Raw genomic sequence first — 126985 nt, forward strand, 5'->3', positions numbered from 1 at the left:
TTTTGAGATCCTGACTATGTAAAAGTAAAACAAAAAGTTTTCTTTAGTTAGTAACTGAAACAGAGTCTGTTATTCTGTTAAAAGTAGTTATTTCGGTTAGTCCAGCTCACATTAACATTATCTATATAACATTTCAACAAACTCTATTAGTAACCATTTGTACATACAAATATATTATACCAAGGGAGATTCTTCAACTAAATCTCACAGATAATAGAAGTAATGGTCGAGGAAACACATACGTAGCAACGTTCTTCTCGAGCCGAATATTGAACAGGAAAAAGAACCTTGCAAGACTCCATTTGATACCACTTAAAGAAGGTTTATTTAGAGAGTTTGATGCACAAGCAAAAGGCAAGCCAACCCCTACTGAGTTCTGAATGTGGCGTGGAAGCTCATGAATGACCTTTTGCACAATTCTCGAAATCACATACAGTGGGATGCATCCTAGTACAAGTTTATATTGGAGACTCTGCAGTATATGTATATTAAAAAAGATTATACCATAAATCATATATATATATATATGTAAATGGAGATTTTCTTCTTGATAATTTAACAAGAAAGCTAAAGCATTGAACACAAAAAAAACAAAGACATGACATGAAGCATTGAGCACTAGACATGGTTTAGTTTTTTCACCTTATGGATTTTGGATTTGAAATCATTAGGTAGATTCAAGTTGAAACTAGACGACTCTCTGTCTCCTGTCTTTTGACATTTGACTCTGAAGGTTCCTGTAATAATGAAAGTATGAGTCTTTGTTGAGAGGAAGGACATTGAGACGTGGAATATGTTTCAGTTTCAGAGCCTCCTCACCTCGGGATCTAAAAGAATCAATCCCACTTGAAGGAAAAGAGTGCAAACTCAATCTTCTGAAACAAAGACAATTTTGAGAGATATATCTTGTAAAACACATGCACCACCATGGAAGCAATTGTTTTTCAGAAAGTTGAAACTATAAGACGAAGAAGAAGAAGAAAACAAATTAAAAACCTGTTAAAAGAAGTGAAACCATCATGTCTTGAAGCTTGTGAAGGTAGAAGAATGAATGTCTTCCAGCTAAACAACTGAACAGCCACCATTTGATTTATCTTCTCTCTTCCTTTGATTTTGCTCCCATGGTTTTAAAAGATTTAAACTCTACATTTTTTATCCGAGGGAAAATGGGCCATTTTTTATTTTTATTTTCTGTTATTTGGATAAAAAATTAACCAAAGACATGAGCGTATTTAGATAAGCATTTGAACCCATTCATTGGTTCTGAACGTTTCTTTCCTCTGGAGAAAGATCAACTACCAGTAGGATATTTACACTTGGTAAAATGCGCTTTCTGATGCTTACTTACAAATTAATTCATATTATCATCTAAATTGATACTAAAAACTCTAGTGTGTTGTTATTTTTATTGAAATTTGGTCTTTCATCAATAAGAATTTAAGGATTGATTTCAATAGTTGTGGTTTATCGTAATATGTATTTTTATAATTGAATGCATAACATCAATTTATGTTTTGTATGGAAGTCATTGTTATTGATTAATGGTTTTAGGGTGAAAGGCTTAACTGATAATTTCTGAATAAATCGTTAGTGGTTTGTTTATGTACATATGTTCGGGGTTAAATTTATTAAATAAAGCATTGTCATCATCTGACTCACTATAGAAACCACAATTTCGGTTATCATACCAAATCTATCACGCTTTCAATATTTGCTTCATCACTGTCCTACTTACTTTTTTGTATTTTTATTCGACATCCCTTTCTAGATTTTATGTACATATACTGATATATACTTATATGAATTATAATACGTATAAAAATATCTTTTATGTGCATATTTTCCCCAAAATATCTTTTATGTACCATATTATCTTGTTTTGTTGTTGTAAGTTGTCATATTTGTTATTGACATGTGACGATCAAAATCTTGAAATGGACTTCCATGTGGGCACAAACGCTTTAGAGCAAAAGGATAATGTTTAACTATCTTATGGCTGAACTTTTTTGTGTGTTTTTTTTGCTAACTAACTTTGTTGGTGTATGAAAAAATATTATATTCCCGAACTTGATTTAGTATCTTATACATATCCTCAGAACCAAATCACAAAAGTTTATTGTTGTCCAATAAGTCGATAACTACAATAAATTAGAAAGAGAGAAACCGACGATATATATATCAGGATATATCAGCCTGAAAATATTATATTTCTAAACTTCGTTTGTTATTTAATATTTTTATAACTCCAAAGAATTCATTCATTTTTAAGAAACAAGCCACATCAGCTTAAACCAAATGGTCTTGGTCTAGTGGTAAATGACTCACAGCTGTGAGTACTGCTCTGAGTTCGATTCTCTTTGGCCAACAAGAGCGTCTTAAGTGATAAAAAAACGTGGATCTTACGGATCTCGTAGTGATTAATCCTTATGTCTAGAAAGCCTTTAGAATCACATTACAGTTATAAAAAAAAAAGCAACATCAGCTCGTACAATTTCGGAGATGGGTGTAACAGACATTAATGAATGGTTAAGACCACAGTGTTTTAGTGGATCAAATCAACCTCAGCCGATGCTATATGGGGAATTCCAGATAACATAGGAGTCTTGATTCCGGAAATTTTAAGTACAATTATGATGGCTTTCGCATCAACCGCAAAGATACGTTCGGATAAGGAAACTCTTATCTAATTTTATGTGAAATTGTTACATCCTTAGGGCATCTCCATCCCCACTCCATTTTTTTCTCTAAAATGGAACAAAAGTGAATATGGAGTAAGGAATGCTCCAACCCAACTCCATATCTCACTTCATAATGAAATTTACTCCATAAATGGAATAATCTATTTTTTGTTTGTTCATCACTCCATTATAAAGTGAGAAATAGAGTAGGGTTGGAGCAATTTTACTCCATTTTCACTTTTACTCCATTTTAGAGGAAAAAATGGAGTTTTACATTGGAGATGCTCTTAGATCACTTTATCACATAGTGCATCTATTTTATTTTATTACTTGCTTATGGGAGGGTCCAGACTATGTAAGTGACTTATTACACAGTTTTTAATGACACAAACACACCTTAATATGTAATGAAACATTATTACAATACCACACGAAATAAAGTTTTTCTTTGGTTTTAAAAATGCAACTGTTAGGGCCAAAAAGTATCAATATAGGTTTTTTTACTAAAATATAAGACACACAAAAATATATTTAACAGTTTAGAATTTAAATTTTGGATTTGCATTTATAAGGTCTACTTTTAGGATTAATTTTTTACTACTGATTATTCTTGAAAGAGTAAATAAATATTATTTTAGAAAATCATGATATTTTTGAAACAAAAATTTTAAACTAGTGGTTTTTGCTCATATATAATGTCTCTGAACCAATAAACATAGATCATAGATGTTGTTTGTATGTATTAGTGAAACTTGAAATTGTTAAATTGTAAACGTACGCTCTACATAGTTCATGTTGATTGTTTGACATGGTTTCATATGTTGTAAATTCGATAGCATCATCAAATTAGTTGAGACAGTCATAGATCAGATTTAGATTAACAGTTGGCATGTACCTTGCTTTAAAAGAAATCACGGTAAGGGGTTTGATATCTTGATTTTCCTTATTTCTCAATGTTTTGTTACCCATCAACACTTTTCCTCCTTTGAATCCTTTCAAATCAACCAACACAATTTTGTTGGGAGAGTTTATGGAAACTACAACATGAGTCCAAAAATGATTCATCCTTAGGATCATGGATACTTACGATAAGAATTATCAGCTCCTTGATTTATGTGACTATATTCATAGAATACTTTGGTTTGCTTTTGTTTTTATGCGGACAATTCATTTTCTGATGTCCCTCCTTACCACATCAGAGTCAACATTTTCCCTTGAACATGTTGGAAGACTTTCCCCAGCATCATCAAATTAGTTGAGACAGTCATAGAATACATACATGAACAAAAACGAACTGAAACTGCTTGGACTTTTTACATTTTTTTTATCTTTTCACATTATTTTGTATGCGAAAACATATTCAAAGACGTGATTACACCGTTACTAATAAAATAACAATATGTTAGCGGCCTTTTAAACTCGTTGCAACAGATTAGAGAATTTCTATAAAATTATCTATTAAATGATAAATCTATGATTGTCATGGAAGCTTCTTTCCGTACTATTATGATATGTATGTGTCTACATGTAACATGTCTATTCTTCTCGTTTGAAATGAAATATAATCACATCACTGGTATGTACCTATTGAAATGAAGCCATAATTGAGTACGTTTTCAAAGTTTAATTGTTATATAAATGGAGATTCTGTAAGCAAGTTTCTGGATGATATATTTATATATGCACGAAATATGTATGATAATATATATTATTTAAAATATGATAGAAAGTGCGACAAATGTGTATGCATGGTTACGGACCTTACGTACGGTTGGTGGTGCGGTGTGGACAGGATATGCCGCCGAAACTATCATAAATAATTTTGATAATCAACCAATCTCTATACTTACTTACACATATAAAATAACTTGATTTCATATATAAATTTTCATGAAATTCGCTTCTCTTCTGCTCCTAGAAAAACATAAATCTTGTAAATTTTGGTTAAGTGGGAAAACAAACCAAGACCTAAAATTTGTAAATTGAAAAATCTCTTAGCACAGTTTAAATACAAACAGTAAAATTTGGAAGTAAATTCGAAATCGTAGAAAAAAATTAGTTAATAATTTTTAATTAAATAATACGTTAATTTGGTGGATACTAGTTGCCAAGTTAAAACTTTATGTACCAAAGGTAGACATTTAATAAAAATAATTTATAAATTACCAAAATATATAAATAATTTCTGCAATTATTAATAATTTGAATTTTAAGATATTTTCATTTGTTATATTTTAAAATATTTTTTGCACATCGGCCATTCTTCTGATGTTAATGTGGTGGACGTAGATTTGATCAGCGCAAAATCAGTTCCAACAGAATTATATTTTAGTTGTATCTACATATAACTATAGTTTTTAATTATGATTTATTAGGCTATATATAATTTCTAAAATAATATTTTATTGTATATCAAATTTGTTAGTTTTACATTGATTAAATTTTAAACTAATTTAATATAATCAATAAAATATTTCATTATTCAACCAAAATAATTAGTTCACTATTTCATGGTTGGGGGTTTGGCTTGGACCAATCATTTTCTTTATCGGATTAAGTAAATCATCGTCGTCTTATTTAAACTCACTATCACTGGGACCATCCAGTTTTGTCCTTTTCCTCGTCATAATTCTAATGTGTACAACTAACAATTCAGAAGTGGGTAAAAACCGAATACATGGTATTTTCGGTATATTTGGTATTCGGTTTAACTTGGACGAATAATAAAATTTTGGATTTATAATTGATTTGTCAGAAGTAAGTATTTATAGTTTCAAATACTTGATAAAAATGACGGAATTGCAAGTTACTTGTCTCATTTTGTTATTTGTTATTCGTGAATACTTAAAATTACTCGATAATTATTAATAAGTTATTTAATAATTTGTTGAAATTCAAATCTAAATAAAATTTCTTTATAAACAATATTTTATTGTTTTCTTATGTTTAAGTCAATAGAGAAATAAAATATATAAGAAAGAGAACATGCTTATATAAATGTATATCTTATGTTTAATTCATCCGTGAAAATAGAAATATAAATGAGTTTATTATACTTTGATGGAGAGAGAAAAAAATATATCTGTTCATTAATAAAAGCGAGTAACAAACCAAACAAAACCAAATAGTTGTTAGTATTTTAATACTTTGATACTTGCTTAATATTTATAAGTAATTTAAATAGATTATTTGATACTCTATTTTGTCAAACCAAATACCTGGACTTTACGGATTAAGTATTAGACCAAATAACGAATACAACCAATTTTTGCCCATTCCTAACTAACATTGATTATATATATATACTGATTTCATGTCTAAACATTATTAGAACATCTTCAGCTCTATTAATTTTATTTTGTATTCTAAAATAAATTTTAAAATAAAATGTTTTGCAATTTTGTTCTACCTTTTACTCCACACCTGAATAAAAATAAAATTATTTTATTTTTATAATAATAACAAAATTGTTATTATCATATTTTGCACTTCAAAATAGAATAGAATTACACTAAAATTTAACTTTAAAATGAGATTACACTTTTGAAAAGGAATAAAATAATACATTACAAATGCTTTTTGTTAATGGATCAAGCAACTTTCATAAAAATACGACCACTTTTGAAAAGATAAAACCATCTTTGCGTTGTTGCAGGGGAAAACGTCACATGTATCTTCTCTGTTGACAAAAGAAATGTAACCTCCTCTTCCCAATATTCAGGACATTATGTAATTAAGATTGTTGTTAGGTTTTTTTTTCTTTAACACTAAGACCATCTCCAATGTATTTTGCCATTTTCACCTCTAAAATAGGGGAACTCTATAACAGAGGTGATATATGCTCCAATGTATTCCTTTAAAATAGCACTCTCTAAAATACAGAGTTAAAAATAGAGGAATGCTATTTATTCCTCTATAAATAGAGGAAAAAATAGAGATCTCTATTATAAAGGAAGAAATAGAGGTGGGTTGGAGCAATTTCACCTCTAAATGCTATTATAGAGGTGAAAATAGCAATGGGTTGGAGATGCTCTAAGACCATCTCCAATTGTTTCCACATTTTTTTCCTCAAAATGAGGTTGTGATTTGCTCCAATGGTTGCCCTCATTTTTTCCCTCAATTCTTATTATATTCATTTTTTAACTTTTTATTTATTGCAAATAACATTTTTTATTTTATAAAATTTTAGACTATACTCATTTATTTTTAAATTCTACAATTTAACCAAACTTTAACTTATAAAAAACAAATATTTATTACATTAATAAAGTTACATAACAAAATACAAAGTAATAGTAGAATTTTACTTAAACAGTACTATTATTATATTTTTTCCACTTTGTATTAGTTATGTATCTCAATGGTATTGTTTTCTATTTTATTTTCTTTTAATTATATATTATAATTTATAAAATTATAAGTTATATTTTAATAACTAATTATTAGTAATTATATTTTAAAAAGTTTAATCAGTATATACATATTGGATATAAAGTTATAAAAATTATGTTTAATGTTAATGTTTTGTTTATGCATAAAATAAAGATTGTCAAAAGTAAAGGATTATTATATAAATAAAAAAAGCTTGATATCAAAATGAGGTTGTGAATAGTGTTCCCTTAATACTGTTTATATCCTTATTTTTTCCCTCAAAATGAAGTACCATTGGAAATGGATTTTCTTTATTTTTTGATGTTTTTCCTCATTTTGATGCACCATTGGAGATGCTCTAAGATTGTTGTTAGGTTTATATAACTTTTTGAACACTATTGGTATTCATTATTCACATTTATTTGACATATTTTGAAGGAACCTTCTCCTAAAACGGTTTCCAAGAACAAAGAAAAAATCCCACGTTGTCAATTCAATTTAATAACCAATATACATTGTCGTCTTTGGTAGCCTGTTATCAAGGAATTTCGCACTTATGACCTGTTACTTTTGCTTTTTATCTTTTATGTTTATTTTCTTTAGGATGAGAATAAAGCCATATCTTTTTTTATCAAAGAGAATAAAGCCATATCATGAGTTGAAATTACTAACAAAATTAATTGAAATCAGGTCTTGAATATTTATATGAGTATTGTATGGTTTTACTTTTTCCTTCATTTTAATTGCTATACTTTCTAGTATATATATGTGTATGTACATTCTCAGAATAATGTTATCATATTTAAAACTAAAAACTAAAAATTTAAGAGTAAATTAGCTAAATATACTAACAAAGGTGGGATATCATTGAATGGGGGGAAAATGGTAATGTTGGGGGGAAGAAAATTGGAGGGATATAGGGTATGGAGTGCAAATAGGGAAAAAGTGGTGTGTAGGGAGTACAAATTCTCAAAATTTAATATATTAGGTTTTTGGTGTTTTCAATAAATTAATAGGAAATGATACGGATTTGATAAGATAGACTTTAGTAACATTTTCTGATGAGTTTAGTGTACTTTTAGAAAGATCACTAGTGCCTTATAATAAATCAAATCATCTTGCAAAAGATAACAACAAAGGATCCACAAACACTCCTTCAATGATTTGGTTAAAGTTGTCTACCTTTTGACTTTAAAATTTAATCTACCTAACTTGAAGGTTTTAATTTTGTACCTCGCGTTGTAAAACGTATAATTATTTATTTTACTGTTTTTCACTTATAGATTTTTTTTATATCAAAAAGTTAATCTATTACTCAATTTGAAGTGGTCTAAGCAACCAGACCAGAATAAAACAACCAACAATACATAAATCTCTATAGAAAATACAGTTCTAGCTAAATAATCAGAAAATCTATATAAGTTTTCCACTTACAGATTAGAATATCATGACTAGAGAAACCCATATTCTTGATATATATCATGACTAGAGTTTGTAAAATACAATTAGTATTACGTAAATTACTGAACCATTTTTAACAGTATTTAATGATCATATAAAATTTTGTAACTAAAGAGGTTTAGTTAACAGTGAAACGCTCAACTTATATATCTAAGAAAATGTCATTTATTAACTAACGGAATGCTTTACAACGCAAGAAACAATCAAGTAGCTGCGAACAAAAATCCGTCTACTAAACATTGATGATAAGTGTCTTTGGGGAAACTTAAACAACAAGGACAAGGTTTTCTATAAATGACTTAGGATCCATACAACAAATTAATCAGCTAAAAACCATTTTGATGGAAGAAAATCAACTTTAGATTCTTGGATAAGAGAAATCGCTGAAGAATGTGAAACCATTCACATGAACTATGATAAACCACAACTCAAGCTCTTCACAACGTCCTCAACTTTCATATCAAAATCGCATGTTTTCTGCAAAATATTACGTACAATATTATTTAGAAATTTTGAGTAATGAGATTTTCAAGTCCAAAATTGTACTAATTTTGAAACGTGTTTGTACCATAACAATAATGATCATCAAAAATAAACTCAAACTATGAATGCTCTATAGAATCAGATTCCTGAAATTCGACCAATACGTTATATATTCACAAAATAAACTAGTTCAGCCTATTTCCTCTAAAACATATATGCTAGAGTTTATTATATATATACAGTTTTGTATGAAAAGATAGACTTTTTTTGACTAATATGCGAATATAGTTACCTGAGCGATAATAGAGATGTCGGAAGTTGGTCCAAATGGCAAGAGACTGCTGTTGGTGATCGATAAACCAAGCTTCTCAATCTCACCCATAATCTTTATCAGATTACCCTTTTGCTTCTCACATATGATTTTAATAAGAACATCTTTTCCCGAAACCCTAACTTCGATCTCTGGAAGATTCGAGCTTGAGTAGTCACGATTTCCATCTGAGAAAGATGGTGATAATTTATGATGCTCATCCAAAACCAACTGAGATTTATTCACAAGAACAACTGATTCCAATGTTCTTCCTTTCTTTTGTTTTTCATACTCGCTCACACTCTCTTGGAGGTACTTTATATGCTTTATTGCATCTCCCAGCACAGAAGCCTTGTCCATCTAAAAACACGTACATAATAATATATGTCAATAGCACGTAAACATATTTAGACTCGGTCAAAGTTTATGAAACTCCAAATGAGATTTATAAAATTTAATTAAGATATGTTTTAGTTACAAAAAACAGGATTTACCTTCTTTAGACCAGGAATTAGGGCGGAAAGAGCTACAAATCTTTGAGTAAGTTTTTCTCTCCGTTTTCTTTCGGCCAGTATATGTTCTTGAGCATTTGATGGACTTCGAGCTAAAGGTTGAGCCTTCTTTGTCCCTCTTCTTATCAAATCTTCTGATCCAACTTTTTCCTTGGGGCTAAATATTAAGTTTGGAGACTTGTGGTTCATAACTTTTAATCCCGTCTTTTCGAAAGAAAGAAATCTAGAAGATGGCTGAGGGTGTGGAGAAGTAGAATTGGCAAAAGGATAAAGATGTAAATTTGGTGATTCGTGAGTGGTCTTGAGGATCTTTGAAGGTTCCTCTTCAACCAAATAATCATTACAAGAAGCACCAAAGTTATAACAAGTGGAAGTATCATGAAGAGATGAAAGAGATTGTGGAAAATCTCCTAAGAGTGAGTTCATGTGGTGTTGGTGGATGATGTTGTACTCTTCAATATCCTATAGAAAAACCAAATAATTAAGATTCATAAAATTTGCCAATCAGAGAGGAGAAAATAACATGAATATAAATTATATACATCATGAGATGATGTATGTATGTATGTATGTATGATGTATGTATATGTATAAACATACCAATCCGGAGGTCCATTTGGTAGACCATACGTTCATCGTTGTGGCCATTTTTGCTAGCTGCTTAAGTAATAAAGAATCTGAAAATAGGTAAGCATGAGAAGAACATATCAACTAACAAAGAAAATGTTCTTCAAAAAAAAAAACTAACAAAGAAAATGAAAATATGTGAACAGCAACTTTCTTGAATTCTAAACGTTTTGTCTAAAAACTTCAAAGAATTTGAAGAAATTAGTGCGGTCTAAAAAAAAAATGAAATTGAAGCGTACCTTCTTATGAGAGAGAGGAGAGAGAGATATTGGGGTTTGCTAATGGCTGACCAAGATATAGATACATATATAGAACTCTGAAGTCATGTGTACGTACGTGTGAAAGGCGATCAAATACAATCAGACATTATTAGCTGGTAATGTTAGTTAAATAAAAACAATTAATATTTAACACTCTAAGAGATCTTAATACCAAATGTGTATCTATTACAAAATATGAAGATTTAAGATCGAAAATACGATTATAAGAGATATAGTGAATAAATTGTGCGAAATTTATAAGATTGGAAACTGCTATATTTTAAATTTTTGTTGACTTATATTGACAATAATATGCATAAAATCTTTTCTTTTCATAAAGAATGAAATATAATTTTTTGTACTTTAAGTCCACAAAGTTGGATTGTATAGTATTTGTTTCTATATACAGCACTTGCACGTAAATTCAGAAAAAAGGTTGTTGCTTTAAATACTCCAGTATTTAGATAAGCAACGTAAAAGAAAAAAAAACAGGTAAGTGTTAAAGTGTTGGACCAAAACTAAAAGAAGAAACTTTAAATGACGAATGGAATTTTTAGGGACTTGAAGAGAGGCAGCTAGATTGTGAACTATATTTCGTGTTTGTAACTTTGTTATCGAATCTTTATCTTCCAGTCATATGGTTCATGAAAATATTATTGTTGCCACTAAACATAATAAATAAATATAAATACAACTTCCCAAACAAACAACTTTGATATACATACGTATTTCAAAAGATAACCAGTTTATGTTTTAAGCAAAAAAAAGTTTTTTTTGATATATTCTCATCGGCTATCCAGACAATTTAAAGAAAACACATTTAGTGGTATAGAGCAAACTGGTTCTTACATGGTTGATTCGAGATAATGTTTGAAGAATTTTTCATCTGTTATAATTCACCATGTTAACCACTACCCGAATTAGTCAAATAGTAATAATCAATTTCATTAAAAAAATCAAATTCATGACTGATATATGTACATACCAAATTCCAAGAGATTTGATCCACTACTTAATTATTGTAAGAGCATCTCTATCTTCACTCCATAATTTACTGTAAAACGGAGTGGAAAATAGAGTACTGAAAAAACAAAAAAATGATTACTCTATAAATGGAGAGATTTTTTATTTTTTGTTGATACTCTATTTTCCACTCTATTTTTGGAGTAAAATATGGAGCGGGAATGGAGATGCCCTAAGAAAATTCATACTGATATTTTTTTCAAAAAAAAAAATTCATACCAAATACAAGCCAAAAGAATATCAAATAATTTGTTATTATTTTGTTATATATATCAACTGGGATTAACCATCCTTTTTTAATAGTTAATTTAACACCCACTTATGATTAGATAATATTCCCATTTTTTTGGTCGAATACTAAAATTTAAAGGAAACAGAGTCTGAATATTACGTTGTATTAGATAAAGAAAAGTACACAAGCTTTTATAGAAGCTTGAACAACAAGATAACTGAACCGAGGAAATAGGAAACAAGATAAGAGTAGGCCACTACGCAACTACTCAACTACAAACGGAAACAACTTCCCAAAAGCTAGCTAGGCTTATTCAATCATCAGACTTAGTCAACCCAACAAATTCCTCCCCTTAAACTGAATGCTCTTGAGCATCAGTTTAAACTTCCACTCGCTGCACTCTGCATCCCAAGCATACTTCTGAGCTTCTCAAACTGGTCCAACTTGATTGGCTTAGTCATGATGTCTGCAACCTGATCATTTGTTCCACAGAACACCAACCTGATCTTCTCTTCATTTGACAGATTGCGCAAGTAATGATACCTTACATCGATGTGTTTGTCCTTCGGTGCATGACTGGATTCTTTGAAAGCTTGATGGCTGAGCTGTTATCACACATAATGTCGATGGTCTCTTCACCTACAGCTCCCAACTCCTTCATAATTCCCTTTAGCCAGACACTGTGGCACGCAGAGGAAGTGGCTGCAACATATTCTGCCTCAGTGGATGACAGAGTAACAATGTCCTGCTTCCTTGAGCTCCAACATATTGCCGCTCCATTGAGTAGAAAAGCATACCCAGAAGTGCTTTTCCGATCATCCATGTCTCGCGCATAGTCACTATCCGTGTAGCCCAAGAGTTCCAACTTAGACGATCTCCCATAGAAAACTCCAAGATCCAGCGTCCCTTTCAAATACCTTAGCACTCTCTTCCCAATCAACATGTGTTCCTCCTTTGGATCAGCCATGAAACGTGATAGTAAACATACTACAAATATCAAGTCAGGTCTAGTTACCGTGAGATACATTAGACACCCAACGAGTTGTTTGTAGAGTGTTGGATCAGCTCCTTGGTTTCCCTCTCTTGATATGACCGTGCCTGGTACTATAGGATTCTTGACTGGATTGCAGTTCCACATATTGAACCTCTCTAGGACCTCCTTTGCGTACTTCTTCTGGCAGATGTGGATGCCATCACTCTTTTGATTGACTTCTACTCCAAGAAAGAACTTCATCTTCCCCATGTCGGTCATTTCAAATTCTTTCTCCATTGAAGGCTTGAACTCTGAACACAAAGCTTCATCATTCCCAGTGAAAATTAAGTCATCAACATAGAGGCTTACCACCAAGATCTTGTCGCCCTGTCTTTTGAGAAACAGAGTATGATCATAGCAACTCTTCTGGAACCCTTCCCTCTTAAAGTAAGCGTCGATGGTACTGAACCAGGCTCTCGGCGTCTGTTTCAGGCCGTACAGAGCCTTTCTCAATCGATAAACCTTGTCTTCCTCCCCTACTTTAAGAAACCCTTCAGGCTGATCAACATAAACCTCCTCCTTCAGCTCACCGTAGAGGAAAGCGCTTTTGACGTCAAGCTGATAGACACACCATCCCTGCTGAGCTGCAACTGCTAGGAGACTCCTGATCGTGTCCCATCGAGCCACTGGTGCAAAGACTTCTGTATAATCGATTCCCATTGTCTGTGAGTATCCCTTTGCAACCAACCTAGCCTTGCATTTTTCAACCTTTCCTTCTTCATTTAGCTTTGTTTTGAATACCCATTTCACACCAATCTTCTTTGCGTGAGATGGCAAGTCCACGACCTCCCATGTGTGATTTCTTTCGATAGAGTTGATCTCTTTATCCATGGCGTCTTTCCATTTTTCTTCTTTCACTGCCTCATTGAAGCTCGTCGGATCATCATTGCATATGTATAGTGCAAAGTTGACCTCACCGTCTTCTTCTCCCACATCTTCCCCACTTACAAAGTCTTGCATCCAAACTGGTTGCCTTCTCTGTCTCCTTGAGGTTTCTCCAACTTCTGAAATAACATCTGCAGTCTCTCCCGCACCAATGTTATTGGTAACTTCAGCGTTTGTGACTTGTGTCTCAGCACCTCCCCCGACTTCTTCATTGCCATTCTCTTCTTCATCGCTTTCTTCTTCATCAATCATGCCATCATCTCCCCATTCTAGCACATCTCTCTCGACATTACTCGAGTCCCAAATCCACTTAGCTTCTTCTTCAAAGATCACATCTCTGCTTATGGTTATCTTCTTCGTGTTGGGATCATACAACCGGTAGGCTTTGGATTCTTCACTGACCCCAAGTAGAATGCACTTGTGGCTGCGTGCATCCAACTTGATTCGCTTCTGTTCAGGGATGTGAACGTGAGCAATTGAACCAAACACTCGGAAGTAATCCACCTTTGGCTTGAATCCTGTCCATCTTTCTTCAGGCACCTTGTCTTTTATGGATCTTGAGTAGCTTCGATTCAGGACATGAACTGTCCATCTGACTGCATCTGGCCAGAAAGTCTTTGGCATCTCCTTTTCTGACAGCAAACATCTGACCATGTTCATTATAGTTTGGTTCCTCCTCTCGGCTACGCCGTTTTGTTGTGGTGTGTAAGCAGCAGTCAGCTGGCGCTTGATCCCATGATCTCTACAGAACTTGTTGAACTTGTCAGAAGTGAATTCACCTCCCCTGTCTGTTCGCAGTCCTCGTATCACAGTGTTTGCTTCCTTTTCAACCGCATTTTTGAAGAGTTTGAATATCTCAAACGCTTCTGATTTCTCCACCAGAAACTGCACCCAAGTTTTACGTGAGAAATCATCAACAAGCACAAACACATAGCGCTTACCACTGTTAGAAGTAGGTGTGATAGGTTCGCATAAGTCTGCATGAATCAGCTGCAGCTTCTCCTCTGCTCTCCACTTGCTCTGTTTTGGGAACTTCACACGTTGCTGCTTTCCCACATTGCAAATGGTACACACTTTGACCTCGCCCTTCAGGTTTGGTAGGCCTTTCACCATCTCCTTCTTGTGCATGACATGGATCGCCTTGGTGTTTAAGTGACCAAACCTTTTGTGCCATAGAACTCCCAAATCCTCTTCTTCTGCTTTGAAACAATTGCCAGGTGCTGGTTTCTTCTTAGCATACACCAGGAACATGCGATTCATGGTCATGTGTGTTTCTACAATCAGACCTTTCTGTTGATGAAAGATCTTGCACACGTTGTTCTTGATGAGGACTGTCAAATTCTTCTCTTGTAACTGTCCAATGCTCAGCAAGTTGTTGGTCAGGTTCGGCACATAGTAGACATCGGTTACCACTTGAGTTATCCCTTCCACTTCGAACCTCACGTTTCCTTTTCCTTGCACCAACATTCTTGCACTATTTCCCAACCGAACTGAGTGTTTGAACTCCTCATCCAGTTCGCAGAACCATGACTTTTCTCCTGTCATGTGGTTAGAGCATCCGGAGTCTAGAAACCAAACCCCTTTTCTCTCAGCATTACTCAAGTCAGCGTGTGCCATTAAGAGTAATTCTTCTTCCTCGTCAAACTCCACATAGTTTGCTTTCTTCTCCAGGCTAGTGCACTCAAACTGGTAATGACCCAGTTTTCCACATCTGAAGCAGTTGATGGCTGATCGATTCACAAATGATCTGCCCCTTCCTCGTCCACGGTAACTGCTTCCTCTTCTCTGAGGATCCCCTCTTCCTCTTCCTCTAGCATTCCTTGGCTCATTCTCCACTTGAAGAACTTGTTCTTCACTTCGCTGCTCAGTCACTTTGCTCTCATGAATCTGTAGAGACGCTTGAAGTTCATCCACCGAGAGACGATCAATATCTTTGGATTCCTCAATTGAGCATACCACAAAGTTGAAGTTTTCAGTAAGGCTCCGGAGTATCTTCTCAACAATCTTGACATCTTCCAAGATTTCTCCACAGTTTCTCATGTCAGTGGTTACCTCCATGACTCTGGCAAAGTAATCAGATACCTTCTCACCAATTTTCATCTCCAGTGTCTCAAAGGTTTTCCTCAGCCTCTGTAGTTGAGCTCGCTTCACCCTAGCATTCCCTTGGTGTTTAACTTTCATCGAGTCCTACAGCTGTTTGGCCGTCTCCTTCTGGATTATTGTCTTCAGCGTGGTCTTGTCGATTGACTGAAAGAGGTAGTTCTTTGCTTTGAGATCCTTAAGTTTTGCTTCGTTGAGGGATTGTTGTTGTGCAGGGGTCGGAACCTCCATTCTTCTCAGATCTTCAAATCCTGGATCGATAACACTCCAGTACTCCTTGGATCGGAGAAGATTCTCCATGATCAAGCTCCAGTGATCGTAGTCTCCATCAAACTTAGGAACAGCAGGTGTCGAAAAGCTTCCAGCTTCCGTCATCTTCCTTGTGATGTTTTTCCTCTCAAACACTCACCTTTTTCTTTTTGTTTTGCTCTGATACCAGATAAAGGAAACAGAGTCTGAATATTACGTTGTATTAGATAAAGAAAAGTACACAAGCTTTTATAGAAGCTTGAACAACAAGATAACTGAACCGAGGAAATAGGAAACAAGATAAGAGTAGGCCACTACGCAACTACTCAACTACAAACGGAAACAACTTCCTAAAAGCTAGCTAGGCTTATTCAATCATCAGACTTAGTCAACCCAACAAAATTAATGTAGGGTATAAGAAAAATATAACGAAAATCTTCGAGAAGACTTAATAATATCATATTTATTTTCGAAATGTATTGTCATTGGCCAACAAGAATATATTCAAATATCATATTTACTTTTCTTTGCTTTAAGAAAATGTTCCTTTATAAATCATATTCAGAGGTTTAATTAAGTGAACAAAAATATGCATGGCCTTATCTAAAGATTTAGGTATAAACAAGGAAAATAAAGTGATCCAAGTTCGAAGTAAACCCACAATATTAATATGTATGATCACATGAATATTTAACAATGCTTTGGATCTTATTTGAATATCTATAAAAAAAATTAATCTGTGAATGCACCTCTATTTGAGAATTAATCTGATTTTTTTTCATAAATTCAGGATACCTTAGATTAATAAAGAAAAACAAGGAAAATAAAGTGGTCGTAAATAGTTGTCGAGGAGACACATCTCACTCTTCTAATGGTTTTTTATAGTGTCTCGTACAATCGTGGTATTCTATATGCAGCATATATATTGTTTTAAGGTTTCTTTTATTTTGTAAGAGGTAGATTTCTTGTGAAAAGAGCATCAGCGTTAAGAGTAAAACACAGTACACACGATGGTAGAGGGGTCTCAGATGGTCTAAATTTTAAAACAAAGATAAAATATTACAAGAAGTATTGATAACTGAAAATAAAAATCCAAAATTGTTGTCTAAACTTTAGATTATTATACAAAATATTATGATTTTTATAATCTATTTTAGATTATTATATAAAATATTATGTTTTTTTATAATCTAGCAGATACGTAGAGTTCAAATTCTAATTTTGATCTGAAAAATCATTTTTACATAAAATTATAAACTAAACTTGAACCGATATAGAAAATAAAATATATTTATCTCCAGTCATATATAGGCATTAGGTTAAGAAAACTAATTATATGTAAAATATAGGCATAAAGTTTTATTGTAATTGCTCAATTACTCAGCCTTTCAAAAAAAAAACACTTGTGTTAATGCGATAATCTAATATTTGAGAAATGACAGGTAAGAGACAACTAATTTTTTATTTGTCAATTAATTTATCGATCCCTTTATTACCTCGCTCCACGATGGAAGCATCTCGAAAACAAGACACAAATATAAATGATTACTCCCTCTGTTTTGGAAAGTAAGTTTTTTTAGAATATGTATATTTATTAAAAATTTAATAAATATTTATAGTTTAGTTTATTTTTTACTTTATTATACACTTTTCAATAATTTTCAAAAAATTAATCAATTTAAATACTTTTAATTAATATTTTTCAAAACTATAAAAAAGATTTTGATAATATAAAAAGATATCAATATAGAACAAGAAAAAAATCTAAGAAAAACGGAGAAAGTATGTTATTACAGTATTTAATTCATTGTAGGAAGCCTTAAGGGGATATATGTATATGTGCACATAACTAAGGTATAAACATATTTTTGTGTGTAATTGAATGGTATTTATAGAGTAAATTTTTAATCTAAAATTTCATTTACTCCATATTCAGCTACAAAGTTACCAATCAGGTAAACAGTCATCATGTCATGTTTACTCTGTGTACTATAGAAAAGAAAAAACATTACAATTTACTCTTATATTTGTCAGAGAAATGTTTTACTCCTAATTCCTTTTTTTTTTTGAAACACTCCTACCTTACTATTCTCTTTCGTCTTTCCACCTATTTTGTTTTACTCTATTTTTTACATTTTTATGTATTCTGTCTTGAGCTGGAATTTACCAGTCACAACTTTATCTTCAAGAGTCAAATCTCCATGGTGGAATAGTATGATGGATCCATCTGTACGGTGTAACGTGAGTAAAAAGATATTGCAATTTGTATCTCATCTTATATTTATAGAAAGTAACATGTGGTACCTACTGGTCATAATCAATTTCTGTTAACCTATCATCCAAGCGTAGTTAGTTTAGTGATTAACGTCTATTATCAAGAGCTAGGCAGCGTTGGATCCAAAGAAAATGAATAGAGTCAAACCAAAAAATCTAATTTAATTATGGGGAAAAAACTATAAAGTTAAAACTCAAAAAATTATAGGTTACAATTGATAGTTAGGTTCGGTCAAAGCATAATAACTTTTTATGCATGTAAGCATCAATTTTAACGTATGTTTTTAAGTTTTAAACTTCAATATAACGTTTATATATATGTAGTTAATCGTGAACTTCAATCTAAACTGACTATGTTGGCAATAATAGATTTTTGGATGAGGGCCGGTTTAATTTGGAATCAATAAGACAGACTTTTGGATAAAATAAGCAACATATCTGATTTGGAAATCCTTTTTTTCTTTTCCTAATTAATATTATCTTCTTTTTGGAGACCGTTTTGAAAAATTGGCAACGAACAAACAAACAGTAAGAAAAAAAAAAGGGTCTCTAGAATATCCAAGAATCTCTTATGATAAGCTTCTGCCACTTGGTATACGTAGGGGATATAATTAGTTTGTTGTTATTATTATTTTATATCTTTCTTGTCACTATGTGGTTGGTTGATGGATTCAGGATCAAGTTGGCCTATTATTCCTGGATATGCTTTGGATTTTAGAGTACTGTTTCATCTGAAATTCTTAGCTCTTCACCTAACGATGATTTAATCATTAACCAAAACAAAGTCGTCATGAATTCTTCAAGACTCAGCTTCAAGCCACATGAACGAGAAAAGAAGACACACTTGGACCATCACTCCATCAGTGATCTCGATCAGTAAACCATACATCTAAAGAGAAGCAAGAGACTTAGTTACTTGTAAGTGAATTGAGTCTTAAAATACTAAATTGTTGATTTTGTATATGGCTTATTTTCTTAGCAATTGCAAAATTCTTCATTCTTTTTTATTTGAGTGGGTTGGTGAGCTAATGCATGTGGCACAGTCTTCTTTCGCGAACAACGATAAATATTTTTGAAATGATTTCCAATCCAATAAAAAAATGATCAAAAAAATTAAAAAAGAAAAACAAATGTTTTATTGAAATTTTTTATTAAAAAATCCCTAAATGAGCTAACACATCTTGGTATCCTTACTAGGATAACCTTTAATAATTGAATCAGTATGTTCTGGCTTTAGATTTTCTCAACAGTTACGATTGTGTTTTTCAAACTGCAAAGTACCAGAAGAAACATAATAAGGACTGGCTTGTTACCTTCCCCACTAACAGTGTCCTCCCTTGTAGCATAAAAGTTCAAGTAATGATCGAAATGCTGATCAGTAAATTCTTATCTTGGAACGAAAGCATAATCGTAGCTGTTGTGAAACAAACTAATATTTATTCGTCTTCTTGTTTGAGTTTGTTAAAAACACAAGAGAATTTTGTTTACACAGATTTCTTTGTCGGTACAGTATTGGCATCAAAGAGGAAGGCTAGGGAGGAAAGTAGTATTTCATCAAAAAGCGCAAGGCATTCTACTTCAAGGGTGAGTTTCGAATGAGGAATCGACGAACTTTAGATGAGCATTATCAGTTGGAACTGTTAAGAATTAGGGCGGCCTCAAGACTTAACAATTGTTCTGCAATTGTTCTGCATGTTATATGCATTTCTCAATTAGTGTTTTTTCTGATTCTCTTATTACTCTACAATCTAAATCTCTTTGGTCACAAGTGTGAATCATTTGTATCAAACTCTTGAATTTTAATAGAAAGCCCTTTCTCAAAAAAAAAAAAAAAAAAAAAAGACTTAACAATTCCCCACCTAAAAAATGTGTCAAAAGTATTTTTCAAAGGTATTTTTTCTGATGAAAACTATGAATTGAAGAACTGTTTTGGTAGACCTTCAGGTTTGGTTAGGTTATGATCGTTGCTATATTTTGGAAGCACTCTGTAAAGTTAGATTTTAAATTTGTGAATAAAAACTTGTTGGATTGCATTGTACAGTTTGGTGCGGTTTCTTTCTTTGCCTCTTGTATATATGGTCCGTCTGATCTTTAAAGAAGGTTAGCTTTATGGGAACGTCTTGACTGTATTGGTGCGAGTAGAAAAGACATTTAGTGTGTCTTTGGAGATTTCTATGATATTTTTCATAATGAGGAAAAGATTGGTGGACTGTGGTGTGCTGATGATTCCTTTATACCCTTTAATTAGATGGTTGAAGTTGGTCATTTCAAAGAACTGGTTAGCCATGGTAGTGGTTTTACTTGGGGAGGTATGAGACATAACTTTGGATCCAATCAAGGCTGGATAAAAAATTTGGAAATCAAGTTTGTTTCAAACAATTTCCATGCTCCAATCAAATGTTTTTGGATACAAGAGGATCAAATCATAGACCGGTGCTAATTAAACTCATTGAAGCACATGAGACTTACAGAGGTCGTTTTAGATTTGATAAAAGATTCCAAGAGCTTGATGGCATAAGAAGAATGTTGCTAATGCACGGGATTTTGCTAGTGCAATGGAGGGGAGCCTCAGTATCTACTTGGAAAAGGTTTGCAAAAAGCCTTTGAGTAATTTGAAGAAGATTGTGAATCTCAATTCTAGGGACATAATTCATTAAGCGGAGTTTGCGCTGGAACATGAATAATCTTCAAATTGCCCTTCGGTTGATCATATTAACTTTCTGAAAAGATATATGATTAGAGTTTATAAAGATCGAAAACAGTTGAGTGGCAAATGAGTAAGGATAAATGGCGTCATGGAGGTAATAGAAACACAAAGTTATTTCAAAACTCTGTTAAAGTTGCTCTTGCTAGGAATGCCATGGATAAGCTGGTTAATGCAGATCGTGTAAAGGTTTTCTCTGATTCTGCTAAAGGTAAAGTGGCAGTTGAATTCTTTTCAAGTTTGTTTAACTCTTCCAACCCTCCTCTCTATGGTAGATGTTTCAAGAAGTGCATGCAAGAGTTTCTTCTCAGGTGAACTTTCATTTAAATAAAGCAGTTTCAGCATTTTAAGTCAAGGAAGATCTTTCAAAAATTCTGGTCAGTGTTGGAGAGAAGAAAGTGGTGATGGACGTCCAGCCTTTGTTTTGTGATTTATAAAGTCATTTCAAATATTTTGGTAGAGGTTGAAGCCGTGGATGGAAGATTTGATTTCTATTACTCGATCAGCTTTTGTCTCAAAAAAGCTGATATAACATAACATAACCATTGCTCACGAGCTTATTCATTCTCTAGGGTCTTCTGATTAGATTGCTTATGTGTTCATGGCGGTGAAGACTGGATATGTCTTAAGACATTCGACCGAGTATAATGGAATTATCTAAGAGCATTGTTATATGGAATGGGTTTTGATATTAGATGGCCAACTGGATCTTGGTGTGTGTATCTTCAGTTATTTATTTACTCTTTCCTGATTAATGATCAACCCCATGGATTGATTTTGCCGCAGATATTTGGCCAGCCCCTATCCTTGTGGTTCACCATTGAAAGTGAACTACTTCTTTAATGATTAAAGAACTAAAATCTCAATTCAAACAAAAAGAACCACTAAAATCAAATTTTAGATCATCTCAAACTAAAGATATTACTTCTCTGTTTCTAATTTTTCTACATCGTTCTCTTGTTCTACCAAAGAAAAAGAATAAGCTTTTTCACCAACAAAAGATATTATTACTAATTGTACAATTAAAAAACAAAAATAAAAGTTAAAACCCTTTTCGCCCCAAGCAGCCAAAGCCAAAGAGATGCAAATGCGAGAGCCACTAAAAAATCTGAAGTCATATTAAATAAAGACAGTTCAAAGATCTCTTTCTAACTTCTAACGGTTCTTCCGAATCTTTCTCAGCCTCTCTCGCTCTTCTTCTTGTGCTATCAGCTGCGCTTCCTTTTCATCTTCCTCCCTTGCAATTCTCGCACTGCATAGACCAAGCCAACACGAATGGTTAAGGATATATATAAATGAGGAAACAAGTGAATGACACTCGAGATCAAAACACTGATGTACCTTCGTCTCTCTTCCTTCATGATATCGTCGAAGTTGGCTTCCATGTTTCTGTCATCATCGTCACGTCCAGCGTAACGATTGGTACTGATATTGAAACACAAAAACCCTCAAGTGTCAGGACCAAAAAAAAATTCAAAAAAAACCGTAATGAAGGAAAGTTTGAAGCAGTACTTGAACATTTGTCTAATCATGCTCAATGCCTTAGCATCCTCTGACATTATTGCAGGCTTCTTCTTCTTCAAAGGCATCCGATCATCATGTATGTCACGCTGTGGAGGTCTCTTGGCTGCCGGTTTACTCATCATCTGTGGCAAGTTATTTCACAAATTAGTAGTGCCTACGCTAATATTTGTTTTTGCCTAAACGGAGAGAAAGAGAAAAATCATCACACCTGGTGTCTTGAGGTAGGCACTGGTTGTTTTGGGATCATTCGGGATGTGGTTGGGTTGACCTTTCTCTGTTCTCCCAGCCGTTGCCTAGGATCAGATGACACTGGTCTGGACAAGGACGGTGGTCTTTGCGCACTTTGAAGAGAACTCTTTCCCGCGGAGATGGAGGGCTTTCTCTCCAGTGAAGGCTTAGAAGGCAAAGGTCTTGCTGTGGACCCTGACCGACCAGGACCAACTCCATTGCTGCTGCTGTTGCTCATCTGCCTCCTATGATCCACGGGCACCTTCCCAGGAGCTGGTCTTTGGTGTTCTGATCTGGAACTTGGCTGGCCATTCCGATTAGCTGATTGGCCATTCATTGTTGAACCTGGTGGTCTCATGGTTGGTTGACGGTTTGTCGAGGAACCAGGTCTCTGGCTTCCAGAGGATACAGCTCTTTGCTGCATTTGGTTACCAGAGGAAACTGGTCTTGAATTTTGCATTTGGCTACCAGAGGAAGCCGGTCTTGATTTCTGCATTTGGCTGCTGCCTGAAGAAGTGGGTCTCCCCGAGACAGATCTCGCCTGCATTTGGCCTCCAGACGTCGGTCTTGAGTGATTCATTTGGCCGCCAGAGGAAGCCGGTCGTGAATGGCCATTAGCAGAAACAACATGTCTCTTATCCTCACGAGGTGGTGGACCTTGAGCAGCTCTACCATTGACAGCTGGTGATTGTTTGGGTCTCGCAGATCGAGCTTCTTGAATATCAGCAAAAAGCCTGTATTAAGTTATCTCCATGAAAATGGTATGCTTTAAAAATATCAAAAAAATCTGCAAACAAAAGTTTTTCAGCAAGACATTACCTACCGGAATTAGGAAAGGAGCCACTTCGAGACAGAGGTTCCCTCTTCGGAGCAGGAAGCTCTGCATCATCGGAAAACAAGAAGGAATAGTCTCGTGTGTCCTTAAGAGTCTCAACTTTCCTTCTTGTAGCACTCACAACTTTAGGCCGCTTCTTCTCATGTGACACATTCTTATCTCCCGAATTGCTAGCTGGAACAGGTCTTTTCTTCTGCACACCAAAAACAATTCCATCAGAACACACACACACACAAAAAAAAATTCAAGTGTGAAGACAAAAGTAAGACTAACGAACAAGGCACACACCGGTTGGTTTGAGTTCTTTATCTCGTTTTCTAGCAAGGATTTGCTTTCTTGAATAACCCTCGAGGATATCACAGGCCGTGAAGGACCAAAGAAGGAACCAAAGCTGCAGAAGAAAAAACATAAAAGTTGTAATAAAGCTGTAAACACACACACATTCCATGAGATGTTTTGTAAAAAAGGGTGATTAATAGCTAGCACACATACTCGTTGTAAGGGAGTTGTTTTTTTCTTCTGTCTTGTGAAGATTGAGCATTAACACCTCCACTGCCCGATTTTTTCCTGATAGACTCCTTGATCCTTTGACGCAATTCAAGATATTCAACTTCTTCCTTCGGGGGCACTTCTTCTTCTTCTTCCTCGTCGTACTCATCTAATCCATTATCATCACTGTAATAGTCATCATAGCCAGCTTCCTCATCAAGGTCCTGCAATTGAAATAACAAATCATGTTGTTAAACAGATGTAAGATCTATAGATTAGTACCAATTCATAAAAAAAAAAAAAAAATCTTACTTGTTCATAGGCCTGCTGCATCTTCGCTGGAAGATATGTTAGCAGCACTTAGCAAACCCCTGCAAATATATAAACTTAAGATTAATACAAGCCAAAGTATGAAACTTTATGATAAAGAAAACGATATCACAGATCTACAACCACAAAGTAAGAACCTTTATGGGAGAAAAATAACAATTTTAAGGATGAATCAAAAGTTAGATCACAAATCGATAGAAATCGAGCTAAATAATCGGACTTTGACCCAGAAAATCCAAATCTTTGATGAATCATCACAAATCGATTTCAAAAATATTGTTTAACAGGAATCAAAATCAAAAACATATAAAGCAATCACCAGATCTGATTCCTTACACACAAACCTATAGAAAAAAAGGAAAAAAACGACGGATCTGATCGAAAATTACCTGGAACCGATGAAAAACGATGAGATCTGACGGTTATCGAATTGAGAGAAAGAAAAAAAACGGTTTCTGAAACGGCGAGAGAGCGAAGATCTGTGTGGATCTGGGAGAAGAGAGGGAAGCGGCGAAGGGATAAAAGGAGAGGATACGCTCTCTCGTGGGCTTTTTAGGTTTTGTGAGGCATAAAAAGGAAAAGAAAAGAAAGGCAAGGACCCAGAAACAAACACTTCTGCTGCTGCCTGCTGCTATTATGCGCCATCTTGCATATCCCCCTCCCAATCTTTCTCTCTCGCATCATCGTATCTCTCTCGTTTAAATGGGAATTATATAAAATTAGGTTTTCTTTTTTCTTTCTGTTTTGGAATTTGCTTCCTTTTTTTTCTTTTTATTTTTGGTCAAATCTAACGAGTGGAAATTGAGACTTCTCCTCTCCAGCTGCCTCTCTCTCTCGTGCCTTTTAACCGTCGCCGAGAGTCCACCGGCAATTTTAGATTTTAGATTTTAGAAAAGGATAAATAAATATTTGGAACTGACACCGACTTTTATAAATTATTTTTGGTTGATTTATTTTACTATTTAAATTTAATAGTATAGTATATAACTAGAATTCGTTTAGAAAATATACTCTCTCAGAGCTCTCTCCTCCTCAATCCTCTCTCTTCTCTCTAGAGCTTCTGAGTTTGATTTACCGGATTACCGACTCCGGCTGCTCTCTTAGGGCCGGAGTCGGATCTTTGCCTTTTGTTTTTTGTTTTTTGGTTCGATTTTCTAGTGAGATCCTTTGACTTTTCTTGTTCTTTTCTTCGGGTGGAGTAATCAAGATTATGTTCTTGTCCTTTCCGGAGTGATCAAGGGGTTTTTAGCTGATCTTGCTATGTGTTAATCGATCTATGCTTCTCGATCTACCTAGTCGAAGCGGGTGGGGTTTTCTCAACCCTCAGATCTGTTTTTGTTTTGAAACCTGGTGTTGAATCGTTTGAATGATTTGCATGTTGACCTTGAGTTCTCTTTGGCTCACATATGGTCTCGATCTTTGACCTTCTCTGTCTCTCGAGCAAGGTTGAACCTGTCTGTGAGTTGTCTCGCTCCTTGTCATTTCCTTTAAGATCTGATCGAGATCTTCTCTTCCGTCAAGCTTCAACTCGCGTTTCGTATCGCTCCGTCTCTGTCTCCGCCATTCCGGTTGATCGACTTATGAACTTAAATTGTTCTGTCTCCTGGAGTATGAAGCTTTGTTCTCTAACTGCTGAGCTATTCACTATAGGAGGAGTCGCAAGCCGGAGGTTTTATCCATGATGGTTACCTTGCCTTGCCTCGTTCAAAGGAGCTCTGAAGAAGTCTACATGCTTTGTAATTCTCAATATAGTTGGGTTTCTTTTGATCTAGTTCTCGTTCTTCTAGTTTAGATTGGTTAATTTAAGCGTTTGTTTGTTCTTCTTTGTTTCCCATGTGTAGGCTGTTGTTTCCGAGAACCTTTGGTTGGTTCGTCGGCTCTCTCTTCCGGGTTTGGTAGTAAACGCCGGACTCTCTCTTCCAGGTTTTGTTGTAAACGCTGGACTTTGTAATTGATCTTTGTTCGAATATAAATCCTTCAGTGTTAAAAAAAAAAAGTATATAACTAGAATTAGAGTATATATATATATATATATATATATAGAGAGAGAGATATTGAGTTTTTTTTTCTTTTTCAGGAAGATAGATTGAGTTGTTTTTGAGACATTCATTCTGGTTTATTTATAAAGAAAAGGATATTTACATCCCCAGACGCCAAGTATCAGCTTTTAAGTGTTGCTCCATCGCTTAGACCATCTCCAATGGTACTCTATAATTTTCTTTATACTTCACTCTAAAATAGAGTAACTCTATTATAGAGTTGGATTTGCTCCAATGGTTCACTCTATAATAGAGTTACTCTATAATAGAGTGAAATATAGAGTATTCTTGTTTTTTCACTCTATATTTGGAGTAAAAAAATAGGATTACTCTATATTTCACTCTATTATAGAGTAACTCTATTATAGAGTGAATCATTGGAGCAAATTTAACTCTATAATAGAGTTACTCTATTTTAGTGTAAATTATAGAGGAAAAAATAGAGTGCCTTTGGAGATGCTCTTATATAAAAATGGTATGTGTTGCCTATAGTCAGGGCCTGTCCTCCTGGGCTAAAGCTGGGCTTTCCAAAATAAGTCAGCGCTTGTCTCTATCTTCTGGGCTTCAACCCACTCCACTTCATGATCCTTCATCTTTACTTTGTCCCAGGAAAAATTTAGAAAAATGTAGCGTACAATGATGAGAAGGAAGAAAAACTTAAAGAAATGATTTTGGGATACAAAAGATCATATACATCAACACAGAGGAAATGATACAACACTTCTTCATGAGTGGATTGTATTTATATGTAGAAGAAGAGATGAAAGAATCATTAAAAAGGCTATTATTCATTTCACTTAGCGAAGAGAGAAGGGTTAGCTGCGGCGGTACTAACTTGAACCTCAAGCATTTCCAAGCGACGTTCCAGAACATCCAGCTTCTCATTCAAAGTTGCCAACTTGCTCTTTGTCGTCGACTCTGACAAACATTGAGAGAGATGTGGGAGATGAACTCTCGATTCTCCCAATCTGCTTGGACAGCGATTCCTACGTTTACTGCATTCGTTATTCCTCCTCCTCCTCCTGCTTTCGCCATTTCATAAAAAAGAAGAGATTCTTCCTTTTTTTTTTTTCTTCTCAAGTTTTGTTGTTCTGTGATTGAACAAGAAGAAGAAGAAACGGGTACTTTAAGAAAGAAAGAGAAAGTAAAGGGGCTTAAATTATAATTGCTATTTCGTGGGCCGGTTCGGTTTGATTATTTCTTTAATGTTATCGCGTAGTTAGTTGTCCAATCTTTTTCGTTCGATTCAAATGTCACTATCAATTGAAAGATTGAGCAATTTATTGGTTCTTCTTCGTACAAATATACTGTTTCAACCATAAGAAAAAGAAATACTATTGCAACCAATCTCTAGTCTTTGAACTTAAGATAAGTCAAGTGATTTAACATTTTACCCCCCCCCCCCCCCCAAAAAAAAGTCAAGTGGATTAGTTGAGTATATATACTAGCCCTGCGACTTTGCCCCGAACCGAACTGATATTTTCGATTTTCGGTTCGGTTATATTTTCGAGATCGGTTTGGTTCGCTACGATTTTAAAAAATAATTCGGTTTTCGGTTTGGTTCGGTTTTTGATTTTGATTTTTTTTTTTGGAAAAACCAAAAATAACCTAAAATAACCGAAAATTCGAACCGAAATAACCGAAAATAACCGAATTTAACCGAAAAATCCAATTTTTTTTAAAAAATCTATACCGAAATTAACCGAAAATCATAAAAATCGGGTATATTCGGAAATTTAGGTGAAAACCAAAAATAACCGAAAACCGAACCGAACCGAAATTTAATTCGGTTACCTTCAGAAATGTTTTTTAAAATTTTGGTTAACCGAAAATCGACGGTTCGGTTCGGTTTCGGAAAACCGAAGTCGCAGGGCTAATATATACCATGTTTTAAAATTAGCGATTGATCAGATCAATAATTACTAGGTGGATGATAAACATGGTTAAAAAAATCTCTGATTTGGTTTAATTTTTATATAAAACCCGTGGAATGTGGTTGAAAATCCGACTGCATAATAAGCAAAACTGCATAGTCGATTAATCTGTTTAAACTTATTTTGTTTCAAATTCACAATTATAAATTTTAATATTTATACTTAAATATACATAAAATAATAATTGTAAATCTAAATCCAAAAGAAAATACTTTCAAACTTATAACATCAAATCTTAAATATAAAATAAAATAAAAAATCTTATATCTTAACATGAATCTGCTTTGTTTGCTGACAAAAAAATAATAATAATCTCTATCATTTTTTTTCTCAAAATGATTTATATTAGAATTGATGAATGTAATCATTACATAGTACATTGTTTAACCAATATGGAATGAAACTAGAAGAAGAAGAAAATGACTGATTCGGACGGACGGACTCGTGTTGCAAGTTCATTCGCCACAGCATTCGCTTTCCTGTGGACATGCCGATATTGAAAGCTTTCGAGCTGATTACACCATTGTCTGATATCTGAGCAGATAGTTGATATTCTGTAGTCTCGATCCTGAGTTTGCAGACTTTTAACCAACACTTCACAATCGCTTTCAGAAATTATTGTCTTGTAACCCAAACATGTAGAGCATTGAATAGCAGCCAATAACGCTTTACTCTCTGCTTCAAGTGCTGATGACGAGTATCCTAGAAAACTCATTGCCCAATATTTGACTACTCCATGTGAATCTCTAATAATCCAACCGCAGAGGTTTCATGGCTATGTGCATTGTATGCAGCATCCACGATTCCACATTACATTTGTAATACATTTCCATAGGAGGAGTCCAAGTTCTTCGTGGAGTAGAAGTAGAAACAACGGTTCGTAGCTGTTTTCTTTAACCAATCACAAACCTCTGCAGCCACATAGTCCGCATCACGTTCAAGATTAATCGTTACACTATTGAATATTAAATTATTCCTTGATTTCCAAATTTTCCAGAGCATCCAAAATGGAGTTAACTTCTGTTCCGGGTTTAACTGTGGTAGAGATTGGAGGTTAAATATGAATCTCATATTGGTTTCTAAATTATCTGTAAAGGAAGAGGAGAAACCCAGTGTTACTTGATTGGACCGCCATGTCTGCACCGATAGTGGACAAGTGAAGAATAAGTGATTCACCGACTCCGGATGATTTGAGTAAAGTAGTAGCTAGTTAGCCACGAATAACCATAATAATTTTTAGCTAATGTAGCCGCAAATGTTCTCGTTCGAGAGCAACGTGGCGTTTTTCAATAGCCTTTTAGCTTTGCCGTGATTATAGGCTTTATAGCAAATATTTCTAGTAGTGATGTTTCCTTAGTAGAGAGGGCAATTAAACTACTTGGCTTTTGAAAGTGGATTATTTCTCTTACACTATCCAGGTGAATAGTGATGTGTATCCATGGATACACCTCTTATATATTACTTGATAGATTTATCACAATTTCTTATGTGGTTTCCTAACCAAATCCTTCAATCTCTTCTTCTATGCCAGATTGCTCTATTCCATTTATGTATGCACATCTAAGCAGTTCCTAACAATCAGTGTTGTAGTTTGGACTTAAGAAACTAGATTCACGCCTTCATGGTTTCATCTTCAAACCTGATTGTTGGGAACTGTTTTGCGTATTCTATCATCTGGAGTAGGCTCAACTAAATTAGGGATTTTAAAGCTAAAAGTAAAAAGAAACTGAACCCTGATTAAAGTATTTTAAACCAAATCAATATTAAACTGAAAAAATAATATCAAAGCAAAACAAGTTGAACTGCAATAAGGACATTAAGTAATAGTTTATTCACTGAACAAGTTTAAACTGCAATCAAACCAAAACTCAAATCGAAAGCCCTATCTAACTATATTTTTAAGTGTTTACATATATATATAAATGTCTTATTATATACCTTAAACCAATTGAGAAAGCTTAAAAGAATACAATGGACATGCTCTATTGCTTTCCCTTGAGACTATTTATATATGTATCATACAAAATCAAACCTTTCGTTTTTTCTTCCACATGAGTATTCTCAAACTTTTTCCTGCATGAAAACATACTTAAGTATACATAAACGAGGTATATATATAATAATATAAATAAACGGATATATATATATATATATATATATAAGTGTGAAGGGTGTAGAGAATCAAGAACGAACAAGTCGTTAGACGTTTTATGATCTTAGCTATTTGTTGAGGTCTCATAATGGGATTGCTCAGGCAGACTTAGCTGCAGCCGAACCTGAGCATGGGATTCATCGGCTGTATCTTCAATATCACGAGTTCCCAGTTCATTTCTGATTGACACTGCATAAGCCTGCAAGACAATCAGTTACCACAATACCACTTTTTTAACTTCGAAACATATGTCTGGGAGATTTTAAATTATATATTTATATTTTCAACGCAGAGTAACTAATGAAGCTTGTATCTTTATTCAACCTTCTTGTGTAGCTCGACGTTTTCTTGATGAATCCTTTGTACTTTTCTCGACAGTTCAAGATTCTCATGGTGAACAAGATTCCTCTGCAAAGATGAACCATTAATATATAAGAACCTGGAAAATAAAAAATGAGAACATAGATCATATGTATTTAATTACTTTTTTTTTCAAAAACAAAAGATCATATGTATTACACTGTATCTGTATTTACATGTGTAAATATTTTATATCTACGCTCATAGTTAAACACAACATATTTAGTTTCTTTTTCGTATCGAACAAATATTTTTACCGTAAATTGTAAACGCAAAAGCGAATCAACAAAAAATAAAGAAGAAATATTATTTGCGTTGCAAAATTTGTTGAGTATTAATATCATTCAAAAATTTTCAGCAACAAAAAAAAACTAGAAACCAAAATCAGAAAAAGGAAGAAATATTGTTTGCAAGATCACATTTGCGTTTAGTTACAGTTTGCAAAAGGATCTATTATTGAAGAAAAGTTCATCTCGTACTTATAAAATGTAAACACAAACATAAACATTTACCGTTTGATCTTTCAAAATTGTAACTGATATAAATCATTTAGTACTGACCTTTCTGGTGAGTTCTTTGATTTCATTGGTCAGAATTTGTTCCTGCAAAATTCGAGAATATATGATTAGTTTCAATGTCATTGCTCTATGATCAGATTGTTCGGTTTAAGTTACATTGTTCTATGATTGATTGTTCGTTTGTTGGAAGTCTATTGTTAGAATAAATAAGCAATCTAAGTTTTATATAGATATATTAGATCAAAAAGTCTAAATACATTTATTTTAATTCAGTTTCACTTAGTACAAGATTTTTTGGGTAATGGTCGCCTTAAGAAAAATATTTGTGATAGTTCAAGTCTAAGGTGAACAATATCATACTAGACGAGAAGTTGGATATTTGGTGATGAACATCTAGCTTTAGTAAAACGTATGACCCTAACAAAATGCATCTGGTCTAGGTCTATCATAGTGTATGACCAGAATCCGTTACTACAAATTGGTATCAGAACCAAAGTTCTATGATCTTTGGTTTAAGGAAAGGGTTGTTAGATAAATATGCAATCTAAGATCCACATCAGATATTAAACCTATATATATATACATATAAACATCCGTTTAGTATGATGTTTTTTGGAGAAAAACCGACCCAAAAATAAATCTATAAGAACTTTGTCTGGACAATATCATACTAATTGAGAAATTTGACATCTAATTACAGACATCTGGTTTTTGTAGAACATCTGCCCCCAACGAAAGGCATCTAATCTGGTTCTTGTAGAGCATCTGATCCAAGAGGGTATTTTGTATGTTACAGCCAATTGGTATCAAAGCTATAGTTTCTTGTCTTTGGTTTGAGCGAAAGATTTTAGAATAAATAAGCAATCCATGTCTCTCACTGGATATTAGACCTAAAAAAATGTAATATATATCTGGTCCAACTCCTCTAAATATAACTCTTTTTAGAAAACAATTAACCCGAAAACAAATCCGTGAACAGTATCATACTAAACAAGAGTTTAGACATACCGACATCTGGCTCTATTGAAGACCCACGAGGGTATCTGGATCGTCACAGCATCTATATATCATCTAACTTTAATATATGTGTATATAGAGAGATAAACCTTACCTTTTTCATACGAATTCCACGTAAACTCATTTCAAGTTGGCTTTCTATATTGTGCAACTCCTTAACGCTCAGACCATTTAATTGCTGTCCCATTAGTTGTCTGCTACATACAAAATGTTTATTGTGATTTATGCATGTACAGTTTTTTTGTTGCCCTTAATTACATGTTTACACAGTCGTCATAAATACACATATAAACATTAGGGACGTACGATCTATGTTGTTATATGTATTTCGGCCTTTTCAAAATGTAAAAAATATTATCAATTTATCACCAGAAAAGATGGTGATGGTGGCTAGAAGAACAAGACAGTAGACATGCTAGATACGCAAAATTTCAGCTGAATAGATATAAACAAAAACTAGATAAAGAGATGGGATGAGCTTCTGTTGAGAATCAATACTAGTGTATAAAAGAAACATGAGCTAAACCACTTGTTAAAATACTAGTTATTTTTAGCCTAAAATTCATAATTAAATTACTCACAAAATTAAAACAAGTACGTATACATACCGATGAGTTTCCTGCAATGAGTGCAGTTCTTGTCTTAGAGTTGTGGCCTCTCTCTGCCAAAACTACAACAACACAATCTACCTCATCAACTCTCAAATTCAAGTTCAATAATATAGAAACATGATTAAGATCTTTATTAGTGTAACTGCAGCTCCTCTTGTGTATTGTGCCATTTTTGAATAGTCTACGTACCTTAACTTCTGACGCAGGGTTCAATAGTTGTTGCTGCTCCATCTTGGTCTTGTTGAATCGTTCAATAGTCGATTTCAAACTGTTCATTTCAGTATATTGAAACTGTAGTTAGTTTATAGTGTTTACTTCCTTCTAGGCAAATAATAGTTCTATTTTGTAATGTTAGGAAAAACAAATCCTTCACTTCTTTTTAAATTTTCAGAATCTTCATAGTTCTTATAAAGAATTTATAAAGAATTTATCACATAAGAAAAAACTAATATACGTCAGGCTCATACCATACATAAATGTTTTTCTCCATGATTTATAAATGTATCATATGCTATAACAATATGTATTTTAAACATATTGGAAAAATGTATCTTCAAAATAAATACGAAGTATTCACATTTTGAAGTCATATATATATTTTATAACTTTGTACTAGCTTCTAGGTCAAGTTCACATATTGATGACTCCTATTATAATTATTTTAACAGTGGTACTTATATTAAACTCAATATCCAATGGTAATTATTTTAACAGTGGATAGCTTATACTTTAAACTTAAGATATAAATAGTTCAAGTATAAAATAAAATATTTTGATGAAATATATTGATACAGTGGTATATATGTAGTTAGAATACTGATCAGTGAAAACTCATCACTTTATGGTGATCATCTCGCACATTCCCTTTAATCACTCTTTTATTTTTCAACGTTGTACTTGTTTTTTTAGCTTTGAATACATATATGTCGTCCTCTACTTCCCAGATGTTTCTAAATTTGGCTGTCATAATGCCACTCCAGATACGTAATTTATAACAGATGTATAAATAAACACACAAATTATATACATATTTGTACATGATATATTTAAACACAATGATACACATGTCCACATACACTGTGACAACCCGCCCCGTGGGACTACCCGCCCATGGGCCCCAGGCTCACAGCGCTGCAGCGCACCGACCCCAACCCCTCTATTATGAGTTCTCTCTAACTCCATAATTAGGTTGTTGGTGAGCCTCGAACCCAGGACCTCACCCTTTAACAGCATTCCCACAGGACAAGCTGTCACCAATTGATCTGCAGGTCAATTGGTGACAGCTTGTCCTGTGGGAATGCTGTTAAAGGGTGAGGTCCTGGGTTCGAGGCTCACCAACAACCTAATTATGGAGTTAGAGAGAACTCATAATAGAGGGGTTGGGGTCGGTGCGCTGCAGCGCTGTGAGCCTGGGGCCCATGGGCGGGTAGTCCCACGGGGCGGGTTGTCACAAAAAAAGTCGACTTTTTTTTTTTAAACACATGATAACCGCAAAAGACAACATGCACAAACGTAAACTACCAAAGTGAAAAGATACATACCATCAGCCGGCTCAACTCTCTCGTTGCCTCTTGCAGCAAATACTCGTGGTGCGATAGCCTGGCGCTTAGCTGGTGATGGATTCTCTACACGTCCCCCCCCTCGGGCAATCCCTGAAAATGTGACCAGGCTGGCCACAGCCATAACACTTCTTTGAAGCCGCTGCTAGTGTCGTTGGTGCTGTAACCTGTCCGGTACCAGTACCATCCACTTTTGTAAATCGACAATACTTGGCCACATGGCCTAACCGCCCACATGCAAAACACATAACGCAATCTCCAAAATGGTAGCGATGGCAGCGCTCACAACTGGGTGTTCCTGACTGATCCCCTGCCATGTTCGGTGACCCTGAAGTTCTTTCAGTCTTAGGTGACAGCTTGTCCTGTGGGAATGCTGTTAAAGGGTGAGGTCCTGGGTTCGAGGCTCACCAACAACCTAATTATGGAGTTAGAGAAAACTCATAATAGAGGGGTTGGGGTCGGTGCGCTGCAGCGCTGTGAGCCTGGGGCCCATGGGCGGGTAGTCCCACGGGGCGGGTTGTCACAAAAAAAGTCGACTTTTTTTGTGACAACCCATCCTCTCACTAGGAACCTAGGTTCACAGCGCTGCAGCGCACCGACCCCAACCCCTCCATTATGAGTCCTCTCTGACTCCATAATTAGGTTGTTGGTGAGACTCGAACCCAGGTCCTCACCCTTTAACAACACTCCTCCAGGATGAGTTGTCACCAATTGATCTGCAGGTCAATTGGTGACAACTCATCCTGGAGGAGTGTTGTTAAAGGGTGAGGACCTGGGTTCGAGTCTCACCAACAACCTAATTATGGAGTCAGAGAGGACTCATAATGGAGGGGTTGGGGTCGGTGCGCTGCAGCGCTGTGAACCTAGGTTCCTAGTGAGAGGATGGGTTGTCACATACACACTATGCCACGAGCATAATGAGCTTAAGCTTCTCTAGATAGTTTTCTTTTTTGTTTTCCTTTACAAATAATAGTTGTAATCAATATATATATACACCACCTTGTATACTGAAATGAGCAAGATGCACAAACTTGTACACAACAAATGCGCAGAGCACACAGCTAAACACATCTCACTGAAATATAATCTCACCATTCTTTGCTCAATTTTTTTTAATCCAACCCTTCCAAGCAAACAGTACATTACCCGTACATGACAATATTACATAAGTACATGTACATATATACTTTCGTTAATAAATATAGACATACATATAAATTTGTTTATATCTATGTATATATTTGTGAAATGATCTAGGGATTCAATAAGGAAAATAGAAACCTGGAGCTGGCAAAGTCATAGAGCTTGTCGGTATTGGAGAAAATGATGAGACCCACCTCTGCATCGCAGAGAATAGCGAGTTCTTTAGCTTTCTTTATGAGACCCTTTCTTCTTTTGGAGAAAGTGACTTGCCTACTCGTCGAATCATCGATCCTCTGGATAACAATCTTCCCTCTCCCCATCAATATTAACTCTATCTTGATCTTCCCCTCGATCTTGGCGATCTTCCCCGTTCTAGGGTTTTCTAGATCTCAGCAAGACGAAAGGAGGAAGAAAAAGAAAACGAATCAGGCGAAATAGATGAGAGAGAGAGAGAGAGAGGAAAATAGGAAAAAGCAAGAAGTAAGAGTCAACAATCTTTTCGAGGAATAGACAAATATGTATAGTCTATTGAGTAAATTAGCTAAATATACTAACAAAGGTGGGATATCATTGAATGGGGGGAAAATGGTAATGTTGGGGGGAAGAAAATTGGAGGGATATAGAGTATGGAGTGCAAATAGGAGAAAAGTGGTGTGTAGAGAGTACAAATTCTCTAGTCTATTTGAGTCGTTTGTATTGGTAGATACAATTTGAGGGTCATTTTGTAAAGTACCAAGTTTATAACCTAAACATATGTGTTTACTCAGGAAAAAAAAAACTAAACATATGTTTAGTTATTTCTCACGAAACACATGAGACAGGAGAACGACTGACTGAAGTATTTAAACCATTTCAAACCCAATTTTATATCCATTTCTGTATTTTTCTTTATAAACTTTAGTATAAAAATGGATTTGTTTTATGGATATCTTTAGTAGAGTTTTTTATTTTAAGAAAAAAATAAAAAAAATATTATTATTGTCAAATAACATTTTTTATTTTCTGTTAAAAATAGAAAAACTTAGGTATATACTAGAAGAAAAATAACTTTACAATATAGTAATATATTTAAAGAAAATATAAAGATATACATTGAACTAGGACTGAGACATATTATCTACGATTCATATCTGATTTGGGATTCGAATCCAAGAAGCTCTGAAAATAAGATATCTAGAATACTCAAATCTGGATAGCAAAATTTTAGATTCGTCAAAGCGAGTATATCTTTATTTTTAAATCTAGATGTCTGAATTTTAAAAATATATTAAATTTTATTAATAATTATAGTTGATATATTAATATTTATATGTAACATTAATTTATAATATTATATTTTAATTTAAATAATTTATATTTTAAAAAAAATGTATTAAAATGATCGAATATTTGAGGATAATAGAATATTTAGATCCGAAACCCGTATATTCGAATGGCTCGTATCTGAAAATATAAACTTGTGTCATGGTGAATAACTAGTAACCACGTGGGTATCACTGCTTTGTTTTCTTCCAATTAGATCTCGAGTCTCCAACCCATAAATAAGATGTTTTCAGTTTTCCTCTTTAATAAAGAGTCTCTGTTTATCCTTATAATAAAAATGCCCGCTTGCCAGATGTCAGGCAAGGACGTCAGTGTACCATTTTGATCCTCCTAATTCCTAAAGAAAAAAAGTTTTTGGTTTCCAAAAAAATATGTTGCTTTATTTGTTTCAAACATATTATAAGCAGAGCCGTGTAAAGGTTTTTTGATGCCATAAGCCTTAAATTTGTTTTACTAAATTGTTCTACAGATTCATAGCACAATAATTAGTTATTTTCGTGAAACAAAATTTAATATGATACCAATTTTTTTATATTTTATATCTAACTTTTACAATATATCTAATTTTATAAATAATGAATTTCTATCACAAACCTTACTTAGCCTATTTAAAAAATAATAATAGGTTAAAAGAAATCAGTTCCTATAATTTTAATAGTGATTTAGGCTGAAGAACAATATGCTTTCTATCAAAATATACAAAATTAAAATTAGGATAGAAAAAAAGAATTTAAAGATTTTTAAATGTATATAGCAGTGAAATTAATCACTTTAAGTTTTACCTATAAGTCATATTAGCTAACAATTCTGTAATATGCAATGTAAAAAATTCAATCAAAAATATGTCCTAATTAAGCCAATATTTCAAATATTTGTTAGTTGTCACGGCTCTGAATATAAGCCCCCATATATATAGTCCATAGATATTAGCGTTCGTTTTTTAAGATTGTAAAACCTAGGGTCTAATTGGTGATTAATGAATGAAATGGAACAATACATTCCTTATTATTCCTTTTTTATTATTTTACCATTTACAAAGAAGAATTTTTTATTTACATTCCTTCTCATTCATTTTATTATCGAGGAGTATAAAACAAATTTGTTTCTCTCCAAAATAAACAAGGAATAATTTTTTTTTATTCTTATAATTTTATTCCTCTGTATTTTTTTCCTACTCATTTCTAATGTTCCTATAAAAATCACCAGTTAGACCCTTATAGTTTCTCATAATACCTGAAATTATACTATTCTAATAATATTTTAAATTAAACTAAGAAAAGTTTAATCTTTTTTTTGAACAACAACAACTTTCATTACATTTTTGCCCAATGTTCAAGATTAGGCTGTGTCACGCGTGCGGACTGTCTGGGCCTAAATTTGAATCAGTTAATCAGTAATTAGTCGAAGATTAATCAGAAATATATTTTTAGTATTTTTACATATATTCATGAGTTAAACAATATCGCGGATATACAAAACAAAAAACTTAAGTGTGGTTTGATAGTTAGAATGCATTTAAGCGTAAAAGAGTGGAGGGTTTGACAAACAAACCATATTATATTAACTAGGGGCATTGCCCCCGCGCAAGCGCGGAGTTATGGACAAAGTTCATGTTTCATTTCAATATTTGCTAGGGTTATTGTAGTTGTAAATTTTGCATTTTGACAAATTACATTTTTGTCCCAGTCTTCAACGTAAGGAAAAAACCAGAATCTATGGCGGCTAAACACTTTTACATGGTTTCCACAATTTAGGATCTCAATTTATGATTAGATTTAACAAATAAGTGGTAGATTCAACTTAGTAATCACACTACAACAAAACAGAGGGTTAACAACTGTACAATTTATTGTTAAATCGTCGTTAATCTCCTATTACGACGATTCTCCAATCGTCATTAGTAGCTCGTCTTAATGCGTCATAGTCTTTAAATCATCGTAAAATGATTTGGTAGACGTAATATTAGGTCCACATATCTCATCATAAATAATTCGTAAAATGTGGTCATTACACTGTCGTAAAATTGGTCGTTAAAATCAGGTTAGATGGCCGTAAATTTACGACGAATTCACATCGACATTCGACGTGAATTAGTCGTAAGTTTTACAACTAGTTTACGGCCAATTAATATCGTTACTAATTATTCATTTAAAAAATATTTTGTTTTAATTATAAATTCATAAGATAATAAATTCTGCAAAATTATTTAAATTTGAGAAATTAAAATAAAAATCTAATATATTAAAATTTTGTAATATCCAAAATATATTACAGACCGAAAAAATAAACCTAAAGGTTCAGGTCGTCCCGGAGATTGGAACTACGGCGCTCGGTATGCCGCTCTAGCTCCGCCTGCTCTTCAAGTGTGCGGTTGGGGTTTAAGTTTTCACATACCACATCTCCGCAAGCGCCAGGTTTCCATCCGCCATGAGATCAAACATCAATGCCATGACCATCATTTGGGTCATGTTCTCAGCCATGACGGTGTTGGCAGCCGACAAAGCTTCCCGGAGCTGAGCATTTTTCTCCCTTGCAGCACCGTAACCTGCTCTTGCCCTCGGAACATCAAGATTATTTAAAATTTTCTTATTTGAAGTTTCGAGTACAAAATCAAAATTACTTGAAGTTTTCTTACCCTTTACAATTTTTATTCTGATTTTACCAAACAACGGCAAAGTTCTGCCAGCGTATTATCGGTGATTTAATGGTCTCCACATACGCATCTTAGAACACAGGTTTAGCCTATGGCATTCGAGACCTGGAAGACCAAGGATACATGAGAGTGTTTTTGCAATAGTGTTTGCTTCGGTGTTTTCGCGAGAAATAAAATAAAAGCCAATAAACGTAAAATGACGTTTTGAAAAAATTAATTGCAGAAATGCTCCATTTTTTTTATAATATATAATGTTTTATAAAGTTTTTAATATTTTAAAATGTAAGATATTCTGACATTGTTACGTTAATGTTTTTGAAAACTGTTTAACCAATTGTATTTTACATTTTTTTTCTTATTAGATAAGTTATCTTATTTATTATTTCAATAATGATATTTTTTTAAAGTGAAATTTAAAATTTTGTGTGTTTTATGTATATCACTTTACATGATGAAAATGGAGTAACATTTTATGGTTTTTGAACATAATACATAAAAATTACTATCTTACACTACCATTAACTCCAACACTTAGTACAGTGGAACCTCTATAAATTAATATTCGATAAATTAATAATTTTTATAAATTAATAAATTTGTCGGTCTCAACTAAGTCCGGTTCAAAATTTCACACAAATCGATAAAATTATAAGATAATATTTTTTAGAAAACTCTATATAAATATATGGTCTCATTAAAATTATAAATTAATAATCTATATGTATAGATATTTTATATAAGTAAGAACCTGTTATTATATTATTTTTATATATTCACAATGAAATTATCTTTATATTTTCTTAACACTTAATATATTTTTGATGAGATTTAGTAATATTATATCTAAAATCACATTTAAGTTCTATGAAATATATATTATATACACCAAATAATATAATATAATTAATATAAATGTCAAATTTCAAAAAATAACAATTAATGTCTATACACTAAAATCAAATATTTTCCTTATCTTAGAATAAATATATCTTAAAATAAGAAATCTAAATAAATAATTTTTTTTGGTAAATTAATATCTCTGTAATCAAAGTCTCAACATTATTAATTTATAGAGATTCTACTGTATATTATAGCTTTTTAAGAGATAATAACTATCACTCACTAATACACAAAAGATGATTGCCGTAATCCATATTCGGTTTATAATTTAAAAGCTTAATAGAGGTAATTTGATCGCAATATTATCATGCAAAATGTTGCATTAATCAACATCAAAGAAGCCTACATATGTTTATCATACCGGGTCACCTGTTTCGTGTATTTATAGTTCTATTTCTATAAATAAAAATATCAGTTCTATGATTAGCATTTTTAATGCTTGTTAGGATATTCATCTTCTAAATCTTGCTTAGTTTTTCATTTTCCTCATCTACTCCACAAGCAAATGTAGGTAAATAGTTCAAATATTGCATTAAAATTTTCTTACTCTCTGATCCATTTAGAACTGTAGATTTTTTTTTTTTTGTCACTGCCATTTAGAACTGTAGATACATTCAAGATTTATGAAGTTCACATGAAAGACAGAAAAAGTGTTACTAGTAGTTAGTGCCGACGGGAATACCAGTAATTAATTACGCCCTCATTTACATCATTATTCCCATTTAGATGCTTTTGAATTCATATTTGATATTTAATCGAAACTTGAATTGTAAGTCCTCGGAACTTGAACACTGGTTGTAATTGTACTATATGTTCCAAGCTTGTTGGCCATGAGTTCATTACTTGAAATCATTAACAGTCAACTAAAATACTAATTTTTACGAAAATAAACACTTGAACCTGAAACTAATTTATACTCCATCCGTTTCATAATTTTCACATAGATTAAAAAAATAGTTAAAATATATTTAAACTTATGTTAATTACACATATTCAACTAATAATATTTAAGATAAATGAAATTACTTATAAACCAATACATTTGTAGTTAATATTAAGCCGGAAGTTCTAATGGAATTCTAAAATGATATTTTTTAAAAACAGAGAGAGTATATATCTAAAAGAGTTATAAAGTCTAGTATATGTGTTACACTAGACAACCAATCTATATTCTTTCAAAAATTTCAATTGTATAAATTTTAATTTATCTACTTCATATTTATTTTTAATATTGATAACTTATAATAAATTTTAAACAATTTAGTTTTACATATTTAAAACATAATTACTATATCAAATTACAAAGTAGACTTCTTGAGAAGTCTACCTACTAGACTACATAAAAAATCTGTTTGTAGTAGACTTCTCTCGTAATAGTAGAATTATGAAAGATAAAATCATAAAAGGATTTTCTAGTTTTTTTTGTTTGGTAAAGAGTACTAGGGGATTTGTCCGGGCTACGCCCGGGTTTATTCGAATAACGTTGTATTTAATATCTATATTACAATATATTATATATATGTTATAAAAATATATATAGTAATTTGAATTAGAAATGAGTAACAATTTATTTTTTACTATCTAAAATATGTATGGGATGGTGAACAACGTAAAATGTAATCTTAGTTATTATCCAAAATAATTTTCTTACATATTTAGCATATTAAGAAAATATATTATTAATCTCCACATCCCATATTTTTTGTTATATGTATAATTTATATCATATTTATGTTTTATTTATATGTATAATATTTTATAATATATTTATTTATAATTATAATCTATTTACAATTATAATAAGTAACGCTAATTTAAATAATCATTTCTTTAAATAGAACTATTTTTAAAAATGTTGTATGTGTTAAATACACTGAAAATGTTATGAAAATATTATCATTACTATATTTTTTTATCAGCAATTATTATTACTATATCATTAGATTAGTTATAGACAAAAAAATATCTCAAAATCTAGCTATAGTAAAGTATTATTCTCAATAGATAGTCACAATTCATTTAAATTTTATTATTATATATTAGTTGGTTTTAAAATTACTATTTTAAAAAAATACAATGAGGTTATTACGCTGTTATTTATTTTTTTGACATCATTACGCTGTTATTAAAAATGAATTTTTATATACCATTTGGGGAAATTTTGAATATATTTTCAGTCTAAAACTATGATCCAAAAACATTATTTTCTTATTAATGATTCTATTTAGTTTTTTTTTAACGTCGAACGGCCATGTAGTTTTTTTTACTATATCGGTTTAGTTTATTTATATTAATGATTCTATTTAGTTTCATTTACAGTATCAGTTATATATAATGGAAACCATGATGATATTTACAGTATCAGTTATATATAGTGAAACCCTGATGATACGTGCACTACACTCTTTCTAAATAAGAATGTAAATGAGCACTTAGTGATAGTCTTGCAATTAGAAAATGAGAATATTATGTGAGGTAAATAGAGTTTGTAAGATCCAACTTGTAACAGCATGGAAATCAATAGAAGATGGTCTTAATCGGGATGAAAGATATGTCATCAAATGGTTGATATTAATGAAAGCATTATCTAACGACTGCACAAAAAAAATTACAATTGAATGATGAATAACAGATCTTATTCCTTAGTTTCTCCGCCGTCTGCAGCCTCTTTCTTCAAATCTTTGGTTTGATATCCTTCTTTGCTTTGCTAACTCTTGAGATTGTGGCCAGACCTTTTTGCTGCGGGTGTGGAGCGGTTTCTACCCTTGCGTACTCATCATATTCTAATGACTCGCAAACCCTTGTGAGAAAACTCGATCCCGCAATGTGACATGAATGAACATCTTGGACTCTTGTCGGATCCGATTCGTTTCAAGTTTGGGGGCGAATAAGAGTATCGAGTTCTGATACTTTTTTTCATTGTCTTTAGATTTTTATTCTCTTTAAGCCTGGAACACTTCTTAATCCTGTGTGGCAGCGACGATAATCTTTGTGCTGTTCATCTAACAGCAGAAGAAAATAATAAGATTATGCAAAGAGTTTGAAAACCTCTCAAGGGTATAAAAACCAAAGACACCAGAAAGAGGTTCTTCATAAAGGCATGATTCAGATTATTTATCACCGCAGTTAGGGGACAATGTTCTTATTCGATCCTAAAATGCTGTAAATAAATAACAAAAGGATATGGGTTTCTAACTTTCTATTGTAAAATGTGTTGAGAAAGAAAGCTCTATATTTGTTTCCAAACCTGGACGCTCAACAAAGTCATCTATGAGGATAGGGCAAGCACTTGAGGTGAAACACAAACAATAAGATGAATGAAAACACAAACACATATATAAACACATTTGTTTTGGTGTGAAATCTAAGGAATACCTTTAGAGTCATATCCTTCTAGATTCCCATGCAGACAACGTATAAAAGCCAAAACTTGTTGCTTTACCTACAGCTGGACAAAAATAAATGGAGCTTTGGCATTATTTCTATTGTTGTAATGGAACATATTCTTGGGGAGAATAACCAAAATAATTATTAAAAAGAACAAAAGATCTTACTGATACTCTTATGTCCATTCTCACCGCACACAACGAAAACAAAATTGTAAAAACGGGTAAACTCGGAGAATTTCATTGATCATCTAGCTGGTGCCTCTCAGTCTAATATAAGAGGAAATATCAAAGGTTAGATCGCAGTGCAGCTGGTGAAGAAAAAAAATTAAGGAACTAATTGTGTAGGAGAAAAACTTGCCATTAAGTCCAGCCATGACATCAGCTTGAACTATTCATCAAAATTGAGCTTCTGCCATAGAATGAAAGGGGAAATAAGCGAAAGGATTAGAAATCTGTTCATTTTACCCAAACAGTCTCCCCTGAAAAAGTTGCAACAGAAGACATGCGGAAACCCGTTAAAATAACATCATAGAGAGAGAGAGAGAGAGAGAGAGAGAGAGAGAGAGAGAGAGAGAGAGAGAGAGAGAGAGAGAGAGAGAGAGAGAGAGAGAGAGAGAGAGAGTGGAGAAGTATCCGTCATGAGATTGAGAGGCTCGTTCATGATGCAAAATATTGAATGGGGTGGTTGCTTTGATTTTCTTCTTTACCGGCTCAAATCAATCTTGGAGTTGAGTTCCAAAAATCAAGTTTTCCTCAAGTCTCTTGTTGCTTTTCTTTAAGCACTTGACCGGGTCAGGTTGCAAATTGATAGTTGGGTATAATAAACTTCACAATTAAATTTACCCACAGATCACAAACTTCACTAACTCAGGCAACAAACTTGATACCCACATAACACAGTTTGGTTTCAGATAGTTGGCAAAGGCTGTAGATCCACTTCTGATTACATCGAAAAAAGCTGCTTTGGTTTTCGACCGGTTCTCGTTTATGTTCTACGTCACATTTTAAATCCATCAGCAAAGACAAAAACATATATACGGAGACTGAGAAAACGTTACGTGCAACCAAAGAACAAACACAATAACATGGTTTCATATTAAAACGTAGTACCTGAGTTAGTGAAGTTTGTGATGATTCAACCGTCAATAATTATTGGAATTTCCATCGAGAAGATATATCATGTTTCGTGGACAGCTTCAAAACACTCCCTCGAAAAAATAGTATGAGAAGATATATATATATGTATCATGATTCCAATATGTTTAAATATATCATCATCAAAGTGTCATCAATTTAATGCAGAGAGACGATGACAATATCATACCTATTTCGTGGGTAGGCTCTTGCCAAATGTAGGATCCAAAACTCGATGGCTTTGTTATCTGCCAAATCTCTGCAATACAGATAAATGAATGATACGTCAGATCCAAGAATCAAATACAAATACAGACAAAACCCTTTAGTTGACAACATTCAACATGTTTTCGTCCTCTTTCATATTCTCAGATTCATAGTTTGATCTTCTTTCTCTGATTTCGTTCAGGGCTTCGTTTGCTCTCTGGAAAGTTTAGGGTGATAAAATAAATTAACTATGATAAATAAGAGGGTGTAAGAAAATCTCCGAGACTTGCCAGAGTTTTGAACCGATTTCATCGCCATGGATTGATATCGTTGAACAGAGGTTGTTGATTATGGTTGAATGTGAACTTCAATGAATGAGTTTATATAAAAGGAGAACAAAGGGAGATGAAAGGATCATTTACTCATCAAGATTGGAGAAAATATCGTAATTGAATGAGTGTGAGTGGACAGTGATAAATACAAAAGAAACTGTGAATTGCAGAAATCAGAAACGATGATCATGAAGGGGAAGAGCAAGAGACGACTTAGATGCAGTGTTTGTAAGGAGGCTAGGTCTGGTTAAAATGGGCCATAGCTTTTAATATAAGACGCTCACCTGAATTGGCCCGTTAAAACCAGTTTCGACGTAACAAAGAAATGACGTGGCGATTTGGAAGCTCCTGATAGGTTGTTTTTTTTATCCGACGTGGAGGGCTTCATAGGGCTTTATATTGTGCTTTTAGTATAGTTTAGATTGGTAATTTTATTACTTTTGCATTTAATTGAGTATGTAATCTTTTTCTGTATTTCAAATGAATTAATGAGTCATATTTGGGAAATTCCCCTAAACTATATATATGTAGCATATTATTCAATAAGATTGGCCAATATTATTTTGGTCAATGTTGAATTCAACTTAAATTGAATAGTTAAATTTATTTATTTGAAATCAATTTTGTATAAAAGTTGAAGTATGAGAAAGAAAAACTGACGCAATTGTTAATGTCATTGTCTTGTACATACACTACAAAAAAAGAGTTGAATTGTATCACTTAAATTGTGATACAAAATTAACTGATTCTATTTTTCTATTTTACATTACTTATTTATAAATGAAGCAAATATACATAGTTTAACATCAATTATGATAAGTGATGTTTTTATTAATTTATTTGACATCAGTTTAATTAAGTGATATATTTTTTTTTATAATTTGAATCACTTTTAACAAAAATGATACTATTACAAAAAGTTGTATCATATAAACAAATGCTGTATAAATTTTCTTGCTGACATCAATTATTAGAATGATACAAAGTTTACCATCAATAAAAATTGATGCAAATAAATAATACTTAATCGGTTAAATTGATGATAAATGAAACAACGTATTTAAAATAGTCAGTTACACAGAATATTCCAAGCTTCAAAAAAAATAGAGTTACAAGAAATTGCGATTTTTATGGCTTTGATTTCTTTTCTTTTTAATGTGACTTTAATTTAACTGGATCTTCTTCCTATAGCTATAACTGTTTCACCTCAATAAATCCAGCTTCTTTTCTACAGTGATCCTCATTCTTGGCTCTCCCTCTACTTAATTTCTTACAATGTCTTTTTATCAGTTTAAAAGCTATTTGATTCAAAGTAATTTTTCATTAACGATTAAATATGTTTTTTCTTATGTGAAACCTAATGATGGATTATGTCTCTTCTTATGCATGATTGACAGGAAACTATGATTTACTAAACCGACAAATCTGATAGAATTTTTCTGAAAAGGTATTATTTGCTTCTCTTCTTCTTGTTCTCATTTTTGTAACTTACGATATTTAGAATGACTAAATAATCTTTCATTGTTAGGATCAGGAACATCCAGAAGTAAAAGAGACAACATCTACTAATATTTCGAAAGTAAAGTCTTAAGGAAAAGCAGCCGAAGGAGAGAATTTATCAATTGATCTCGTTATGCCACCAAAAGAGATTAATGATTGAAATAAACATGAAGAGAAGGAGAAGAAAAGGAAGAAGAATCACAACTCAAGAAACTTTATAGCCAAGTCTATTTATTTGTTCTACTATTTTTATATGAATTCATCATTTTCTTCTTGCTGTTGTTAGAAGCTTAGATCTTTATCTTTTTAATCGTCATATTGTATCTTAACGGAAAATAGTTAATAAAAAGATTCTGTTTGATTTATTTATTGACATAAATTCATCTACTGATTTTATTTAACATCAGTTACATACAAATAACAATATTATTTTAGAAAATATTATAAATTATAAAAATTATTTATTTAAAAAACGTGATATTAATTTAATATCAGTTATTAATAAATGATATAAATAATTAAAATCAATTACTTTAATTGATGTCAGTGTTTATATCATTTCAAAAGAATGATTTAAATGTTAATATCATTTGTTCACAATTGATACACATTGACATCACTTACAATAACTAATGTAAATATTTAGTTTTTTAAATCAGTTATTAATAAAATGATGTAAATTATTTGCATCATCACTTTCAGAGTCATTTAATTAAGTGATGCAAAGTTTTTTTACATCATTTATAAGCAATGCAAACATATGTAATAAATGATGTTAGACAATCATTGAGATGCTCTTATTGAAACTATGAGCCGTACAAAAGCTCACTGTTAAATAAGCTAACTTACGATATTTAGAAAAGGAACTGAAAGCCCACTACTAAAGAAAACAAGTTACCATATTTAGAGAAGAAATCGCCCAACATGTTTTATTGTTTTTTGGTTTTTGTTTTTCTAATCAAGCCCAGGCATCAAACTGGAAGCCCGCGCCTCTGCAACTCCATTACTAAAAAGTTCTAATTGTTAGCTAAATGATAAAAATTACGAAATAATTATGATGGGGAAAAATTCTACACATGTGAGTCTGTGACTGATGTCAAAAAAATTTCTACCACATGCCATCGTTCTTGTGGAGAATCTATAATCGTCGACAGAAACAACATGGTAAAGGGCAAAAGGGACAAAAGGGAGTCCTGTGAATCCCCAGTAGTGAAGGCCATGTGACTAATCTTTGTCCTTTTTCTTCTTCACCTTTATGATCTTAAAATTGATAATTATATTTCTAGAAGCACAATTAATCTATCTTTTGTATCCTTAACCGAAGTAGTCTCAAGCGATTATAGAGGAAGCTAAATACGAACAAATTACAAACAAAAAATCTCTGGTTAAGTTATTATTGTAAAACATTTCAAACCCTCGTAACTTAAATAATATTCAAATGATTTTTTAAAAACAATAGACGACGAAAAGACATAAGTTATAACGTTTGTTCACCAGAATCATGATGTCTTATTCTATTCTTTTGTCAGATCTTTGTATATATATAAGTTATAACGTTTGTTCACTCGGAATCTACCCTTGTGTTATTGCGTGATGTAATGGACTGAAACTCAACGTCCAATTGCCCTGAAAAGTTTTGTATTTAGATGTAACTGACGCTTCTTTATTGATCCTTAATTCTTAAAGACAGTTTCTGCATCAGTTTATCTTGATATTATATGTTTCTAATTAATCAGGTTTGCTTGAATAATCAGAATTATGAATTTATCGTGCAATTTTACGACATTGACAGTTCAAAATTGTCCAGAAGCAATAAAAATAACCGTTTTTGAACTTCATACTTTATTGCACACACAATAAATATATCAATAAGAAGAATCTTGTAAGATAAACCTACATGGGACGGCGATATTAAATATAAGATCAAAATATTTATGGCTAAAGTTTACAGTGTGAAAATACTACGCGTGTGCCATTTCATTTGGAATTCAGTTAGGATGCTTTACAAGTGGTGGTGCACTTGCGAAACGCTTATTATCAAGGGACATATGTCGAAGTTTAAAAGTTGGATTGCTTGATGATAAACAACAACAAAAATCGTTATAGCTTATAAGACCATAATCTCATCGTTCTTGAAACTAAAGGAGGAATCAATAAGACGTTTTTGGAAAATGGAAATAATATTTTACATCTTTAAAAAGTTATTTTTTTAAATAGGCCAAACTAATACATTTTCAAAGATGGTAGATTATCCTAAAATATGATTTGCAAAAGTTAAGAAAGTAAAAAAAAAAAGTTACCAATTTTAGTAAGATGAATCCACTCAAAAAGATAAACACTGAAAGAGCAAATTAGTTCAACAATATCAAACCAACTCTATGGTCTATATTAATACTAAAATCATTTGAAAAAGAAAACATATATAGTAATACTCTTTTAGAAACAGAGTATAGAGTAGTAATATACTCAGACGGCTAAATGTACATTTCCAATAAACCTTCACGCCCACACGATGGTTGAAAACAACAACTTACGGTTACTTTGACTCTTACATAAGAATATCAAATGTAAATTTGCTCTTTTTCAAAAGAGGAAAATTAAAAATATAATATAGTCTCCACCATTCTAACCAACCAACTTTGAAATTTTGTCTTGCACTAACGGAACCACAGAGCTGTACCGCATTTTCGCCGTCATTAAAATGTTAATACATATAACGTATGTAGTTATATACTAAATATATATATATATATATATATATATCTTTCTCGCTTTGTTATTTTATAATCAGGTTCAGTTTGTGATGAACTAAACCTCTAATTTTGCTTACAGCCACATAAGTCTAGATTTTTCTTTATATGGTATTTTTGTTTTAATTATGCTGTGTCGTTTGTGTAATTAGTGGGACGGCCTGATGTGCCATCATTTGTTTCAGTGGTGTATGTCTTTAATCTACTAGGGTCGGCCCGCCCTACGGGCGGGATATTAGTTAATTTGATATTCACTAAATGCTCGAGTTGAAATTTGTTTTAAGATTCAAGAATTTGGTTATCTCTTATGTCTTACTTATTAGTATGCGGTGGTATAGTTGTTTTTCGATTATTCTTGTTTTGGTATTGTATCAAATTAACTAATTGTCCAACTCATAATTATAGATATACAAATGTGGATTTGTGATAAAGTTTGATGACAATACTGTTTTTTTTTTTAATTTTTATTCATAGTGGAGTGTGCATGTATCAGAAAGAGGCCTATAGCAACTTTTATGTTTTTGTGTATGGTTTTTAAATATATATTATTTTGTATAATGCATACTTGCTCTACAACATTTGCTTGTAGACTAAAAAAATTGTTTTCAATATTTTTAAAAGAGAAAATATTTAGTTTAGAATATAACATGGACATATGTATTGACTATATATAGAAGTTGAGTGTTATTTTAAAATGACATATGTATAGAGATTTTTCAACCATTACTTCACTGGCACAAAACATTTATAACTGTAAATACCTTCATTTAAAAGGAAAACTAATAAAAGCGTGTACAACAAATGTATTTTGATATATATTATATGCATCAAGTTATAAAGGTTGAAAACATTGCAAAACTGTTTGGAGCAAAGTTTTTAACTTCACGATCTTCATCTTGACGTCAGTTCAGTGTCGGCCCTGGCCACAAGCAGAAGAAGCATGAGCTTCCAGCTGACAGGATAATAAGTATTTACGCGGCCACATACTTATAAAAAGTGACTTTAGCCTAGTGGTTCTAAGAGAAATTACCAGTGCTAGAGGTGTTGGGTTCAATTACCCTTAACTGCATTTATTTATTTTGGCCCTAAATATAAAATGGGACACATGTCACTCCCAGAACGCACGAATTGATGACGTGGCTTCACGGGAGAGAGGCGAACATTTCTTTATATATATAGATTTACAATATTTTTATTTGATGAATATTTACTTTAATTTTTAGTTTTAGCTTATTTTGGTTTTCATTTATCTACATATGATATATTAATACTATAATAAATAATATTCCAATCGGTCGAGAGTTATATATTAGTGTATAAATAGTAAATATATTTATATTATTACTGTGTAAATTGGTACATAAATGTATATATTATATATATAAAGGTAGATGTATTGAATTGTATTTTTGTAAGGAAAGTACTTGGCAAAGACATTTTGAAAATTAATCTAAACCGTGTACGAAGAAGTTATTGAAAAGTAATTCAAAGATAGTAGCGTTAGATCATCACATTATTACCTAATTATCATAAAAATTGTCACCATATTCATTCGAAAAAATGTCAACATAATAATAATATACGATTTGTATAAATCGTGTATCAAAATGTATAATTTATTAATTTTGGGGAGGGCGATAAATTTAATGTGGAGGTCAAGTTGAAACCGTTATTTCGGAATAATGTCATTATATTTCCACTTAAGCATATTCTATGTTTGTTTGGCCAATTTTATTACATGCATATGAACTAACCCAATATATATAGATATAAAATATAAAATACTCGAAATATTTTGTCAGTTCTTTTCCTAATAAAATCGTGTATCTAATCTATTAATTTAAGATTATATTTTTTATCTACTTACAAATAGTCTAGGTTGGACCAATATATTTAACTATTTTCCTATTATTTCTACTTATACTTAACTTAATTATTATTAAATATATACTCTAACCTAAAATTAAAGAACTAAATAACTAATCTACTATTTTTTAGTAATGAATTCAATTTATATTTATACTACTTTTAAGTAAATAATCAATTATATTTTAATTTATTAATATAAAAAGAATTATATATGCCTACTAATACATATATACAATTGTACTCTAATTCAAATGCAAAAAAAATATTCTTTAGCATCCTCGCAAAATACATAATAATATAATTCTTATGGATAAAGTATTAAAATTATATATATATAGTCATATGATAAAATAAATAGTAATAGTCGTTAATATTTCATGATATGCTCGAACATGTTATTATTGATATTTTTATCAGTATAGTTTCACGGATTATTCCAATACATATAAATATTTGTCAAATAAAAAACTAATTGAACAAAACATAAAACAAATTTTAAGTTAGGCTTGAGCGTTCAGGTACCCGTTGTGATACGAGTTGGGTATTTAGAATTTTGGTTCTAATTTATATCACATCTTAGGTCTTATTCTGATAAATTTGTAAGTACAAATCAAGTTCAGATATAACACATCGGTTTTACTTCTAAATTGTATCACATCTAAATTCATAAAGGAACCATATATTATTTCGATTCAGGTTATATGAGTTCGGTTCGGATATATCCGAAGTTAAATCCAAAATTGAAAAGAAAAACATAAGAAATAAACTTATTTACATATGATTGGATATTTAAGGTACTTATTGAAGATTTAAATACTTATTTTTATAAATAATTTCAAAATAAATATAGAATTGAATATATTTAAGTACATATTTATGTTTCATATATTTATATTTGCAATTAATTTGGACTTTGGGTCGCTTTTTGGATTTTTTGGATTTTTTAGTTTTTCAGGTTGTCCATTCGGATTCGGCTAATAACACTTCGGATTCAGATATGTGGTGTACCACACTACAAGACCTATTATGGGATTTCTTATATTTCGGACTGGGTACGGATCAGTTTTTGTTGGATTGAGTTTTGTACGGATTTTGGGTTACAGATTTTATACTCATACCTATTTTAATTGAAGAGAAAATGCGATTATATAAAATTGTTACCAAAGAATTATTCCACGCTTTAGCGCGGGTGAAAATCTAGTTTCTATTATCTTATAAATTTATTATATCTGTGTCTTCTAAATATAAACCAGTCCTAAAAGTGATTACTATTTGTTGCTAAAAAACACAAATGTCGCTGCAAAATAAAAGAAGCGATGGTCTGTCTTAAGTATATATCTCTAATGAAAGTATGTACGTAGCTGATTACTTTTTGTAATGACATATTCAACTGGTGGTCTGGTGTCAAATGATGGTAAGTTTGGTGACAATCCGGTATATATGGTCGTTCAAGGGACAAATATTTGTAATTGTTTTTTTCTTTCTTTCGCTCATAAAATAAACATTTCTAATGGTTAGTTTTTCGCCATCATAATGTTATGGTAGTAGTCTGGCATTTGATCTCGGTAAATGTCTAAATGGCAAATTAGACGAAAATCTGACAATGTTAGTTGTTTGGTCGAAAGGATCAGTTGACAAAAAGGACAGTAGTTTTTAGTCGTTTTCTTCTAGTTTTATTTAGTCTTTCGACTGCTTTACAGTTCTCAAGTCGTATACGTGAAATTAATCAATGAAGAAGGCATGTATATACTTGAAGAATAACAAAACTACAAGAGATTAACTTCCATATTCTCAATGAGTTAGGCAATAAACGACCAGATATAATTTTATATTAATAAGGAAATTTGTTGAGTTTTGACCGTCGTTTTTTAAATGGGGTGTTTCCACCGTGCATAAGGCGTCCTTTTAATTACACTGACTTGAATATTCTAACAATTTGTGTATGTGTGTGTGTATTAATATTTATAATTCGTGTGAATGTCCTCGTTATATAAAGTGAATAGTAGTACAAAATTTTTGACATATGTTTGGCAGTTATTTTCATGATTATTTGTATATACATGTAAAATGCAAAAACAACATGTTGTATGCAATGTTTTCTCCTTTGCGGAGAGAGGTAAAATGTTTGTCATTTCACATCCATATAGAGTCTCCCAGCAAATTTTAAAATCTAGATGTTATAAATATAATGAATTGATAGAATGAAATACCAAAAACATTTATGTGAAACTTGATTCAACAACTTCATTACATCATAAAATGACAATAGCATTTTAAAATTTTTAACAAAAGTAGAAGAAACTTTTTGCGCATGAGACAATGAGGTAAGGCTAAAGTTTATTTTTCTTTGTACTTGTATGCATGTACATATTTTGAATGGTAAATGTTAATCAGGGATGGACAAATGTTCTGCTGTCTCATATAGGAATGTGCTTCCAATTATGACAATATTTCAAATTCTCTTCGGAAGGAATGTTGCTAATTTTCCATTTGAGAATATATTGAAACTAAAATATGAATTAATAGATAATATATATTAAAAATACTAATAATTGTATTACCAACAATATCTACTCAACTACGAAACATACACCGATTGATCAAGCAATTAGGTGAAATTAAATCAGCATAAACTATAGCAGCATGCATATTCGGAACACCTTGTATAAACACGCTATTGTTTTATTTGCTTTAGAAGTATGTTTGATTGTGAATTAGGGAAGAACTTTTTATTATATCTTTAAAATTCATCCATGTGGGAAGTAAAAGCAGACCATTTTATCGGTGTACATACTATTTTCACCAGTTAAAAATAATTTGTTGAGACACCACTTCTAAAAACCGTAAGGTTTTTATGTAGTTCATAGCCCAAACTAAAGCTTCACATTCAACACATCTGATGGCTTCTATTACATTGTCAAATGTGCCTCCTTTGCTGGAAAACCACCATTGACCTGTAAAATTATTTTCTTCTTTGAAACTCCATCCACATAACACCATCTCATAGCTTCCAAATAATAATGGATTAAAACCTTATAAAATGCCTTCAAAATCTTGCAGTTAAAGATGCATTCATTATTTCATTTTAGATCTAGTTGTATTACATATATATATACTAATAAATTTATTGTTATTATATTTACATCACATTTTTAATTATTTATATCATCAATGTATTAGTTGGGGTAAATTATATATCTTAGTCAAAGAATATAACATTTCTCTTATTTTGGTAAATCAGTTTTCTTCTTAATTAATTTTATAAAGAAAGATGAAAAGGTTAGGCAACAAAAAGTCACACCTGCAACATTAAGATGGTCTAGATCAATTACGTACGCGCACACATTTAGATATGCAGCATATACATATACGTATGTATATATATATGTACTCCTCCCCACCTCTTATTGTAGATTCTGGAGTTTTATAAAGCTACTTAAGATTCTAATCCTATGATTATTGTGAGAACTAAAAAGAATAATCAGTGAATTTGAGAGAGAAAAGAGAGAGATTACATTACCTTCTTCATAGGAAAGCCTTTCTTTCTTCTTCTGCATTCCTCAAACTGTATCTTCCCAAGAAACCCAACACAGAAGAAAATCAAGAAGGTACTTACTTTGCATCTTTCATAGTTATCTTTTATTTACCCATTTTGAAGGGTTTGTTAATTCTTGTCTATATATAGACAAACGCGTATTTGTCCGTTTACATATACGTATCTGCCTTTTTAATTGTTTTTTATGTCGGAGAAGTTTAGTGAATTGTGGCGGAGATGAAACTCGGAGCTCCGAGAAAGAAGTCGGGTTGGGTTATGCTCCAAGTTCTTCTTCTGCATCTCCTTGTTCAAAGTGTTCATTCTCAGAACTCACGGTATGTTTGCTCTTAACTCAAAGCTCTGTTTTTACCCGGGCCGGGTCATGTTTTCATCCGTCTCCCTTTTTCTTACTTTTATTTTAAAATGCAAAATTGGTTTGAGAAGCTTTTAATTTCTTAAGTTCACATGTTGAACTTACTGAAACAGAGGGTCTTAACTTTTTTCATCAGAAACTGGTGTTTACTATTTTTGTCCCCACTATTTTGTAATTTTTCACCGGCCTATAGTTTTTTTTTTTTACATTTTTAGTTCATTAAGAAACTATCTAACTATTGAGGGAGTAAATGGAAGTTTAACAAATTTCATGTAGTAAAATGTTTAGCCTTGATGTTTGTAAATTTCCAATAAACAAAACACGGAGGAGAAAGCAAAGGTTTCCTTGTTTCCATGTTTCATATTAACTTTTCAAGGTTTTTTTTTGGTTCAACTTCAAGGTTATTATACATTTTTCAGTTTCTTACTCATATTATAAATAAATAAAAAATTATTACGAAAAGATTAATTTCTGTAATTTATAAATTTTAATGATTTTAAATCAGTAATAATTTAATAAATACATTTTTAATTAAAGTTTATTATTATTATATAATAAATTACTACAAAAATAAAAAATCAAATAATATTTTGAAACATTTTTATTTGAGGAATCGAAATAAGTGAAGTTTACTTGGTAACTAATGACAATCCTTAAATACTTTCTTTAATTTTCGTTTATATCTACACTACACTTTTTTTTTGGATCAAATACACTACACATATTTATTTATTTATATCTATTATCAGAAAAAGAAAAACATTATACTTGCAACATATACAAAATATATAACGTAAAACCGTATAAAGACGAGAATCTCGAAACCGAGATCGTCACGGGACGTGTGTCTAAAATTACTCTATTAACGTTACACGACAAAAAGAAACAACGAATATTTGTTTTAAGGAATTGGTCTCATTAATCTTTCAAAGCTGGAATAAAATTCTTTCAACCTTTGTTTCTTTCTTTTTAAATTTAAATACAAAAAAAACTTTAAAATATACTGGATTGCTTTTCCCTTTCGGCTCTAAACCTTCATGTCTTTTTTAACTACGGGTCTTCTTCTCAGTTCCCACTTCCCTCACATAACCTAAGTAGGGGTTATTGGATGTTGTATTTTAATGAATTTGAAAATCCGAATTAAATCTAGTGTTATTGGTTCTGTGATTTTCAAACCTGTATTAAAATCAAGTGTTATTCAATCGTACGGATTTACTAATATATTTGATTTTATAATGGATTTGAATGAATTTGTTTGGATTTGTTAGTTAAAAATACAAAGACTCAAATCCGAGGAAAAACCTTCAGATTTGCATATTTTACTTGGATTTATAAATACTATATGGATTTCTAAATCAATCAAAATATATAAACCAATAACACCTCCTAAATATATTTGGTATATTTATTTATATAATAACATTCCCACTGTTCCAAATTACCTGATGTTTTGAATGTATGTACAAGAATTAAAATATATATTTTCTCCTAAAAAAGTAATATCAAAAATATAAACCAAAACTAATTCAACCAATTTTTAAAAATAAGTATAAAACATCATTAGTTTTCAATAAAATTAAAACTAATATAAAAATATCAAAACATCATTTGTTATGAAACATCAAAAATTCTCCAAAACATCATATATTTTAGAACGGAGAGAGTATTATATAGTAATCTATGTTCTTTATTCCTTTTCATAACATGATGGATGTTTGTGTTCCCTCATTAGAATTATTCCTTTCGTCTTCAACACTCTTTCCACTAATGTTGACCTTTGATCCTAAAGTGGAGTTCGTACCATACTATAACTACTATAGTTGAAACTAAAATGAAACAAGAATGAGTTGAATTCTTGTCAGATCACCTACTCTAATTAGCAGACCCAAGAGCTTTGGAGCCCATAAATTTGTAAATTTTAATATAAAAGATATACTAATTTAGTTTTCTGAACTACTTTAAATACGTTTAAGAATAAGATTGCCTTTTCATAACTAAAACAGTCACATACTATACTAAACAAAAGAAATTTTAAGTACAATTTTTCTATTGCAGAAACAAACTAAACATCACAAATCCTGGACAAAGTATACCAGGCTTAGCAGTTCAGCTAAGGAGAGTTAGTAATGAGAAGGTAAGCAATATTCAAATATTTTTAATCCTTTTATTTTTATAATATAATAAGAATATGTTGGTTTTCAGGTGGTAGTTGATAATGGTATTATTCAAGTTACTTTCTCGAGCCCACAAGGTTTGATAACTGGAATCAAATATAATGGCATCGATAACGTGTTGGACGACGAAATTGACGATCGTGGGTAAGATTTTTTTTTTAACATATTTTTATGTTTGGTGCACATTATATATTGAAAAATCAATGTTTACATACCCAATTTTCTTCGACTAATTAATGCAAATAACTGTATATTTAATAAAGTCTTACTGCATTCTTGGATAAATTCTTATGGAATTAGGTATTGGGACATAGTATGGTATGAACCGGAAAAGGCATTGGAAATTGACAAGTGAGTATAATTTGTTGCAGCCATTTTTGATATAAGTATATACAAAGAATATTCTTATTCAATATATGTAACAATATATGATAGTTTAATTGTAGTGATAATTGCAATAATCGTTCGATAAGTAACATTATTTTTGGTATTTTGTAGACTAGAAGGAACTAAATTCGAAATCATAACTCAGAACGAAGAACAAGTTGAAATTTCATTTACAAGGACGTGGACAATCTCGAAACGTGGCTCCTTGGTCCCCCTTAACGTAGATAAAAGGTAATTATATTATATAGTTTAGTGTACCTTTTAGCTCCAAAGTAATTAGTTACCATCGAATATAAATTTCCCTTTAGGTACATTTTTTTTTTTTTGTCAACCCCTTTAGGTACATTATTCGAACTGGTGTCTCCGGAATATACATGTACGGTATATTAGAGAGGTTAGAAGGTTGGCCCGACGTGGACATGGACCAGATTAGGATCGTCTTCAAGCTCAACCCCAAAAAGTAACCACACATTTTATTATTTAAATTCTAACTGAAATTTGTATTAAGTTTGCATTTTTGGGGACAATATCAGATTTGATTTCATGGCGATATCTGATGACCGGCAGAGAAGCATGCCATCCATGGCTGATCGAGACAATGCTAAGATATTAGCTTACAAAGAAGCTGTTCTCTTGACAAACCCGAAGAACCCTATGTTTAAAGGAGAGGTACTATGATAATTTAGTAAAATAAACCGGATAAACTACTAAACCGAAGAACCGGTTTTGGTTATTGATTATACAATGTGGATGAGTTTAGTCAAAACTCAAGATTATGATAATAATAATTGTTACATTGTGGGAAGTGATTTGGTGTGATGCAGGTGGACGATAAGTATATGTACTCAATGGAAGACAAAGACAACAACGTTCATGGTTGGATCTCGTCGGACCCACCGGTTGGGTTTTGGATGATAACTCCAAGCGATGAGTTCCGACTTGGTGGGCCCATCAAGCAAGACCTCACCTCTCACGCCGGACCCATCACCCTGTCCGTGAGTCCATTTACTCTATTTTAACCTCAAATCATGCATGATCAAATTATTTAATCATTATGTATTGATTGCTAAACTTTTGTTAAGTATTTAATCATGCGACACTTACGTACATCATGATCAATAATCATGTTTTATAGATGTTTACGAGCACTCATTACGCGGGGAAAGAGATGAGAATGGATTATAGAAATGGAGAGCCATGGAAGAAGGTTTTTGGACCTGTCTTGGCTTATCTCAACTCTGTCTCTCCCAAAGATTCCACTCTTCGTCTCTGGAAAGATGCTAAACGACAGGTTCTTTTGCCATGTCTCTATGTTATATTTTTTAAAAATAAATGAATTTATTATATAGTTCTTCTTAACTATATTAACTTTCTTTTCGAAAATTTGAGATTTACATTCATCATTGTCGCAGATGGCTGTAGAAGTTAGAAGCTGGCCTTATGATTTTGTAAATTCAGAAGACTATCCCCTTTCTCATCAGAGAGGAACGATAGAAGGTCAATTCTATATCAAAGACCGGTAAATAAACATCCCTGTTTAAAACATAATTTCACTTTCTTTTGTCAATTAAAATTTATTTCTTACAATTTTTTTAATCTTATTCTACTTTTTATTATATAATGTTGTAGATACGTGTCAAGACTAAATATATATGGGAAATTTGCTTTTGTTGGTTTGGCACCATGTGGTGAAGCCGGTTCATGGCAAACCGAATCAAAGGTATAATAATAATAGTAGATATACTCCATACAAATGTAGAAATGCTATAATCTATAATAATTTTTATTTATTTGTGACAAAAGGGGTATCAGTTTTGGACGAAAGCTGACAGAAAAGGAAGATTCATAATAGATAATGTGAGGGCAGGCAATTATAGTCTCTACGCATGGGGTTATGGTTTTATCGGTGACTATAAATATGAACAAAACATTACCATCACGCCAGGTACCATACTACCATAGTGACAAAAAAAAATCGTGGTTTTATAGTTTTAAGTCTACTAAAAGGTCCATTCTATTCATCTTGGTGTGCAGGTAGCCAGATGAATGTAGGGCCTCTAGTGTATGAGCCACCTAGAAACGGTCCAACGTTGTGGGAAATAGGTGTACCGGACCGAACAGCCGGAGAGTTCTATATACCGGATCCTTACCCTACACTTATGAATAAGCTTTATGTTAACCCACTTCAAGATAGGTTAGTACCACAATCTTTAATATTCTCATCTATAAATATTTTTACTAGATTTTTTACGTATGAGTAGATATCATTATTTCCAAATTTTAGACATATTTTGTTGTTAATGAATATAAAGAACAAAATTGAACTGAATATTAAAAATGCAGATTCAGACAATATGGATTGTGGGATCGTTACGCAGATTTATACCCTCAAAACGATCTTGTCTACACAGTCGGTGTTAGTGATTATAAAAGAGATTGGTTCTTTGCACATGTCACCAGGTACCTAGTACTTACATATAATTAAGTTCTATTCCAATTCCTAAATGACACATCATCTATCTAATCAAATTCTTTCTTATATTAAACCAAATGCTTTTTTTTTGCTTCTTATAATAATAATATAGAAATGTTGGAAATAATACATACGATTCAACGACATGGCAAATCATATTTAACCTGGAAAACGTGAACCGGGTCGGTCTCTACACGCTCAGAATAGCTCTAGCCTCAGCCGCTGATTCCGAGTTACAAGTTCGGGTCAACAATCCGAAGTCCGATCATATTTTCACGACCGGTTTAATCGGAAAAGACAATGCCATTGCAAGACATGGGATTCATGGGTTATATAGATTGTATAGTATCAACGTTGCTGGAGATTTACTAAGTGTTGGTGATAATACCATATATTTAACTCAATCGAGAAGTGTAGGACCGTTTCAAGGTGTTATGTATGATTATATTCGTCTTGAAAGTCCTTTTACAACTTGAAAAAGGAAATAGGATAGAATGGAAATAATTGACTGTGGAGGGGATTTATATTTTTTTTTCTAGAGTTGTTTTTTATTCATTTGTATGTAATGTAATATATAAAGGGTGTGAATATTAATAAAACCAAATGTATTAATGTATATATGATTAATGCATTTCTAACATATAGAAGAAGACATGATGTTGCCAAAAATAAAAAGAAGAAGAAATGATAGGACTGCTAGTAGTACTCATTGTACTATTTCTAACCCATGCTCTTTTGTTCCCATTGCCTTTTTAGCCATGTAAGAACCAAGAGAAGCAACTACTAGTAGCAATAATGAAACAATGGCAATGATGAGGATAGTAATGAGCAAAAGCTTAAGGTATGTTACATAAACCATCGATGTAATCAAGCAAATCACACAGAGATTAGAGAGATATTTAAAAGCTATTTCTCTTATCTTGTCCACATCCTCTTCTTGGGGTCTCTCTCTTTCCCAACCACAGCTTGTTGTTGTTCTCTGCTAACAACTCTCTTCTGAGCCACAGGGACTTGGTTCGACGAACTCACTGGTCTCGTTGGTCTGGTTAATCTGGCAACAACTTTTGGTGGGTCTGATTTCCTGATCCGTTTCTCCTTCATCTGAGGTTCATCACCACCGTTGTTCTCTGTTTCACCGCTTCTCGAGACCCTCTTCTTTCTAGTCGCTTCATTGAGGTTCAAAGAATCGTTTCTTCGAGCAGCACTAGCCTTGAGCCGGTTTGATGTTCTCAAGATGTTGTTGTTATTGTTGTTGGATTCCGCATTCTCATTGCCGAAGTTATCTTCTTTGAAACAAGTCTTCACTTCGTTAGGAGTAGCACTCGCAACATCAGGGAACTCTCTCGTTGCTGCCATTTGCTGTACGTGCAGCTCTTGCTCCTTTAGCCTCACTTCAAGCTCTTTAATCTGCAAAAATCAAAAACCAAAGTCTTTTCACATATCCGGGTGACTTGATAAACTCGAAGATCCTTGAGACAATCCATGAAACCAACCTTCTGTCGTAGTAAAACTGCTTCTTGAGTTTGCTCGTCTTTTTGTTTTCTCTCCAACTCTTTAATCTGAAACACCATATCGAATCGAAGGCCGAGATGTTGAGACATTTATTTAAAATAAAAAGATTGTAAAGTTTTGAGAATGAATCAGTGCGCCTTCCTAACCTTATGTTGCCATACAAGAGCGTTGCTTTCAGAATCTTTCAACTTATTCTCATAATCCTTAGCCTTCTGTTGCAACACAAGGGAGTTTCCTTCAGAGTCTTTCAACTTAGTCTCAAGATCCTTAACCTGCAAGCATCATTTAAGATGTTTGGACTGTCTATAACAATCATAATGAGCTTTATGTAACAATCAACATTGATATAAGTAAACCTTCTGTTGGTAAGCTGCAGAGTCTGATTGGTGTCTCTCCCGAAGCTTACACTCTAGCTCCTTGACCTTTAAATGAGAAGACGGTTTGTTAGTCATAAAATGGTAAGAAAATCAATAATATCATCAAGTGGAAGAAAATAAACCTTCTGCTGGAGATTGGTACAAGTCTCATCTCTGCTTTTTAGTTTTTCTTGAAGCTGTGCGTTTTGCTTTTCCGATTGGTTATGCAGTGACTCAAGCTGGCTTTCAAGCTCTTTGTTCTTTTCCTGGAGACTTCGGTATGAATGGTCTCTTCCTTTATTCTTACCTTCCAGGTTCTGTATGTTCTCTTCCAGCTTCTTTATCAATTCCTCTTTAGATCGGCTTTCATGTCTTGCTTTCTCCACCTTTAAAAGATTTACATTGAGCAATAAGAGAAAGCTGTGTGACGCAACCCAGGAAGATCAAAACAAAAGCCTTTCAGAAGTCATACCATTGCTTTCATCTTCTGAATCTCACCGGTATCAACTTGCTTCCTCGCAGGACCCAACTCAACTCCTCTCACACGCGTTGCAAAGTTTAGTGAACTTAAAGTCTCACTCACATCGTGCTCAGAAGGACTGATTTGCACAAACATCAGCGTCTTGGAGTCACCTCCTGCATCATTTGCACATTCACACAAGTTTTTAAGCTCAGTGTAACCACAGATTGATCCTTATGAAAAGGTAAATAACGATTCTTACCCAATGAATCTTGTAGTAAGTGAGTTAATTTCGAGTTTCTGAAAGTGAACAAATGGAAAAGTGTTAACGCAGACAGTATTATTAAGCTCATAACAGAGACGGAGAGAGATATAGACTAACCGGTATGGAATGTGACTGCTCTTTGTAGCCAATGCATAAATCACATCCCCAAGAGCTGATAGCGATCTATTGATGTTCTGTGCTTCCTTCAGACGCTCACCTTGCACGTCAGTCTTTGCCAACCTCTCACTTCCTGCTAAATCAACAAGCCAAAGCGTGCTTTTTGTGCAGTCACCATTCATCAGGTTCTTCGCTTTCACCATTATAGAGAGCATGCTGCGAAGAAAACTTAATATATCAAACAACCCTCATAGTGAAATATAAGATGAGGGAAAGCCAAACATTCAAAAAACATAGTGAGAGGGGGATAAATCCAAATATACCAGTGCGAGCGGCTACTATGTTCATTCACATTGTTGGATCCAACAGCTCTTGCATTGCTCCCAGCTTGAAGCACATTCCACACTTCATTTATATTTTCCACTTTTGCTTCAACTAACCCAGGAACATGATGGGATCCATCAAATGATTGTTTGATCTCCAACCTGAGTAACCATATCAATAAATATTGCGATCAAGCTCTGTAAAAAGTCTATGTTTTAGTTGTGTGTTTAAAGTAGAGATTTTTACTTCTTTGAAGCTGGTGATGTTGCCAATAAGTCTCTTATCTGTTCGTTGTAGACCTCAAGGACACTAACAGAAATATTATATGAAATTGTCTCTCGCCTTTCGTTAGCAATTTCAAACAACTGCTCAACGGTTCTATAGTTGACACCCCTGTTCTGTGGGGTACCTTCCATTGTAAACGTCTTCCCTGTTCCTGTTTGCCCGTATGCAAAGATACACACATTGTAGCCGTCTAGCACCGAAACAACCATTGGAGAAGCATCTGCAAAGACATCAACTGCAAGATCGAGAAAGAAACTTTGTTAGAAATCTGTGTTATATATAATTAAAAATGATATAACGTGACCATGCCACAACACTACCTTGACCATCTTTTGGTGTATAAACTCTGTCAAACTTGAAACTCTTCTTGGAATGATTTCCTGTAACAACACCAAGCTCTCCATCTTTTGCTCCATCAAAGTCAACAGCTGTGGCACACCTCGTTGATGTTTCCTCTTTATTCAAAGGGCGGCAACGACAAAAGACCCTAATATTGCCTGATAAAAAGAATGCTGTTAGTAGATTCAAAAGTTGTGATGTCAAGAAGCTAAGGCAAACCATCAGGTAAAGATAAGATTTATTTGCCTTTAGTCTCTTGTATATGGTTATATAGCTCCTTTCGCTTTGCTTGCTCTTCGCTGTACTTCAGCTTGAGATCCTCACACTGTGAAACTGTTTTTAACGAGTTTATGTGTTAGGCCTTCATGAAAATGCCTCTTTAAATCCCATTTTAAGACCTAAAAGAGTGGAGATAGAAACTCACCAAGTGCCTGAACTCCATCAACCATTTTGTACAATTCAGGAATTGATCCCACACATTCGTGTGCTTCCTGGGATAGCTGAGATTGTTCCCTTTTCATTATCTGCACATAAACAGTTTAATAGATTCCAAGTACGTTGCGGAGAGGCTTTGATACAACAATACATGAGGAAACACCAAGCTACCTCTATTTTCTCCTGTAGACTAGCAATTGCAGCGGTCCAATGTCTCTTGTCATTCTCATACTTGCTAGTGATGCTGTTCAAACAATCTGCTTGCGTCTCCACAGTTTGGTCTGTTTTAAGTAAGCATCAAGTTAAAAACAAGAAACCCACCGTAAAAAAAAAGATATAGAAAGTACAAATTTGGATTGACAAAAAAAAAGGGAATTTCTGCATTACCTAGAGAGCGTGCCTCATACATCTTATTGTCAAGTTCCATCATCACTTTCTCTAGTTGCTCATTGGCAGAGGTCAGTGACATCCATGCTTCGTGGCACTCATTTGACTTATGTTGGTATCGTTCAGAAAGCTCTTCAATCTTCTTCTCATACTTCTCATGAGCCTTTGCTCGCATAAGCCTCTTCTGCTCGGAAATCAACATAAAAGAAGAAACTTAAGGTATATAGTCCATTAACGCAGGAAATAAGAGCCAGCAGGCTAGTCAAACAGTACCCGAGCGGGAGAAATCTCTATTTCGGTAGCACAGTTCTGACACTTAATACAATCTTGTGATGTCCTTACAACTGTACATGAATGCAAACAATGAGTTAGAAAACTGAAAACTTTGAGGTCCCCTATTAAAAACCTTAAACAAAACCACGCACAAGAGAAGAGAGCATCGTTACCTGAAACCTGTGGTGCTTTCCTGAGACAAATCCCACAAACAACTGGACTTCCATTGATTCCTTCGAACCTAACCTTTATCAAACCATCATCCACTACCACAACCCTTAAGTCAACCAACAGAAGAGGCCTGTTTGCGCCAACCACCGAGAAGATATCGAATTCAGATAAGACCTAAAACAAAAGAATCAATCAAAACTCTCATTCATAACTACACGAACAAAACAAAACCAAAAAAAAACAAATCTTTAGTTGGTCCAACTTGCCTTGTCATCTTGAACATAGACATTAAACACTCTAATCCCTTTAGGTCCATTAGTGTTAACAATCTCCGCGAAATGAAAATCCACAAAGTACTCCCCAGGAAGAAGATTGTTTAGTTGGTAGCTAAAGTTCCCCACACGAGCTGACTGGTAGATGAACGGGAAGTCCCCCGCTTCGACTATAGACTCATCTGTTCTCAACACACCTCCTCCTTCGAAACAGGTATCTCCGAGGATACTCATCTCGGAATCCAGCACCTTCGAATCAGCTCCTCCAGCGTTTATGAACATAATGGTATCATCTGCTGCTTTCACAAACAACAACAACAAAGTAAATTACTCAACACACAAGCTTATACGGCTAGATCCAGTGGTAATTAGGCGAAACCCTAAACCCTAGAGACCCAGATCGAATTCGGACCTGAGTGATTAGCTTCTGTGAAACCGGTGAGAACGAGTCTTGAATTGGGATCGCAGACCATGGAATCGTCGCGCTCGTCCATGGGTGTGTCGCCGAGCTTTGATTTCTCAGTTGTGTCGCTAACGAATTGGGGATCGGGAATCTCCGGTGGTGAATCGGATGAGGAGGTCGCTGCGTTGATCTGAACATCCTCCATTAAGCTTTGTTTGTTTCTCTCTCGTTATCTCTCTCTCTTCAGAAGAATGAAGAAAATGAAAAAAGCTTGGGTGAAAATAAAGATAGAGAGGGGTGAGGATATTTCTTTTCCTTTTCTGCGATTGGCGTTTTAAATTTTGAATATCTATCTAAGGCGACCGTTAAGGGTTAACGATGGGTCTACGCTTTTTATTATGGGCTTTGTTGTGAATTATTTGGGCGGTGTAACGTCCCGTATTAAATTTAAACAAAAGCGTTCGGGTCTCGGATTACGAGTCGGTTTGATTTTCAAATAGGCATTGTACTAAGATTCGTCATATAAGAACAGATTCTCAAGAAAAAATTATTAAACAACAAAAGATGGTGGTGTTTCAAAAAAAAAAAAAAAGTGTTTCAAAAAAAAAAAACAACAAAAGATGGTATATTTACAGGGCTGGACAAATTTTGGGTCCAAAGTGAACTCGATTGATAAAAGTTGTACCGAGACTTATAAAATATTTAAACGGGTTTAATATTTTGGTATATGAAAAATTGGATATGAACTAAAATTTCTCGAGTACCCAAAAATACCTAATTCATAACTATATATTTAAATATTTTAATTATTTTTAGATTTAATATCCAAAATATCTAAAATACTCAGATTTATTCAAAATATTTAAAATATCCAAAATAGAAAAAAAAAAAACTGAAATATCCTAAATGCTATTGGTTTTTTACCCTATATCTAAACCGAATCACTTTTCATGTTAATTTTAGATAATTAAAATATATTATTTAAATTTATATGTTATATTTTAGATTTTAAAGTATATTGAAATTTTTAATTTGTTTCTGTAATTTATATAGATATCCAAACCAAACCAAAATCGTAAAATTCCGAAACTAAAATTTATAAATATCCGAATGAAATTTAAATCTCTAGTCCTAAAAACCCCGAGATTGCATGTGTATTTCATGGTTTTGACAGCTCTACATAAATCATACCGAAAATCAAATCAGTTATATAGAGAAATCGGTTAGGATCCTTTACCAACGGTTATTAATCCCAGGTACTACTCTGGCCGGTTGATGATAGGCCTAGTTGATGATATTCACGTAAGAGTAAGAAAAACAAAACATATTATGTTTGCACAGTGCAAAAGTTTTCTTTTAGATACAATCTTGAAGCAGATGAGATCAAACAAACAAAAAAAAGCTTGATGGATTCCGAAATTAGTGTAAAAATAAGGGAGAATCATTGCCATTTGACCCGGACATTTTTGGGATAAAACAACTCATCTCCATTTACAAAAAAAAAAAAAAAAGGTAGCAGCTGCAAAACGCGACAATAGAATGTGTAATATCTCTGATCGGTTGGTGTTATCAATGATCAGCAAGGATTGAAACGATCAAAGACATGGCTGTACGGGTTTGCTCAGGATTCCCAGAGAGTAAGACCATTGTTTCACCTTCTTCTGTAGGAGCATCCTTCACATCCACTCTAGCTCCTGAAATCTATTATAAGTTCCCAAAACTGATTAGAATCTCTATCAACTTCCAAAAATGATTCAAGCACAGAAGAAACACCTGTTGTAGATTATCAAGACCGGCTCCATCTCTTCCGTAGAGTGCAGCAAGAGCATCCTTCTCAACAGCTAGCTCCAAGGTAACGTTTCTCAAAGATACACCTTTACTTCTGCTTCCACAAAAATAATTATGTCAGGAGACTGTTGACAAGAACAGATACATTATGGTTGGCAAGAAGTAACAGACCGTGGTGGTAGAAAAGAGATGTCTCCGTTGCCAGAAAGTTGAAGCTGTTTCATCCCCTGTGTCAAGTCATTCTCCAGCAAGCTTGGTGGTGTAGAGCCGTTGACTTCTTCATTAACTGCCTCTGTGTGCCTCAAGTCACCGATCGATTTCATTACTTCTGTACCGTTTCTCACCATCTTCACGTCTTGTTCACCGTCTGATACCGAGAGAGAATCGCCTCTTACTTGCTGTGGTGGTTGCAGATTGTAATTTGCTCCTCCATTTTCATACGGATTAACAACTCTAGCTCTCATTACTTCCAAGTCCTTCCTTGGCAATAGATTCTCCCTTAATTTAGAAGAAACATGTGACAACGCCTTCTCTACATTCCTATACTCTCCCATAATCTTTTTAAAAAAACAATCAAAGAGTCAAAAAGAGCAAATCTCCATTAACTCTTCTCGTCTCTGTAGGTAAAAAAAAAAAAGCTTTTACCTCTATCACCATTTCATTTTCTGAGATACAGTCCAGAATCTGGCCGCCTACAGAGATGTGCACATCAACATTTGCTTCTTTGTTTCCAATCAAGTCATTAGCAAACTGTGACGGCACCACTAGCTTGGCTTTCACTAAAGCACCAGGAAACAGACCTTTCCCAACATCAATCTCAACCGATCTTGTAAAGACACGAACCAGAGCTTTTTGTGCCTGAGAGAACCGTGACTCGAGGCTCTTTACAAAACCAACAAAGACAAAGAGAGTTAGTGTGATCAGATTAAAAAAAAAATGTAGCAGGGAAGCGAGAGGATCAAAAGCTTACCTCACGTGCAGAGATGGTAACAACTCGTTCACCGGATGCTTTCAGCGGAGCTCCAATCGAGATAGAAGCACCCGTTTCGTTCTGCAGAGCTCTGATGATAGTTCCTTGTTTCCCAATTATGCCCCCAGCTGCAAGACTCGTGCAGATCATTTTGAACACAACCTTCTTATCCGTATCTTTAGAACCCTGAAAACTGCTTCCTTCTTCATATCGTGACGATGGTGAATGACTAGTAGATGCAGCTGCTGCTGCTGAAGCGTTGTTAGGCAACGAAGAAGAAGAACGGAGGTTCGGGAAAAACTCAGAATGCGGATCCTCTGAGTTTCCGTTGGTATCATAAGGTTTGCTGCAAAGTGGCGGTGGATAGCCGTTGAGAGGTGGAGAGTTTTGAAGAAAGGTTGATACCATCACCAGTGCCTTCTTTACAGCTAAGACATCGCCTGTAATCTAACGTACAGAAACGAAGATAATTAACTAATCTATCTTCACAGCTAAGACATTCACAAATCAAAACCAAAAGACTTAAACTTTCATTATCATAAACTGAAGAACTGACTGAAATGTAGAAACTCTAAAGACTTAAACTTTATGTTTTGACTTCGAAGTTGAGCACAAGAGAGACAGAACACAAACCTGAATCAGTTCATCACTGTTAGCACCACAGCTCGGAGGAGGCAAAACCCTAATCATGGCGCCGGAGTTTCTCCTCATCCACTCCACATTCTTCCCACCCAACCCCAACACAGCTCCAATCTGACTCCGATCAGCCAGCATCCCACAATAAGCTTCTTTACCCTCCTCCTCCGCCACCACTCCGCCGCTATCCTTCTCCGCCAGAACCACCCACGACCTCTCCAAAACCCTAACCAGCGCCGCCTGCGCGGCGGAGACCTCGCAGGTAACCCAGCCCTCGCGCTCGCCGCCGGAGGAGTAGTCTCCGACTCTGTCCGTCAGCAGGAAGCTTTTGTCGACGGCGGTCGAGCCCACGATGAACACGACCCAGTGGTCGGAGCCGTGGGACGGAGACTCGCAGTGGATTTTGGCGCCGGTTTCGCGGCGGAGGTTGGAGACGACGCGGCCGTTTGATCCGATTATGCCGCCGATGACCGACGCGTGGCAGACGACTCGAAAGGCCGTCTCGTCGGGTAGCACGTGGATCACCTGCCGTCGCTGTAATCGTCGATTTGGATTTGATGCGGTGGTTGTTGTTGCTGTTGTTGTTGTTCCGCGGCGGTTATTCATGGCGGCGAAAGGAGGACTCTTTGCTCTCTTAAAGAGTGTTTTTCTCTTTCCTACACAAGTGGTGACGGTGAAGCGGGAACAGCGAACGATATTGATCAGTTTCGTTTATGTGAAAGTTTATAAAACAATCATTATTGCAATATTTTCTCATTTCATCTATTTAATTATCAATATAATTTTGTTATTTAACTAAAATTTGAATTTTGAAAATTAGAAAATATTTACAAAATGATATATCGTTTTGTGTTTTTCATATTTTTGTAAAACTTTAAGTAACAATCTTTATTTATTTTTGTCTTTTATTCAGTTCTTATTATTTTGATGTTGAACATTTTGGAAAAATAAAAAATTCACAACACTCTGAAAGGTTCAATAAAAATCACTGTTTGGTAGAAACGCGTAAATCTATTAAAAATCTCCACGAGTTTCGCTTAGGTTACTATTTCAGTGCGTTTATTGGGGTTAAACGTATCCAACAATCATAGAGGCTCTAACGGGTCTTGGGGTTAACATCTGGGAATCCAAAGTTCACTCCATACCATTATGTTCATACGGTCGATATTTTAACTAGAACATCAAAGATTCGAACCTACTTTCCGGACCGTATTTATTATTTAATGTCTGTATCCCAAAGTTGCTCGGATCAAACCTTCAAAATTACCCTTATATATACTTTGTATTAAACAACGTAAACCCCCCCAAAAAAACGACTCTTTTTCAGAATGTTTAATATCGTAACGGGCTTTTATTTGTGGTAGTAGGTCCACCATAGTCTGGTTTTCAGACGGCTAGCAAAAATATTTAACATAAAAATGGAGATGCGGGGAATCGAACCCCGTGCCTCTCGCATGCGAAGCGAGCGCTCTACCATATGAGCTACACCCCCAATTGTTTAAAGCTCATAACGTCTGTTATATATTTAACATCAAAAACCGCATTTTCAAACCGTATCAAAGAAGACAAAGAATTATTTGGTCAAAAAAAACAGACAGAAGACCAAATCAAAACTCTCTATTCCTTTTTGTGTTCTGTTTTTCTGTAGGGGTTTTCGAATTTTCTTCTAAAGACTCGCATCGATCATGGCGACTGATGAAACGATATTTGATCACCTGAAGAAGGAGATTCCGGTGGACGAGGAGTCTCTTCTTCTGAACCCAGACTCGAGCGTCGGTCTCGTCATCGTCGACGTGGTCAATGGTTTCTGCACCGTTGGCTCCGGCAACATGGTTCTAATTTCTAATTTCTAATCAAATCATGCCCACCAAGTGTTTGTGATATTGCTTGACTCATATCATATACGTTTACAAAACTAAAGCTTTGCCCCTTTTTGATTCTGCAGGCTCCAACGAAGCCCAACGAGCAGATATCGAAGATGGTGGAGGAATCTGCAATGCTCGCAAGAGAGTTCTGCGATCGTGATTGGCCCGTCTTTGCGTTTCTAGACTCTCATCTTCCTGGTGTTCCGGAGATCCCTTATCCTTCTCATTGTATAATAGGAACTCAAGAAGCAGAACTTGTTCCTGGTACTTTCCCCCTCTGTCTTGTTAGTTTCTGAAACGAGTGACTCACTATTGTATGATATGATGAATCAGCTCTACAGTGGCTTGAAAGTGAGAGTTGTGCCACTCTTATGCGGAAGGACTGCATTAATGGGTTTGTGGGTTCGATGGAGAAAGACGGTTCTAATAAGTTTGTGGATTGGGTTAAAGAGAAACAGATCAAAGTTGTAAGCTTTCTTTCTTCACTTCTGTTTGATGCTTATAGTTACATCTTGAACTAACTTGATCATCCCTGTGACTAAAGATTGTGGTTGTAGGTATCTGCACAGACATATGTGTGTTTGATTTTGTGGCTACTGTACTCTCTGCTCGAAACCATAGTGTTATTCCTCCTCTGGAAGATGTGATAGTGTACTCACGTGGATGCGCCACCTATGACCTTCCTCTTCATGTCGCAAAAGACATTAAAGGCGCTCAGGCTCATCCTCAGGTATACAACTTCTCTTTTGAAAACTTTGATTCTTCTGAAGTTTTAGCATCATTAGTTTCTTTTTTCTCTGGTGACTTTTGAATCGGCTCATCTTCTTGTTTCTTTGTATCAGGAGATGATGCACCATGTAGGTCTATACATGGCTAAAGGAAGAGGAGCTAAGGTAGTCTCTCAAATTTCTTTTGATCCTTGAAAGAGTATCTCTCAAGCAAAATTATATCATTCTTGATTTCGATTGATTCAGTTGATTGTTGAGTTTGCCATTTTTTATGTTGTAATATTTGATAGACAATGGTGAGTCTTAGCATGGTCACGTAAACACAAATGAACAAATAAAACACACACAAACTCTGTTTCTCTTTTAATGGTTCTGAGACATACAAAGAAACTGGAGAGACATTCCTCTTGTTTCCTCCAGTTAGAAGCTGTGAACAATCTAACAATACTCAAAAACGACAAGCCAATACACAAAACTACTGTTTCAATCTCGCAAAACCAAATCCTCCATGAATCTGAATAAAAGTTACAGTTTATGAATCTGTATGTTTACTTACCTAAGTAGAAGCCTTCATCTTTCTATACAGTGAAGGATGCATGCACGAGAATATAGACGGCTTAGCTCTCTTCTGCTTAGAGCCAAATATAAACGACCTCAACGGTACCCTCGAGCGACTATCCGAATGCTGGAAACCACCAGGATCCGATCCCTTCTTCGAACCCGAAAGATCAAACTCGTCGTTCACCTTCCCTAGAGTCCTGTCAACCTCCATCTGAAGCACCGTGATGCGATCCAGCCCCGCCTGCAGCTCGTCAGCCACCTTGTTGTTCTCCTGCTTCATGTTCAACACCTCCCCTTGAAACTTTGCAGCCTGGTAGCTCGTGAACCTGAAGTCGTCGTCTTCGGCGCTCGACTTCAGCGCTTTAGTGATCTCTTCCTGAATGTTACATAGAGACTCGAACCTCGCTTTCAGCTCCTCTTTCAGCGCAGCGCCTTTCTCAAGCCAGAGGCCGAGGTCTGTGTTTATCTCCCGTAAGTGGAGGTAAAGCGGTCTAACGTCTGATCTCACAGCCGTGCTGCTGCATCCCTCCAGCTTCGATATCTCGCCTTGGAGATCTTCTATCGACGTGTCGTAGCTTTGTACCTGTCCGAACGCCGTGCTGAAACGTAACCAGAAGTTAAGATTCTCCTCTAGTAGCTCGTCGATGTTCAGCCTGAACTGTTCCTCGACCAGGGACATGTTCTCGTTTTCCACCGCCGTGATGGAATAGTCGTCGTTTGACAAGCGGGTGGTTTCAGACAAGTCATTGGTATTAGAATGATCCTTCTGCAGCAGGAGGAGGCTCATTTTCTCTCTTAGTAGCTTGATCTCGTCGTCTTTTGTTGCGTTCTCTGTCTTCAGCGTTGTTTCTGTTTCGTCCGATGTTTTCTTCATGTCCTTGTAGCTCCTTAGAATGGTTGTGTACTCCGTCAGCAAATGCTTCTCTCTGTTCTCCATTCCCTTGGTGAACATCTCTTTCCAGTCCGGTTCGCTATTGGAAGTGTTATCAGATCCTTTAAAAGACATTTGCTTCTCCAAAACATTATCAAGAAGCATAGACTCTTTCTTCTCAGAATATACTTTTTCAGTAGATTCCACAACATGTTGAGTTTGTTCAGACTCGCTCTCCGCCTTCACCTCGTGCAACTTCCCAGTAGAGAGGTCATCGAGGTTACTACACACTTCATCAAACTCTCTATGAAGATTGCTGCTCTTGTCCATAACATTCCTCTCCAAGTCCTGCACTGCTTCGAGTCTCTCCTCCATTTCCTTCAGCTTCATCCTCAGACCACTCTTGTCATCTGCTAACACCGCCTTATCGGTTTCAAGAGTACTGATCTGCGTCTGGAGACCGTCCGTCTCGTTTCTCATCCTCTCTATCAAAGCACTCTGCGAAGAAACCGCACCCTCCAAGCTAATCACTTTGTTCACAAGCTCATCAACTCTCTCAGCCATCTCTTCATCATCCTCTTTAGCAAATACAACAGTTTCTTCACCTAGAAGCCGACTCGACATAGACCTTAGCCTCTCTCTAGACTCCTTTAACTTCGCACGCTCCTCTCCAGCTTCTCCGCAAGACTTCTCCTGCCTCTCCCGCAGCTCCATCAGCTTCTCCCTACAGGACTTGACCGCTGTCTCGGTCATCAGCCTCCTCGCTTCCTCGTCCTCGATCTCAACAACCCCCTCGCTGAACTCGTCTCGCAAACAGCAGATCCTCTCTTGCTTCTCCTTGACGCTCTTCTCGAACTCCCAGTAGCTCGACAAGCCTCTCTCGTAAGAGCTCTTCACAAACTCCATCTCCGTCTGCAGCGATAGTATCTCCTTCTGCAGCTTGTCAATCTCTTCTTTAGCCTCGGACTTGCTCAGACCCGAGCTCTTGACAACCACATTGGTAGCACCACCTGTGTACTTCATGGACTTCCTCTGCTGAAGCTTCTTGGTGGCGGCGGCTTTCAAGTCTTTGTCAGGGAGTTTTGGAGCGTTGGGGGCATTAGCACCAGAGAGGTTCTGTCTTTTATCGACTTTCTGATCTCCATCTTCGTCTTCGTGGTCGTGGTCGATTGCGAAGGTGGGGACTTGGTCGGGGAACACAGAGGCGATGGTGGTGTTGGCGTTTTGAAGCTCGGTGGAGATGTGGCCGTAACGCTCGGCTAAAGCTCTGTAAGCTCTGAAAGTTTCTTCGACGAAGGTTATGAGTTCTGGTCTCTTCTTGTAGTACATCTCCGCACGCTTGGCGAATGAGTCTCCGTCTTCTTGTAATAGCTTCAACACGTATTGCACCTTCTCTTCAATATCTGTAAATTTTCAACAAGAGATCTCAACTTTTTTTTTATGTTAGCCATAAACAATGAAACAGATAGATACGTGTGGATATGAATATACTACCTTGAAGGTTTTGTTCGAGCCATTTAGATTGTTTGGTACGGATATGACTCGCCCACCACCATGAGTACGCGTTGCTCGCAGCTCTCTGCAGCATCTTCTTCCCCTCTATATGATCACACACTAAAACAAAACGTTTTGTTTTGTTATTGGTATGTTGATTTCAGTTTATCTTTTGTTCTTGTCATTCAAGTTCCAAGAAGAAACAGAGACAGAGAGAAGCTTTATGTTTGTGTGATCCTTCTCTCTCTCTCTAGATCTCAATAAGAAAAGAAGAAAAGGTAAATTTTACTAGAAAGAAACATTTAAGTTAGCAAAAGAAGCAAGTATCAGAGGCTATATTTTTTCCTATATAGATCACGCCCGACCAGACGGAGATGTTAGGTTAATCGGAAAATTGGCTTGTCTTGACCACTACTTAATTTAATTTACATGGATAGCTGATTCAAGCAAAAAAAAATTCTGTTAAGCTTAGACCCACATTGAGAGTTAGGTTCTCTTTTTAATGAAAAGAATTTTGGATTTGAGGAAAGAACGTGCAGCTATTAAGAAATGAATCATGGGTAGGGACTTTCTATCAATCTCTCCTTTGAGCTGAGCTGTTTGGTTTGATTACTTTGATCATGGGTGGGGGCGCGAACCTAGCTTTTTTGTTTCTCTCTATTTTTTTGTGAAATATTTTCAATTCTTTTTATTTATCACTGAATTAATTTTTTTATTTTTTTTTATTTTGAACACAAATCACTGAATTAATTATTTGAGATTTTTTACTACATTTTAAAACTTTGATTATTACAAAAGTTTTTTTATTACCAATCCTATAGTGCCAGCGTCGTGGTCGGAAGTATTCTCCCTCTCTAATCCCATTGTTATTGTGTGTATCAAAACGTTATAGAACATGTCATAACCAGAAAATAATATACTGTATATAATTTATCAATTAAATTAATCTTCAATGACATTTTGTCGGTTTTTTTCCGAAGAAAAGATGTTCAAGCAAGCAAAAAAGCCTTCTGCTCTTCTTCTTAATCATTTATTTAATTGAATCCGACAGAACATTTTTTTTTTCACTTTTTGACGGTTAAACATGAAACCAGACACGTTTTGATGAGGTAGGTGTGTGACGACTTTTTTTGCTGAACCGACCAGAAAGAAGCTTCTTTCTTGTCTAAGTATCCCTGAACCCCGGACCCGACTAATACGTGTCCTGATACGAGAACAAAGTGAAGACATGTCCTGGATACTTTACGCCTAGATAACTACATTGTTGTAATCTCTAGAACTTGAAATCACACACATGGAATATGCATCAGACCAAGATGCAGTAAAATACAAAAGACTACAAAAATTATGGATGGAGAAGTAAAGATTAATAATTACTCTTTTCAGAAAATACGTGGATTTAAATATATGAAAAATAAATTTAATAAATGAATACTGTAAAATTTTGTTAGATTGAAAAACATTTGTTGTGTGGTGTAATGTTTTGAAAAATCTAATTATTTACTTAATATTAGTCAAAAGATTTATCTTTTGAAATTAAATCTTTTGAAATGGTTGATAATCTGGAAAATTAATTTAAGAAGAAAGAAATCTAATAAATCTTCACAATATTTTTTCCTTTTAGTATTACAGTGTCTTACTATCTTGTGATCAGAAGATTAAGAAGAAAATAAAAAGAAATTTTGCCATACAACTCTTTACATAAATACTGCAACTAAAAAATAATTTTTTGGGCTGAGATTTTTGAAGCCCATATATGTCTTCTTCCTTTAGGCCTACCTTAAATATAGCATACATGTAACAATGACTTCAAATCAGCTACCCATAATTAGAGTATAATTTTTGCTGATGCTTGATCAGATTTGAGAGTAAATGCTTGGAGTGAACAGAACAAATAACAATGACTTCAAATCAGCTACCCATAATTAGAGTATAATTTTTAAAGTTCTGATTGGTAAATTAGTATTTGTATATTTTCTCTAAAATAAATGTACTACTTTGCATGTTATTTTGGGTATCCTCATTCTGCACCGACCACTGAAGAGATTATCAAGGTCACTTGAAACTAGTTTCTACCGAGAACTCTCCAAACACTTGTCATAAAATAATAATGCAGCCGTTAGAGCTTGGGTTTAGAATAGGCAACCAGACGGCTTGCGTTAGTTCAAACGTTTGATTATGTGTCCTAGACTAATAGACCCTAGTAAATGGCTTAGAGATCTATCTACCATACTTGTTGAAGTGAAAATCTATAACCAAGAGATATGTTATGGGTTCGATACCCACATACCATGATTCATTTGGTCAATACAAACACATAAACAATAAACATGTGTCCCATCGTTTTGTGCAATGAATCATCAAAATTCCAAATGTTTCTACTCATTTACTAACTTACCACACGTCCATAAAGTTCTGGTGGTGACAAAACAGAAATGCACTGGAGAGAGATAACATATAATGAAACTCGAAAAAGGAAAACATCTTCCTCGGACAGAAACTTACAACAAACATATGAGAACTACTATATTGTCTCTTGTTATTAGAGTTGAAAGGGTTTACATTAGACTCCTCGCTCCATCAACTTCTTTGTATTATTCCACCTCTAACCACCATACGGTAAGCTGCACGAAGCCAAAACAATTTAGTTATATTTAGTGAATATACGGCCACTGGAAAATTAACATTTCGGCATCGCCAGAAACAGAGAATCGGCACCTAATAACACGTGACTAGTCTGAACCACTTCTGTAAGCCAGAATACCCATGTATTATTCAAAAAAAATATATTTCTTTTATTTTTATTAATTATTTTCGTTTCATAATGTATACAAACAAGTGACCAGCATAAGATGGTTATTTAGTAAATATACTTTCCTTTATTTTTATAAATTATTTTCTTATCATTAAAAATTCATTGAAAATTATTAAATCAAGAGAACCAAAGGTGGATAATTAATTTAATTACCCGAGCCTAAGGGAGATATCGGAGCTCTCGGAGTCAACAGGAGCGCCGGTGGAATTTCCAGCGTTAGTAATGGACTCCGACGAGTGTCCTTCCTCGTAAACGGCAATGTTCTCTGATTCACCACCACCGTATCTTTCATGCACATTATTGTATATCTACACCGTCACCAAATAAAACTTCCAAATTTAACATTTAACCAAAAATATAAACAATGTACTTAACATTCGATATAACACCAACGTACCTGCTGACCTAGTCGCTCGTTCTCTTCTGTTAACTGTGTCCCCTACAAAATCAAGATTTGATCATGGAAAAAACAATGAGAAGATTTGAATTTTGAGTTTTAAAAATGGCACCAAATGTCTTGGTCTTCTCTAGAGATCGACTGACTGAGGGATGATTACTTTTATCTAAAAATAATCAACTAAAATAATTTGATCTGAAACAAAATAATATGAAACAAAATAAATCTTGAAAACATGTTATAAATATACAAAATTTTAATCAGAACCAAGTTAAATCAAATCAAACGAGATTTTGATTATTTCAGTTCCATATTCCACAAAACAATCTGAAAACATAGAGAGCGCAAACCAAAACCATGCACATTCCCACATGCAGCTAGGACCGAGATTTTTTTTTTTTTTAACTAATTGGAACTAATTAGCTAAATATTAATTTACCATTAGATATAAATACATTTTTCTCAAAATATGATTAGAGATATGTGTTAAAGACAAAGAGTAAGATGCCTACTTGCTGCCTTAGCCGCTTGTTCTCATCCATCAGTTGCATTCCCTTGGAAAAGAGAAATTTGTAACTTGTTATTGCCAAAATTATTTGAATCAAGAAGTAAAGATAAAACGTTGTTTTGCTTCTTACCTTTCTTTGAAGGTAACTGATCTCATTCATAATCTTTTCACTCTGCAACAACATATCATAGTAGTTAAGCAACATATTCGTCTTATTCATAATATCATGGCATTACATCTTTTGACATCTAAGTTTTTAACAACCTTTGTTTCAATTACGCGAGTCAAACCGGATTCAAGGGCCTTTTCCAGCTGTTGAAGTTCTTCAATGTTAAGTCCTTGAAGTTCCTCTCCTCTCATTTGCCTGTACATGATCATATAAACACATACCGTAAGAAAATGATAGTTATTTCGAAATTTAAAGAATACGCATATATTTGTGTACCTTAATCGGTGGCTCTTTTCCGCAATCTCTTTGCTCAACAGGGCGTGATCGCTGTTCTCGACTAGCTAAATGATAACATTAAACAAATCCATAATAATCTAAGCTCAGATCTCTACACATGACTAACTGTACATGCATGTCTGGCTTCAAAAAGCTCGCATTCATTCATGTAACTATGATTATAAAGGTTTTGAACCAAACTACCATCACACAAAGAGAACTACAAAGCTAATAGTCTGAGTCTCACATATTTTTAATACTCTTAGTTTGTATCGATCGACTTTAGTATGAGTTCAGTGTCACTAAAATGTAGTCTAATCGTATGCAATAAGTATAATGCTGTCCTATTATTAATATAATACACTAGATCTTCTTGACCAAAATCCATGTACTTGAGGATAATCTGAAAATGGTAATTTAAACAGAATGGCAAGCTAACCTGTAACTCAAGAGATGGTTGATCAAGCTTCTCCAAGTTCTTTGACTGCAAGTTATGCCTCTCTAACACTTCCCTCATGCTTCATTATATAATTCAAACACATTCCAGTAATTACTTTACTATATAAGACTGGAAATAATCTACTTTTATGTTATAAAACAGCATATTGTCGATGCTTCTCAGTGCTTTAGATATAACTAAACATCGATGGACCATGTACACAAAAAAAGATACATAACCTAGATTTACAAAACCCAATTTAATCCAGAGACAGACATTATTTCATGTTAAGCACTGTCGTTTTTTTAAATACAAGTATATACATATATGTGAGCGTGTGTGTATAGATGTCCCCGAAGATAGGAACTGAACTGGTAACCCGTGGGTCAGAAATCCAAAACCGTATCTTTATGATATGATAAGTCATTTTTAGATTCCCAATATATCTATAACATATCCAAAAAACCTCTGACATTTACCAACACTAGTAAAGATTCCAACCTGTTTATTATTTTTATTAATCACTTCTTCAAGAAAAAGTTCCCAATCCAATTTTCATACATCCACATACATATGTATATACACATATATAATGTTATTTCTGAACTTCTAATGGTATACGGTAACCACAATTTTTAATGAATATGACATTGATGGCTTCCGTATGTATCCACAATAACTATATATACAGATTTATGAAGGTATATAGCATTTGTGCAGATGATTAAGATTAAGATTATCTTGAATATTACTGTACGTAGATACCTTGTTTTGACTAAATAAAGAGTTTACTATAGTTTTATCAGCAATGTTATTCTTGGTCATTAATATTTCTTATATAAGAAGTTAGTGGTCCAGTAAGGTTTAATATACAGTAAACTTCTATGACATCTAAATACTCTTAAACTTTTTATCTGGATCTAGATACGTTTCCTTCAAAGACTTGGAGAAATCTAATGACAAAAAAAGATAGTCATAGCGAAGTTAGAGAGAAAGACCTGGAGCTACAAAACTCAAAGAGCTTTCCAGTGGAAGAGAAGATGATGAGAGCAACATCAGCGTCGCAGAGAACGGAGAGCTCTTCAGCTTTTTTGAAAAGACCTCTTCTTCGTTTTGAGAACGTTACTTGTCTCGCCGTCGCGTTGTCGATTTTCCTGATCTGAATCTTCTCTCTCGCCATCCTAAAAAAGGAAAGAAAAACCCTAGAGAAAGAACTTTAAGTTGATCCGAAAATCCCAAAAGGGATTAATCTGATGAACAGGAGGAAGATCTTGAATTAAGATTCAAGAATGTGTGATGACTAAAGAGAAGAGAAAAGAGAAGAGAAAAGAGAGAGAAAAAAAGGAGAAAGAAGAAGAACCCAGAAGGAAAGAAATTGTGAGGGAGAGGAGAGAGAGGTGTTTTGCTAAAAAGGGAGACTTTAAAGAAGAGAGAGAGAGTGACAAGACGACTGAAATGGAAAGAAAAATGTGTTCTTTTTGCTAAATTTAGAAGAATAATATGATTTTGAAGACAGTAAAAACCCTAGTTTTTGAAGATTTGAAAGGTAAAGATACTAAAATCTTTGTAAGAGTTAAATCTAGATGACGAATCCATAAGAAAAATACAGAGTTAGTAGGATCAAACAAAAACTCAGAAAGAAGAAAGAAAATAAATAAAGAGAAAAAGCTAAGGGAATATATCAAATTTTAATTTTCCACCTCAAATGTCAAGGAGAGAAGTAGACATGAGAGGGTGTTGATTGGTGAAGATGAGATATTTTCAGGGAGGCACTTATTATTTAATAATATTATCAACATGATGGGGTTTCTTAAATGATTATTTTTGGAAAGAAAAAAAGATTTTTTATTCACTATTACTATTATTTAGATATTGGTTTGTGTGTGGTGGTTATTGGATATGGTGAGGAAATAGGATTTGTAAGTCTCCAATGAGAGAAGTGTTTGTTTCGGGTCAGTGCGGAATTTCTTTTTATAGAGAAGCATAAAATGAGTTGTCTCACTTTGTCATATACACTCTGGTAACTAATTGGTCGTATTCGCTGTAAAATATTCAAAAATAGTGGCTATTAGTTCATATTTATTTATGCAGGTCTCACAATAGCTCCTAATAAATAAATACATGGAATTCACACCAAAAAAACTACCTAATTTTTTTTAAACTACCTAATTTTTAACGAAGATTAACCTAGAATTTGTAGTCAGAAGCTCATACATTTCATGTTCCTTTCAAGTAGAAATTATACTAGGGGTTCAAAGATGCGAGGATGTAAAAACTCGCCCAATACTCACTCACTTGTTATAAATTGCTATAATAGTTTTATTTTTGTTACAATGTAATTCTTAATACTTTTTAAAACACTAAGGGTTAGGGTTTATTCATCATTTTACATTCTATTACATACTTAAACATTACTTAAACACTTATGCACTACTCTAACTTCACTAAACAGACCAACCTTACCTCACTGATTCCGTCTTCAGAATCATTCTAGTAGACTGTAAAACAAAATACGTGATAAAGAAAAAAAAAGATTGAAGGGGGGGTTTCAAATAAATAGATGTTTTAGTATGCTTTATGTGAAGATATAGTGAACAGAGGGACCCTCGTGCAAAAGAGTAATAAACACTGTCGAGTGTCGACCACTATAAATTATTTAGAAGGGGGACCCAAACCAGACCCGAAGCATCCACCAAAAGAAATCTGATTGGAACACGATCAACTGTCCGTACAGATTTTATTTTAATTAAAAGTTTGAACAAAACAAATAAAATAAAATAAAATAATCAAACCGCATTCTTAGTCTTTTTTCTTTTTGCGTCAATAGTTTTTTTTAATTTATAGAAACGGGCCCAGCCCAGAAACAGATTACAATATAAGCCCACTAAACCTATCGGGCTAAAACTCGTTACACAATTGGACCCATTTCCAGCGGCCCATCTTGAGAAACCATAGACACAACACGGGAGCGAAGCGCTGCCGCCTCGCAGATCAGTCTTTTCGTCGCGTGGACACGTGTCAACATCCTCGACGTCGAGGGTCACGTGTCGCGAGATCATCGCATCACACCCGCTTCTCGTCCTCACCGGAGATCCAACCTTCGGATCAACCGGCCACACCGGAACTCCGAAGTTCCGAACCTCTTCACCGTCAAGAGCTTATGGAACTCTAATACGGAGAGAATCAATCACCGTGGCGAGATCTCATCCACTCCCGTTCACCGCAGCCGCCCAAAGCCTCGCATGCAACCTCACTCTTTCCGTCGGAGATCTTCCTCTCCTCCGACGCGACCATAAACAACTCAAAACCACAACTAAACACCGAAATAAAAAACAAACGGAAAAACTAAACCCTAAAATACTAGGGGACGGAAGCCGGCGACGTAAAGCTGTGATAGCCTTTACCCCCCGGAAGCTGGATCCGACGACGACGAAACTAAAGGAGCTTCCCCGCCGCGGAGACAAAGGACCGGCGGCGACGGATCTGTGAAAGCCTCCGTCTCCCGGAGCTAGAACTCGAACTATTGACACCCCCCCCCCTCCTACCCGCAAACCCCACCGTGACTCCTTAACCAGAACCACACTGGTTGGTGGCTGATCTGAGCTCCGGCAAAAGGAAACCGAATAAGAAGGAGAGCGACAGGACCGGATGATTTTATCGAAGGGAAAAGGGCTCTGGCGACGGCACGGACGCTCACGCGCCGGCCGACCGCCGGATCCCCTTTGTAAAAACTTTTCCCTCTCTAACTTTTCTCTCTCTTCCAGTCTTCGCTCCCCGCATTCTTAGTCTTTATTACCTTAAGAAGTATACAATTATTTATATTGTGAACAAAAGAAAAAAATTATAGACATTTACCGTAACTTTCTCTTCCCCTCAATGCATATATCTTGCTAAGCTTATTTTACGTTTTTGTCTTAAGCTTTACCAGCTGCAGCGGAGTTTAGTGTTCGTCATGAAGCCAACTGCTTGAAACACATATACTCAATATGAATGGTAGAGATGAATGCTACAATGAACTTCCAATTAACAGTGTAATGTAATTAAGGAATTTCTGAGTTAAGCATTTCACACTTGAGCCAACATTTATCATCGAAGAAGAAATGGTTTCATGTGGGCCGGTTCTCAACACCATCAAAGAAAATAACGGTCTTTTTTTTTGTCAACTGAAAAGAACACATTAAGAATTCACATGATGGTTTACGTTGACATATCTCATGTAAATAATAAGTGGTTATACATCGCAATCGACTAGATGAAAGAGTATTCGGTATTGCACAAGAGAATCAAACCTGTATAGTCCAACGACACAAGAAACGTTTTTCTCGTTTGGGATTGAAAGTTTTATGTGATGAGAACTTACTTTTGAATTTGTGATCTTTATGTCGTACTAGAAACCAAAATATGCTTCTTGGTGCCTTATTTTAGCCCTTACATTTTCAATATATTATATCCTCTATTGTATTCAACAATCTTTTTTTCCACTGGCCTGTTATAATCTTCATACAATAGCATAATCCAAAATTTCCATATCAATACAATCTTTGTTCTTGAAAGACAACCCAATGGAGACCACAAGAAGGATGTTGTTTTACCACTTCTAATTTCAAGTCTGTGGAACGATTTAGCTAAATCCCAATATTGTAGGATATTCCTCCACATTTAAAGCCAGACTTTGTTTTCTAACATACAGACCAAAACACGTTTGTGCGCTGTACATCAATACACAATAACATCTGTGGGCGTGTGTCCGTCAGTACACAAAGACATTCGTGGACTATCCGTGAAGATTGGAAATTTATTTCCCTAAACTATCTATAAAGACTGAATTAAAAAGAATCCGCCAAATACACGTTAAACAGAAACATTATCTACATCTCTTAACAAATTTAGTTCCAGTCCATTCTTTTTTGGCTTACTGAATCTTTTTCATGCTACTTTGTTTTTTTTTTCAGTCTGGTGTTGACCAAAGAAAAACAAAATTAATTTTTCTCGACCTCTTTCATACAAACTCTTAAACACACAGACACTTGGCGTATAAATAAGTCTTTTTTTTTTTTTTGTAACACAAAAAACTGTTAACAGTTTAAAATAAGTCTTTCCACAAAAGACTGGTGTATATAAGCTGAAACGCTTCAATCGGTTGCTGCGTTTTAAATCATATTTGTATTTTGAAAACTTAAACAGTACGAGCCGCACGTGACACAGTGTTCTCACACACTGGGTGGTCAAAGTGTCAGAGTTTCTTTTATGAGTGGACTCGTGACCTTACCCAACCTCTGAGTAACAATGCCCCTAACCTTTTAGCTATTTTTAGGCCTCAACAGACCCTACTCACTACTCACTGACACTGAATCAAACAACAGTGACACTTACTAAAAAACAAAATCCTAACGGGCTTTTCACTGGGCCGACTTTGTAAAGCCCATTTCATAGGTTTCATCTTTACTACGATCACCTTCTCTCTTTTTTTTTCTTTCTCCCGATCTCGAAATGTCGACGGAGATGACGTGTACGAGGCTGACGATCCTAACGGTCGTCGGAATATTCCTCCAGATCATCGGACTCTCGATTTTCGTCTTCGGTTTCTTCCCCGTCAAGCCGACTCTGTCCGGCGTCAGGTAACCATTGTAACTGCGAAGATGAATCTACTCCATTTGATTTTTGCTTCACACTCCTTTTTCTTTTGTTTGTATGTTGAATCTCAGTGGCTCGGAGAGTTATCGTCATCCTCTCTGTGATCCTGCGCCGAACACGAACGAGTCGGAGATTCATCCTGAGAAACTGAGATTGCTCTACCAGGAATCGTCTGGCATCTCTTCTAGATATGATCGATTGATTTTGATGGTATGCACTTGTTGTTAAGATGCTAAGATTGCGAGAGAATGTTTTAAGAGTATTGAAAGATGATTAGTTTAGGTTATAGATGGTCTTCCTGCGGAGTTTGTGCTGGGGAAGGATGGTCAACCTCCATGGAAGGTGTGGAAAGAGTCTATGCCTTATACACAGTCACTGCTGGCTAATGGAGATGCAATTGGTTACCATGCTAAAGCTGCTCCTCCAACTGTTACAATGCCGAGGTTGAAGGTGTGTGTGTGTGTGTGTGTGATCGTTGATGTGGATGATTATGGTTTACGAGGACTTGAGTTATTAATATTTTGGTGTTTTCAGGCAATGGTTTCTGGAGCGATTGGTGGTTTTTTGGATGTGGCTTTCAATTTTAACACGCAAGCCCTCTTAGATGACAACCTTCTTGGTATCTATTGGGTTTTTTTTGTTAATGTTTCATGTTTGCAAACATATGTAGTTTGATAGGAATACTGTGCTCTAAATTTTACCAGGTCAGTTTCTTAGGATTGGTTGGAAAATGGTGATGCTTGGAGATGAGACATGGATCAAGTTATTCCCGGGGCTGTTCATGAGACATGATGGTGTTAGCAGTTTCTTTGTGAGTTTCTGTGTGATAGTTTACTTTTTATTCATGTCGAATAGAGTTTTCCCTATCTGTATGATGGTGATATGAGCAATATATGTGTGTTTTTCAGGTAAAAGATACAGTACAGGTAGACAAAAATGTGTCCCGACACTTGCCAAATGAGCTTAACAAGGATGACTGGAATCTCTTGGTTAGTTTTTTCTTCGTTCTCTTATTTCCCCAATATATGGGGTTAGTTACTTGAACGCCAACTGATTCGTCTCAATTTCCTGCGATATGTAGTAGTGATTTCGAAGCAAATCCCTTGAATTTTACTGTGCTTTGTTCTTACTAGATCTACCCCTTATTAGATCCTTCATTACCTTGGCTTGGATCATGTTGGACATACTGGCGGCCGTAACAGGTCTTTGCTAGTCTCATTACACAATTTTGAGTAGAAAGGTTGTATGCGCAGATCATCTTATTATTTGTTTTTCTATTGTAGCCCCTTGATGGCTTCAAAACTTAAAGAAATGGATGATGTAGTTAGAACAATGCATTCAAGAGCCATGGTGGATCGTAGCCATGACCAAGGGCGGACCCTTTTGGTGAGTACTTTTTGTGTTTGGTGGTACATTTGGCTTTCTTATGTCGGAGTTATCTTATTTGAGTTTCATTTACAGATAGTAGTCAGTGATCATGGCATGACTGAGAACGGAAATCATGGAGGATCTTCATATGAAGAAACTGACTCCTTAATGCTCTTTATTGGCTTGAGTAGCAATATTTCTGATTATGCTGGCGCTACCAATAATTTAGCTTTCCAGGTAGAACAGTCATTGCAATTGTTGTGATATATTTGATTACCTTTTTTTAAACAGTCAAGCACCTACCTCGTTTGGAAAGAGTATTGATGACTATAAGTTAGTCATGATATGGAAACCAATGGAATATTTTTTGATGTAGGTAGATTTGACGCCAACTTTAGCTCTTCTATTTGGTGTGCCGATCCCAAAGAACAATGTTGGAGTCCTTGTCCCAGGAACACTTGATTCTTTAAGAGGTTAACCACTTTTGAGCCCTTGTAATTTCAGTCCGAACCTGTGGGAACGCATCGGAGTGTTTTTTTGTTTAACGTATGGAATCATTTCAGATTTTGAGCAACTACGGGCACTAGAACTGAATTCATGGCAGTTATTCAGGCTAATGCAAGCACAGTTACCAAATTCCTTGTTTGAAGGCTTCTCCTGCAATTGCTTCCTTGAAAGAACTTGTGATGGGTTTGGTTCGGATATTAGTGAGTGCTCTGGGGATAAAGAGAAACAACTTATTTGCTTATTTAGGAACGCTGCTGTCCTCCATGGCATTTGGAAGTCCAAGAAGTTAACAGAGTGCGTAATTTGTATGGATGGATTTACTTGCGGTGCTCCTCTTGACTTTGAACTCCCGATAAACTAACTCCGTGGATGGCTTTCTTGTTAATAGGTCTAGTTCCGCCGAAGACTTCAGCAGAGCTTTGGATGCCTATAACGCCTTTTTGAAAACTGCAAGTGAGTGGTTAGCAAGCAAAACCACTGAAGTATGTTTGACATCTTTTCTTAGAGTTCTATGAAACATTATTTTGGAAAACTAACGATTTTCAATCTTCACTAGTTTCCAAGGCTAGCAAATCTATAGTATTTCAATCTAACGATTTTCAATCTTCTCTCTGTTGGCAGAAACCAGTTTTCTTACTGGGTCTTGGAGTGAGTGCCATGCTTATTTCCTGCGTTGTTTGTGCCACTCTCTTTCTGTCCTTATTCAAAGAGGTTTACAATGAGCCGAAGGATCAAGTCTGTCGTTTGAATTATCTGTTGAATTTGGAAGAGGTGTTCATTTTGGCAGTTCTTTTGATCCTCGTTATAAGTATGGGATCTAGTTCAATGGTGGAAGAAGAGCACTATATATGGCATTTCATGGTATCCACATTCTATCTTCTGTTACTTTTCAAGACAATAAAGTCATTCAGTTTCTCCAAAGGGCTGGACTCACTTGGAGAATATAAAATCGGTTCAATCTTCCTGCTTCTTATTTCTGGTAGACTACTGAGAGGTTGGCATCAAGGGGGCGTGAACTGGACTTACTTTCCTGATATTTCTAAGTGGCTAGAGCAAGCTGGCGGTACTTTTGTCAAATGGATGCAGCTAATCTCGACCTTTCTTGTTATTGGTCTAGGATTATTCACTCTCTTTCGAACAGGGTCGAAGAGAAAAAGTGTCCGCATCCAAGCTTTTGGTTTCTCAATTTGTGGGTTCCTAATTCTGCTGCATGCCTGGAGATACCAGGGTGATATGTTTGGAACCGATAATGGAGCCACCGTAACAGCAAAAGTTATCTATCTTCTTCTTTCTATATCTACGGTTGGAGGAGCTCTAGTTTTACCATGGTCTATGCTAAACAAAGACGAGTCCTTTCTAGCTATAGCAGGTGACTGCTTGTATATGATTGGCTCTGCATACGTACTTTGCTGGTGTCTTCTACAGCTGCTTCTACAACAACCGATCAACTCAGGACCCATACTTTTGCTGCTCATCCAAATTTTAGTAGTTTCATTTCTTTCGTCTAAAGATGTGCAGGTCAACGAATGGGTCGAGGTTGGTTTTTAATTTGGTTCTTTGTCCGTAAATGATGTTGCAAAAAAGCTCGTCGGTTTAAGATTTCCTTCTTTTTTTGTAGATTGCTGCACTCTATTACATGGGAATGGCAGGTCACTTTGCTCTTGGAAACAGCAATACTTTAGCAACCATCGATGTTGCTGGTGCTTTTATTGTAAGCCTCCTTTTCTTTTCATTTTGTAAACCCAAAAACACTGACACATTCGACCGAACTCTTTTTTCTTAGGGAATCTCTAGTCATTCTACAATACTTTCTGGAATCTTGATGTTCATGATAACCTATGCATCTCCCCTGTTGTTCCTTTTATCCTTGGTGATGTACATTGGTGGAAAGCTAAGAAAACACTCACACTTGGCTCACTCCGACACGGATCTAGGACAACTCTTGAAGCTAAAGCTTGGGTTCCCTTGTCTCGTACCACTCTGCATAAATTCAATACTCTTGACGGCATATACTGTGGTCCTGCTACTCATGAGGAATCACCTTTTTGTGTGGAGCGTCTTCTCTCCCAAGTAAGTATTTGCTTCCGTCTTGAAACACATTATTGCTTTAGGGTAACCGGTTAGGGGTGTTCAGAACTAGTAACCAATGTAAAAATGAAATCTTCTGTACACACGTTACCGGATTTGATTTAGGTTCTGTTGCTGATCGGATACATCTTGATTGAATCTGTTTGTGGTTTTTTAGGTTTAGTTTAATTGAATTGAACACCCTTAACCAGATCTCATTAGACCGATAGAAGAAATTGTTGTTGACTAGTGGTGTTGGTGAACAATGTGAACAGGTATCTGTACGTGTGTGCAACCACTGTTTGCACATACGTTGGAGTTTGTATCGTAGCTGTTACAGTCGCCTACGCTCTCTCCGTCACTACCTTCCTTAGAAGCAAAACACAACAACTGGTGGTAGACTCGTAGTTTAATTATGATTTAATTTTAGAGGTGATCTATCGAATTTACAGTTATTAGTTTACAATTTTGCTACTGCTAGTTTACAGTTATGTTTAACTTTTGAGAGTATGTGTAATGTCTAAATTAATTAAAGTTGGATATATGGTTTTGACTTTTTAAATGAACAGATTGTAATAATCTTACTAGATTATGAAACAAAATATCAGAAAAAAAAAATCAAATGTAGATAAGAAATTATTTACTACCATGAGTACATGAACTCTAAAATCCAGAGATAAAACCAAAACTAAAAAATATAGCAGCAATAAACTGATTATAAGACCTGTAACAAGATGAAACTCAGATACAAGTTATCAAGCAAAATATAACAGTGGAGGTTATTACTTATTATCATAAAACTCATGAAGAAGAAGAATTGTTTGCAAAGCACTCTTAGAGAAACATGAGATTCTCAATCTGACCAGGGAAGATAGACATTGTCCTACGCTTCCAATCTTTATCCCAAAGTGGAAGCTCCTCATGTTCTGTAATTCCTTCAACGTCCACCTTTCTCACCCTCTTTTTCTTGGGATCATAATACAAAACATAAAACGCCGATTCCTGCAATTCCTTTGGTGCCAAAACAAACTCCCCTGCATCATCACCATCATCAACGGCACAAAACACTTGAAACTTTGTATTATATCCAGACAATCTCGGCAAATCGAAAAACGTAGAGGACCATACATTTTTCTCAGCATCCTCTAAAACCCATAATCCGATTTTACCGTACACAGTGTAGATAAGAGCAAGCTTCCCATAGTACCTCGTCATACTCGTAAACTTTCTCGCTCTTCCTTGCGGTACTCTGATAACATCAAACTTCTCAGACCGAACATCAAAGCTCATAACGCCACGGTCCTTACCAACGACACTCGTAGTAGTACCCGTCCCAAAACAAGCTCCGTAGTATAGAACCCCGTCTATACATATATGAAGAGACTCAGGAGAGTAGTGAGGAGGACAGTCTTCAACCGTCCTCTACGAACTCTCCTCTCCTAAGTAGCGGTTACAGAGGCTTCGTGTGGATTCTTGGTTTGAAGCGATGAGAAGAAGAAACAGTCTTGGCCATATCCTTTGTCACGTTTGAATGCGAAGATGAGAGTATTACTACTACTACTACGACGTTGTTGGTTTGAAGAAGACCAAAGTTTGTTGAATTCTTGGCGGCGGATGGTTGATGCCCAGAGCTTTGATACGCACGTGAGCCTCGCTAGGGTTTTGACAGGGAACAGTTTGAGTATCTCCATTAAGAGATCGGAAGGAAACGGATCTGAGTTTGTTTCATCTGAAGTATTTTTCTGTTTTGACACAGTAAGTGGCGACGTTGGTGTTGCTTCAACGATTGCATCGCTGGTTTGGTCTACGTCTCTGTAGTTTGCAAGCTTTGATCTCTCTCTTTTTCTTTTCATGGCGGAGAGGGAGAGAAGAAACAAAGGGTGGTGTCTGTGTTGACTTTGTTGCAGAGTAGGGAGAAGAAGAGATCTAGGTGCGTTTGCGTTTTGATTACCGATCCCGCGTTATCAAACGCGTCAGATCCCTTATATATTACAAGATAAGCATTGTAATAAATGCATTCACATTATAATAGACACGTGGCAGCTTCACAATGATTTGATAATAAATATACTAATGCATTCACACTATAATCATAAATGTGTTCACACTACGTACTTTGTGATTTTTTTTAATATAAAACTCATATACATAGTTCCAATAAAACTCTAGATTTTTCGGTTCGAATAAAAATAGATAATGAATCAAAAGCTAAACTATATATATATTATTTTTATTGTTTACGGATAAAATTGAGCAAAATATTCATAAATTTTGATTCGATTTGTTATCCGTTTTGATTTGAACCAAAAAATCTTGATATTTGAAACTCTACGAAACAAATCAAATACTAAAATACAATATCCAAAAAAGAAACAAATCACTAATACCAATATTTTTAGGAACATATATCTAATTTGATATGTTATATGCATATATATACATATATGAAAAGAATTATATATATATGTTATATATATTATGCTTTATATCAGTTTTACAATATAAATTTATTATATTAGGTACTAGAATTAAAAGGTTATATAATGTTTTATTTTTGTAATAAAATGTTATTATTAAATTATTTTTAAAATTTTATTTTATTTACAATCAAATCGAATATTCTTTAAAATTCTAAAACATTTCGGATATCCGAGTCACCGAATATCTAGGTGGCTAAAAATCGAATCGACAAAAATGTTTCCAAATATCCAGATACTTGATATGTGTCCACCCCTATTTACGAATGTAATTTTATTTTCTTTTGATGAAAAAATGACCAATGTCAAGGTCTTTTTTATTTTAAATAAATTTTAATTTTATCTTTCATGTATTATTCTAAACAAAAATATCATTTAATATTAATTAACAATATCTTTATATATTTTTCAACTATTTTTATATACTTTTTACATAAATATACATGTGCACCTTGATGTGAGCATCTTATAACTAAGTATTCACCACAGCTGAAGTATCTAATTTTTTTGAAAGTTGAAATATTTTTTCTTAATGTTTCTTTCACTATTGACCAAATTGTAGTTAAATGATTTGTCTTAATAATTTTCTTTTCTTTTTCTTAAACTATTATCTGTTTAAAAACTATAATATGAAACTATTGGTTCGACATGACGACTATCTAAACTTCATAATATAAAAATAAACATATAATATTAATTTTAGGTTTTTATCCGAAAAAACCTAAAAATCAAATGTTTTAACCGAATAAACTAAAATGATTATTAATTTAAAATAATAGTTATATTTTAGAAGATTAAAAACAAAAAAACGTAAAACCTAACTAATATCCAGATTAAACAGATTTATTGCCTTTTTTATTAAAAATAACGAAACTAATAATCACATCCCGCGCAAGGCGCGGGTTATTACCTAGTGTGTATTATTTAAAATTGGTTAAACATGCTGTCGTTTTAAAGATTTAGACGAGAAAAGAGTGGTGGGGTCTGAGGAAATAAAAACGGCGAACGGTTTTATTAAGAATAATCGAAATGAGGCTATAAAAAGTCGTCTCAGCAAAGAAGCAAAGTTGTTTGGTCTATGGTTTTAGATGGGAAAACATTCTCTGAGGTTGAAATAGACAATATAGTATATAGCCCCTTCTTGATCTGGCCAAGCTTCAACTGACTGTTGTTACTTGTAACGCAAGTCTCTAAGATGTTACACATTGCTTGTACAGATTTATGATTTTAACCGGGACTTGAGATATATTGGGATTGCACAATTCACAACAAGATACTTTGTCTTGAGGAACTGTTTGTCTAATGCCAAGTCTGATACTGTTTTTTTCTGCGTGGAACCCTCCTCCAGAATGGGGCCAGTGAGTTCCTTTACACATCTTTAGGGACATATATATATAATCATGATGTGTTAAAACGGTTATATACTTGTAACTAAGAAATGCTCTTGCCACACTACTGTATTCAGGCAAGTTCTTCTTTACCTTAATATATGTTCTAATGAGAACTAATATTATTATTATGAAAAAAAAACTAATATTATGAGACTACAAGAGTCAAGAAGCTTGAGGTTCTTGCAGACACTTAAGTATATATATATTAAATTACATAAATCAAGTTCTCTTGTGTTTGCTTGACAGGTTGACATATATCCTCTAAAAATACATTTGACAGAAGCAATGTACACAATGATGTGGGAGTATATCTTCCCAGGAGAGGAGCAACATTCTCAGAGAAGAGAGGTTTGATTTTGTTTGTCTTTTTCTTTTCTTACTAGCTTTTGATGTATATCTTGTTGCTAAGCAGTTATGACTCTTGCTTGCTTGCTTGTCTGCCAGGAAGTTTGGAAAGTGTCAACAACGGGAGGATCACGATGAGTCAGGAAAGGTTCATTAGCCCAAGAAGCAGCAGCTTTGCTCTCTTCATCTGATCTAGGCCACGTGAGTTTTTGGTATTCTTACATTCATATCATTGTCTTGTTATGTTTATCTGTATTTTTCTTGAAAATGCTTTCAGAGTTCAAAGAATCATAACTCAAAGTCAAGATCAATCCCGTAGTTCAGGGCCACAACTGAGAAGAACATCCTCTTTCGACAGAACATGGGAGGATCGGAGACCCGTGGCGGAATCTGTAGCTAATGAGCTTGTTCTACATTCCATGGAGCATCAAAGTGAATCCTCTAATAGTATTAGATTAAAGAGTAATTTTGGGCTTAGTGTGTGGTTGAGAAAATGATCCGGCGTCGATCTCTTAAGTATTTCGTTATTATTTGTCAAATCTTTTCTCACACACGTTTATTTGTTTCTGAAACCTCTTAACGAACTACCTAACAATATAATATTAATTTTTTCATTCGCACGTTTTCGGTGACACTAGAATTGGAAAACAACCAGTTAAGTCTCATGTTCCACAAAAGTTATTGCTCTCTGGCAACCAATTGTTTTGAATAATAAGCAACATAGTAAATATTTCGTGAGAAAATAACACAACCATACATCTTTATTGCTTAGTCCCTACATCTTTATTGCTTAGGGCCTGACTGGTTTAACCGCAGCGGTTGCGGTTGCGGTTGCGGGAGTTTGCGCATGCGGGTGGTTGCGGTTTCTAGCGGTTTTAAGAGATTTGTACGACTGGTTCTGCGGTTAAAAATTGGTGCGTTTGCGGGATACTTATGACTGGTTAACTACCAAGTGCAACAGCGGTTAAATAATAAATTAACAATATTTACATTTTATACAATTATAAAAATATCAAAAATAATAATATTATAATAAATATAAAAGTTATATTTAGAAAGTTATAGTTTACTTTTTTTTTAAATATAGAAAATATTTTTATTTTAAAGTTTTATAATATTAATTAAAATTTAATAGATATATTTTAGCATTTTTATAATTCTAATTTAATTTTTTTATTGAATATTTTTATTTTTGTATTTATATTGTTTTGGAAAAAAAGAAATTTTTTTTATCCTCCCGCAACCGCCCGCAACCGCAAACGCTAGCTGGAACCAGCTTTTGAATTTATGAGGTTCGGAGCGATTTGGAGCAGTTTGGAACGGTTTGGAACGGTTTGAGCGATTGTTGCAAAACGCCAACAACCGCTACCAACCGCAAAAGCTGCGTTTGCGGGTGGTACCGGGAAAACCAGTCATGCTCTTAGTCCATTTAGCATCCCCCCCCCCCTCCCCCCCCTCCAATATCCCAAAGGCCAATTGATAAATGTATATATATATATGCAGAGTCTTGTGACTAAATAACCATCACAGCTGACACACAAATAATCATCACAATACAGTAGGGAAGATAAAACATGCCGACTACATTCACGATGGTCGGAGGTGAAGGTCCTAACAGTTACCAACAACATTCTACACATCAGGTTTATTTATTAAAAATTATTATACATTTAACAATCATTTCTTTTGCGCTTAGATATTGATTGGAAAACATACATGGTTCATTAGGGAGCATTGCTTGAAGCTTCAAAGGAGAAGATCAACGAAGCCATCTCCACTAAGCTCGGCATTGATTTCACTTCAGGTCTCATTAGCATTGCAGATTTCGGTTGTTCCACTGGACCTAACACTTTCGCCGCCGTACAAACCGTAATAGATGCCGTGGAACACAAGTATCAAAAAGACATTGAGTTCCAAGTTTTCTTCAACGATTCTTCAAACAACGATTTCAACACTCTCTTCAGGACACTTCCTCCTGCTAGAAGATATTTTGCAACTGGAGTTCCAGGGTCTTTCTTTGGTCGTGTTCTTCCTAAGAACAGTTTCCATGTGGGAGTTGCTTCTTTCGCACTCCATTTCGTATCCAAGATTCCTAAGGGAGTTAGAGAGCGCCATTCTCCAGTGTGGAACAAGGACATACATTGCACTGGATTCTCGAAAGAGGTAGCAAACTTGTACCTTGATCAATACAAGATAGATGTGGGGAGTTTCTTGAACGCGAGAGCTCAAGAGCTCGTCTCCGGTGGATTGCTATTGTTTCTTGGACATTGTCTACCAAATGGGGTTCAAATGTCCGAAACGGTTAATGGAATGATGATTGATATCACTGGATTTGCTCTTAATGAAATTGCCAAGAAGGTTAAACAAATTAAAACACAAAACTTTTTTTAAATTAAAATATTAGTACTAATCAATACTAACATATATGCGGTTTTTGTCTTCCATTAAAAGGGTCTTATTGATCAAGAAAAGCTCGACGCTTTCAAACTGCCTGTCTATCTTGCACATGCGGATGAGTTGAAGCGAATAATCGAGAACAACAAATGTTTCAGGACCGAAGTATTCGAAAAAATTAGTCATTCAAAGGAAGAATATCAGATAGACTCAGACTATTTAACGGTCGCATTTAAGGTCACAGTTGGAGGATCTGTCGCTTCTTACTTTGGCGAAGATGTAATGGAGAAAACCTATGAGATTGTGAAGGAGAAGACACAAGAACTACTTCCACAGATAGCCAACGCCAAACCCGGAATGCAATACCTCATTGTGCTTCGAAAAACCTGATTTCCTGATAACCGTAGATCTATGAGGTGAGATCATTCTGAGACAATGTTTTACTTTTACCATTACAATGATGTGTTTGTGTTCGTTATTCATGGTGTTGATTCTAATGTCCAATAAAATATTAATATGAATAACTATAAGTGATTAGATTGCATCCCAAGAAACTTTTTATTTATAAAACCTAATATCCTACACTTTATCAATCAAATTCTTTACAGTCAAAACTCATCTTATTTATTAACTGGTCAATATACGAGTCTGGGTAATTGTCATACTGCAGATAAATTGAAAGCTAGGATTAGGAGCCAGTGGTGGTGAAAACTTTGCCACGAAATGGAATTCAAAATTTTGGTAGGTGCATAGCCAAGGAAAATTCTTATCCAAGACACTTTCTGGATATAATTTTTTTGGTTTTTTCGACCAATGCAGCTAAACCAATTTTCAATGGGAAATTGCCTTTTATATACAAAAAAAATACAAATTCACTATGTAGCCAAAAACACTATCTCTTTTCTCATTTTTCTTCATATTTCTCTAACTTTTCATTAAAAATCTATTACCCATTTTTGGCTATTTGGAAAATAAGCTCATTTCCAATTAGTACATACCAAAAATGTACAAAAGCATCGCTCAAAATATCGACTAGATGAAAAAAGTAAACTTGTACCTATATTTGTAGAGAGAGTATATATTGGTTTTTTTCTTAACACAAAAAGATTAGAGTAACATATAAATATAAAAACAGAGATTTGTACAAGGAAGAATATAAAACCGACGAGCTTGCTAACTCTCGAAAACTAAGCCAGAAGATAATTTTTGATGATTTAACAAATGATCCAAACAAAATTTATTATATTCAACCTTTATTAATAACTACAACATCAAACACAAAAAAACGATGAATCGGATACTTTATATATATAATCTTATCATGCTCCATATAGACATGAAAATATAAAAGACAATGGTGAATGCACCAACATTTTTTGTTCAAGCATTTGAATATTTGATGGGCAGATTTTTGAATCACATGTCTAACCCATTTGTCCAATTATGTGAAAGAAGTAGTTGAGTAAGATTAACTACTTTGACTGAAATTGTGTACTTAATAAGCATAACAAATAAAGTTAAAGCATATTCCATAAGACTAAAATATATGTAATTCACAAAATTTGGAATGTGATATTACGTTTTTTGTGTGTATATCCTTAATTATCCAACTTTTTAGGTATGAATCTTTTAAAATTATCTAAAATTTGTAAAAATTCCTCAAAACTTATTCAAATTATCAGAGGAGATGATATATCCTAGAGGTGATCTTTTATACAAACTTGGTTGATATAACGGCAGAGAAAAATATGTGAAAAATATACAAAGGTATCACTAAATATAATCACGAGTACCTGCAAATCTTCATTTGCTTTTTAAGGAAGTGGTACCCCTTGTGTATTTCTCATGAACACCCATGTTTGTTTCACAAAAATTAAAGCAATCGTTTGATCATTATCTTTTACAAACGCTTTATGTTAAACTTTTTTGCAATCTTGTTATGAGGAATCCACACAACATTCACTTCAGTGAATGGAGAAGATCCATTATGATGAGCATGATTTTAAGGTCACGAGTTAATTATTTTTCTCTGCAATAAGGACTTGTATCAACTTCAAGTAGCGAGTATATCCATTTGTTAGGTATTGTTGTTGTAGGACAACATTTCCATGATGAAATGTAGAGATAGTTTTCTCTACCATAACAAAATCACCTATCTCACATAACATCATTATTGATGTGATTCCAAATATTTCAGAATTATATTCACTAACATTTTTGTAGTAGAACCTGAGATGATCCACTCGTATTTGGCTTTCGTTAAGATCATATATATTTATGTTGATCAAACCTCTCTTTTAAATATTTTTAAAGATCTGGATGATCTTCTTTTGTAATATATTTATCTAAAACCATCATGTATGTGGTGTCGTAAAAATATCATGGTTTTATTTTTCTCTCATATGGTACTACTTTTAATTTATCTATGGTTTCTAGAAACATGTTTTCTCCTATGTGTATCTTTGCATTTATCGCCAATAACATATAATTATTATTTGTGATACCAAGTGCAATTATTTTAAGCTTTTGTCAATTCGACATTATGACTATATTCATAAAATAGTGATATAATAAATATAATAATATATAATTTTAATGCATTTGGCATTATATCCATAAAATAATAATATAATAAATACAGAATTTAAATGAATAAATTAAAATCATAATTTTAATTGCATGAATTAAAAGATGCAGTTTAAATAGTATCGGAGGCAGTCCTACCATATGATCGAAGAGACATAGTCTACCACCATATTGATCATTTAATAATTTACGGAGACAAAACCTTCCATATGATCTTAGAAGACATAGTGTATCATATTGATCATTTAATAATTTATTGGGGTCAAGCTTTTAATATGATCTGATGATATGTGTTACCATATTGATTTTTATATTTACATAGGCAAAATTTACCGTACGATTCTTTGATCGTGAAGGCATAGTTTACCATGACGATCAATTAGGAAAGCAACACCTATCATCTTAAGATAATAAATTTAGAAAACAAAATCTATCATTTAAAAACAATAATAAATTTAAAATAATTAAAATATATTGAAATTAAACTTTCTTTCGCTGGTATGAAATCATTTGTGCTTATAACATGTTGAGCATTCAATGAGGTATATATAATGTAACTTTATTTATATTACACTAATATGTTTGTTATACAGAAAGGAATAACACATGAATGAAGATAAAATAAATAGCTTTATTACAAGATTTTGATTCTTCACTTTGAAAGCGCGGGATATTTTTCGGTTGGAATACTTATGTAATAAGATTATACGTTTGTTTAAAGTGTGTGACAAAATTTAGATTAAACATTTGATCTTTGATGTTCATAATTAAGAGTTTATATATTTTGGTGTATCTTATTATAAATATATAAATTTATAAAGTAGTATTTATGTTTTAAAACCAGATTATGGTATGCGATGTGTTCGAGCTTTGATATTTGTAATTGCGATTTTAGACATTTCATTCGACCTTTGATATTTCTAATTGTGATATTAGTGTTTAAACTTGTTAACAATATGCTATTTCAAATTGGCATATTTTTTATCTTTATATAAGTTGACTGTATAATATAAAATACCATATTTTCATGATTTTTTGGTTTTTCAATAGTAAGTATAAATTACATATCATATATAACCTAATATATTTGGGCTTGAAAAAACAATATAAATAAATATTGAGTTGGGTTTAATTTGCTAAATGGTGGGTTTTGCTTCTCAAGTCGGAATTAGTAAAAACTTTGGCCCATGCCTATCTCTATAAACACGACCGAAAAAGCTATGTTGCATACCGGTCTTCTTCTAGAATACTCTTCAGATTTTTTTTTTGGTTATCTAGGTAAAAATCACAATTAGGTTCTTAGCCGCCATGAACTCAAAAATTCTTTATTTAAGGTGATAAATTCTGACATTTTTTGTTCTAATACTCTTCCAGAATACTCTTCCAATACGTTATTTGTTTAAGGTGATAAATTCTGACATTTTTTGTTTGTCCGATTCTGATCCGAAAATTTATTATCTTCGAAAAAACAAACAAAGATCTGGAGATCCTTACATAACTACTTGGATATATTACTGGTAAATCAATTTTTTCTTCTTAATTCTTCTTATAACATTATCTACTGATTATAAATCGAGATCTAACTATTTTGTTTTTCCAGAAATGTCTAGCATGTCAAATCAGATATGTTATGTTGTTCATAATGTTCTTCATTTGATCTTAGAGTTGTACGGAATAAAATCAGAAGCTATCAGACTTTGTTAAAACCATCCAAGGTTAGTACTCGAGATAAATCTTTGTTTAAAAAAATAATAATTTATACTCTGTAAAGAAATTTGAGTTTCTTATAAAATTTTGGATGACATATATAAGATTGTTGTAATAAGGATTAAATAATATATGTATATAGAACAATTCACATTGAGCTTAAACGGTTCACATTGTATCTTAAAATCAAGCTTTAACTAACATATTGATTCACACAACTCATAGATATTCAAACATTAGCTAGAAAAGTACTATTTCTAACAAATAACACATGAATCATTGTTTAATATTTAGAGTCATGATTTTATCCTTTTTGTTAAAATTTTAGTATTCAGAATCATAGTTGAATAATTATCATGTCTTATATCTTAAATGTGTTTTAAAAGCTAAATGTAGATATGAGCAAAAAAAATATTCTTTTTATAAAATTGGATAGTTAAGATTATAATATTATTTTATTTTGTGACAACATATCCAACAATAATTGCCAATGAGATTTTTTCTGTATTGTAACAACTTATGCATCAATATTTTTTAAAGAAAACAACCTAACAAGAAAATTAAAAAAAAAATTGTTGAAATTACATCCCATAAAAATAGCAATAATATTTATGAAATACAATCAATTATTTGAATTTGCACCTAGGATATGGTAGATTTCAGTTGATAAACAATTGTGATAATAATTGAGATTTTTTTGTGTATAGTAATGTATTTTATGGATTCTAATATATCTAAGCTAAGATTTTATATAATAATATAATTTAATTTCTAGGCTGATCAACATCAGTATTTTAAATAATTAAAGTATATTGAAATTAAAAAATAATCCGGCTGTATTTATATTATATTAATATATTTTTAATAGATAATTAATAATACGTGAATGAATATAGAGTAAATAGCTTTATTGATGGTGATTTACGTATTTTCCATTTACTCTAGAAGTTACTTGTCATACTCATAATTAAATAAATTAATTTTGTTTTCACTATTGGTAAACTCACGAAAACTCACATGCTAAAGCGAAGGAATACAGTAAATTCATCGGGCAACAAAACCAGTTCCCATCATGAATATGATTTGATGGCATACAACACACTATTTCCCCATACACAATTTGATTGAATTGACACACTGTAAATTAACATTTTTAAAACAATAATTTCAAGTAAATCTCATTCAAGTTTATTTTACAATTTACAGATTATCAGCAGTAGATTCACCTTACCTACCTACCTACCACATCTAATTTGTTTCTGTATTTCATAAGTTCAATCTTGAGTATGGATAGGAACAACCATAAATCAAATCAAGTTTAGAAAAGTATATATACTTTATATAAAAAGAGATATGCTATTAGATTTCATTTTTATAAATATTCTCTTTCCTAGTATTTGGAGATATATCAAAAAGCCAATTTAAGAAACAAATATTCAAGAAGAAATACAAAATTAATATACAGTTGCCATTTGTTAAGATCTTATCCAAATTAGAGATTTTATTCTTGTTTCTTCTTCTAGAGTCTTTTCAATTTCGTTTCGAAAAAGACGCTCCAAAAAAATATTTCAAAAGGCGCCTTTCCGAATTTCGCCTCCCCCCTTCTCTCTCTCTCTACTTATAATCTCTCTCTCTCGCTTCCTTTCACATCATCAGATCTCGAAAACACTATTTACTCTCTCTCTCTCTCTCTCTAGCGATTATCTGAGACATGGATCGTTGTGGTGAAATTCAACTCCCTTGCGACGCCGATGACGTATGCATGCGATGCAAATCCAAAATCCCGTCGGAAGAGTGCCTCACGTGCAGCACGTGCGTCACCCCTTGGCACGTGTCGTGCCTCCGATCCCCTCCCGCGACCCTCGCCTCCACCCAGTCGTGGGAGTGTCCCGACTGCTCCGGCGACGTCGATCCCGCCCCTGCTTCCGGCTTAAACCCTAACTCCTCGAGCCTAGTGGCCGCGATCCGCGCGATCGAGGCCGACGCGTCACTGAACGAGGCGCAGAAAGCCAAGAAGAGGCAGCAGCTGGTGAGCGGCAAAGCCGTTGAGGAGGAGGATGAAGAGAAGGAGAAGAAAGAGGAACAACAGTCAGATGACTTTCTCGTTTCCCTTCGAAAGAACGTCAGCTGCTCTATATGCCTCCAGCTTCCTGAGAGGCCCGTCACGGTACGCCTCTCTTCATCCGTGTCATCGATAGATTCAATTGACACTGAACTGACTATTATAGTTAATGTTAAATTTATCGATTGCATGTAACTGACTATGTCCTTTGTTTTAATAGTTAATAGCGATTCACTAACGGCTTTTTTTTTTTTTTTTTGTGAACGATACTTGTAGACACCGTGCGGCCACAATTTCTGCCTGAAGTGTTTTCAGAAATGGGTGGCTGGCAAGAGGAAGCCTACATGCGGGACGTGTCGAGCTTCGATACCTAAGAAGATGAAGGATAACCCTAGAATCAACTCCGTTCTCGTCTCTGCTATCCGTCTAGCCATGGTTTCCAAATCGACAACTGTGTCAACTGCGAAGACTTACCAGTTCATTAGGAATGTGGACCGGCCTGAGAAGGCGTTTACCACCGAGAGGGCTAAGAAGACCGGGAAGGCTAATGCTTGTAGTGGGAGGATTTATGTGACTGTGCCGTCTGATCATTTCGGTCCTATTCTGGCGGGGAATGATCCGGACAGGAACCAAGGTGTTTTGGTTGGGGAGGCTTGGGAGGATAGGCAGGAGTGTAGGCAGTGGGGAGCTCATTTCCCGCATGTTGCTGGGATTGGTGGACAGTCGAGTTATGGAGCTCAGTCTGTGGCGCTCTCTGGGGGTTACAAGGATGATGAGGATCATGGTGAATGGTTTCTCTACACTGGAAGGTTTGCTTTTGATTAACCCTTTTCTTTATTTTGTGTATCTGTCACTGCGGTTAAATGTTATGTTGTCAATGTGTGTTGCAGTGGAGGAAGAGATCTGACAGGGAACAAGAGAACCAACAAAGATCAGGCGTTTGATCAGCAGTTTACAAAGTCAAATGCAGCTCTGAGGCTTAGTTGCAAAATGGGATATCCTGTGAGAGTTGTCAGGTTAGTCCTTTCTTACTTTCTGGAGTCTTTCGTTTTTTAGTGATACTATGTGCAGATAGTTGTCTTAGTGCTTTGGTTTCTTACAAATTGTCAGGTCTCACAAGGAGAAGCGTTCTGCTTATGCCCCTGCGGAGAAAAGTGTGAGATATGATGGAGTTTACAGGATTGAGAAGTGCTGGAGGAAAGTTGGAATACAGGTTTGGTTGCGCCTAATAATTCTAATTGTTCTGATCTTTTTTTTTTCTGAACTGCTCTTGTGTGTTTTCTGTAGGGCAAAAGGGTCTGTCGTTACCTTTTCGTCAGGTGTGACAATGAACCAGCTCCATGGACCAGGTTTGATCTATTTCTTGTTGTTAAAACCTCCCTTTTCTGTATTTTTTTGTTATGCTCTCAACGTTGAGTTATACTGCAGTGATGAGCTTGGTGATCGTCCAAGACCTCTGCCTTCTATCCCAGAGCTCAAGAAGGCCACCGATATGTTTGTGAGAACGGAAAGCCCATCATGGGATTTTGATGTAAGCACTGCACATCCTCTCTTTTCTTTCTTGTAAAAAACAGCGATGGTAACAGTTGTGAGTGTGTATAACACTGATGATCTGATACATTTACTTGTATCAGGAATCTGATGGTCGTTGGAAGTGGATGAAGTCTCCACCTGCTAGCAGAAAGGCAATTGCTGCTTTGGATCCTGCAGCGAGGAAAGCCATGAAAGGTGGAGGAAACAAAAGGGACAAATTTCTCAAAGGTCTGTACAGCTCATTTCCTTTGCTGTTGATGTTAGATAGAATGTAGGCTCACATCTGAACTGTCTTTGTTTGTTTTTTCTTACTTTGTTTGACTCAGAATTTGGCTGCCAAATCTGTCGGAAAGTGATGAGCTCTCCTGTGACAACGCCTTGCGCTCACAACTTCTGCAAGGAGTGCCTAACTGGGAAATTTGCTGGGATAACTCAAGTGAGGCAGAGAAGCAGAGGTGGGCGCACTCTACGTGCACAGAAGAACGTCATGAAATGCCCTTGCTGCCCAAATGACATTTCTGACTTCCTGCAGAACCCACAGGTCAGTAACGTAACCTCTTCTTCGTCCATTGCTTATGTGTAGTGAAGCAATTTCCTTACATGTATATTAACTGGATGAAGTTAGTTAAGTGGTAAACTAAAGAATAAAACTGTCTGTATTTGATTCCTTAGGTAGCAGCACATCATATGATGAAAGCATTAATAACATCACATAGTCAATTGGCATGACTTGTATATGAAAGGTGTATGTGTTTGATGACCACATTATAGTTAAACAAATTTGTTGTATATTCCAATGTAATTAAATTGCTTGTGCTAACTTAAAATGTATGTGATAAAACAGGTGAATAGGGAATTGATGGATGTGATAGAGGAGGTGAAGAAGAAGAAAGAGTTGGAGGAGCGACAAGATGAAGGAAACTCTGAAAATTCCGCTGAAGGAGGAAACACAGGATCTGAAGAAGAGGAAGAAGACCAAGAGGAAGAAGAAGAAGAAGAGGAAGAAGAAGAGGAGGAGGAAGAGGAAGAGGAAGACGAGGAAGAAGAATCTGAAGTTCATGTGTCTGAAGATGAGCCAGCAGCCAAGAAGATAAAACTCTCAGCTTAAATTTTGAACCCTCTCTTTTGTGGTTGTAATGTTTTTGGGTAGTTATTGCAAACTTATTTATTTTGGTTTTTATTTTGAAATACATTTTACTTTTGTTCTATTATTATATATATATATAAGTTATGCGTGAATTACAGTCTTTTTAGCGATAAGCGTTTGTCAAGACATCTCTTCTTCACTTTCCATGAATTTTCCAGCTACAGAGAATCAAACCGGATATGCCAACACTTGTTCACCATAGTTTCAGCTTAACAAGACGACTAAATTGCAAACTCTGCACTGAGAAAAAAAACTGTTGCAACTTTGCTTCGCGATCGAGTCTACACTGAGAATAACGTGGAGGGTTATAGATTCATGACTCGTTCGTTTTCTTTCTGAGCTTTGCTTTGTAAAGCGTTCAGTTTTCTTTATAAGTGGGCCGTGGGCGTATCTACCAAAGTAATGGACTTGTACTTGTAATAAAGTTATGAACACATCCCACATCGGTAATGATCGAAGGAGCCAACGGGTATATATAAGGTATAAATCATCTGTTAGATTGTCAATTGGTGGTGAGGGGAGGTTCATGATTCCTGATATGGAGAAGGTGTCTAAATAGGTCTTCGGACTGAAGACTAATTCTATGGGAGTTATGAGCTTATTCAACTCATTGCCGGTTGACTTTTTAAATTATTCCAATATAATTTATGTTTTTCTTATAATAAATTTACATAAATATTATCAACATCTCTGTATATTTAACTCATCACATTATACCGTTAATAGAATTCTCTGATGATAAGAAAAGCTCCATGGCTCCTGCCTCCTACGGTCCAACCTATACAAAAGAGTTTTTTTTTTTTTAACTCAACTTCAACTTTTCATTAGCCAAATAAGGGTACATATGATTTTACACCACAGTGTTTCAACCACACTTACAACAAAGAGATTAATATCATCTAGAATCACTACATGGATCCTACACTACCAATCTGAAACCTTTGCTGCAATTTAAACCCCAATGAACACAATACTACTCCCACGACCTAGGAATAGCCGGTTCTTAACCACCTACTTGGACCAAGAAAACGAGAGCCTTGTAGACTGATAGATGTTCATCACTAACCAAGATACCACATTGACGCTTGGCATTGGTCTCCTAAGGATCCGAATGCTACAATTGAAAAAACAAAAACCAATGTGTGAGTGTTACAAAAAAAAAAAAAGAACCAATATCTGAAGAAGTCTCTGCTTTTTACAAAATCTAATGCAATCTAAGGCAAAGATGGTCCCTTTGTCATGAGTTTGGTCTCTTCTTAAATAGATAAAACTATTATCTAAAACAATAACCCATTAACCAATGTGTGTGCTGCATTGTTATGAAACTTGTAAATCTGAGCTGCTGATTAAAGAGTCTCTGTGTCATTAAGAAGATGGAAAGTATTTGACCACTAATCTAAGTTTAAACTAATTTGTTGTGTATTCCAATGTAGTTACTTGTGCTAACTTAAAATTTATGTTCTAAAACAGGTGAATAGAGTATATTTCCATTGTAATTACTTGTGCTAACTTTAATTTTTATATAAGGTATTTTGCTTTGTTGAGCGACAAGCGTTTGTCAATACATATCTCATCATCACCCACTCTGACTGTTACTTGAGATTGTTCGTAACTGAGTCTACACAGACTCGGTCGTTTGAGATCATTCGTTTTCTTTCCGGCGTTGCTTTGCAAAACATTCGTTTTTCTTCATACATGGGCCGTCTCTACACCAAAGTAATGGACTTTTACTTTTGTTATTGTAATAAAATGGGCACTACGGTTATCACTCCATCCCACATCGGTAATAATCGACAATATCATCTGGTATATATTAGGTACAAAGTAATGTCAACTGGTGGTGAGATAGAAGTTCATGTTTCTTGATATGGTGAAGAGTCTAAATAGGTTCTCTTCGGATAACTGAAGATTAACATCATAAAGGGTGATTTGAGCCTCCCTCATAACCAGTTGGTTTTTTAAAATGATTTCAATATGTTTTTTATGCTAATTTTTTTATAAATATAACCATTGACATCTCTGTATAATCATCACACTATACGGACAATTAGATTTTGTGGCGATCACCCCTTTCTCTGATGATATGAGGATGCTTCATAGCTCCAACCTATGCAAGGATTTTAAGTTTTTAACAGCTGAAGAAACAAGAATCGATGTGTGAAGATTGAAGAAGCCTTTTTAAAAATCTAAAACAATTCTAAAACAATTGTTTTTTTTTAAATTATTTCAATATATTTTTTATGCTAATTTTTTATAAATATAACCATCGACATCTCTGTATAATCATCACACTATACCGACAGTTAGATTTTGTGGCGATCAGCCCTTCCTCTGATGATATGAGGATGCTTCATAGCTCCAACCTATGCAAGGATTTTAAGTTTTTAACAGCTGAAGAAACAAGAATCGATGTGTGAAGATTGAAGAAGCCTTTTTAAAAATCTAAAACAATTCAAGGCAAAGATGGTCCCTTTGTCAAGAACGTGCTCTCTCTTCTTTAATAGTATAAAGATTTTTTTCTAAAACAACAACACATTACCACCATCTCTATCTTGGTATCGCACACACTTTGTTTGCACATGTTTGTAATATTCCAAAAAATACTATAATGGGAAAATACAATATAATAGGTTTACTAATCAGGATTTCCTATCAGATTTTTAAAACACTGATTTTGTAGTCTTAGGTTGCTCTACCGAGATAAAGTGTGTTAATGTTATAGTTGCTTCTGGTGACCCAACTTTCTTGTGAAACAAGTAACTGTTATGAAGTTGCACCAACAATCAAATTCTTCAAACCTCTCCTCACCTACTTCTCATCAAACCTCAACCCCTCGTTAATTAGCTGCTCTATAAATACACACAAACTCCTTCACAATCACTCCATCAAACAAACCTTAAAACACACACACAACCCTCATCCTCTCTCTTTAGTAGCAACTCAAACCCTAAATCCTAAAAATGGTTTCTTGGCTATCATCTCTCGTCATTGCAGTGACATTCACAAGCTTATTCACCGGTCTATCTGCTCGTCGCCATCTTCTCCAAACAACACCAGCGACTCAACCACCAGTTACAACAACATTCCCACCACTTCCCAAACCCACAATGCCACCACCAATGCCTTCTTCGCTTCCTCAGCCAACTCTTCCTCAACCAGCAGCGTTTCCACCATTACCGAGCACACAGATACCTTCTCTGCCTAACCCAACACAACCTATTAATATCCCAAACTTTCCACAAATCAGTATCCCTAATTTCCCAATTAGCATTCCAAACAACTTCCCCTTTAATATTCCCACTAGCATTCCTACCATTCCTTTCTTCACTCCACCACCTTCCAAGTGAGAAGCTAAGCTCTTTAAGTGTTGCCACACAACACATTACCGTCTGTCTCACTCTCACACACACTTTGGTTGCACATGTTTGTGATGTTTCGTATTCTGCTTCTTATTCTTTTGCTGTTGTTTGATGCTTTTCTTCTTGTTGTTGTTGTTTCTGGTAATGATTGCTTTGTAGTATTATATATATCTTAATATTGTTCTAAAGATTACAAGATTTCTTCTGCTTGATCTCTACAACCAAACAGTAATAGACGAATTATCATCCATAAAGTACTCTAAAATGTTTCCATAAACAAGTCATGTCCGTCAAACATAACATTTCGGTTTGTGTTATTTGATATTGTATGTTGAAAGATTTTAAATAATTTACTTGTCTACCTAAATTATTAAAATGCACTTATCTTTTCGACCACACATCTAAAAAAAGACTTCAAAATTAATTGTGCTTTAGAGTAGTGGAAAGATCAGTGACTTATTAGAAATTAATTCATGATATTGAGCCTTTAAAATTTGTCGCACGCGTTGTTGTACGGAGTGAGATGAGGCAGCAGACGTATGAAGCCTATTAGCAGTGGACAGGGGAGTTAGAGAAACATTCTCCAAAACACATAAAAAGGGAGAAAAAGTGTTTGTTGCTTCAATTCTTGTGTAAACTGATGATTTGTTAAGAGTATTATCAAGGGAACTGGTAACCAATCGTTTGACAGGCCCATAACTAAGTCCATTGAATGATGATAGGTACATTCGAGCATCTCTGTAAGACGTTTGCAGGCGGCCTATTTTGTTTGTCGATTTTGTGGACTTGTGGCATCCTCTGCGTTTCGGAATTTTATAATAATAGACTTTTTCAGACTTGCTATGGAAAGTGGGAAAAGGTCAAGTCAACTCTCGGGCCACTCCGACATCCTCGGAGACACGTCACAGGTCGCGAGTTTTGTAAGAAGACGGCTTTTACTCCGCGGGAGAGGTGTACAAGTCATCAGTCAACTCTTTTAAGTAAGACCCCTTCTTCTTGGCTCAAATGTCCTCTTCGGGCCACAAAAGTTTCTTAGTAAAACATATTTCAATCGTGGCTTTATTTACTTAATCTTTGTTGCGTAATTGTTTTTCCAAATCAAAAGTCAATGCTGGTAGCTGATTTCGTGCCGTAGTACAAGACCGGATGAGAAAAATATACGTAATTGTTTTTTGGATTAATTTAGCTCATTATTCATTGAAGCTTTTAATTTACTGAAATCATTATTTATCACCGATTTAAATAGTATATTTCAATCAGTAAACGCAAGAAAAAATGAATTTTATTAATAGTTTATATACAAAGGAGAGGTCAAAAGCCAATTTAACTAACAACTGTTAATGGACCATCTAGTTAAGACCCTGAGTCCCTGATGCTCGACCTGCCGAAGCCAACCTTACATAACCATCCGAAGCTAAGGGTTTTAGTTTTTTTTTTTCACCTGGTTTGTAATATTAGATGGCTTAAAAGAGTAGAACGTCCCAACCAACCATTACAAGCGCGAGGTAATTTGGATATTAATACTTTTTCTCTTGATTTTTATATTTGTAGAAATCGAAGTCCTAGCCATGTCCCACTATATAAAAGTTGCAACTATGTTTCAACCCAACTCTTTAGATTTTCAAGTTCCAACTATCATAAAACGATGATTGACCAAGTGGATTAATATTGATTTGGAAGATGGAGATATTCTAAATGATAAATCTAAAAGCCAATCTTAGTTTCTAATGCTAATTTGCATGAGTTGTATATGAGTATAAGAAATCAATGCCAAGTGAGTGAGAGAAGTGACGTGCGAAGGTTTTCAGAGGTCCGAGGCGAATTCAAAAATATATTTTACATGATATATTTTTAATATATATATATAACACTCAAAAATTTTAAATTATTACATAAACGTTTTCTAAATTTTCTTCACCAAATTTTTATAAAATAAAATTTTTAAATCATGAACAAAAAGTATGAATTTGTAATATAAATACAATGATATAAATTTTTGATTGAAATGTTGGTAGCTTTCAAAAATGTAAATCTTAGCATTTAAATAAACTATATAGTGAAAATATTATATTTTCTTTATCAAATTCTCATAAATATATAAAATAATTCTAACTCATACCATATAAAAGAAAAAACCAATGTGATCAAATATTTACAGTTTTTTAGAAGTATAATCTTTATAGTTTTATTTGAAATATAGCAAAAATGATCACAAACCTAGTTACTTTAAACAAAAGTCCAATTTAAATTTAAATAAAAATAAAAATCTAACTAAGAGAATATGCTAACTACCATGTAAAAGTATTTTTTTGTAATTTGGGATCTTAAAATTTTTACAAAATTTAGGGGTCCTAGGCAAATGCCTTTTTCAAAAGCCTCTAAGCACGGCTTTGAGTGAGAGGTGACTAAGTAAGTCTCTGACGCTGTAAAAAGAATCTTTGATTTTCTTGGATCTCTGTGATCGCCATTGGACGGCTCTCAGACCTAAGTTTTACCATATGGTTTCTGATACCATATTATTCTATATACTTTTAATATATACTTTTTTTTTGGAACACAAACTTTTAATATATACTATAAACTAAATAAAGGAACTATGCATTTCTTTTGTCCAAAAAAAAGGAAATATACATTTCTAGACCTGTTGCACATTTAATAATGTTTAAAGGATAACTTTTTGATATAAATAAAACATATTAGTACGTGCAAGAATGTTTATGTGATGCTGACAAAAAAAAGAATGGTTATGTGACATAGTGAACATATAGATTCATAATCATGAATTATTTGATTTCCGTTTGTATATTTCTAACAGATCTTTTTTTATTTTAAGAAAAAACATATTCCCCGTGTAACCATGTCACTGTAAGTTTTGGTTTGTATTGACTATTTTCTAACAAAATAAAACCAACAAAGCTTAAATCAAGATCAAATCTAAAGCTACAGTATAAAGCCGCAATAAAACATCGCACACCATTATTACAAAGTAGCCTCCTATTATTTTCTTCGTCCATTCAATATATCTTTTTCAAGGAATAATCAAACATGGAGGGACGAACTAAGGAAGCATCTCATTAACCAAAAGGAAGCAAGCATCCCATGTGATGATGTGAATGTTGGGTGAAAAATAATTCATGCGGGCAAATATTTATTGAATTCTATAACCAATGAATAACAAAGTGAAAGTGATGCCAAAAACAAAGACATTGTTTCCCCCCTTTTTACTGATGGGAATTTACCAAAATAAAACGTAGACAAAAGAATATTCAGAAAAATATGAATTATTTTAATTTTTCCTTACGTTTTCATTTGATTTTTATAATTGGATGCTTCAGAAAAGAATTCTTCTCTAAAAGCATTTTGTCTTCGGATGAATAGCGGATTAGCTGTATTACAAGTGTATAAACAAGTGTTACCTCGTGTCATGCACGAGGATGTTATTGGGCCAGCAGCTTTGATAATAGTAATACTATCCTCGTGTATAATTTATTTTAAAACAATTATTTTAAAACAAATTTATTTTAAAACAATTATTCTTTATTATACACATAAATCATATTTTATATGAATCCGTGTTTGTGTGAACATAAATTATGAATTTAAGCGATTCAGTAGACTTTACTGTATTGGTTTAAAAGTTTTCAACTTTTCATTTTCATTTTTTTATAAGCTTAAACAATAATTTGTTTTAATAATTACTACTTATTAAACCGAGTTTCCATTTATTTGGTCAAAAAGATACGTAGCATATATTTCAAACAACAAAGGAAAGTCGCAAGATACTACCAAAATTTCAAAGGAAAACGCTTTATTTTTCCAAATCAGCGCAAAATAGCAAACAAGTCTCCGCGTTTCCTCTACATCCCCTCCCTTATTTAAACGCTTTTCTTCTCTCTTCCTCTTCAACCTCACAACAATCCATCTCCTCGAAAGACATTAACTCCCAACCTAAAAAAACCCCTGTCTGAACGGCATATGTCTCAAAGACCTCAAGTTCCTCATTCTTCCTCTATAGCTTTCGGTCTCCATTCCCATCTCCTACTCTCCAGTGAGATCAGCTCTAATTCCAACTGGTCTCTTTAAAAACAATAAAAAAATCTAACCTTTTTTCATTATCTCGGAAAAAAAAAACAATCTTTCTGAAATGGGTCTAAAGGGTTTCGCTGAAGGAGGGATCGCATCGATCGTAGCGGGCTGTTCGACCCACCCGCTCGATCTAATCAAGGTCCGAATGCAGCTCCAAGGCGAATCAGCCTCAGTTCAGACAACTCTCCGACCAGCTCTTGCCTTCCAGACTTCCTCCGCCGTTCACGCGCCTTCGCCTCCTCCGCGCGTGGGAATTATCACCATCGGATCTCGCATCGTCACACAAGAAGGCACGCGCGCTCTCTTCTCCGGCGTCTCCGCCACCGTTCTCCGCCAGACTCTCTACTCCACAACTCGTATGGGTCTATACGACATCCTGAAAACCAAATGGACCGACCCGGAAACCAAAACCATACCTTTGACCCGCAAACTCGCCGCCGGGTTCCTCGCCGGAGGTATCGGCGCCGCCGTCGGGAACCCGGCGGATGTCGCCATGGTGCGCATGCAAGCCGACGGGAGGCTCCCGGTGGTGGACCGGAGAAACTACAAGAGCGTTTTGGACGCGATCGCGCAGATGGTTCGCGGCGAAGGCGTCACGTCGCTGTGGAGAGGCTCGTCGATGACGATCAACAGAGCGATGCTCGTGACGGCGTCGCAGCTGGCTACGTACGACTCGGTGAAAGAAACGATTTTGGAGAAAGGGTTGATGAGAGACGGGCTTGGGACGCACGTGACGTCGAGCTTCGCGGCGGGGTTTGTGGCTTCGGTCGCGTCGAACCCGGTGGATGTGATTAAGACGAGAGTGATGAATATGAAGGTGGAGGCGGGGAAAACGGCGCCGTATAAGGGAGCGGTTGATTGCGCGTTGAAGACGGTGAGAGCGGAAGGGATCATGGCTTTATACAAAGGGTTTCTGCCGACGGTGTCGAGACAAGCACCGTTCACGGTGATTATGTTTGTGACACTCGAACAAGTTAAGAAGGTGTTCAAGGACTTTGACTTTTGAGACAAGAGTTAAAGATGATGTTGGCGATAATTTGCTTTAAACAAAATAAATTTTGTTTTTTTTATTGTACTTTCTTTTGATTTAATAGTCTAAAGTTTTAATTGTCCTTCATTTACCTAGTAGTTCTGTGGAATTAAATTTTCTAATCTATGAGAAGAAGAAACAGCTCATTTGAAGAGAGATATTTTCTGATTTTCTCAGTCATATTGATCCATTGATGATTTTGATGCTAGTTTTGAACTATGTAATATTCTTTTCATTTATTTCGGAAAATCTTGTACTACTATTCAAAGATGAATCTGTTATGAAAGATTGAAAATATCGTGGTACCTACTACCCGTATTCAATGCTCGGAAAATAAGTAGAGGGTCTAATTTTAAGAGATTAGGTGAACAAAAGTTTTAGTTAAAAGAGAACAATTATTAGATGAAAAAAAAATGCATAACATCCTCAATGTGTTATTCATATTTCTTTTCAAATCAAAGTTGAATTTTACTTCAGTCTTATTCTATTTTTGAGTAAAATAAAATTATAAATGAAAAACAGAATGATGATAATAATTATTCTACTTCTATTTTATTTTGAATTTAAATGAAATATGATCAATAATATTTTACTCCAAATCTTATTCTAATTCACATTCAAAATTATATATATATAATGTCCATTTTAACCTTTTTATTCTTTACGATATATAATGTCCATTTTAACCTTTTTTATTCTTTACGAATATTGAAAACCAGTGTTATTGAATGTTATACAGGTGGCAGTTTATGAGTAATTTTTGGGTTCACCCCTTAGGGTGAACCTTCACCAACCAATAGTGTTTGAGTATTTGATATTTGATATCTTTTTAAAAAGGAAACAACATTAAATTTCCAAATAAGATTATTTTTTTAAAATAAAACAATAAAAATACATAAAAATAGTTACAAAAAATAAATAAATAAATATTTTTAAGTCTTTAGCAAAATACTAAACCCTATACCCTAAGTCTTAAACCCTAAACCCTAAACCTTAAACTTTGGATAAACTCTAAACGTTTGAAAATCTTAAACCCTAAATCATACATTAAAAACTAAATTTTAATAACACTAAACCCTAAATCCTAATCACTAAACCCTAAACCCTTGGATAAACCCTGAACCCTTGGATAAATCATAAACTGTAAATCAAAAATATTTAAAATTAAACTCTAGAGTTTATGATTTATCCAACGGTTCAGAGTTTACCCAAGGGTTTAGGGTTTAGTGATTAGGATTTAGGGTTTAGTGTTATTAAAATTTAGTTTTTAATGTATGATTTAGGGTTTAAGATTTTCAAACGTTTAGAGTTTATCCAAAGTTTAAGGTTTAGGGTTTAAGATTTAGGGTATATGGTTTAGTATTTTGCTAAAGACTTAAAAATATTTATTTATTTATTTTTTGTAACTATTTTTATGTATTTTTATTGTTTTATTTTAAAAAGATAATCTTATTTGGAAATTCAATGTTGTTTCCTTTTTTAAAAGATATCAAATATCAAATAATCAAACACTATTGGTTGGTGAACCTAGAGGTTCATCCTAGGGAGTGAACCCAAGAATTACTTGCAGTTTATTTGATAAACAGTTTATTTGATAAACTATTCAAATATGAAGTCTTACAAAATTCTAGTGTTACTTGTAGTTGTAATAGAGATTATACTAACGACAACATCAATGATTTATTTTATAATTATTCTGATTTGAGTTTAAAACCATAGAAGTGTTCAAATAATATTCCTATGGATTATTGACTTGAAAAACCTTTCCTAAGTACTGTATATACATATTCCATTATATCAGAGAGATTTCCATGAATAATTGATCTTTGATCAAAGGTGTAGACAATGAAATCTTTGAAAACGTGAACATTACAACGTCACCCCAAAAGTGTATTATAAACAAGTCGAGAACCGGTGCAATCTTCCACGTATCTGTTTAAGATGCTTTAGTTTTACACATACGTTAAGACATCGAATATATTCTATAGTGTATCATTTAAACCGCGTCTACGAGAACGACCACACGTTTACGACTCAAAATTGGTTCACTTTTAAGTCATCGGAATCTGATTCCAACATCGTTTGTTGCGTTGATATGGATTGTTCTCTTCTTTCGGACAAAAATATTCATCTAGAACTACTATCTTACTTTTTTGGTTGTGTGTTTTCATTGTCTTAAAAAAACTTTTGGTGACGGCAAAGAAATGAAATATTGTATATGTGAAAACAACACTATAACTCAACCGATTGGAAGATCAGGACCGGCCTACAACTTTCTCACCGGACAAAAAAAATTTAAGGATCTCCATGCAAAAACATCAATGGTGGGCAGCAAGAAGCCACAGAAAATTCTGAAATGAACACAATTGTGTGGAACTATCAAAGGGCGAGAGCCGACCTGACCAAATAATATCTTAATGAATTATATAAATGTTTTCTACTTAAATTTTTATTATTATCGGAGACTAAGAATAATCATAATTTCTTGTAAGATGTGCAAGTTTTTTAAAGATATGACCATGTTTGTACATGGATCCGGTTGGTCGAAGCGAAGGGTCTAGAACTTTTTTATGTGGATGATCTTTCGGTTTCTATTTTGTATGCGGATGAGTACATAATTGATATTGAAACCAGACTTGAAAGACCTGAGGTTTTTATGACCTTCCTGTATGGTGATCCTGCTGTTAGATATTGGGACCTAGTTTGGGAACGATTGTCGCACATGAGTACAACACGTAATAAAGCTTGGTTTATGATTGAAAATTTCAATGAAATCACAGGAAACCATGAGAAGAGGGAGGAAAGCTTTGTTTAGAGAGCTCATTCCTTCCCTTCCAAATCATGTTAGAAAATTGTAGAATGCTTGACTTTCCATACAAAGAAAATTCATTCTCATGGATGGGAAAAAGACAATCCAGAAAAGTTAAATGTAAACTAGATAGAGAAGTGGCAAATGAAGAATGTCACGCTTTATTTACCTACTCAGTCATATAATTTTTGCAATTATGGGACTCAGACCACAGACCGGTCCTACATGGATCCAATCCAATGTTAGGAGGATAAAAAATAATTTCAGATTCGACAAGAAATGGATAAGAAAACTAAAATTCAAGGAAGCAGTAATCTCGGGATGAGGATAGTTTGATGAAATTCCATTGCGAATTTTAGATCAAAAAGTTAATTCATCTCGAAATAGAATTAGTTCATGGAAGAAGCAAAATCCAATAAATTATGTTGTACTGATTGATTGATTGAGTTAAAATATAAGATAGACCTGGCACTTGATGATGAAAACTCTTTATCATTCATCAGAAGAATTGGAGGATTGGAGAAGACAACTGATTTTGGTCTTTCGTGAAGAAAATATTTTTTGGGGAAAAAATGATGAGTGACACATAAATGGAAACAAAACACACAAAATTTCATCATGCCATTACAAAACAACGAAAAACATATAATCAATCAGATCATCAATATCAAAGATAAGCATGGAAAATTGGTAAAGAGTGAAATCGAAGTAGAGAACGTGGCACCACTTGGTCTAGCTTAGATGATCTGCAGCTGACAAGAGAAAAAAAAAAGCCTAGACCGATGGATATTAAACTGACCACGTGACCAAACTCCAACATTAGAACTTAGGTTGTTGTCATGGGCTTAAAGAGTGGGCTGAAACAGTCAAGCGTCATCACATCAATATAAGCTTTATGGTTTGCTATCGAGACTATTACGCTTTGAACTTGGTTGTTGTCATGCCCATTTAAGCATGCATCAGAGGGCTTTACAGTTTGCTACTACGCCTGCTCGGGAAAAGTGCCAATTTCGACCCAAACTATTTCAGTCGTGCCAAATACGATCCGAACAATTGATCAGTGCCAAATACGACCTCAACTCAATTATAATTCAAAAAAACTACCCGAACTTCTTAAAACGTGCCTAAATCTACATTGACTCTAACAGAAGTTAGTCAACCGTTAACAAGATAAAACGACGTCGTTTGATATACGAGGAAAAGTGCCAATTTCGACCCCAACACTCTCAATCGTGCCAAATAAGACCCGAACAAATGGTCAGTGCCAAAAACGACCTCAACTCAATTTCAATGTAGATTTAGGCACGTTTTAAAAAGTTCGGGTAGTTTTTTTGAATTATAATTGAGTTGAGGTCGTATTTGGCACTGATCAATTGTTCGGGTCGTATTTGGCACGACTGAAATAGTTTGGGTCGAAATTGACACTTTTCCCACGCCTGCTCCCAGTAAAAAAAGAGTCTTCTAACGCTTACCGAGTTTGGCTACTAAAATCATTATTAGATAAGTAGCAAACTAGATTTGATTGATTGACGAGGAAGAATAAGATGGTTGCTCAGCTAACCGCTCAGGTTCGACATTTTGTCGACCGTTCATTAAGCGTTTTTAAAACACTTTCATTGTAATCATAAAGTTATCATCACTGCAACCCATAAGTGAAAACATTACACATAGTTTTCTTCCATATTGAACACAAAAAACGAGAATAAGCATTAACCAGGAGCAATTTAACATACCATAAAGACCTGAAACATCTAAAAATTGCATTTATGTTTGTTTCAGAAAACAAGAATGCGAAACAAAGGTTTTTAAACTGCACACGATGTCAGGAGATGAGTATCATGCAAGAATGTGGAGAAGTTTTATAGAGGACGACTCTAGGGTTTTAGCTAATGGGCTTTGAGCTACTTACGTTTGGGCTTTTTAATGGTATCGATAATATTCCCGGACTGTGATTAGACTTGAATGTTCAATTGGTTACTTTTCTTTTTACGACAATAACTAAACTATGCAGAAACAATCACCTATTTGGTGTATAAAATCAACATATAATAAGTAAAAAAATTAACGAATACCACATGCAAATTTATCTGTAATAGTATTATGTGTGTTTTGGTATATGTATGATCAAGAAATCAGAAAAAAAAATCCTTATATTTTTGAAATTCATCCATTTGGTTAGTGAATGCTGACCATTTTTTTCAGTATCAACATCATTTTCACCAATTGAAAATAATCTATTACAAAAATTATATCTATTTATAAGATCTTCATGCATTTCATATTCCAAATCAAAACTTCACATCGGCACGTTGTGATAAGTTTCATTGGATATCCATTGCCCTCTCATATGATCATCTGAGTCTGTGGTATAAGGAATATCGTCTGACATAGATATTATAGAACAAATTCAGTAAGAATGATAGAATCATTTTCGTAAAACAAATATAATTGTAGATTTGAAGTTGTATAATCAGTCTTTATAATACTAGTTAGAAAGGATTAAAGGAACCACAAGACAAAATAAACTTCCACGTCAAAGTTGCTATAATTAGCTTAAGTTAAGTTGCACATATAGCCAAAGTGATTAAAGAGATACAGTATTAATGAATGTAATTTAATTATTTTCCAAATGTGTCTTTAAGTGTATATTCTGTGTATCCCATTTCGTCTCTACGTACGGAGAGTGGTGGCCTCTCTCTCTCTCTCTCTCTCTCTCTCTGGCCTCTCTACCCTAAAACACACTCACCCACTTCCTCCTCTTCCATAAACCTCTCTCTTCCTTCTCTCTCTCTCTCATGCCATGAAAATCGCAGACACAAACTCCTCAGAAACCTCCTCCTATCTCTATGACTTTTGTTTCTTCTTGACTTCTGTCCGAACGCTCTGAAAACATTACTTTTGAGACCCCTAAATAAACGATATTGAAAACTCATAAACAAAAGATCAAACCCATGGCTGAGGTTGACAATAATCTCGCCTGTGGTGAAACCAGCGATTCATGGATCACTGATGAAACCAACTGTGACGGCGGATTCACGAACGATGAACTTTTTAGTAAAGACGATAACTTTAACGGAAATGGATCAAACCCGATGATGTGTTCTCCTCCGTCTTCATCGCTGAGACAAGAAAGAATCAGAGAGATGATGGAGCGAGAGGTTGAGTTCTTGCCAGGAGCTGATTACCTCAAGAGGCTGCGTTCTGGGGACTGGGAGCTGCGTGTTAGGAACCAAGCTCTCGATTGGATTCTAAAGGTTTGATCTTTCTCGAATCTGTTTTGGTCTGATCTAGAAGTTTATTCTCTGATCAGTTGATGTTTGTTTTTTTTAAAAAGAGGCTTCTGATCATTAGATGTGTTGAGATCAGTTGGATCTTCTCAATAGATTGAGATTCTGATCTGTTTTGAGTAACTGATGTGTTTTGTCTTTAATGCCAATTGTTGTTGTGTCTGAAAAAAAAAAACAGGTTTGTGCTCATTACAATTTTGGAACACTCTGCATATGTCTATCCATGAACTACTTGGATCGGTTCTTAACATCCTATGAGCTGCCAGTAAGTTTTAATTCATCTTTCTCTCTTTGATTAAATTTCTATCTAATGTGTCAGACAATTTGCTAATCTTGTGTGTTTGTATTGCATAGAGAGACAAGACATGGGCTGTTCAGTTGCTAGCTGTCTCTTGCTTATCATTAGCAGCTAAAATGGAAGAATCAGATGTGCCTCAAACCGTTGAGTTACAGGTGCAATCCACATTCTAGTCCTTCATTCTTATAACTATCGAAAATCGCGGTTTAATTGAGTCTTGAAGTGTTTCTTTGAATGAGCAGGTGGGAGATCCCAAGTTTGTTTTTGAGGCCAAAACTGTTAAAAGGATGGAACTTTTGGTACTCAACACTTTGAATTGGAGATTGCAAGCTCTAACTCCATTCTCCTTCATTGATCATTTCATTCACAAGACCAACGGTCACGTGTCAGAGAATTCCATCTATAGATCCTCACAGTTCATCTTGAACACCACAAAAGGTATAGATGGTGTTATTCTTTCCTTGTTTGTTGTTTTGAATTGCTCTGTTTAGAGGAAGGCTTGATGGGTGGTTAAAAATTGAATGCAGCAATTGAATTCTTGGACTTCAGGCCTTCTGAGATAGCTGCAGCAGCGGCAGCGTCTGTTTCCATTTCAGGAGAAGTAAATTGCATTGATGATGAAAAGACAATGTCTAATCTCACATATGTAAAACAGGTAAAACCCATTTAATATGTTTGCTTCTTGTAGAATCACACATTTTATCAATGTGTTCAAATGGAACATTGTCCTTTCTTTAGCAGGAGAGAGTGAAGGTATGTTTGAATCTGATGAGAAACCTCACAGGGGAGGATGGGACTGGTGCTACATTGTCGCCACAGCAGCCGAGATTAGCGGCAAGAGTGGTGCCAGTGAGTCCAATTGGAGTGTTGGAAGCAACATGTTTGAGCTATAGGAGTGATGAGAGAACAGTTGAGTCATGTACAAATTCCTCACAGAGCAGTCCAGACACAAACAACAACAATAATAGCAACAAGAGGAGGAGAAAACAATGAGAGAGAGAAATAAAGAGTCATACCTTTGCTTTTTCAACACCAATCCATAAAAGGGTCATGACATTTGCGGTTCTTTATAGTTTTGGTTTATTCCCTTTTTTTTTTACTTCAATTTCTTTACCTTTCTTTGGTTTCTCATCTTCAATCAGAGTTTTGTGAGAGAGAAAAAAAATAAAAAAAAATAAAGAGGGATCTTTTTAAGGCGGCAAAATTAATAAGTCATTGTTGAAGATGATGAGATACATTCCTATTCATGTTCTTGCTCCAAGGGACCTATTTTGCTACATAAGAACAAATATATAAGAAAATAAATATACTGATAAATCTAATTTTTATGATTTTTTAATTCATTGTGACCCTAAGTTGTTTATTCAAAAGAAAATTAGGAAATAATATTATATAATTTACTGCCTCATTATTGCATTTGAAAATGGGAATGTTATAAACGGGTTATGACCTAATAATTTGTATTAAGAGCATCCTTTGTTCACCACTCAGATTCATATTTTATGGGATGTATGTGTGAGTTGTAAACAAAAAATATATAAAATGTTATTTTCTGTTGTACTGAAATTAATTAATTTTAATTTTATAAAGATTGATACCTGTTTTGCTTTTCTAATACATATACATAATTAATCATATTTATTAATAATAGGTTGATTAGTAATAATAACTCAATAAATTTTGATGCATTTTAAATTTGGATACATTTGTGAAAACTATAAAATATCACTGAATGTAATATAACTATTTAAAAAAAAATCATTAACAGGAAAATATGAAAAGACAATATTCCTTTTTAAAAATGTTTTATCTTTGCAATAGAGATTAGGTGGCATATTTTAAAAAGTTATTATCTTTCCTTGTTTGATGAAATTGTGTAATTGGTTTAAAGGAGAATTGCATGTTTTGGGGATTGGAGAAGGGAAAGCCATCATCGGCCCTGAAAAGGTTTTAGTGGGCCCAATTTTTTGTTTTGACTATGCGACCGGTCAACATCTCTTCTTTCTCCCTGTCCTCGTGTCCAGAATAAAAATACTGATAAGCGTAGGAAACCTTTGGGATCTTTTGTTACTTTTATTATACTTTACATGTATTTTTTTAATAAACACTCAGATTATCATTCATCTTAATAAACAAGGGAGATATACTATGTTGGCAAAAAAAAAAAAAAAACAAGGGAGAGACAATATTGAGATACACACCCGTTTGCTCTAAATTTGATTTCTACTGAGAATAAAATCGCTATTATTTGGCTATCTACATTTGAACTAAAGTTAGACAGTTTCGTAAAAAAAAAAACTAAGGTTAGACAGTTAATATGGTTGTCATAGAGGCAGGCCTCTAGAGTCTAGACAAACGTTTGAAACATTTTAATGAGACCCATGAGACCTCTATTTTTAAAAATCAATGTTATTATAACTTAAACATAAATAAATTAAATAGTAAATCTAAGATAATATATATATATATATATAACTCTTTTATGTCACTTAAACTCTCATTTATTTATCTTTTTTAAATAAATTGAATAAAAAATTGATAGAAGAAATATTAATCAATTTTTTTTAAAAAAATTAAATAAATACTTTTGTTTCGATTAAGACCTCTCAAATCTCAAAACGGCTATGGGTTGTCCATTAATCGACAACACAACTATCTCTTCGTATTAGTCGGAATCCATTCTAAATTCAGACTATGCGACATGTTAACCAATCCACTTTATACTACTAAGTGTGTTTGTTACGTAGTTAACCAGATCAGCTATATATAAAAATATATAATTATTAAACTGTTGTTACTTAAGTTGTTTTAATAGTTCTACTAAAATTGATCTATATCATCTATTATTATTCCAGTGTTAGTGAGTATTTTTCTTCCTCTTCTTTCGAACAAAGTGTAAGTGACTACTTAAACACACATATTGACATATAATATATTACATATTAATTAGAATTTCGAATCAAATGAGCACATTTTTCTTTATGATTAATTCCAATAACGGAATCGAATCTAGTGTTGACATCGTGGTTTCAGACAGAACTTTTAACTTTAGTGTTCGGAATAATTATACAGTTCGGTAATCTCTATAAACTGCATTTTTAATATATAAAAGCTCTAATGGATGCAAGTGCAGGCGGCATGCCTGGCCATTTTCTTTATTACAAAATTAACTAGCTATTTTAGTATTTTTGGATTTTGTCGAACACAGTAACACTCTCAAACACACATAGGACACTGTACCTTTGTCTAATCATTATTTACTATTGATTTTTCGTCTGCTTATATTATGGAAACGGAATCCATGATAACTGATTATGCTTAATTTAAAAAGAAAATACAGGATAAGATATTAAACTACACGTTTAAGCCATAAGGCTTTTATATAATATTAAAACTATACTAAGGCAAATAATTATTAGTATAATTTTATTATTCTGTAACCTCCTTATCAACTTTTGATCAGCACACTTGCAGGTTTTAAGATTCGGAGACAATGATTTATTTATACTATTCTGTAAAGGGAAAAAGAACAAAAAAGCAAAATGGGTATAAAGGTTAAAGAATAACAGGGGTCAAAATGTAAAAAGTGAAAACGAGTGGGGCATGAGTGCATGTTGAGGAAGTGATAACTGATAAATGTGGTGGGAGGAGACCTGTCAAACTTACTGCAACCATCACAGGTTTTCCAGTTTCTCTTTACTCTTTAGTCCTCACTTTCTTGCTTCTCTCCCTTTGTCTTGCTCAGTTTGTCCTTATTTCTAGTTTTCTTTTTGTAATTTCAAAAGTTATATGAAGAAATACAGATTTAGATCCAAATCATATTCATTAATATAGGAAAAAATATGACAATATTAATAGGGGTAAAACAGTTATAAATTGCATCAGATGTTTTGTCTCCCATATACAAATGATCAGAGGTTGTAATCTGTTGAGTTCTACTATCACCGCCTTGTTGTTATATAGGATCCACAATCTAATAAATAAGAATCTTTTTCTGTAACTTCTTTTATTCAATACAGTCTATCAAATACAATAACATAAAAATTAATAAAATACATCGCGTCAAGAAAATCAAAACAAATTCTTGAGAAACGCATCTAAACCATTAGAATATATATAAACCATTAGAAAATATGATTTGATAGATACAACTTCAAGAGAAATTGATGACAAATTCCATATCAAAATTATGTTAGATTTTGCCAATACATTGATACCGAAATGATCTTGTTCCACGTTTTTAACAATCAAAGTGTTTTTCTCTATCACAACGGGTTGCAGTTACGAAAAATTCTTTATATAAAGATAGATCCTTTTCTATGCTTAGATTTGTTCCGAAAAATACCTCTTCAAATAAGTTTGCTTTAGAACCCGTCAAACAACCTGCGATAATCACTATGACAAAGAAAAAGAGTATATCTCTGATACAAAAATCGGAGGAAATAAAAGTATCCCAATTTTTTTTAAAGAAAAATGACTAGAATAAAACCACAATATTAGAAAACAAAGAAGAATAAACTATCAGAAGAAAAATATCAGTGTATATGTTACGAACGCCACCGGCGCAAGCACAGAAAAAAGGTGAAAACTAATGAGATTCTAATATTAAAATCTCCAAGCAAAAACAAAAATCAAACAAACAAAGGGACTAAGTACCAAATTCAGGTGGAAACGAATAAATCATAGAAGTTAAGGACCACATTTTAGACTATTTCCAATTTATCTCTATTTCTATTTTTATAATTTCGTCTAAAATAATAAAACTATATTATAGAAGTGAGTTTACTCCAATGTATGTTTTTATAATATAATTCCTTTTATTTTAGGTGGAAATATATTGAAATGTTATTTCCATCTCTAAAAATAGAGATAAAATTAGTACTCCATATTTTTTTATAAAATTGAGAAATTAGATTATGAAGACATACATTGAAGAACCTTTATAACATAGTTTCTCTATCTTAGAAGAAAAACATATAAATGAAAATAGAGGTGTGCTAGAGATACTTTTAAATACTACAAAATACTTTAGATGTTCTCAATTTGAAGTAGCGAAAACGTGAACAGAGAGATTCAGGAGAGGAAGTTCAACAAAGAGACAAAAGAACAGTTAGAAAAGAAAAAAAAAGAGTGGTCATCGGTGATGATGAAATGAAACACATATTAACTCTACAAGTTTGGTAAATGATTGAGTGAAACTGATGCGTTGAACTGACTTGAATGATTCAAAATCTTTGCTACTAAGCTAAATAAATGTACATGATTATGATACATCAAAATAAGGAACCAAGAATGCTGTATATACATTTCACTGTGGTTTGTTTTTATTTATTGAATGATTGAAGTTGTTTTGGCCATATAAACTAATGAAACAACCATTTCTTTTCAAAGATGTCACTAAATAAATATGCATATACCAAGAGCTTGGAATATAATTGGTTTGTACCCATAAATATAAATGATATGTCTCAGAAATGTGAAAAGTATATAACTTGGTAGGTTTGCTGCTCGGTTTCTCTCTTCTGAGAGATACTCATGGGATTCAACTGAAAGAAGAGGCCAACGTACCAAAAAGAAATCAAATAAACACGTACAAAAAAGGTTGTACATAAACAGATTCTGTGAACGTTTGCAAAATCACGATCTTAGAGGTGAATGTTCGTTGCATAGTGAACAGATTCAGGAGAAACAAGTTGAAGTAAGAGACAGAAAAAACAACTAAATCAAAGTGGTCCATAGTGATAGAAATACAGTTTCTTATTTTTTTTTTTGAGGACTATAATGTATTAAATGATGAGGAACCAAGAATGATGTATATACATATTTCGTGGCTTTCTTTTATTGATACGTTTCAAGAGTGAATAAGAAACCTTTCTTTAGATGAAATCTGGTTGGCCTGTTGAAGTCAAGCAACGATGCCACATTCGACTATTGGGATCGACTGACTTTGGATACGCAATTACTTCAGGGATTGGCAAATACGCGTAATGAGTGTTGATTATGCCTACTGTGATGCCACTGTATCCAGCAAATGCACCATGAACCTGTTTTTAATAAAGAACAGAAGCTCTTTAACAAACATTTCTATAATATTTTATATGGAAGCAATAAGAGTGTGACTTGAAGATGTGTCATGTGTGAGTGACTTACAGCGTTTTGTCCAAGAACGGTGCAGAGGATACCATCTGAGGCATTTGCACGGACAGCTCGAATCATGTATGTTGGATCAATGTACTTCACATCTACTGGCATACTTACTTCTTTAAAGTACTTTTTCGTCTATACCGAAAACAACAAGATATAACTATAACTCTTTATAAGATATATCAATCAATCTTTTAGCTTATAAGTAACTAACTAACCTCTTGTTGAATGTGGACACCGAAATCACCAAGTATCGTGTTTCCAGAAGCATCTTTTGCATTAGTTTTCTCGAGGAGATTCTGCAACAAACCGGCCGATACGTAAACTAAAACATATCTTAAAGTGGAGATAAAAAGCTCTTTATAGCCTTTACCTGTCCAGCTCCTTCTGCTACACAGATCACAGCGGAGCCTTTTGTTTCGATAAGGTACTTCAAGTGCTTCAGTACACCATTAGGTCCATGAATATTGAAAGGAACCTTTTGAGTGAAGAAGAACAAAAACTCAGCAAACATGTTTTCGAAAAAAATGAAAAATTATAGCAAAAATAGAACAAGTACCTCAGGAATCAAACAGATGTCGACTTGTCCGCTTGCTAAAGAGGCTTGCATGGCAATGAAACCACTGTTACGACCCATCAGTTTTACAATGCCAATGCCATGATAAGCACTATGTGCCTTTTTTTTTGATAAAAAAAAA

At 34.2% G+C, this 126985-nt stretch overlaps 19 protein-coding genes, 6 long non-coding RNA genes, 2 other non-coding genes and 1 pseudogene across 43 annotated transcripts in view; 12 read left to right on the forward strand and 16 right to left on the reverse strand.

The window, feature by feature from the left end:
* The window catches only part of LOC103842466 (putative ion channel POLLUX-like 2), a 5233-nt gene extending 3972 nt beyond the window's left edge, over positions 1-1261 (reverse strand). Inside the window, exons 1-4 of one of the 4 annotated variants that reach the window (XM_009119086.3) lie at positions 997-1261; positions 820-872; positions 643-737; positions 243-472 (exon numbers count right to left, since the gene is read on the reverse strand). In XM_009119086.3, coding sequence (XP_009117334.1) covers positions 243-472; positions 643-737; positions 820-872; positions 997-1085 — 467 coding nt within the window. In that variant the 5' untranslated portion in view covers positions 1086-1261. Of the gene's footprint in view, positions 1-242; positions 473-642; positions 738-819; positions 876-996 lie in introns of all 4 variants that reach the window. The other 3 variants (XM_009119085.3, XM_033280765.1, XM_033280764.1) reach the window with 3 other exon arrangements.
* Positions 1262-1503: 242 nt separating this feature from the next.
* LOC117128449 lies at positions 1504-8787 on the forward strand. Its single transcript, XR_004451748.1, has 2 exons — positions 1504-6427; positions 7424-8787. It is a non-coding gene; the product is annotated as an uncharacterized LOC117128449 (long non-coding RNA).
* On the reverse strand, positions 8658-11771 carry LOC103842468 (transcription factor bHLH18). 2 transcript variants are annotated; one of them, XM_009119088.3, is made up of 5 exons: positions 10682-10720; positions 10416-10492; positions 9798-10277; positions 9286-9663; positions 8658-8987 (listed from the first exon to the last, which is right to left on the reverse strand). In XM_009119088.3, the coding sequence occupies exons 2-5, from the start codon at positions 10461-10463 to the stop codon at positions 8922-8924; spliced, it is 972 nt and encodes a 323-aa protein (XP_009117336.1). In that variant the 5' UTR covers positions 10464-10492; positions 10682-10720; the 3' UTR covers positions 8658-8921. The 2 variants fall into 2 exon arrangements, with proteins under 2 accessions (XP_009117336.1, XP_033136695.1); XM_033280804.1 differs by having other exon boundaries at positions 10416-11771.
* A 10326-nt stretch (positions 11772-22097) lies between these two features.
* LOC103842470 (protein spt2) lies at positions 22098-25455 on the reverse strand. Of its 5 annotated transcripts, none has more exons than XM_009119092.3 (9): positions 24998-25455; positions 24591-24649; positions 24282-24502; positions 24078-24180; positions 23778-23982; positions 22935-23665; positions 22715-22848; positions 22544-22627; positions 22105-22454 (listed from the first exon to the last, which is right to left on the reverse strand). In XM_009119092.3, the coding sequence occupies exons 2-9, from the start codon at positions 24609-24611 to the stop codon at positions 22358-22360; spliced, it is 1596 nt and encodes a 531-aa protein (XP_009117340.1). In that variant the 5' UTR covers positions 24612-24649; positions 24998-25455; the 3' UTR covers positions 22105-22357. The 5 variants fall into 5 exon arrangements, with proteins under 5 accessions (XP_009117343.1, XP_009117342.1, XP_009117340.1 ...); XM_009119090.3 differs by having other exon boundaries at positions 22935-23668; XM_009119089.3 differs by having other exon boundaries at positions 22935-23688; positions 23774-23982.
* A 904-nt stretch (positions 25456-26359) lies between these two features.
* LOC117128438 lies at positions 26360-27694 on the reverse strand (annotated as a pseudogene).
* Positions 27285-40669, reverse strand: LOC103842472 (agamous-like MADS-box protein AGL17). 2 transcript variants are annotated; one of them, XM_033280820.1, is made up of 8 exons: positions 36080-40669; positions 33429-33507; positions 33237-33298; positions 32723-32825; positions 31654-31695; positions 31058-31141; positions 30775-30932; positions 27285-30654 (listed from the first exon to the last, which is right to left on the reverse strand). In XM_033280820.1, exons 1-7 carry the CDS (start codon positions 36259-36261, stop codon positions 30798-30800), a joined length of 687 nt encoding a protein of 228 aa, XP_033136711.1. In that variant the 5' UTR covers positions 36262-40669; the 3' UTR covers positions 27285-30654; positions 30775-30797. The 2 variants fall into 2 exon arrangements, with proteins under 2 accessions (XP_033136711.1, XP_009117344.1); XM_009119096.3 differs by having other exon boundaries at positions 32723-32822; positions 36080-40658.
* A 117-nt stretch (positions 40670-40786) lies between these two features.
* LOC117128396 lies at positions 40787-49829 on the forward strand. The gene is made up of 2 exons (XR_004451692.1): positions 40787-42246; positions 46296-49829. It is a non-coding gene; the product is annotated as an uncharacterized LOC117128396 (long non-coding RNA).
* Positions 43335-46304, reverse strand: LOC108870357. The gene is made up of 3 exons (XR_004451693.1): positions 44372-46304; positions 44193-44265; positions 43335-43819 (listed from the first exon to the last, which is right to left on the reverse strand). It is a non-coding gene; the product is annotated as an uncharacterized LOC108870357 (long non-coding RNA).
* A 1527-nt stretch (positions 49830-51356) lies between the features above and the next one.
* LOC108869889 lies at positions 51357-55384 on the reverse strand. Its single transcript, XR_001956412.2, has 2 exons — positions 55300-55384; positions 51357-54952 (listed from the first exon to the last, which is right to left on the reverse strand). It is a non-coding gene; the product is annotated as an uncharacterized LOC108869889 (long non-coding RNA).
* LOC103837873 (probable rhamnogalacturonate lyase B) lies at positions 55370-61556 on the forward strand. 3 transcript variants are annotated; one of them, XM_009114258.2, is made up of 16 exons: positions 55370-55606; positions 55756-55868; positions 57962-58040; positions 58109-58224; positions 58381-58431; positions 58579-58698; positions 58808-58927; positions 59001-59136; positions 59292-59462; positions 59603-59758; positions 59880-59986; positions 60097-60187; positions 60271-60412; positions 60502-60661; positions 60811-60927; positions 61053-61416. In XM_009114258.2, exons 2-16 carry the CDS (start codon positions 55771-55773, stop codon positions 61414-61416), a joined length of 2028 nt encoding a protein of 675 aa, XP_009112506.1. In that variant the 5' UTR covers positions 55370-55606; positions 55756-55770. The 3 variants fall into 3 exon arrangements, with proteins under 3 accessions (XP_009112506.1, XP_009112504.1, XP_033134503.1); XM_009114256.3 differs by having other exon boundaries at positions 55378-55606; positions 55751-55868; XM_033278612.1 differs by lacking the exon at positions 55370-55606 and having other exon boundaries at positions 55771-55868; positions 61053-61556.
* A 62-nt stretch (positions 61557-61618) lies between these two features.
* On the reverse strand, positions 61619-66952 carry LOC103837875 (kinesin-like protein KIN-14R). Of its 2 annotated transcripts, none has more exons than XM_009114261.3 (19): positions 66549-66952; positions 66131-66429; positions 65867-66038; positions 65694-65764; positions 65421-65604; positions 65205-65314; positions 65023-65122; positions 64845-64931; positions 64580-64756; positions 64221-64494; positions 63974-64135; positions 63651-63866; positions 63531-63568; positions 63281-63444; positions 62952-63194; positions 62809-62874; positions 62599-62724; positions 62434-62499; positions 61619-62347 (listed from the first exon to the last, which is right to left on the reverse strand). In XM_009114261.3, the coding sequence occupies exons 1-19, from the start codon at positions 66742-66744 to the stop codon at positions 61856-61858; spliced, it is 3243 nt and encodes a 1080-aa protein (XP_009112509.1). In that variant the 5' UTR covers positions 66745-66952; the 3' UTR covers positions 61619-61855. The 2 variants fall into 2 exon arrangements, with proteins under 2 accessions (XP_009112509.1, XP_009112507.1); XM_009114259.3 differs by having other exon boundaries at positions 66131-66432; positions 66549-66946.
* LOC103837874 lies at positions 63289-64314 on the forward strand. The gene is made up of 2 exons (XR_004450771.1): positions 63289-63512; positions 63603-64314. It is a non-coding gene; the product is annotated as an uncharacterized LOC103837874 (long non-coding RNA).
* An 896-nt stretch (positions 66953-67848) lies between the features above and the next one.
* Positions 67849-71092, reverse strand: LOC103837876 (KH domain-containing protein HEN4). The gene is made up of 6 exons (XM_009114262.3): positions 69931-71092; positions 69298-69744; positions 68973-69209; positions 68499-68884; positions 68313-68421; positions 67849-68240 (listed from the first exon to the last, which is right to left on the reverse strand). The coding sequence occupies exons 1-6, from the start codon at positions 70537-70539 to the stop codon at positions 68109-68111; spliced, it is 1920 nt and encodes a 639-aa protein (XP_009112510.1). The 5' UTR covers positions 70540-71092; the 3' UTR covers positions 67849-68108.
* Positions 71093-71328: 236 nt separating this feature from the next.
* LOC103837878 (nicotinamidase 1) lies at positions 71329-73332 on the forward strand. 2 transcript variants are annotated; one of them, XM_009114265.3, is made up of 6 exons: positions 71329-71765; positions 71879-72062; positions 72132-72265; positions 72343-72528; positions 72641-72691; positions 73113-73332. In XM_009114265.3, exons 1-6 carry the CDS (start codon positions 71619-71621, stop codon positions 73113-73115), a joined length of 705 nt encoding a protein of 234 aa, XP_009112513.2. In that variant the 5' UTR covers positions 71329-71618; the 3' UTR covers positions 73116-73332. The 2 variants fall into 2 exon arrangements, with proteins under 2 accessions (XP_009112513.2, XP_009112512.2); XM_009114264.3 differs by lacking the exon at positions 73113-73332 and having other exon boundaries at positions 72641-72887.
* TRNAA-CGC lies at positions 71353-71425 on the reverse strand. Its single transcript has one exon. It is a non-coding gene; the product is annotated as a tRNA-Ala (tRNA).
* LOC103837877 (protein NETWORKED 2D) lies at positions 72862-76619 on the reverse strand. Its single transcript, XM_009114263.3, has 2 exons — positions 75453-76619; positions 72862-75361 (listed from the first exon to the last, which is right to left on the reverse strand). Exons 1-2 carry the CDS (start codon positions 75544-75546, stop codon positions 73083-73085), a joined length of 2373 nt encoding a protein of 790 aa, XP_009112511.1. The 5' UTR covers positions 75547-76619; the 3' UTR covers positions 72862-73082.
* Positions 76620-77800: 1181 nt separating this feature from the next.
* LOC103837880 (MADS-box protein SVP) lies at positions 77801-81736 on the reverse strand. 2 transcript variants are annotated; one of them, XM_009114266.3, is made up of 9 exons: positions 81055-81699; positions 80057-80135; positions 79618-79682; positions 79437-79536; positions 79303-79344; positions 79177-79218; positions 78665-78706; positions 78421-78575; positions 77875-78076 (listed from the first exon to the last, which is right to left on the reverse strand). In XM_009114266.3, the coding sequence occupies exons 1-9, from the start codon at positions 81234-81236 to the stop codon at positions 78058-78060; spliced, it is 726 nt and encodes a 241-aa protein (XP_009112514.1). In that variant the 5' UTR covers positions 81237-81699; the 3' UTR covers positions 77875-78057. The 2 variants fall into 2 exon arrangements, with proteins under 2 accessions (XP_033134504.1, XP_009112514.1); XM_033278613.1 differs by having other exon boundaries at positions 77801-78076; positions 79177-79344; positions 81055-81736.
* Positions 81737-83920: 2184 nt separating this feature from the next.
* Positions 83921-90250, forward strand: LOC103837881 (GPI ethanolamine phosphate transferase 2). Of its 2 annotated transcripts, none has more exons than XM_033278610.1 (16): positions 83921-85674; positions 85762-85900; positions 85973-86140; positions 86225-86309; positions 86395-86501; positions 86599-86679; positions 86840-86892; positions 86974-87076; positions 87152-87295; positions 87435-87531; positions 87622-87859; positions 87954-88047; positions 88187-89101; positions 89184-89276; positions 89349-89635; positions 89908-90250. In XM_033278610.1, the coding sequence occupies exons 1-16, from the start codon at positions 85547-85549 to the stop codon at positions 90038-90040; spliced, it is 2865 nt and encodes a 954-aa protein (XP_033134501.1). In that variant the 5' UTR covers positions 83921-85546; the 3' UTR covers positions 90041-90250. The 2 variants fall into 2 exon arrangements, with proteins under 2 accessions (XP_033134501.1, XP_033134502.1); XM_033278611.1 differs by having other exon boundaries at positions 85524-85674; positions 85968-86140.
* On the reverse strand, positions 90235-91685 carry LOC117127856 (F-box protein At2g21930-like). The gene has a single exon (XM_033278614.1). The coding sequence runs from the start codon at positions 90920-90922 to the stop codon at positions 90467-90469; it is 456 nt and encodes a 151-aa protein (XP_033134505.1). The 5' UTR covers positions 90923-91685; the 3' UTR covers positions 90235-90466.
* Positions 91072-91485, reverse strand: LOC103837941 (putative F-box protein At5g44220). The gene has a single exon (XM_033278536.1). The coding sequence runs from the start codon at positions 91483-91485 to the stop codon at positions 91072-91074; it is 414 nt and encodes a 137-aa protein (XP_033134427.1).
* A 2263-nt stretch (positions 91686-93948) lies between the features above and the next one.
* LOC103837882 lies at positions 93949-94457 on the forward strand. Its single transcript, XR_004451542.1, has 2 exons — positions 93949-94046; positions 94123-94457. It is a non-coding gene; the product is annotated as an uncharacterized LOC103837882 (long non-coding RNA).
* Positions 94458-95319: 862 nt separating this feature from the next.
* On the forward strand, positions 95320-96783 carry LOC103837883 (farnesoic acid carboxyl-O-methyltransferase). The gene is made up of 3 exons (XM_009114269.3): positions 95320-95488; positions 95574-96203; positions 96297-96783. The coding sequence occupies exons 1-3, from the start codon at positions 95420-95422 to the stop codon at positions 96627-96629; spliced, it is 1032 nt and encodes a 343-aa protein (XP_009112517.1). The 5' UTR covers positions 95320-95419; the 3' UTR covers positions 96630-96783.
* A 5283-nt stretch (positions 96784-102066) lies between these two features.
* Positions 102067-105380, forward strand: LOC103837884 (E3 ubiquitin-protein ligase ORTHRUS 2). The gene is made up of 9 exons (XM_009114270.3): positions 102067-102699; positions 102871-103403; positions 103485-103610; positions 103705-103807; positions 103882-103943; positions 104023-104125; positions 104229-104355; positions 104454-104668; positions 104972-105380. Exons 1-9 carry the CDS (start codon positions 102244-102246, stop codon positions 105233-105235), a joined length of 1989 nt encoding a protein of 662 aa, XP_009112518.1. The 5' UTR covers positions 102067-102243; the 3' UTR covers positions 105236-105380.
* Positions 105381-108142: 2762 nt separating this feature from the next.
* On the forward strand, positions 108143-108843 carry LOC103837885 (extensin). The gene has a single exon (XM_009114271.2). It carries the CDS (start codon positions 108235-108237, stop codon positions 108619-108621), a length of 387 nt encoding a protein of 128 aa, XP_009112519.1. The 5' UTR covers positions 108143-108234; the 3' UTR covers positions 108622-108843.
* Positions 108844-112517: 3674 nt separating this feature from the next.
* On the forward strand, positions 112518-113909 carry LOC103837886 (mitochondrial uncoupling protein 5). The gene has a single exon (XM_009114272.3). The coding sequence runs from the start codon at positions 112778-112780 to the stop codon at positions 113723-113725; it is 948 nt and encodes a 315-aa protein (XP_009112520.2). The 5' UTR covers positions 112518-112777; the 3' UTR covers positions 113726-113909.
* A 4197-nt stretch (positions 113910-118106) lies between these two features.
* Positions 118107-118203, reverse strand: LOC117128784. The gene has a single exon (XR_004452174.1). It is a non-coding gene; the product is annotated as a small nucleolar RNA snoR128 (small nucleolar RNA).
* A 1306-nt stretch (positions 118204-119509) lies between these two features.
* Positions 119510-121486, forward strand: LOC103837887 (cyclin-D2-1). Of its 2 annotated transcripts, none has more exons than XM_018654100.2 (6): positions 119510-119812; positions 120024-120110; positions 120200-120298; positions 120386-120581; positions 120671-120798; positions 120882-121486. In XM_018654100.2, exons 1-6 carry the CDS (start codon positions 119510-119512, stop codon positions 121134-121136), a joined length of 1068 nt encoding a protein of 355 aa, XP_018509616.2. In that variant the 3' UTR covers positions 121137-121486. The 2 variants fall into 2 exon arrangements, with proteins under 2 accessions (XP_018509616.2, XP_033134561.1); XM_033278670.1 differs by having other exon boundaries at positions 120885-121136.
* A 4213-nt stretch (positions 121487-125699) lies between these two features.
* LOC103837888 (ATP-dependent 6-phosphofructokinase 5, chloroplastic) overlaps positions 125700-126985 on the reverse strand; it is a 3112-nt gene continuing 1826 nt past the window's right edge. Inside the window, exons 8-12 of the mRNA XM_033278668.1 lie at positions 126847-126963; positions 126661-126765; positions 126506-126586; positions 126294-126422; positions 125700-126187 (exon numbers count right to left, since the gene is read on the reverse strand). Coding sequence (XP_033134559.1) covers positions 126020-126187; positions 126294-126422; positions 126506-126586; positions 126661-126765; positions 126847-126963 — 600 coding nt within the window. The 3' untranslated portion in view covers positions 125700-126019. The remainder of the gene's footprint in view (positions 126188-126293; positions 126423-126505; positions 126587-126660; positions 126766-126846; positions 126964-126985) is intronic.

The sequence above is a fragment of the Brassica rapa genome, chromosome A09 (genome assembly GCF_000309985.2).
Source record: "Brassica rapa cultivar Chiifu-401-42 chromosome A09, CAAS_Brap_v3.01, whole genome shotgun sequence".
NCBI lineage: Eukaryota > Viridiplantae > Streptophyta > Magnoliopsida > Brassicales > Brassicaceae > Brassica > Brassica rapa.

Excerpts from the sequence above, each read along its gene's own strand:
- LOC103842468 (XM_033280804.1), bottom strand. The coding sequence starts at position 10,463 with ATGGCCACAACGATGAACGTATGGTCTACCAAATGGACCTCCGGATTG. Across the intron at positions 10,278-10,415 it reads CCAAATGGACCTCCGGATTG|GATATTGAAGAGTACAACAT; the intron begins GTATGTTTATAC and ends GTTTTTCTATAG. Across the intron at positions 9,664-9,797 it reads TAATTCCTGGTCTAAAGAAG|ATGGACAAGGCTTCTGTGCT; the intron begins GTAAATCCTGTT and ends ACGTGTTTTTAG.
- LOC103842470 (XM_009119089.3), bottom strand. The coding sequence starts at position 24,611 with ATGCAGCAGGCCTATGAACAA. Across the intron at positions 24,503-24,590 it reads TGCAGCAGGCCTATGAACAA|GACCTTGATGAGGAAGCTGG; the intron begins GTAAGATTTTTT and ends TTTCAATTGCAG. Across the intron at positions 23,983-24,077 it reads TAAAGAACTCAAACCAACCG|AAGAAAAGACCTGTTCCAGC; the intron begins GTGTGTGCCTTG and ends TTTGGTGTGCAG.
- LOC103842472 (XM_033280820.1), bottom strand. The coding sequence starts at position 36,261 with ATGGGGAGAGGGAAGATTGTTATCCAGAGGATCGATGATTCGACGAGT. Across the intron at positions 32,826-33,236 it reads TCATTGCAGGAAACTCATCG|CAGACAACTAATGGGACAGC; the intron begins GTATGTATACGT and ends TTTTGTATGTAG. Across the intron at positions 31,142-31,653 it reads TCAAAGAACTCACCAGAAAG|AGGAATCTTGTTCACCATGA; the intron begins GTCAGTACTAAA and ends TCATCTTTGCAG.
- LOC103837873 (XM_009114258.2), top strand. The coding sequence starts at position 55,771 with ATGAAACTCGGAGCTCCGAGAAAGAAGTCGGGTTGGGTTATGCTCCAA. Across the intron at positions 59,463-59,602 it reads CCGGACCCATCACCCTGTCC|ATGTTTACGAGCACTCATTA; the intron begins GTGAGTCCATTT and ends CATGTTTTATAG. Across the intron at positions 60,188-60,270 it reads CATGGCAAACCGAATCAAAG|GGGTATCAGTTTTGGACGAA; the intron begins GTATAATAATAA and ends TTGTGACAAAAG.
- LOC103837875 (XM_009114259.3), bottom strand. The coding sequence starts at position 66,744 with ATGGAGGATGTTCAGATCAACGCAGCGACCTCCTCATCCGATTCACCA. Across the intron at positions 66,039-66,130 it reads TCTATGTTCAAGATGACAAG|GTCTTATCTGAATTCGATAT; the intron begins GCAAGTTGGACC and ends CTTTTGTTTTAG. Across the intron at positions 62,500-62,598 it reads CTCTTGTATGGCAACATAAG|ATTAAAGAGTTGGAGAGAAA; the intron begins GTTAGGAAGGCG and ends ATGGTGTTTCAG.
- LOC103837876 (XM_009114262.3), bottom strand. The coding sequence starts at position 70,539 with ATGAATAACCGCCGCGGAACAACAACAACAGCAACAACAACCACCGCA. Across the intron at positions 68,422-68,498 it reads ATCTCTTTTCTACCACCACG|AAGTAAAGGTGTATCTTTGA; the intron begins GTCTGTTACTTC and ends TTGTGGAAGCAG. Across the intron at positions 68,241-68,312 it reads GTCTTGATAATCTACAACAG|ATTTCAGGAGCTAGAGTGGA; the intron begins GTGTTTCTTCTG and ends AACTTATAATAG.
- LOC103837878 (XM_009114264.3), top strand. The coding sequence starts at position 71,619 with ATGGCGACTGATGAAACGATATTTGATCACCTGAAGAAGGAGATTCCG. Across the intron at positions 72,266-72,342 it reads AAGAGAAACAGATCAAAGTT|ATTGTGGTTGTAGGTATCTG; the intron begins GTAAGCTTTCTT and ends CTGTGACTAAAG. Across the intron at positions 72,529-72,640 it reads GCGCTCAGGCTCATCCTCAG|GAGATGATGCACCATGTAGG; the intron begins GTATACAACTTC and ends TCTTTGTATCAG.
- LOC103837877 (XM_009114263.3), bottom strand. The coding sequence starts at position 75,546 with ATGCTGCAGAGAGCTGCGAGCAACGCGTACTCATGGTGGTGGGCGAGT. Across the intron at positions 75,362-75,452 it reads GCTCGAACAAAACCTTCAAG|ATATTGAAGAGAAGGTGCAA; the intron begins GTAGTATATTCA and ends GAAAATTTACAG.
- LOC103837880 (XM_033278613.1), bottom strand. The coding sequence starts at position 81,236 with ATGGCGAGAGAGAAGATTCAGATCAGGAAAATCGACAACGCGACGGCG. Across the intron at positions 79,683-80,056 it reads AACCATCTCTTGAGTTACAG|CTAGTCGAGAACAGCGATCA; the intron begins GTTAGCTTGCCA and ends GTTATCATTTAG. Across the intron at positions 78,707-79,176 it reads ACAAGCGGCTAAGGCAGCAA|GGGACACAGTTAACAGAAGA; the intron begins GTAGGCATCTTA and ends TTGATTTTGTAG.
- LOC103837881 (XM_033278610.1), top strand. The coding sequence starts at position 85,547 with ATGTCGACGGAGATGACGTGTACGAGGCTGACGATCCTAACGGTCGTC. Across the intron at positions 88,048-88,186 it reads TAGCAAGCAAAACCACTGAA|AAACCAGTTTTCTTACTGGG; the intron begins GTATGTTTGACA and ends CTCTGTTGGCAG. Across the intron at positions 89,636-89,907 it reads TGGAGCGTCTTCTCTCCCAA|GTATCTGTACGTGTGTGCAA; the intron begins GTAAGTATTTGC and ends CAATGTGAACAG.
- LOC117127856 (XM_033278614.1), bottom strand. The coding sequence starts at position 90,922 with ATGAGCTTTGATGTTCGGTCTGAGAAGTTTGATGTTATCAGAGTACCG.
- LOC103837941 (XM_033278536.1), bottom strand. The coding sequence starts at position 91,485 with ATGAAAAGAAAAAGAGAGAGATCAAAGCTTGCAAACTACAGAGACGTA.
- LOC103837883 (XM_009114269.3), top strand. The coding sequence starts at position 95,420 with ATGCCGACTACATTCACGATGGTCGGAGGTGAAGGTCCTAACAGTTAC. Across the intron at positions 95,489-95,573 it reads AACAACATTCTACACATCAG|GGAGCATTGCTTGAAGCTTC; the intron begins GTTTATTTATTA and ends ATGGTTCATTAG. Across the intron at positions 96,204-96,296 it reads TTAATGAAATTGCCAAGAAG|GGTCTTATTGATCAAGAAAA; the intron begins GTTAAACAAATT and ends TTCCATTAAAAG.
- LOC103837884 (XM_009114270.3), top strand. The coding sequence starts at position 102,244 with ATGGATCGTTGTGGTGAAATTCAACTCCCTTGCGACGCCGATGACGTA. Across the intron at positions 102,700-102,870 it reads TTCCTGAGAGGCCCGTCACG|ACACCGTGCGGCCACAATTT; the intron begins GTACGCCTCTCT and ends CGATACTTGTAG. Across the intron at positions 103,808-103,881 it reads GGAGGAAAGTTGGAATACAG|GGCAAAAGGGTCTGTCGTTA; the intron begins GTTTGGTTGCGC and ends TGTTTTCTGTAG.
- LOC103837885 (XM_009114271.2), top strand. The coding sequence starts at position 108,235 with ATGGTTTCTTGGCTATCATCTCTCGTCATTGCAGTGACATTCACAAGC.
- LOC103837886 (XM_009114272.3), top strand. The coding sequence starts at position 112,778 with ATGGGTCTAAAGGGTTTCGCTGAAGGAGGGATCGCATCGATCGTAGCG.
- LOC103837887 (XM_018654100.2), top strand. The coding sequence starts at position 119,510 with ATGGCTGAGGTTGACAATAATCTCGCCTGTGGTGAAACCAGCGATTCA. Across the intron at positions 119,813-120,023 it reads CTCTCGATTGGATTCTAAAG|GTTTGTGCTCATTACAATTT; the intron begins GTTTGATCTTTC and ends AAAAAAAAACAG. Across the intron at positions 120,799-120,881 it reads ATCTCACATATGTAAAACAG|CAGGAGAGAGTGAAGGTATG; the intron begins GTAAAACCCATT and ends TCCTTTCTTTAG.